Source organism: Sphaeramia orbicularis, chromosome 3 (genome assembly GCF_902148855.1).
Source record: "Sphaeramia orbicularis chromosome 3, fSphaOr1.1, whole genome shotgun sequence".
In the NCBI taxonomy this organism is placed as follows: domain Eukaryota; kingdom Metazoa; phylum Chordata; class Actinopteri; order Kurtiformes; family Apogonidae; genus Sphaeramia; species Sphaeramia orbicularis.
The window spans coordinates 43,358,059-43,502,237 of NC_043959.1; the positions used below are offsets into that span (position 1 = coordinate 43,358,059).

General features: G+C 37.9%; 6 protein-coding genes across 11 annotated transcripts; 3 read left to right on the top strand and 3 right to left on the bottom strand.

Moving 5' to 3' along the window:
* The first annotated feature begins 22,779 nt into the window (after positions 1-22,779).
* LOC115437410 (uncharacterized) lies at positions 22,780-25,689 on the top strand. The gene is made up of 2 exons (XM_030160638.1): positions 22,780-23,194; positions 24,923-25,689. The coding sequence occupies exons 1-2, from the start codon at positions 22,865-22,867 to the stop codon at positions 25,250-25,252; spliced, it is 660 nt and encodes a 219-aa protein (XP_030016498.1). The 5' UTR covers positions 22,780-22,864; the 3' UTR covers positions 25,253-25,689.
* Positions 25,690-27,921: 2,232 nt separating this feature from the next.
* rufy2 (RUN and FYVE domain containing 2) lies at positions 27,922-55,421 on the top strand. Of its 3 annotated transcripts, none has more exons than XM_030161350.1 (20): positions 27,922-28,312; positions 29,943-30,165; positions 36,537-36,710; positions 36,897-37,014; positions 38,336-38,437; positions 38,615-38,738; positions 39,994-40,058; positions 40,136-40,201; positions 40,372-40,441; positions 40,688-40,789; positions 41,445-41,561; positions 41,771-41,863; positions 44,139-44,213; positions 44,314-44,411; positions 50,197-50,316; positions 50,536-50,665; positions 52,052-52,146; positions 52,728-52,776; positions 52,909-52,989; positions 53,446-55,421. In XM_030161350.1, the coding sequence occupies exons 2-20, from the start codon at positions 30,090-30,092 to the stop codon at positions 53,587-53,589; spliced, it is 1,899 nt and encodes a 632-aa protein (XP_030017210.1). In that variant the 5' UTR covers positions 27,922-28,312; positions 29,943-30,089; the 3' UTR covers positions 53,590-55,421. The 3 variants fall into 3 exon arrangements, with proteins under 3 accessions (XP_030017210.1, XP_030017216.1, XP_030017202.1); XM_030161356.1 differs by lacking the exon at positions 27,922-28,312 and adding an exon at positions 28,592-28,703; XM_030161342.1 differs by lacking the exons at positions 27,922-28,312; positions 29,943-30,165 and adding an exon at positions 32,742-33,430.
* A 118-nt stretch (positions 55,422-55,539) lies between these two features.
* Positions 55,540-62,247, bottom strand: hnrnph3 (heterogeneous nuclear ribonucleoprotein H3 (2H9)). Of its 4 annotated transcripts, none has more exons than XM_030161368.1 (11): positions 62,160-62,247; positions 61,268-61,360; positions 60,763-60,918; positions 60,343-60,486; positions 59,059-59,197; positions 58,101-58,300; positions 57,759-57,854; positions 57,347-57,462; positions 56,970-57,105; positions 56,546-56,602; positions 55,540-56,357 (listed from the first exon to the last, which is right to left on the bottom strand). In XM_030161368.1, exons 2-11 carry the CDS (start codon positions 61,353-61,355, stop codon positions 56,284-56,286), a joined length of 1,206 nt encoding a protein of 401 aa, XP_030017228.1. In that variant the 5' UTR covers positions 61,356-61,360; positions 62,160-62,247; the 3' UTR covers positions 55,540-56,283. The 4 variants fall into 4 exon arrangements, with proteins under 4 accessions (XP_030017228.1, XP_030017246.1, XP_030017236.1 ...); XM_030161386.1 differs by having other exon boundaries at positions 55,540-56,366; positions 56,545-56,602; XM_030161376.1 differs by having other exon boundaries at positions 62,040-62,166.
* Positions 62,248-62,570: 323 nt separating this feature from the next.
* Positions 62,571-70,511, top strand: LOC115437979 (phenazine biosynthesis-like domain-containing protein 1). The gene is made up of 10 exons (XM_030161407.1): positions 62,571-62,761; positions 63,124-63,223; positions 64,646-64,744; positions 64,962-65,071; positions 66,787-66,816; positions 66,991-67,079; positions 67,305-67,396; positions 69,367-69,450; positions 70,127-70,189; positions 70,379-70,511. The coding sequence occupies exons 1-10, from the start codon at positions 62,678-62,680 to the stop codon at positions 70,489-70,491; spliced, it is 864 nt and encodes a 287-aa protein (XP_030017267.1). The 5' UTR covers positions 62,571-62,677; the 3' UTR covers positions 70,492-70,511.
* Positions 70,512-70,943: 432 nt separating this feature from the next.
* dna2 (DNA replication helicase/nuclease 2) lies at positions 70,944-85,847 on the bottom strand. The gene is made up of 25 exons (XM_030161333.1): positions 85,502-85,847; positions 84,818-84,874; positions 83,134-84,070; positions 82,873-82,972; positions 81,757-81,906; positions 81,489-81,672; positions 81,237-81,385; positions 80,693-80,815; positions 80,278-80,509; positions 79,338-79,452; positions 79,088-79,244; positions 77,029-77,220; positions 76,631-76,870; positions 76,405-76,518; positions 76,086-76,195; positions 75,757-75,866; positions 75,471-75,599; positions 75,088-75,180; positions 74,695-74,888; positions 74,429-74,518; positions 74,002-74,215; positions 73,240-73,329; positions 72,957-73,142; positions 72,683-72,829; positions 70,944-72,068 (listed from the first exon to the last, which is right to left on the bottom strand). Exons 1-25 carry the CDS (start codon positions 85,529-85,531, stop codon positions 72,015-72,017), a joined length of 4,197 nt encoding a protein of 1,398 aa, XP_030017193.1. The 5' UTR covers positions 85,532-85,847; the 3' UTR covers positions 70,944-72,014.
* A 3,247-nt stretch (positions 85,848-89,094) lies between these two features.
* Positions 89,095-92,103, bottom strand: LOC115414782 (zinc finger protein 32-like). The gene is made up of 2 exons (XM_030128095.1): positions 91,896-92,103; positions 89,095-90,237 (listed from the first exon to the last, which is right to left on the bottom strand). The coding sequence occupies exons 1-2, from the start codon at positions 92,047-92,049 to the stop codon at positions 89,324-89,326; spliced, it is 1,068 nt and encodes a 355-aa protein (XP_029983955.1). The 5' UTR covers positions 92,050-92,103; the 3' UTR covers positions 89,095-89,323.
* Positions 92,104-144,179: the final 52,076 nt, after the last annotated feature.

The window sequence follows — 144,179 nt, forward strand, 5'->3', positions numbered from 1 at the left end:
TTTATGTTTACAGTGTTGTGTATGAATGACATTTAAGTGAAACATTGTTTAATTTTCTGTTTGTATTTAGTTTTCACGGTGTTTCATGGTGTACCACCTGTCTTCTGTGAAGAATAAACTTGCTGTGGACATCAGTACGAAGCGTGGACACATTTAATAACCAGCAGTTATAAACATTCACCATATTAGTGCTGAATAAATATGGTTTATTCTTATCTTTCTTATCACAAGTTTTAACCATATCCATCCATCCATCCATCCATCCATCCATCCATCCATCCATCCATCCATCCAGATATATGTCATAGGAAAGTGTGTATTACACTGTTACAGGGTGGGGAAGCAAAATTTACAATGAACATTTAGTTGTTTTTTCTCAGCAGGCACTACGTCAATTGTTTTGAAACCAAACATATATTAATGTCATAATCATACCTAACACTATTATCCATACTTTTTCATAAACTTTTGCCCATATGAGTAATCAGGAAAGCAAACGTCAGAGAGTGTGTGATTTGCTGAATGCACTCGTCACACCAAAGGAGATTTCAAAAATAGTTGGAGTGTCCATAAAGACTGTTTATAATGTAAAGAAGAGAATGACTATGAGCAAAACTATTACAAGAAAGTCTGGAAGATACTATTAAAGAAGAATGGGAGAAGTTGTCACCCTAATATTTGAGGAACACTTGCGCAAGTTTCAGGAAGCGTGTGAAGGCAGTTATTGAGAAAGAAGGAGGACACATAGAATAAAAACATTTTCTATGATGTCAATTTTCTTGTGGCAAATAAATTCTCATGACTTTCAATAAACTAATTGGTCATACACTGTCTTTCAATCCCTGCCTCAAAATATTGTAAATTTTGCTTCCCCACCCTGTATATAAAAGTGAAAGTCATAAGTGAATAACATCAGGACACAGAGTAGAGCAGCGGTCAGAATCCAGACAACATCTGACAGAATCTGACCAGTGATCAGTAATTACAGCCGTCAATCACATATTTAACCCTCCTATTTGTCTGAAAACACCTGTGATCAGACAAATGTGGGTGCCAGAGTGAATCTTTTCCATCCTGAAAACACAGATAAAGAGTAGATGCAGAAGTCTCATACGCTCTCTCACCACTTGAATTGAACCAATCAGGCACCTAGTTCAGTTCAGCTCAGTTCAGTTCAGTTCACCTAAGCTTCAATTAGTAAAGGGAATTCACGTATCATATTATTGTCATATATTTTACTCTTACCTATTTTGTTAAGTTAAAGAAAGGCAGGGATAGAGTTTTCTGAGCATTAACTTCCTTACTTTAATAACTGTGATCTGCTGTTGGTTTATTTATTTTGTAGAACATTTTCAATAGAAGTGACATGGACCAAACAATTAAGGATGTCCCCACAGAACCAGGCTCCTCTATGATGCTACACCTCTGTATATGTTTGTGAATATCTAATTGGTAGTATGATAATAATGCTAAATGCACAAAAAATGAATTATAACAACATTTGAGGACACACTTTACAGATTTCATGGAAATCCAGTGAACAGTTCAGATCAGTCTGACAAAGCTCTGCAGTAAACTTAACAATAGTACTGGGAGTTGAATGGTCAGCAGAGGCCTGTATTTGACACATTTGCCTGTTTTTTGTAGTAAAAAAGCAACTGAGCAGGATATTATTTGTTTTTTGTCTGTAATTAACCCTTTCATGCATAGTGGTCACTACAGTGGACAGTTATTCTCCAGCTGTTCTGCTGTATATTCAAGGATTTTATTATTTTAGTTGCATATCAGTCAACACAGTGGACGCCTATATATCATCCCCACAGACTGCAATTCATACCATCACTGTAACTTTGCTGTCGTTGATAAACTTGATCTGCACTAACATGTTTGAGTGTAAATTAATTGCTTGTTATTGTTATTAGACAGTAATTAACTGTTTTTCCTAAAAAGTTAGAATTTTTTGCATATTATCTCCATAAAGTGAGCAATAACTAATATTAGAGTATATTAAAATGTGACAAAACATCAGATTAGCAGCATTTTTAAAAATTATTTCAAAGTTTTCACACATGTATCAGTAAATACATGTTTCTTTGCTTCAAAAATTACACGCATGGTGTCCAGCTGAGAGGACATTTTTGCAACTCCATGAAAAATAGGGTCATAAAAAATTTCAGTTGCATTGTTTTTTTGTTTTTTCATGCCTAAAGAGGAATAAAAACACTTAGGAAAAAAATCTTGGTTAAGGTTCTCATAATTCATGCATGAAAGGGTTAATTACTTTTCTCACTTTATGTAAATGCTTTCAGCTTTTTGAGACACAGTCAGGAACTGAATTCATGACGACCAGTTTTGACTCTGACAAAAACATCCAAAATGTCATTGTATAGCCTGCTCTGGTGCAGAACTGCAGCGGTCGGTCAGAGATAAAACGATGTCCTCGCTCTCCAACATCATGTCAACATCAGAGTTTGTTTGGTTTTGTGGTGGGCAGGGTCTTTCTGTCCCCTCCCTCTCTTCCTCGTCCTCTCTTCCAATCAGACCCCTTTTTCCCTTTCTCATCCCACTTTATCTTTTTTCACCTCCATCCATCCCTCCCTCGCTCTTTTGCCTTTTGCCTATCTCTCCCCCCTCCTCTTCCTCCTCCTCCTCTCTGCTCTCTCTGTCTGTCCTTGAATGAATGCTCTCTGACTAGTGGAACATATGCTGCTGGTTGTTCAATACCCTCCCTCTGAGCGGGGGCGCATCCATGCGTGTGTATGTGTATGTGTGTGTGTGAATGAGACAGAGAGTGTTGTGGGTGTGTGTTTGTGTGTCCGTCCTTGTGTGAATACGAGAAAGTGTGTGTGTGTGCGTGTGTGTGTGTGTGTTCATTGAAACATATGCCTCCTGTTGCACATCGGCCATCTGTTCCTTGAATGGACTGATGGAGTGCTGCTGTAACCATGGCGATAGGCCATTCAGTCAAATAGCCGTCAAACAACCCCTGGCTCTGTGTGTGTGTGTGTATGTGTGCGTGTGTGTGTGTGTGTTTATGTTTAGGAATCGACTGGCAGAGTGCAGGAATTCCCACATGTTGACGAAATGAGTATGACCCTACAAGATGACCAGTTTCTTACTCAAATCTACGTTTGTCTCTCAATTCCATTAAATATTTATTCATCCTGTAGCCATGGAGACTCGCAAGTGTAGAACGACCAGTTACAAACCAGGAAGATGTTTATCTGGTTGGAACAAAACTGAAACAAAGGAGAAAAGAAAAAAATCTAAACACTTTTATTGAGCCAGTTGTATTTTTAAAGCCTTATGGTTCATCTGCTCTTATCAGGTCTACTAACACTAAACTACTTTTTTAAAAATGTATTACTGTGATTGGCATAACCAGAGTACTTTAGTTGAATATAGTATAAAATATAGAGGACTTCTTTTAAAACTGAGACTAAAACGTTTATGTGTATTTGAATGTTTCTGGAATTTGCATTTTGCTGCATTTTTTTCTAATTTAACCTATCTGCTGACTATCATAGTACTGACTAAAGTTAACTTACTGACTGACTGACTAACTTTAGCCTGATATTACCTATATCCCCTCATGTCCAGGTGTTGTTTTTGTTGTCTATTGTACAGCACAAAGTTTCTAATAAAACATATTTATCTCTTCACATGAAATGATTGTGACAATGTGATGTATTCCTGGTAGATAAAGTGTAACTGGGATTCCGTTTGTAATAGTTACACCTGGTCAAAGGTGATTACTGATGTATAGAAATAGAATAAAAAGAGGAAGAAAGCAAAATTATTATAATGGGCAACCGTGTATTTTCACATCCTTAAATTAAGACCAATATCCCAAACAACAGTTGCTGATTTATTTATCTTGGATTACAAAGAAGTACTTGACACAATGATAAAATGACTGAAAACTTTCTATCAAGGTTTACTCTGATTATATGTGTGAAAGGATTAACACAAAAAAAATTGGGCATATTTATAACTGCAAACCACTCAGATTGTTTTAATATTGATTGATGCTATTTTAACTTTGTTCCATGCTTTATTTTACCTTCTTCTCTATGCAATGCAACACCTCACATTCCCCTCTGACCCTCTTACTCTGTCTTCCTTTGCCTAATCGCAGAACAACTCTTTCCATTATTAAGATTTTTCATTTTGTCCCCTGAGGGAAGCCCAACCCCCTGTAACATAAGTAATCCCCCCCCCCCCCCCCCCCCCCCCAAACACACACACACACACACACACACACTCCCTAACAGCAGAAAGGCAACAGTGAAAATGAATATTATGTTTCAACTGTCTCTAACCGCTGGTCTATTCATCTCCCCTCCTCACTCAGACCATTCAGCAGCCCCACCCTCACACACTGGCCCCACCTACCCACTACACACACACCCTGCTCCACCCAGTGCAGTGGTCTGCTGGCCATATGTCAGCCCATCTCTTTGGAGACACCTCTCCTGGGACCCTACTCCTTTTGTATATATCAGTGTGTGTTTGTGTGTGTGTGCGTTGTACTGTGTTTACCGTCTCCTCTCGGTGTCTCCCGTCTCTCTCTGCTGTGTTAGTCCAGCTGACCACACAACATCTGCGCAGATTCAATATTTTGTCAAAATCTGGCAAAGACAAGGGCTATTTTCTGCTTTGAGTTCCAGAAGTAAAAACAGTAGATGTGTTTTAATTTGAACCTGCTGAAACCAGCGGCGGGCCTCTGCGGTTTGTTTGCCTGCCGGGAAGCAGTGACATTGATTTCCTCAGACATCACAGTAAACGCAAAATTAAGGTTTCAGCACGTTGTCATAGTGGCGTCAATGTGTGTGATGGTCTATACGTTAACAGAATAAAGCAACAACATGACTGAATAGGAAAGAACTTTGTGTATATTCACACAAGTTGGAAAATTGATCCTAAATAATCATACACGGTACATGATTATCTGAGAATAACATTTTAGATTAATTTTGATCAAATCGGAGTGTTTATTTGAAGTAGGTATTACAGATAGTCAGAAAATGAAGGGGGCTTACTTTATAAATAGAAGTAAACCCTAATGAGGTTTAACTTCTATAGAAGACATGGACAGTCTGGTGAGTGTTTCAGAAATGGTGACATTGTATGAGCATCTTAAAATGAACTCAGCCTTATAACCCCGCCCCCAACGGGGAGGCAAGGGGTATTGTTTTTGGTTCTGTTTGTTTGTTTGTTAACACTCTAGCAGTGAAACTATTGGTTGAATTCATACCTAACTGTGTTTATAGAATTCTCATTCCTTCAAGTGGTTCACAGGAGATTTTATTCGGGCCACTGAAAAAATGTGCAGTTCAAGCATGAGAGAAAAAAGAGACTGAATTGTACTTAAATGCATTCATTTAATTTCATATATTATTAAGCTATTTGAAATGTATATGTTTTCAGTAAAACATATAATGCAGATGTGATTTATTAAATGTACAGTATAAAGCTTCAAAACTGCTTTTTAAGATAATATTAAGAGATTATGGAAAATGGAACATTCCGTTTTGCACAAATATAATCTTCTCCCTTTTGACATATAATGACTATTAAACCTGAGTCACGATGACATGTCATTTTTATAAAGTTTTTGGAAACCGTGTTACAGGAAGTAGCTTAGGCATCATACACAACAGACTCCCTTCAAACATGTCGGCGTCAGGTAATTTCCCATCCTGAGATGTTCATGATCACTGTGTCTGTGGTTAGAAAAACATTGATCACTATCTAATACAACAATCCAGGACCAAATGTGGTGTCCTGTTTGTTTGGCAGGCTGAGACTCATTCCAAGTGGTCTTGTTCTGTGTTGAGGTCTAAATTATGATCTGGGTTTAATGTCAACCACCTACATTCTTTCCTATTTTTCTGCCTCTCACCACTGTCTCCACTATCTCATTTGACAGACATCCCTTAAATATACTATTATATTTCTCTAAAGTGATACTTGTTCTCATTTGTGTTAATGTTGATTGATTGTCACTAAGAAGAACTAGTTGCGTATTTCTGGTGCCACAAGAAAAGAGTTAATTGCTTCCTGGTTTTTGGAGCTTATTTGTTGTAATTTACACTTTTTTGCACCCATCAGCAACAAATCAAAACCAATAGATGTTAAGAATATAGCATGAAATGTGTTTGCATGTGTGTGAGTCTGTTTAGAGTAACTGCTTTATGCTTCTTTCACCACATAAGTGATCATAGTATCATAGCATACTAGTATGATTGTATACATAGCATACTATCATAGTATAGATCAAACAAAGCTGCATTATACACATTTAATGAATACCATTATGTTTTTATGTGCGCATTTTGCAGTTATCACATCCAGAGGAAGACATTTCTGTTTACAAAGTCTGCTAATTTTTCCCAAGTCTTTTTAGACAAAACCACATGTAAAATTGAGGACACTGGAGGAAAAGTCATGAGAAAATGATCAGGATACCAAATATGGGCAACATGATTATCTGCATCTGTACATAATACTGGTCTAGTCTATCCAATACAAGATGAGATACCTCTCTTGAAAGAGGAGACATCTTTAATTTGACCTTTAAAATGACAGAAAAAGGTAGGAAAGTCAGCAAAGACAAAACTTATTAACACTTATTTACTGGACTGGTGAGACTTTCAGGGGATAATTGCACATAGTTTCATATTTGAGACCCATTAAATCCACATGATTCTGTGTTTTCGTTTGTTTTGCACAGGCTCAGCAGGTTCACTTTCATCCCACAGCTTCATTCTGCTTTGAGTGTTTGTAAAGTTATCTTGGTTGACAGATTCAGAGAAACATTATAGCATGACATGATGAACAAAACACACTGTATATCTGTGTAATGCTATGCAACAACAATTGAATCATAGAAAATATTCAGCCAGCGCAGCATTACTGACCGCAGTATTGTCAACTAGTTATGGTTAACCGAGATGTCTATCTGCATTCTGTATGTAAACATGCAAACTATAGCTGTGCACACATCTGCCTGTGTTCGTGAGTGTTTCAGCTGCTGACTCTTGTAGCCCCAGACCACTTTCTGTTGTTTATTTCTTTCTTTGTTTGTCTTTTTTCAGATCTGACAGTGGAGTTCTTCTTTTTGTATTAAGCTGATCTGTGCAGGCGTTTGTTATGTAGATGTACAGTCTTGCTGAATGTGCAGAGGCATTATTCCACGTTGTCTTTATCTTTCTCTCTCACCTACACACGTATATAGTGGTGGACTCATGTCTTTCTCCATTACATCAACATAAGAATGTTTTGTTACATGTAACAGTATTAAGAATTAAATAAAAAAATAAATACTATAGTAAGAATGTAATTAGTTTGAGTTACTAAGGAGAACTGACGCAGGGCTGCTACAAACTGATTGCACTTTATGTAGTTATTATATTTTAATTGTATTTTAATTGTATTTTATTGTGTTTTAATGGTATTTTAATTGTTTTTTATTTTCACTATTTATTTGTACTTTGCACTCTAAAGCACTTTGTGACTGTCTGCGAAAAGTGCTCTATAAATAAAACTTACTTACTAGAATAGGGGTGGTTAAATTAAAGTTAATCATCCAAATATTGGTTATTACAAGGGATTTATTTTCAAATATATTATCTTTAGCCTATTTCTAGGTCTATAATATCACATGTATAGATATTTACAAGGGGTTGGACTTTTCAGATTTGATAATTTGGAAAACAGAGCAAAAGTAGAGAAGTTAAAAGAAGTGGAATATGCTCTTCTAAATGCTTAAAGTTGCTCTTTTGAGCGTATTCAGCTCACTCCTACAGGTGCCTTACAATCATTTGTCTGTCCATCTGATTTTGTACAAAAGAGCCTGGACCTCGTTGAATGTATGACGAATACACTCAAAAGAAATTCAGTGGGACTAGGAGTTGGCAATGAAATGACAAAACCTGATTTGAATACATTTTCTGGAACTTTGAGCTGTGGGGGAAGTGCAGACTACACAGATTAACAGGAAATGTTTTACCCAGGTAAAGAAATTCCTGGTAATAAAAGTTCCTGGGAATGTTGGTGGAAAAGGGGCTTTTGAAAGTCTTTGGGATGAGGTGGAGAAGACGTTACACAGCTGACTCTCCATTTTCAATACAAGATCTTGTTACAAAACTAATATTTCTATGCTACACAATGATTATGCAATTTCACAATAAATGTCACAACATTTATTGTTAGCATGGATAGAGTCCACCGCCTGAAGTGACAACAGTTCACGGATCTCGGCGTCTCCCCATTTCGTCGTCTCTCTGGTCGCATTGATATGTTTGTTTACTGTACACGGCCCACACTTATTTTTAAATCCCCCCAGCGCAGGGGTCACATAAGCAATACATCATCAAAACGTTACACCTTGGTTGCATAACGACAAGTGTTCCTTTTACGTAGTGTTCCGGAATCATGATTCTGCCTTTATCACAGCTCAGTTACTACCTCCAGACACGTTACAGAGCTGTGACAGAGGTGGGACCGAATGATCTAACCATTTTGTTTACACAGACGTTGTTCTGGAATAAAGGCAAAATATTCCTATAACAGAAGTGTTGTGTAAAAGGGGCTTCAGTCTATACTGAGGTCAAAGTGCAATGAATGCTAATCTTATTGTTTTGATTGATGTTGATTTGCAAAAGTTCAGACATGTACCAGGCCTGGATCAGACCTCATGATCCGAGTCACACATGAGTGGAAAGATCAGATTTGGGCCACTTTTGGCTGCAGTGTGAACGCAGCCATAGTGTTCCATGTAGTATTCGTGCAGAGATACATACAGACTCAATGACAAGTACCATCTGCAATTTCTTTGTTTTCATCCTAATGAAAAAAAAACACACATGCATTGTTTTGTGTCTTGCCATGAGATCTTCACACATGTCTGTGGGTTTCTGCTCCCACAGTATAATTCCAGTGTAAAATGTAAGTCCATGATTGTGGCAGAAAATATGTCACGGGCAAAGTAAAAAAATAATTAGGCTGTAAAAAATATTTTTTGTTAAATTGTTTATGTGATGTGTGAAGATGAAAAGAAAAACAAAACAAGGGACCTGTATCTTCCTCCTCCTTTTTCAGTAATGGAATGCGTTGTTTACTTTACTGTCATTTATTTTGTAAAATTGTTCTAGAAATTAAGTTCTATTCACTTAGTTTTTTCCAAAGTGTCATGGGATCAGAGGAACAACACATGGATTTTGTTTTTTTGTGGGTTTGCCCCTTAACTAGATCATTACTTGCGTGCTGGTGCAGTCCCCCCACTGCTTCAGTTTCACTTCTGAATGACATTCCTTCACTAATACATGAATCATGATGCTTCGACTCAGGTCTTGGTCTCTTTCTTTCTTTTCTCCGGCTCTCATTCATGGTCTTCTCCCTCTCTTTCTTTCAGTAACGCTTTAACCTTCCACAGATGAGCTTCTGCTGTGACTTCCTCTGAAGTGCTGGCAGGTCACATGCTTGACAGCCAGGTTAACAAGCAGGCAGGTTCAGGAGGTAGTGATAGGGCGGTCAAGGTCAAAGGTCAGGATAACAGGGAAATCCCAGAGCTCGATGCATGTCCACCGATTCTCCAGTGGGATGATTATTATTTCAGAAAGCTGCTTTGATCATCCACACAGTGCTCCGTGAACAGGTGAAAGAAGACTGTCTCCTGCTTTTCCTGAAGTGATTTTATCTTTTATAATCTCTGCCATGGGATTAACAATAGATTAATTTTCACATGGACATATTTTCAACTATAATTTATATCATGTGCATCTGTACTGTGAATAGGAAATTTAGTATTTATTCTAAATTTATTGTAAAGTAATTATATGCTATTAATAATACAATGCATATGTGGGGATTGTTTTGTGATTCATTATTATCAACCTTTATTTATACTTGGGAATCACTGACGTTTACCCAAATTTGTAATGATACTGATGCATCACACAAACCATAAATAATACAGTAATAGAACAGTGTAAAATGAATAAAAAATTAATTATTGGAGCTATTTGTGTTTTGACTAACAAATAATTTTTCTGTTACACTTAACTTTTCCTAAGTAATTTATCACCATTTATTATATCATCCTCTGCATTTTGCATTTTTCAATGGGAAGCAGGTACGTCTTGTGTTTAATATACTGATCATGTAGATGTTCATAAAAGCTTAGAGTAAATTCAAGGTTTTTAAATCAAGACAGAGAAAACTGAAAAAACAGTGGCTTTTTCAATTAAATATATTATTAACTGAATGTGAAAACAACCATCTACTGCCACTGTCATTTATTAAACTACAAAGGTTTTACTTGTGAATCAATGTTATGGAGAATAATGATGTTTCCATGTTCACTACAGAGTCTGAACTTCCAAATTGGCCAAATCTGAAGCCCCTGAAAAGCTGAGAAACTACATTTTCCTTGAATTATTTAATGTACAGGTAGTATTAGACGATCAGAAGTCAAGTTATTGATCATTTTAGATTAGAGGAGACTTCTGTTCACTGGAAGATGTAATTTCTTCTATGGTGCAGGTAAACTAAAATTAAAAGCAGATTTACAAAGTTTAGACTGAACATAAGCAAGAGCAGTTTGTTTCAGCATGTCTGGTAAAATTCATGTGTATAATGAAGGAGAGACAGAGAGTGAAGCAGTTTTCCAGTGTCTACCTGTCTTGAGGAGGGTCCACCCTGCCTTATTTTATCAAGTGCAATACGCATAATGTGCACCATAAGCATCAACAATGATACATCTCGAAACAAGTATACAGGTTCTAGATGTTTGAGTGTTGTCAGTGATACATGCTTATGAACTGTATCACCATCGTCCAGGAATGACAGGAATGAGAGAATTCATTTATTTGTACAGGGTGGGTGAAAAGTAACTAGACATTAAAAATTGGTAATAAAATCCATATTCCTATTACAAATTTATTGAAACAAATGATACATTTCTTTATTACTTGGGAAAATTAACCCTTTCATGCATGAATTATGAGAACCTTAGTCAATATTTTTTTCTTGAGTGTTTTTATTCCTCTTTAGGCATGAAAAAAAACAATGCGATTAAAAATTTTCTTCTGAAAAATAAATAATAATAATTTAAAAAATAACAATAATAATTTTTAAAAATTAAAAAATACATAAAAAAATAATAATGAAAAAAAAAAATTCTTATGAACCTATTTTTCATGAAGTTGCAATAATGTCCACTCAGCTGGACACCACACGTTTAATTTTTGACGCACAGAAACATGTATTTACTGATAAACTGTGTGAAAACTATGGGGCAGGCTTGTGATTCTGGGGCTTTATGCTCAGGAGAGATCTACATAATGTTACCAATTCATGCCAGAAAAGATATGTAGTGTCTTAAAACTTTAATAAAGATATGTGTAAAAAACAACAACAACAACAACAAAAAGAACAACAAAATCCATGATTATACAAGAGAACAGCTGTAGAATAGCTGTCCACTGTAGTGACCAGTGTGCATGAAAGGGTCAAAGTAAATGTTCCTCAAATGGCCAGGGATGGAATGAACAACCTTCTGAAGGATGTTGTCTGGGATACCATTGAGAACCTCCTGAGTATGTGAAATAAGAAATTAGAAAATAAGAAATCCTCATTGGTGTTGTCTGTTTAAAAAATGTTTTCCTCATGACTTTAGTGATACTAAAAATTCTACAAGCAATTTCTGATGCCTAGTTATTTTTCACCTACCCTATACATATATATATATATATATATGTATGTATGTATGTATGTATGTATGTATGTATATATATATATATATATATATGTGTGTGTATATGTATATATATATGTATATATATGTATGTATATATATATATATGTATATATATATATATGTATGTATATATATATATATATATATATATATATATATATATATATATATATATATATGTATATGTGTGTGTGTGTGTGTGTGTGTGTGTGTGTGGCATTTGGAATGTAATTTTCTCATCAATCTTTTTATATTCTATTCTTTATATTCTATTTATATTCTGCAAATCTGTTGAATCCACAAGAGCAAGAACCATAAAACACAAATTCCACTGAATATCGGTTACTCTCTTGTGTGTGCTTTTATGATGCTAACCTCTGTTTTCAGTGTCAGCCCATTCAGCAGCAGACCCCACAGATGACCTTAAACCGAACGACCCCAGTCAGCGAAGCCAAACAGAAAAACATGACACACATCTCTTCATTAAAAGTCTTCACAGCTGCTCCCAAAATCAGAGCGTTACTTTGAAAATGCTTGGTTTTCAGTGAAAGGGTGGAAAAGCAAAGGTTTAACTGACCTTTTAAAGTCTGTCACACCGTGGTGGCGTCTTCCTCCGTGTAAATCACAGTCATGGCTGTAAATGCCCGACTGGAAACTCTTTGATCACAGTGAAAAAATGAGGGAGAGGATGTCTACATTTCACTGGAGAGGTGAACCCTAGGTGCGGTCACAGAATTCCACGTCACACGGGTATTTAACAGAGATCACGGCCACTTCCAATTTTGGCAGGATTTTTAAAGTACAATATATTATAATGTTCTGACAGCTTTTTCATTTTACTATTTGTTTTCATACACACAAACTCTGTGATGATGCTCTTACTCTATTCAGTGTCTTCCTGCACATTCTTTTTCCAGTCAAGTCTGGAGCGCGTCTTTTTTGTTCAAACTCTCATAAGCTGTATTTACACAAACTCCTCATCCAATCTATAGCCCCTTTTACACAGCACTTCTGTTATGTTTCACCTTTATTCCAGAATGACGTCTGTGTAAACGAAATGGTGGGATCATTTGGTTGTACCTTTATCGCAGCTTTGAAATGCCTCTGGAGGTAGTAACAGAGCCATGATAAAGTCAAAGTCAAAAAGTCAAAGTCATCTTTATTGTCAGTTCTGCCATGTACATTGTATACAGAGAGAGCCGAAATTACTGGACTCTAAGGCCCCACAGTGCAAGTAAACATAGAGTGCAAATAACATGGAAAAGTGCAAAGTGCAAATAAAGGTGGGATTGTGATTCCGGAACGCTATGTAAAAGGAACACCTTTCGTTCCACAACCAAGGTGTAATGTTTTGATGATGTATTGAGTGTGTGACCCCTGCGCTGGGGGGATTTAAAAATGAGCGTGGGCTGTGCACAGTAAACAAACATATCAACGCGACCAGAAAGATGTCGACCTGGGGAGATGCTGAGACCCACGAGCTGTTGTCACTTTGGGTGGAGGACTGTATCCATGCTAACATTTGCGGAACGGTGAAAGACTCTGGAGAGGTTAGTAACACTGCTATGCTTGGGGTATTTCCGATGTGCATGTTATACGTCACATTATACGCTGCATTACATCACTGACCCTTTGATTCCGGAATGCAGGTCCGCTGTGTAAAAGTCCAGCCTGTCTCACCTCCGTTACTCCTTTGGCTTGGCTGTGGAAATTGGTCCTTGGTGGAAAAAAGGTGGAATCACCATCTCACCTTTTTTTCTGGGATCTCTGTGTAAAAGTAATTATACTTCTCTTTTTTCTTTTGTTCAGACAAGGTATAGTTTTTTAGATGTTACCTGCTTGACAGTTTCGACTGTGATTCCAGTCTTCCTCAGAAACGTCATCTGACGTGCTGCTGACGTGCAGGTAACATCTAAAAAACTATACCTAGTCTGAACAAAAGAAAAAAGAGAAGTATAATTACATAAACAGAAGACAAAATGAACATCTTTAGCCTTGTCTGTGTGAAAGTGGTTTATCTGAAAGAGACAACACACGTCAGCCTCTGTCTGTGCTGGTGGGGTAACTGCCCCTTAAAACAGTCGGTTGCTCTTCAGCAGGTACATGTCACCTCATTCTGCTCTTTGTTAAGCACAGACACTTCCCTTTAACATGGAACTGGCAAACACACACCCGCTGTTTCTCTTGTGAAGCTGTGCATATACAAAATGAGCCAGCAGAGTGAAAATTGTAATGTTTGATATTCAGCAAATGTCAAAAATACAACACATGAGGTGGTGCTGTGTTTATTTTGCCACAGGGGCCATAGTTCAGCAGTGGAGGGATGACCTTTCCCCTCCAACTGCTGGTATTTTGTTGATTCACGCCAGAAACAGGTTCTTAAAAATAGTATTTGATAAATACAGTAAATTATGTGAACACAGATAGCAGGAGGTGGGAGAAAAAGTTTGGAACTTACAAAATTATGTCTGTACTTTTTCTTTTTTAATTTTATTGCTATGGTGAGGATTTATCTTGATTCATTTGATGAACAATCTGAGGCTGCCAAAGTTTGTGAAAACTGCCCACTATACAAACACAGAGCAGAAGATGTATGAGATGTTGATGAAGGTACAGCAAGAAAAAAAAAGGAAAAATCTCTTTTAAAAGCTTTAAATAACACAAAATGACTGTTCAGTGAGTCTTTGTTAAAAAGGTCAGGATATGTGTGCCTGTATTTTCTGCTCTGTCAGTTTTCATTGTTTCGTTTTCATCTGACATGCCTCCCTGATTACTCATATGTTTACTATGTTATAACTCTGTAGTACTGTATGTGTTGGTGATTTGTGTCATTTCTGTATTTATGGGTAATGACAGAACACTATCTGTTGTGCAGATGGCAGTATACTGGACAGTAGCCGCATGCTTTAGCAATGAATCTCTAAAAAATGCAACCTGGAGACTTTTTCACCCTCTGAGGCAACTATTAGTTTCACATTTAGTTCAATCTGGAAGGACTGACTCAAAGGCATTTGGGAGTATTTTGTTCTGCTTATCTAAATTATTTATCCTATTCAGTCATTTGTCATGGGTGGTTATGCAAGTCTGTTCTCTTTTTACTTGTATTTAATGGAACGCCAGCATTCAGAACTTGTCAGTGTACCATTAAGTATCCATTTTAATGCCAGAAAAATTCACATTACCCCGGAAAATAACATCAAATCTAATCTGTGTTTTTTTTTTGATTGTCCTCCAGTTTTAATGTGCTGACAACATAGCGTGTACAATGGTTTTTGGCAGTCGTAACACTTAAAAGTTGGGAATTTTTCCATGAATTCGTCAAATAGGAAGAGATTTAACATTTCAATCCCTGTTTAAAGCTGCACTATCATGTTTTAACAATGTAAATAGAAATGTCAAAGAATAGAATAGAATAGAGTAGAGGAGAGTAGAGTAGAGTAGAGTAGAGTAGAGTAGAGTAGAGTAGAGTAGAGTAGAAAGTGGACTAAACATCTATATAGGAGATGTCCAGAAAAGGTTAGTAATCATCTTAAGTAAACCTTATTTGTCTAAAACATGCAGAGTCAGGGTTTGTGTGTGCTCTTGCATGTTTTAGAAGTTAAGTCAGGATCATGGGATCATCTCCCACCATCAATGAGGTGTGAACCCCAGACTTCTCACGTCCACCCCCCCCCCCCCCCCTTTACACCAGCCCAGGTGTCAAAGCCCCCACTGAGGTGACACTTATCACTGGTCTGGGAAAGAGCTCCTCTACAACGCTGACATGCACACACTCAAACACACACACACACACACACACACACACACACACATACAAGAGGACATCTCAAACGTTTCAACTTCTCAACAGATATTAGACTCTACAGCTTATCAATGCATCTCCATGACAACACTGTGGTAACTATGAGGCCTTCGTGGAACCTGATTTTAGTCCTTTTAAAACTCTGTATGTTTATGAAGTTTGGCACTACCAGTAACTGATCCGCTTTATCTGGCTCATAGCTTGCTCAGCATGTTTGACCCACACGCATACACATTCAGACACATTTATCTGCAGCTACCTGACTACTGTCTGTTTTTAGGCCGTGTATCTTACTGCGTTGTCCCTCCTCCTTTCCTCTACAGATAAATATGTCACTCATACTGCAGAGGATGTGTGTGTGTGGCTGAGAGAAAGTGTGTGGAGCCAATTTGGGATGTTGAGTCACTCAGTAAAGAGCAGATAACAAAGCAGACAGGCTAACTTTTCTCTTTTTTTTGTTGACATAAGAACCCAACACTTTAAATTTTATCTGATACTTGGCAGACTTGAGACACACTCGATTGTATAAACTTGTTTTGAGTTGTAGGGGTTATTCAAGATACTTCAGTAGGAGGGAACTTTAACACTAACACTGATGAATATTCTGTTTTTTTTCTGTATTTCATAGAAAAACGCTATGTAAACATGTACGGAGGACAGTGACCAATGACCTCACAGAGACAAGAGAGGGATCAGTGTAATTGCTGGATTGCATCATGATTGCATTCACATATGTTTGATCTGTTGTTTAAAAAACTCATATTTCCTGAAAGGCCAACTCCAAAGCTGTAAGAAAAGTTTTACTTCTTCACATCATTATTTCCACCAAAGCATTTTTCAGACTGGACTGGATATTATTTCTTCTAAACCAGTACTATATTTTCTGTTGCTGTAAGTGGGGCTTGTTTATGATTACCTGACAAACAAATGAAACCATGCAGCTTTCATTTGCTGACCGTGCCAAATGGTTTTTGCTAATGAGATCTCAAGTCACACAAACAGGAAAAGTTGCTGCTGTAGCTTATGCAGCAATAAGAAGGCTCCGCTGCTCTCTTGTGGTTCTCCGCTCGCTCTGCTGACGGAGGCAGTCTGCCACAGTCACTCCAGAAGTGAAATGTTGGTCTGCTGCAAATCTGCATATATTACCCTCGTGGCTTTAGCAACAACCAAAATTTCCAGTCAGAAAGGAAAAATACATTTAGGTTCATTTAAATGTAATTACAGCAGATTTTAGACTGATTGCTATGGACTGGTTACACCAATTAGCTCCTCCCTCCCCATTTTCATATCTGTAAATTTCTTACATGCACTTTAACAGTGGTGCTGTTTCTATTATTGTTGTCTCTTAAAATCCTCGAAGACCAAAAAAGCTGCCGGCAAGCAAAAGCCTAACAAGATCTGAAATGTTTAATGACTTGTGAACCACTAACCCTGTCAATACATGTAAATAATTCAGGTAAAATGCAGTTTGTCGTCTTTTTATCTGCATCAGATATGTCTTCTTGGGACATTCGAAGGCTCTGTACTGAACAAGGAATTGATTCACCAATAAAACCCATGAAGTTTAACGTGACATTGGTTGAAGGTGTTTTTTATTTAATCTCCATTCAATTATTTTGCTGAAAAAAGTCACCTTTTCTTCAGAGCTCTGAGCTTTTATTAACATGATCAGTAAATTAAATGAAGAAAAAGACCTGATTTTCTCAGAAAAATGCTAAATTCAAAGAATAATATCATAGTGAATGTTGACAAAGCAATTTTAGTTAAGATTACATGTAGAAAATTTCATTTGGAAGTCACTACAAAAATAGTTTGTGGCCTTTAAGGGTTAAATGAAGGTGTGTTTTTCATGAAAGACTGAATAAGATCAAAATGTCAGTGTAATAATGCAAATATAAATGATCAGCCGTGCTTCATAATGGACAAGTCAGTCATGATTAACCCTTATGTCTGGATATATTTTGAGACAGTGAGTACAGCTTGTCTTTGGTTGTTTCTCCATGTTTTCAGCCACAGTGAAATAAAACCTTTAACTATTACTTGTGCTGCTTCTATAATCAGCGTTGTCTCTTAAATGGAGGTGTCATCTAACTGGATCCCAGTAATAACTAGTTCCCACCTCATCTAGACCCTATGTTAAGGAGTCTAGTCGGATGTGTCCTTGTAATTTGGGGTACCATCACTTGTGGCATCCATATGATAACAGCTGACGTCCTCATAATGGTTGTTATCCATTGTGCTGTCCCTGTAATCTGTACTGTCCCACATGAGGCGTCCTCCAGGTGACACTTAGAAAACCTCCAGCAGGGACGGTGTTTGATCTGCTCCGTAATCTTCAAATGTAAATGGTTTTCATGTAAATATTTTTCACACCTGCCTGGAGTCACAATGTGGTTACCATTTTAAAACTATTTAAATGAGCTGTCTTGTTAATTCTGGCCTTTGATAATCATCATTTATTGTCTCAAATCAAGAGGGAATCCACTTTCTAAATGACTCGTAAAATATCTGAATACATAAAGTCAGTATCATGTTCAGTTGCATTTTTTGGACTTAAACCCTACAGATCAGTCACACTACAGTTTAATGACTTATTCTTATGTATTTGTGAACAATTGGATTTTTATGCACAATTGTTTACATATAGACAAGATACATTTAAAAAACCAATCGGCCTCCTGACAGCAGTTATGTTAATTATAAGGTTTGTACCATAACCAGCACTTTTGGTGTGTGTTTACCACGACTAACTTTCAATAGCAGAGGAACCAATGTGACGTAAGGAGAGTATAAAAATAGACAAATTTAATGTTAAAATATAACTAACGCATCTGTCTTGGCTAAAGTCGGAGGAGTATCCACTTTTCTTATTTTAGTATTTAATGAGTGTGTCTGTAACACCATTTCAGATCCAGATGATTCAGTTTCATCTAATCTTTCAGCTTCAGCGTCACTGACTGAAAACAAAAAGGAAAGTGCAAATGCGCCATCTGGTGCACACATGCACAAAACACAAATAGTGAGACGCAAACGCTATATTTCAGTATTTTCACACAAATATTGGCTGTGATAACAAACATTTGTATTGAAAATTTCAAACATAATATTATGAGACTCTTTTCTCAATTAAAAAAAAGAGGCCAGTGATCAGTACAGCAATGTAGTGTGGAATCCTTTATTACCATTTACTTTTTTTCTAAGTACACAAGTTTGTACTCATACATAGGTATATTTCAAAATAATGTGCATTACTAGTGTATCACTATTATATGGAAGCTGTTAAATCTGATTTATCTGTTGTATTTAGTGCATCTGATGAGTAGCTTATGAATTTCTCTTTATGGATTAGATAAGGTTTATTTTATTCCTTGTATTTTATTTGTAGACATAATTTATATTACATTATTTATAGCTATTAATGTAATGTACTGTAATGAGGGCGACACGGTGGTGCAGTGGTTAGCACTCATGCCTCACAGCAAGAAGGTCCTGGGTTCAATTCCAACACCAGTTGACGGGGGGTGGGACCTTTCTGTGTGGAGTTTGCATGTTCTCCCCGTGTCTGCGTGGGTTCTCTCTGGGTACTCCGGCTTCCTCCCACCATCCAAAGACATGCACTAATAGGTTAATTAGTTAATCTAAATTGCCCATAGGTGTGAATGTGAGAGTGATTGTTTGTCTCTATATGTCAGCCCTGCGATGAACTGGCGACTTGTCCAGGGTGTACCCTGCCTTCGCCCCTATGTAGCTGGGATAGGCTCCAAGCGACCCCCGTGACCCTAGTGAGGATAAAGCGGGTTCAGAAAATGAATGAATGAATGTAATGTACAGTTTGTAGCTTGAGAACCAAATTAAATAAAAACTACTGTACTTGTGTAAGAGTAGTCTATTTAATATAGTTCAGTTCAAACTGTTCATTGTCACAGATGTTCACAAATGTTCAGCAGTGTTACTGACCGGCATTACCTTAAAGGAGGAAAGTTCACAAAAGGCCTGAAATGAAAAGTGTTTTTTTCTTCTAAATCAATTGCTAGACAGCACTTTGTATCAGTATAAAAAATGTAGTGAAAATAGTGGCGGCTCTTGACACTGCCTGCCCCGACAATAAGATCAAAATTTTATTTATTCATTTTCTTTGTTTTATACCTTAAGAATGAGCCACACTTTTGGGCCCAGTATTTAAGATTTACTAGGATTCAGAGGGATCAGCATAAATGGAATGTACAGTTCATTGTATTATCATTTATACTATCGTGATGTAGGCAATAGTTACATGAAAATGAAATGCTAACCACTTTATCTTCAATACCCAAGAAAGATTTTAACCTTTTAAATATTAGGTTTTTATCATGATGCCACAAGATTATAAAAATCGAAAAAAAAAAAAAAAATTTTTTTACATATACTACATGCAAATAAAATGTATGTTTTGAATTATTATACCCACATACAAACACATATTTCTCAGAGATAAAACTTAACCCTCTATGGTACACATTATGTGCCAGCGAGGGAAAAAATATTTGGAGTGTTTTTATGTCTCAAAATAGATTAATTAAACATAATCTGAAGAATTTTTATTTTTATTTTTGGAAGTTTTTGGTGTTCATTGCCTTAGGACATTTTTTGTTTGTTTTTTCCATTTGAACATTGTTTATTTAATAAACACATGAAAAAAAATATTCAATAATATCCAGAAGTCACAATTCATGGAATTTTAAATTCAAAAGCATTACAAAATGAACTCTTAAAAGGTTTCTTGGCTAAACGTTGCCTGTAGGCAACATTGTACCATTTAGAAAAAACCCATTGAAATAAATGTGTAAAATGCAACTAAGGGTAACTAATTTTAAACTACTTATCTCAACAAAGATCATAACTATTTGAAAAACAAGAAACAAGTGTCAAATGCCAGTGTTTGATCATCACTGCTTCATTTCAGTGCATGGTTTCTGTCAGTCTCTGTGTCTTTCTTGACATGTGTTGCCATCACTTGATGCTACTCAAAGCTTATGGAACTCCATGAAGCAGTTTTTGTCAGGAGTGAAGCACAGGTAGGTGACACATTTTGTGCACTGCACTTTCACTATACCCTTACATCCAGGGTATTTGCATCTGCCCTTTTTCTCCACCCACAAAGGCCAATGGTCAGTGTTGTCGTGACACACAGATGCTGATGGCGTTCTATGGAAGTCTTCACTTTTGTGGCTTTTGGGAGGCTGCCTTTCCATTGTTTAACTGGCAAGATGTTCCTGCAGTTTTTCCACTGCAGATCCTTGGCCTTTTCTATTGCTTCTGAAAGAGAAATTGCAAACAAGCAAACTTTCTGAGCGCTCAATTAAAATATACAGAATAACTCATTGTAATTGTGTTTTACAATAAACTCTGTCTTGTGCTAGAAATACCTATCACTGTACTGTCACTTTGGCTGCCCTCATCCTCATCCATGTCACTTTCATCCTCCTCATCAGTCTCCCTCTCTCCTGGCAAGTATTCTTCAAGCTCTTCCTCATCACTACTTAGTCCTAGATTATCGTGACTATGCTCAGCTGGAAGTTTAATTTCGACCCTCATGGTATTCACTTAAACACACACTACCAAAATCTCATGCTGCTATGGTGATTCTGTAATGGTTCACTGTTGCCTAAAGGCAACATGTGCAATTTTCCATGATGGTATGTTGTTTCCTCAGGGCAAAAGCTGCATTTTAACAAGTTTCCTCTATTTAATTAGCAAATAATTTGCATGAAACTATCAAAACATAAAGTTTACTCACCTATTAGTGTGAAGATATTTTTTCCAGGTGCCAAAGGGCCAGGAAATAATGGTTTGAAAGTCTTTTTTTGCAGCAAGATTGCAGAGATGTATCCTTAGAAAAATTAAAATGGCTTCCTGCAGGTCATGTGACTAATTAAAGCATTTTTATTGGTTCCTTATGGTTTTCCCTCTTTTCTAAAGTACTGCATCATTTAATGCATTGTGGAAATATAACAGGCCAAAAGTGGGTTTGTTGCCTGAGGGCAACATGGTACCAGAGAGGGTTAAGTAGAGGGAGATGAGTGCCATCCAGTGGACAAACCATGTTTTTATTTCTCTATGTGCTCCATGGTCAAAGAAACTCTTATTGGCTGGAGAGTTACAAAAAAAACTATCAGTTCCAAGGCAAAAGCACAGACTCACTCCCAATAATGCATGTGTTATGCTTTAACAGAAGTGATATCATAAATTGCAGTTTGAATGGGTTTCAATGTCACATTTTTTGTGTGTAACACTTGTTTGTACACAGTGTATTTCAGAGTTACTGCAGGAGCTAGTCTGGAAACAAGATAAAATAAGAATACACAATCTTACCAAAGTTCATGCCAAATGCACGAACACAGCAAAAGTAATCAAGAAAATTAAGAATGAAAGTGTGTAAAATGCACACAACGGTTTAAATTCACAGTCATCTTTATCAGGGTGGCAAACATAAGGTCCATGGGCCAAAACTGACCCACCAAAGGGTCACATCTGGCCTGCAGGATGAATTTGTGAAATGACAAAAATTCACAGAAGACATTAACAGTCAATCTCTAAGGGTTAACTAATGTATATAGTGTTGCATAGTTTAGTTTACAATAATGCATTACATTCTATAACATGGATGTCAAACTCATTTTAGTTCAGGGGCCACATGCAGATCAATCTGATCTCCAGTGGGCCTGACCAGTAAAGTAATAGCATAAAAAAAAACTATAAATAATGACAAATCCATTTTTTCTTTGATTTAATGTTGAAAAATTGCAGAAGTAAAATCAAATTATGAAAATATTCACATTTGCAATTTATCCTTTCAGAAAAAATCCAAATAACCTGAAATTTTTGAAGGAAAAAAAAAAGCAATTTTAACAATGTTAAGCCTGTTATTAAATGTTTTGTTTCTTTGTAGATCCACTGTGATCTGAGTTATAATGCACATGTGTAAATGCTAAAATTAGGCATAATGTTGTTCTTAAGAAATTTCAGTGTATTCACTTTTTAAAAATAGTTTGTAATTATAAACATGTTCATAATGTAATTTCACTTTTATGACATCATTCATTATTTGAGTGCTTCTTGTCCTGGTCTGAGATCATGTGGGTCTGTATGTGTCCCCTGAACTACACCTGCTTTCTCTGTGGTAGACCCCTTCTCCATCTGAGGGTCTTTTATTTTGTACTCATGGGGCTGTGCACTTCCTTCTGCCGGCGGACACAGACGAACCTCGTCGGTCGTCGTCTGCGGTCGAACAGACTTCGCGGTGAAGTAAATAAAACAACATGAACTCTTTCGAGAAGAAGCTGGCGGACATGATCCACGACCACCCCAACCTGTACGACCAGAGCCGGCGGGACTACAAGGACAGTCTGAAGGCGCATGTGTCCTGGAGACAGATCGCAGACGCCATGGAAAAGTCTGAAGACGAGGTGAAGCTCAAATGGAAAAACCTACGCGACAAGTTCTGCAAAGCGAAGAAGCGGATGGTGAAGAGGAGCGGGTCCGGGCTGACGGAGGAGACCCCGGCGGAGAAGCCCGTCCCGGTGCTGTTCGAGCAGCTGGCCTGGCTCAACACCTACGTCAGACCCAAAGTGGAGCCCGAAGCCAATCAGGTGTGTTGGTCTGTGCGCGTGCCACAGTCTGTCTGTCTGTCTGTCATTCATCCCGTTTGTAATGTGTGTTTTTACAGCAGCTAACGGCGGCTAACGCACGTGAGGCTGATCCGTCATAACCCGTGGAAAGGCGCGTGGAAACTGTCACTGAACATGTCACCCGCTGTGACCGTGCGCACTGTGGACAACACGTAGATAGATGTGTGCACGCGCCACAACATGTCACATGTGTTGGTCATTTTATCAGAACGTGCAGAAATCCCGCTTCACGTTTTATCTGAATATCCGGGTTGACTTTTTCCAAAATAAAACCAACTTTTGACTCAGTTCATCAACTTTATGAGACCAGGAAGAGTTAAGATCTACAGACACTGGGATTTAATGCCGAAATGATAAGATTATTTTGATTAATGTTTATTTCAGGTTATTTAGAAGTGAAATGAAAGTAGGGTTTTCTCTGTTTCAGAAAGCTTAGCTGCTGTTTGTACTTTCCTTAAAGGAGTGATATTTTCCTTTTTTCTTTTTTCTTTTTTTTTAAAAATGGAATTATACATTTTAAAACATTTCCCTGTGGTCTACATAAACTAAATTCTAGGCTTGGGTCTGAATTATTCATTAACTAGAAAAGCACTAGGAGAGCGCAGACCTCTGCCAAGGCAGATCAGCCCCCCCCCCACCCCCCCATCACCACCAAAATTTAATCATGTAATCATTTGTTCCTTGTGCCAGTATCAAAATTTCCTGAAATTTTCATCCAAATCCGTCCATAACTTTTTAAGTTATCTTGCACACAGACAGACACCAACACCGGCAAAAACATAACCTCCTTGGCGGAGGTAATTCAACTCCACAGGTCCATCTTCAACCCTATTTCTGAGTAATGACACCAGAAAGGTCCTTTTAAGCGCTGGCCCTTTAAATGCACGTGCCCCATCCCCTCCAGGTTGTTGGCTGTGCTGTTCTGTCCTGTTCAACCAACAACTGAACATTTTAGGCAATCGGCTCAAAGTTTGGACTTATTGTCAGTATGGACTACAACTGCTGCTGACAGATAATTATGTCATACTCTGAGAAATGTTCGTCAGAAGTCTTGACCTTTTATGTGTAAATGTTGTGACATAACTAGTTATAGACATAACAAATTACGGAGGAATTAAAATGGATTGTAGAAACCCACTCGATTTTTGCCAAAATGAATATAAAGATAGCTTTGCAGCACCTGGAGGGTTCAAATTAAAACTTTTTGAACTGTTAGGGTCCGAATACACAAATAAATGTACCACAGTGGGTTTAGCAAAATATGACCCCTTTAACTTTGCAATGGGTGTAGGTCACAGGTGTCAAATTCATTTTAGTTCAGGGGCCACATGCAGCCCAACTTGATCTTAAACCAGTGTTTCTCAAACTGTGGGGTGGGTCCCCTAGGGGGGGTGTGAAGGTTTGCCAGGGGGGCCATGGGATCACTCCTGGGTGTTTTTTGTTTTGTTTTTTTTTCAGGTTAGAACATGTAGCAGGTGGAACTAATGTTTTAGTGTTGGAGCACCCTGGACACATTTTAGGGATGTACAACAAACAAATCTTCTGCCATGGGTTAGGGTTAGTACATAACAGTAAAACCATGACGGGTACAGTTTACTGCATAATGAGGACTTTATTAGAACAATTGTGATGTTTTACTGTGAGCAGAAAGCAGCGTTACCAGTGTTATTTTGTCCTCATGTGAAACAGGTCGTTGGAAGTGGGGATGACCTGCTTAAAGAACGAGATAAAGAAGAGAAGGAGCTGCCTGGTTCGCTGCCTGTTGTCAGCACTAGTTTTTCAATCATGGAGTCGTACCCTGTCAACCACCAGGAGCTGGGAGTTTCACTCAAACGGAAGAGGCAAACAACCACAGAGACTGAGATAAGTTCTGCAGACGCCCTCACCAATTTCAGAGATGAAGATGAACTGTTTCTCCTTAGCCTTCTGCCCTCACTGAAGAGACTTAACATCAAAAAAAGGATGGAGGTGCGGATGAAATTCCAGCAAGTGCTTTACGCTGCAGAGTTTGATGAGTAAACAGTCCCAGAACCAATAAGAACAATTTGTTGTATGAGTTGCTATATTTATAAAGTCTATTCAAGCATTGTAAATATATATTTTAACCATAATGTGTTAGAGTATTTTGGGTTCACTAGCCCTGTTAAAAATGTTAAAATCTATAATTGTTTGGTTTTGTCTGAGGTAATGTCCCTTTATTAAGAGCTTTGATGAAACAAGAGAAAAGTGTCTCATCTGAATGTAGGCAGTGAAGCCACCTTTTTTAATCATAAAAAGAAACTGAACGTGGACCTTTCAGTTTATTAGGTACAGGTGTTTGACTGTGTTAAACGCTTTTGGAGGCTATATTGGTATGAGTTTGTGCAACAACTGTATATAAATTATTTTATCTTTTTAAAAGGAGTTATTTTTATTGTATATATATATTTGGAGAATAAATATTTTGATGCTCCTGAGAAAAAAGTTTTGTGTTTCTCTAATATTACTTATGGAGAAGTTTCAGACAATTCTCGCATATAAATGCTGTAACTCCTAAATTTAGCTGATTTTTTTCTGTTTATCAAACATCGGAGTCAGTGATCCAGATGTACAGATGATTAGTTCAGCCCTGAAGTTTCAATTATATTTGGGAAGCTGCATGGCTGTAAATGCAGTCTTTATACAGTAACTCATTCTTACACTATGTATGAATGCAATTATATATAAATTACTGATTGTGCGTTTAAACATAGAGAACTGTGCAAAAATCTTAGGCCGCCGGTTAAGTCGGTGTTATTTTGATTTGGATTCAGTAAATCTTCAGCTCTTGTGTGGACTGTCTGGATGTTTTCTTAAATAATCTGATGTTAAGTTACACACCTTTGAAAATGTCTCGGAGGCTTTCGTGGTCGTCATCCCATATAGTTTCTACAATATTAATATTTTTTCTGAAATGCATTTTCATTTTAATACTGTTAACATACAGCCTGTATATTATTTATTTATTTATTTTATTTAACCTTCATTTAACCAGGAAATGTCCCATTGAGATTAAGAACCTCTTTTACAAGGGTGTCCTGGCCAAGATAGGCAGCAGCAACGCAACACATAGTAACAAGAATACATACAACATACACACACACTCGACAAAAACAGACACAACAATTCTAGTTGTGCATATATTACTACAATGACTGAGAATTGCAATGTGTGTTCTTGCATTTCAGAAAAAATGAATATTGTAGAAGCTGTTTGGGATGGCCTGGACCGAGAAAAGGATAAAAGACCATGAAAGTCTCTGATATTCTGAAATTATGTGATATAAATTCAAGCTTATTTAAGACTTTTGCACAATACTGTATGTTTAACATGCACTCATATTACTAGTAAGGCAAGGCAGATTTATTTGTATAGCACAATTCTTACATGGGGCAATTCACAGTGCTTTACAAAAATGGAAGAGAAAAGTGAAAAACATACAATTATAATTTAAACATAGTCAATAAAATATAAATAAGAATCAATAAAATAGCACAATGAACCTGCCCAAATAAGAACTTCCAATCCAATTTACGGTATCTATCAAGTACATCTAAAAAGAGTTAACCAAAGAGCTATACTAAACCAATTACGGTATATATATATAAATATATATATATATATATATATATACATATAAAAAACATTAAATTGCAATATTAATTCAGTGTTGTCAAACCCATTTTCGTACAGGGTCCACAGTTCAATATGATCTCAAGTGGAACACACCAGTAAAATAATAATGTATAAATAAAAACTCCAAAATTTTCTCCTTTTTTTGTGCAAACAAGTAAAATTCCAATTTTAACAATATTATGCCTCAGCTTCTCATTCACACTTGCATTTACAACTTACGGATCGCAGTCAATCTACTAAGGCACAAAACATTTATGTAACTAGCATAATAGGCAACTTCCACTTATTTTTCTGAAGAAATTTCAGATTATTCATAGTTATTTAGATCATTCACATTTTTTATGAAAAAATAGTTTGTTAAAGTAAACATCATGCAATTTTAGTTTTTTGATACTAAAACAAAAGGAAAAATTTGGAGATGTCATCAATCAGTTGTTAAGTTAGTACACTGTTAGTGTACCGGTCTGATCCACTTGGGCTGTATGTGGCCCCTGAACTAAAATGACACCCTGGATTGTTACTATCTTCAGTGTAATTTTTACATTGCAGTAATTCATCCCGTGGTATGGATTGGACCCTTTGGTGGGCTGGTTTTGGTCTGTGGGCCATATGTTTAGCACTCCTGCATTAAAACAATAGAATGCACAAAATTCATTTAAAATATAAAACACAATGTAAAGAGATAAAATGACAAACTGTAATGATTCCTGCTGTATTAAAGGCCAACTGATCATAAGTGCGGTGTTACCATGTTTGTTTATTAACATAACTAAATTATAACATTTGTCACACATTGCTGGTCAGTCTCAATAATGTCCTCACTTCCTGTCCAGGTCTGGTTGTACTTGAGCCCTTTTTTGTGTCCAGACCTCTATGTTTTCATTCATTTTTTCCCCTGATTTCATTCATACACACAGCACCATACCCCTCCTCCTCCTCTTCTTCCTCTGGCCTCTCTCTCCTCCCAAACCCCTCCCCCTACCACGGTCTTCCTGCTCTCTTGTCATTGGGTGCCGTGTGGGGTGATGGTTGTGGTTTCAGTCGGGGATGTCTCTAGAACGTGTACCGGCACTCTGCTTCCAAACTGAAGGAGCTCATTTAGATTTAACAGCCTCACAGACGTAGATCATTAGATGTTTTTTCTTCCGATATGTTGAGTAGGAATGAGGAGGATATCTAGATCTGTTCATCTTTGCTGTAGGATTTTATGAATTGATTATTATGGGATATCCAGGAGTCATTGATTGCTGCTTGTGGCTGTACTGCTAGACAGGGCTTCTTCTATCAGGAGGTCGATCAAGGGTGTTTCTACCAAGTCATTCCCTTGGACTCTTCATCTAGGAGCAGATCTTAAACCTGTCATCTTTTTTTGGACTAGACGACTTAATCCTGTGAAGCTGCAGAAACAAAGACTGACTCTCTGAGGTGAGACACATTAATGAATTCTATGTAATGATCATGTTTGTCATTTGTTTTGGTTTCTGCTCATCTGTTTAACTGTGATGAATTACTGCATCAGAGTGTGAATTCACCACACTTCAGTCCAGCATTACTGCAGAGAGAGAGGCTGACTACTACAATGAAACAGCATCACCCCTATTGGTGGAAAATATTCCACTGGAGAATAGCCACTGGCTGTTTCAGCTGTCGCTCATGCAGGAGGTCGTGTTCTCTAGTGGTTCTGGTCATATGGTGCAAACATAAGGGCTGTTTAGGAGTGTGTATGTTTAGGTGTGGTTCAGAGATGGAGGAGAAACAAGTGCTGAGGGATAGAGGGTGGAGAAGGACTGAAAGAAGCTGAACTCTGTCTACACCGGTATGATACGTCTTGATCCTAAGTGTGTGATGATGAATGCAGTCTATGTAAATTCAGTGTGTTTTCTCTTGCTTTCAGCTCAAATATATTCAAGCCCGAACAGTTACCAGCCTTTATCATCTGTGGTGTGTTTTTACATGCAGTCGATTTTTAAAGGCGCAGACAGAAAACTGACTGAAATCCCAGAACATGAGCCGAAGAGAACATTCAGTACCTTATCGGAAGGGATGTAACAAGTAAAAGAATGCAACAAAAACAGATGAAAATCTACTTGCATTTCTGCTGAGTGGACTGAGAGTCAAGGAATCAGCCATTCACAAAAATAACACAGGCGGAGAACAAGCAGCTAAGGACTGGACTGATCTGCAGGAAACCAAGTCATATGATCCCAGTCAGGCCTGAGCTATTAGAAAGAAAAGGAGACACAGACAGGGGCGGAACTACAAAAACAATAACAAAAACCAGGAAAAATAAGTGTGTCTGTAATATTTGCTGTTGTTTTTCTTTTACTTTGGCGTCATTTGAGATTTTGGAAGATTAATTGTGTATTGATACTTTTAACATAAGTTGGAGGATCCACTGGATATATCCTCATAGGCTACTACAATCACGGAAAAAATGATTAGACCATCAAAAGTCATCAAAAACAAAGGTTATGCAATCAAGTACTAACTCCTGTATGTACCATGTGACTAAAAGAGACGGAAAAGAAAACATGGAATGCCTAAAAGCACTGTTTTTGGCAGTACAATGCTATAGCTATTGATGTAAGAACTTAAGTGATTTTGGTTATTATCAAGAAAACATGGAAAATGTCTAGATATCAGCTCTGAAATTAAACTCTTATGAGCTATTTTTGTTGTTATCATTATATTTGTCCAAACAAATGTACTGTTGGTGGTACCCGGCATTAAAATGAGCAAGAAATTGAAGAAAACAAGGGTGGTCTAATAATTTTTTCCACGACTGTATGTGGTGATAAGGTAATAGGAAAAAGTAGTATTTTGTGACAATTTTGCAAGTGACTGTAATTTTTTCACCTAAAGGCGATGACTAGTGTAAGGAGTGTAAGATGAGAACCCTACAGTCTAGAGCATCTGAAGGATCAATGGTCTACTTAAAGGCAAAGATTGTATGAATTCAAGAGGAGACACAGGAAGTGAAGCTGGAGATGCTTTTCTATTGTTTGAATTATGTATCTCACTCATAAATGTCCTCTTCTGTTCTTTCATTGCTCAGCTCAAGAATATTCAAGCACATCCAGAGACAGGGACCAAAGCAGAACAAACTCAAACACAAAACAGTGACGAAAACTTGACCGGGTCACAGCAGCTCAGCAGAACTCAAACTGAGCCAACCTGGGACGCTGAGCCGAGGACAGTTACCATGTACTCCCCTCAGAGTCTGCACCGCTGGGGCATCACTCACAGTGAGAGTATGGAGCGGTTAGCATACAGTCAAGGTAGGTGGAGAAGTGACTCAGTCTTTTGTGGTTGCAGCTTGTGGTCACTTTCAGTACAGCATGACCTTTTCCTGTTTGTAAAATGGTGAAAATTATTTTGAAGAGACTTGGCTTCAGGAAAATGTGTGGGATGTTTTGGGGTTTTTTTTGAGAAGTATTCAGAAAAAAACAGTAGTGGTTCATTTGTTAGTTGCAACCACAATTTTCCATTGCTGGCTATTTGAGACCTTTCTGTAGTTTATCAAAGGTCATGGCATTTTCATCTGTGTGGGTTCTCGCTTCCACTACAACACTTGCAAACCCTAATATTTGCATTAAGTCTTCCTTTTCTGGTTCAGTGCCCTGCATTCCAAACAGTTTTAGGTAGAGTTTTAGAAATAGGTGGTGTGTTTTAATTCCCGTAGTTGTCTCTGAACAGCTCTGGAAAAAATATGAGATTGAAAACGTCTGGAATATAATAAAGAGAAAGATAGAGGACACCAACATCAAACAAGGCTGAGCTGAACAACAGCGCCACACTCTGATGACAGGATGTCACAGGATATTTAGAATAAATCATTTAATTTGTAATGCCGTCTTTAGTTATACCCACAGTAATGTACAGTGCTTAACACATTTGTTAGACCACCACCCAGTGTAAGGCTGATGCCACAGCTGCCTTAAACTAACAGCTTTGGTAATTACCAAAATCATTTTTTATATCTCTGTAATGGTTAATACAAGAGTATGTAGAAGCTCGTTATCTGATATATTTTCAATACTAAACTGTAATTATTATTGATATCCATGAATTTTTAAATGTACTATTTTATAAAAAAACAAAACAAAAACAAAAACAAAAAAAAAACAAAACAGAAAAGTAAAGTAGATTGTTATTTCTTGATTAGGATGTAAAATTATAGTTATTTACTTACATTCCTGAACAGAAAAATGAGTCTGAGTGGTTAAATGTTATGTGTGATTAATTTCTGACATCTCAGAGAAGCCAAGTGAGTCAGATCTAATTTGGGAATAAAACAGTGAATTCAGTTTGTCATTTTTGGACATATATAGTATGGCCATAATTATTGCAACATCTGACAGATCAATTGATCAACTGATCGATCGATCGATCAATCAATCAATCAATCAATCAATCAATCAATCAATCAATCAATCACATTTTATTTATATTCTGCCAAATTGTAACAAAAGTTATCTCATGGCTCTTTACATTTAGAGCTGGTCAAGACCAGACTCTTCATAAGCCAGATCTGAAAATATTGACCTTTTTTCTTCTAAAACATGATTTCATTTCATAATGTTCATGAAACAACAAATATGAGATGAAGTGAGTCCCACTGTTTTTATCCACTTTTAACTTTAATAATTACTGAATGAGCAGGATAGGCCTTGTATACTCTAAAGAATCACACAGCTGTGTCCTAAGACTCACCATCAGTTTAACCACAATAACATCTGACAATGCATACACAAGGAATTTGGCGTCTTCTGATTGTGTGACATTGACAGTGAAATAGGCTTAGCTTGTTTTTTTAAAGTAAATGACCTGAATCTCCTTATGATGGCTCTATTCTATGGTTTATAGAGCATAATGAATGAATCAAATCTTTTTTCAAACATGTGAAACAATATAAACAAACAAATACAAAATTTATGTAATTTCCACAATGTGTTTGAAATGGAGTGGGCTGAAGCAAAAGCATATTCATTCCTACCCCAAATTCAACTCATTACCAACACAGACATGATATTAACCCTTAAAGACCCAGTGCTACTTTTGTGGCAGCTACCAAATTAGTTTTTCTCTCTATTTAACTTTTCTTAAGTGATTTATCATTATTCATTATATTATTATCCTGTATTTTTCTGTGAAAATCAAGTAATTTTCTATATTTAATTCACTGATCGTGTAAATATCCATAAAACGTCACTGTAAATTCAAAGGTTATTAGATCAAATCAGGAAAAAAAAAACCTTTTTCAATAAAATCAATGATTAACTGATTCTAAACCAAGTGTGTCCATTTACTGTTATTGATCCAACTCCATGGGTTTTACTGGTGAATCAGTGTTGTAGAAGATGACAGCGTTTCCATGTTCACTACGGAGCCTCTGAACATCCAGTCTGATGACCATGAAAAGATGACAAACTGTATATTACAGCAATTATTTATGTGTGTTTATAGGATTTGTGGATCAACAGGTATTAAATATTTTAGATCAGTAGATGCTTTTAGTTAATGGTTGATATTTGGGTCTTTATGGTGTAATTTAGAGTAATACAACATGCATATGTTTATATCAATAAATATAATAATTATCATATATATAATCCTATGTCTTACGTCCTACATTTGGGCACCAGTATATATTTCTGACACTCTGTAAACTCTTCATGCCACCCTCTTGTCATGACTATTCCTCCTCTCTGTCACCAAAACGTCATCTGTCACCTGTGGGCGGTGGGTTACTGCAGTTATCACTTCGGCCAGCAGGGGGCGCCATCACTGTGACAGTAAAAATCATTACGTAGTGCTGCCTTTTGTGTGTCTTGTGCTTCTCAGCCTTTGGCACCGCCCTCCGGTGGGGTGCAGCGGGACCGTCAGAGGCTAAGTATCGCTTCGGTGTGCTCGCTGTAAACAAATCTGGAACGCCACGATGTACGGAAAAGCCTAATTTCCTGTAGTCCCAGCCTGTCAGTGCTAACCTTCAACATGTAGACCGACGACCAAGGTTTGCAGTCCGGCCGCGTTCAAGTACGGCGGTTATTTTTTTTTTAACACTAGCCGGACCTGTCATTGTTTTGGCCGGGGGTATTTTTTTTGTAATCTACGATAGCCATTATGGTCGCCCGGTGAGTTGTACATCACACGTAGGTCGCTAACGCTAAGCACACTGTATGAATTGTGAGTGTTTTCGTATACACCAGCATTAGCGCCGAGAAATCCTGCGGTACCCGAACATGGCATCGGCCGCAGAGCATGACCTGGCTCTGACTGAAGCGGACAGCAGCAAAGAGAAAGCACAGGTGTTCGGCATTTTGAGGCTGCAGGAGGAGAAATCTGCAGTTGGGGATAAAGCTAACACTGGCAGCGCTATGAGAGGTGGAGGCGGAGGTGGAGGAGGAGGAGGAGACGGGCGATGGCAGGCTCCTATCTTCGCTTTGGCCAGGAAAGCATCAGAGACCATTTCAGGCAGCATTCACGTCCTGCCCAAAGTGTCGGAGCACAGAACATCTCTGCCAGGGGACTGGACTGTGCAAGGTAGAGTATGAACATCAGGAGAGGGGGTTTATCTGTGGTCTGGTGACACCCACTGGATGTCATTTAGTCACATAGTTAATCTAAAAATATAGTTGACAGTTCCTGCTGGTGATCTCCTTCATGTCCAACATTACCTCACCCCTCTGTGTGAGCTCAATTGATTTTCCATGGATCATCTCTGCCTTCATGCTTTATGTATTACACCCAGCAGCTCTGTTCAGCTGACCCTCACACACTTTTCTTTTGTTCCACATCACAACTTTATACCCCAAGGCATCACATGTTGCTGTAATGCAACTACAAAAATGTTGCCTTTTTTTTTTTTTTTTTTTTTTTTTTTTTTTTTTTTTTTTTTACCTCTAGAGGTTTTTACAGTGTGCTGTCTTGCTGTGGTTTAAGTGGGCTGTTCTTTCTTTGGTTTATTTTTAGTCTTTTTGCAGAAATCACTCAACACCATGCAGGAATTAAAGCCACACTGTAGTTCAATATTCCTCAGATTAACCCTTTCATGCATAATGGTCACTACAGTGGACAGCTATTCTCCAGCTGTTCTCTTGAATGGTCACTACAGTGGACAGCTATTCTCCAGCTGTTCTCTTGTATATTCATGGGTTTGGTTATTTTAGTTCCATATCAGCCAACACAGTGGATGCTCATGCATCATCCCGTACACTGTAATTCATACCAGTACTGTAACTTTGCTGTTCTTGATAAACCTGATCTGCAGTAATGTTTCAGTGTAAATCAACTGTTATTTGTTAGGGAAAAAAGAGTAATAATTAGCATTAGAATATGTTAAAATGTGAGATGTCAGATTTTATTTCATTGTTTTAATATCAATTTCTGATATTGGGTTTTAAACACGTTTCTTTACTTCAAAAATTAGATGCATGGACATTTTTGTAACTCCATGAAAAAAAAACAACAACTTGATCACACTTTTTTTTTCATGCCTATGGAGAAATAAAAACACTCAAGAGAAAAATCTTAACTAAGGTTCTTATGGTTAGTGCATGAAAGGGTTAAGGATGTGTTATAATGAACATGTCAGTCACTGGCTGTACGTATAATTTTATATGAAGGTAGTATATAGTTGTTCAGTAAAGAAGTTATGTATGCATGTCATGCTTTATTATGTTTGATTAGCTTCCTCTTAAATCAGAACTTTTATGCAAACAATTGTTTTTCAGGATCACCCTAATCTGTGACATGTTCACTGTCCTCAATGTTTGTTGGTTTTATTTTGATGAAGACTTCCTGTCTGCATCTCTGCAGTGTCAAAGAATGAAAAGCAAACATGACAAAAAAATACGCTGTAATTAATGATGCCCCTATATAAACAAAAGAGCATAATATGCATTTATCTATCATCACATGATATACAGTGTACCATCATATTGCACAGCCCTTACATCCCTGGCATCTTATAAATAATATTTTACACTGTACCCCATGCATATGTATAAAGATGAATATTGATAGCATTTGAACTTCTCAGTATAAAATATCATGATACTACCTCTGTTCTTAAAACATATTTTAGAGCTTCATAATTCATCAAATAGCGGTAATCACAATATCAGTTTGGGTTAAAAAAAAAAAAACTGTACTTTTAGGGTCCATATTTGGGAGGATTTCAAGTGACTGCAGTGGAAGTAAGCACATCTGTTTGACTTTACTTCTCTGAATGAGTAGTCTGTACATTTTCTTCTTCTAACCATGGTAACAAGACTCAAATTGCAATGACAGTATTGCTAACAATAATTTTACATACAAAGATTGACAGCTGTATGTGGTTCTGATTAGTGACTGAACAATATAAACTCAAGACATACATACTGTTTTAAAAAGTGATAGTTTCCCTAAAATTGGATTGAAAAAAAAATCACAACATACCCTTTTGCTTAACTTACCACATTGTATCTAAATATACAGTATTCATTTGTAACCTGTGTTACAATACATATTCTTGTCAGTACACAGCGTTTTATTACAAGTCATAGGATTACTGTTTCTGTCAATGTCCCCAGGTCCCACTGCTGAAGGGCTCCAGACTGTTAGGCAGTTCCCAAGACGTCAAGTGTTGATTTGTCAGCGTCTTTACCTGCAGGCCCAGCAGTCGGGAATTAAGACACTAGGACATTGCTAGGCAACATATCTGCAGACATTTTCCTTTTCTGTTCTGCTGTCTGGCTACACATTAACTTAGCAGTCCAAGTGTAGAGCATTTAAAAGCAAATGGGAGGTTATAGTTTCAGGCTTTGTGGCATTTTTATGTGACTCTTTAGAATGTGAGTAACAAAAGTCAATGTTTGTGAACAAAGGTAAACGACTACTATAGATAAAGCTGTATAGTCCTTGGGGATGAATTTCTCGTTTGCCATGTTGTACTTACAACACACTGCAGTTGTAGAAAATGTGAAAGATGTGACACAACAGAATTAACACCTCACTCACCCCAAATCAATATAGGTTTAAAGAATTATTCTTTTATTCTGGAGAATCCTTGAGAGTGGATTATACCTGTGTATTGTATTTAAGTGTTATGCTCTATCCCATTGATCTGTGTAAAGGTGTATGTGTGTAGAGTGTTTAAAGGAAGGCGTCTTACATTTTTGTCTGATCTGCAGTAGACATATGTAAGTTATTTAACTGGCTCAACTAATATATTGATACTCAGGATTATCTGTTCCTCAGATACAATTACACACTAAACTTAAGTTGTAAGTTTGGTGGTGGCTGCAAGGTTAGTTAGTCATATCATCATCATTTTGGTATTAAACAACGTGATCTCAAAGTGTTTTCATGCAGACCTGTAAATGTCTGTCTTACAGCCAGAGTTCAGTTTACAGTATTAGTACAGTCAAACTGGTTTACTTAAGTGTTTGTAGGTACAGGTTTTATATTTATCTTTACAGAATATCCTGATTTCCTGTTAACACAAATAACAGTTTGCCCTTCTTGTCTTACAGGATAAGTCAGTAAGTTTCTGAGATCCACCCAATGACCCAGTGCTGAACAACCACTTCTATATCCACTCAAATACATACCACTGACCACTGCACTGATGCATATCTTGTGTTTGTTTTTGCCTCTTGCCTTCCAGCCTTGCGAGACCCAATGGCCATGGAGCGAGCCAACCTGCTGAACATGGCCAAGCTGAGTATTAAAGGGTTAATCGAGTCGGCTCTGAGCTTTGGAAGAACACTGGACTCCGACTACCCACCTCTTCAGCAGTTCTTTGTCGTCATGGAGCACTGCCTCAAACATGGCCTCAGAGGTAAAAGGAAAAGACAGTGTGTTAAAAATGTGTAGGATGTGTCTGGTGCCCCCTACTTATTAAAAGAAGATGTCTAGACTCAGCTATCTGTGTGTTTTTTTCCTCTCAGTGAAGATGTTATTCCTAGATTTGAAAACCGCCGTATATGTCTGACAAAGAAGTATCTCTTCCTCATTCTCTTTTCAGTGAAGAAGTCCTTTCTGGGCTTCAACAAGTCTCTGTGGGGTCCACTAGAGCTGGTGGAGAAGCTGTGTCCTGAAGCAGCCGAGATCTCAGCCTCCGTACGAGATCTGCCAGGACTTAAGTAAGGAATACATTAATGTTTATGTGAAGTCACACTCAACGTAACCCAACCCACTGCAGCTGGAAACTTAGCCAAAGCCAAACCACACAAAGTAACATGAGACTGTGACCTGAGCCAAACCAGGGAAGTACCTGGGTGTGATTTACTTTCACTTCAGGGTTCCTCTCCCTGGTGTCTCACTTCTGTCTTTTTCCATTGTTTTCTTTTCTATTATTGATTTACTTTTTCTTGAAAACTGTTAGGGTCAATTAAGACACTTCTTTTAATGATGAGAAATCTAAAGTTTAGGTAATAGAAAACTAAACAACAATATGAAAAATGGTTGTGGATTAATTTAAACTGTATATTATATTAATAGCTGGTTGTGTAATTATTATTTTAACCTGTTTCATTATACAGATTTCAATTTAGAAGTTGGTCCCATGGTGCATTTTTAACAATTACTATATTATATTTAAGGAAATGCTCAAAAAAGACCCTGTGCTTGTAGTAGAATTTGTAACAAGACTTAGAAGTATGTATATCATCATTAATAGTGAACAGAATGGTTCCCTTCTTCAGACAAATGCTTACCGGGTCATTCCTATAGGTCTGTATCTGATCCGGGGCCTAGATGGCTGGAGAGTCAGCTTGTGACTGAAGGGTCGCCGATTTGATTCCCCAGACTGGCGGAGGGTTGTTGGCTGATATGCCCTTGAGCAAGGCACTTAACCCCCCTGTTTGCTCCCCGGGTGCCTTACATGGCGAGACCACTGCTCCTAGCATGCAGTGTGTGTGATGCATGATCTAATGATGGGTTAAAGGCAGAAGACTTTTAGTGAGTGGAAATTTTAGTGTGTGGTTCGTGTTTATGTGTGTGACAAACTACTACTGACAAAGATTCTTCTGCTTCTAGTCACTAAAAAGCCAAAACTTGCTTTCATATAATAATAGTCACTTCCTGACAGGCCTTGCAAAAAGAGGAACAGTTGTGATGTTAAACATGGAGCGTACAGTTTCCACTGACTCAGACCATCACATGTGTTGCTGTGAGGGGTTTTGAAACATGTTTCAGATCAGCACAAACCTAGGCTGTCGCAGAAATTTTGCTGTAGAATGCAAGAAAAGTATGGGTTTAGTCACTGAAATGTAGACTGGAAGAGCCGCACAACTGCAACAAAGAAGTGAATTGTACCTAAAAACAAACACAAATAATAAAGAGCTGTACTTATCTATACTTCGACTAAGCATTACATCAGCAACTGGACCAATCTGTACATCTAACCCTGGACTTTCTGAAGCTCTGAATTCCTAAACCCTTTCACCTATGTGTGTTCTTCAGGACCCCTCTAGGCAGAGCCAGGGCGTGGCTGCGTCTGGCTCTGATGCAGAAACGGCTGGCCGACTATCTGCGACTACTTATCACCAGGAAGGATCTGCTCAGGTACACACACATTAACACAGAACCAGAGTACACAAACACACATCTACTCAAACAGTGAATGCGGCATAAATCTTCCGGTTCAACATCCCAGTTTGGTTGCACAGAGAAACATGATGTCTGGTGATGTTACGATATGATACCTCAGTTTGAGTGTACCTGCTTTATCACCTTCCACAGTGATTTCTATGAGAATTCAGCGCTAATGCTGGAGGAGGAGGGAGCAGTGATTGTGGGCCTGCTGGTGGGCCTGAATGTCATCGATGCCAACCTGTGTGTCAAAGGCGAGGACCTGGACTCACAGGTAACTGAAAATGTGGTCTCACTGTGGATATTTTATCTATTTACAGCTGGTATGCATTATAGTTACATTATCACTATTATTAGCTTTTCTATACTTTTTTTTTTTTTTAATTTGTTTTAGTATAAGGTACAAAACAAACAGAGAAATGGTCACAGGTACATTCACACATTTACATACTGTTTACTGTCCACAGATTGAATGAAAAAGTCCCATTTTTCCCAGTATTTTACACCCTGGTGTTGTTGTAGGTGGAGATTGTAGGTTATCATTTCCATTAGATGGATGGGATTGACAATTTTTATCACTAGGGAGATTGAGGGAGGATCCTTTTTTAGCCAATATTTGGTGATGGCTTTTTTTGCCTGTGCCAAGCAGTATCCCTAAACAGCTATACATTACTTTTACATAACTCCTCTGAAGGAATGCTAAAAAACAAAGTAGCCAATGACATATCAAAATGAACACCAAAAACTGAATATATCAGTTTTATCATATTTCCCCAAAAGCCAACAATACCAGGACAAGACCAGAATATATGTGCTTGATCTACCTAAAGTTATCGGCACTCCCTTTTGCAAGAAAATTGAACACCAAAAAAATGTGGGTTTTGTGCAGGTGTTATAAAGAAGTGGACCGGATTACTATTATTAGCTTTTTATGTGGCTACAGTGTGCAAAGCTAAAAAGTAAATAAGAAGACAATGTCTGCCTTTATCCTATGCCTCACCACTGATAAAACTCTATTGACTTCTGTTGCTCTAGTTTCAATACGCAGAAATGCACATATAATTGTCTGTTTCATTGAATTGTCTTGCTATCTGGCAAATGGAAAGTGGAGTCTGTGGAGTCATGTTTCTATTTCATGGGTGGAGACTTTTTTTTTTAAGTGCAAACATTGTACAGACTACGATCATACCTGACAGTAGCAACACAACAACAGTTAGCTATGGATACTTGTTCAGATCCATTCAGATTCTCAGCACATGCATTCAGGTTAGACAGAGACACAGCTAAAACTTTGCAAATGTTTTGTCTGAATAATTAGTGTAATTAGTGGAGCCTGGTAACTTAAATCATTGTAATTATCCATTTTATTAGAAGATGAGGTGGTGGTTTACAGCTGCATGAAGCCTGGTGACTCAACCAAAACAATGACTGTGTGCAAGTTTTGCATCTCAGCCCACGTCTTCCTTCTGTGAATCATATTAGAGGTTTTGATGTTTGTTTTTTACTATTTATATATATATTTTTTTTAGGTTGGGGTAATTGACTTCTCCATGTACTTGAAGAATGACATTGATGATTACAGGAGTGAAGAGAGGTAAGTTCTTCACAGTCCATAATACACTGTTTAGTGACTGTATGGAGCTCACTGTGATATTGCTTGTTTGACTACAGAAACAGCCAGATAGCATCCATCTTGGACCAGAAGAACTACGTAGAAGAGCTGAACAGACAGCTTAAGTAAGAGTCAGCTTTTTATTGCAGTGTTTTCCTCAGACTCCCTTGTTGACCATACTAATATAACCTGACCTATATCCAGTACTATAAATACTAAGTTGTATTCAAATTAAATTAAGTTTATTCTATTTTTCTCTGTTTTTTTTTTTTTTTTGTTCTTAATACACATCCAGCTCGACAGTACATGGTCTTCAGGGCAGAGTTGACTCTCTGGAGAAGTCCAACTCTAAGCTCATAGAGGAGGTAAAACTCAGTATGTTTGTATATTAGATTAAAGTGAGCATACAGAGGAAGCACAGCTAAAAAGCATCAATGCTCCTGTTCAATGAGTGTGCACAGGATCCCAGTTTAAACCTGTTTCCTCTGAACAAATGTTTGGTGTCTGATACAATATTTGCCTAAATAAATGAAGTGAAATCATGTCACTATATTTGTTGCTGCCAATGTATTGCTGGTGAAAGTGACAAGCTTATTTTTTTTTCTCTGCAGTTAGCCATAGCCAAAAACAACATCATCAAACTGCAAGAAGAAAACCAGCAACTGAGGAGTGAAAACAGTGTAATTCTTCTGAAGACACAACAGCACTTAGAGGTACATACGCCAACCCAAATAAAACACGGCAAAAGCTGCTTTTCCACTGGTTTTGCCAACTGGTTTTGACTTTTTTGGCATTTCTGTGAAAGCAGGGACCAGGTACAACAGTTTTTTTTTTTCTAGTATCACCTTCACTGAGGTTCCAAGTGATCCAAATTGATACCAAATATTAAGTAAAATCATGTAGATCACATTGAACCAGAATCGTAGTTGTCAATGCATGTGTATCATCATGTTGCAGTGTGGGACGACAGACCAAGGTAATGGGAAATATTTGAAAATGTCAGAGCAAATTCCACAAAGTTAAAGTGTATCTTAAAATCATAAGTTTTATCATCCTCCAATGTTGCCTCGTAGCTACAGCTCTGCTGCAAATGACATCACTATAGTTTACACTCAAATAGCAGATAACAAGTCATACCGAGGAAGAAGTATATGTGCACAAATGAAACCTGCCAGTAGCCAAACTGAGTCAAACGGTTTCAAGTTGAGCTGACTGAATGGAAAAGCAGTAAAAGAAACCTGATGCAATATTGGGTAAAACTGAACCCACATCTAAAACTTAAGATTAAAAAAAAATCACACATACACACCACAAACTGACCCCTGATGTGCTCTGTTTCTGTTGTTGTGATTGTTTACTGTTTTACAGGTAACCCAGGGTGATGTGTCTGTGGAGAGAGACACCTACAAACAGTCTCGTCAGGGTTTGGATGAGATGTACAACGAGGCTCGAAGACAACTGAAGGAGGAGTGTCAGCTCCGGCAGGTCAGAAGACTGAAGCTGCAAACAGTAGTGTAACTTGTAAAGCCGTCATGGTTTTATTCAGTGCAAATGAAGGATTGAGGCAATGAGACACATGAAATGTTTGCTTTACAGATTTAATAAGTAAATGTTTATAAATAATGGCATTAAAAACCTCATTCTCTCTGTAACAACCAACATATAACATTCATGTATGTGCTTTTTACTTTAAGGATGTGGAAAATGAGTTGGTCGTCCAGGTGTCAATGAAGCAGGAAATGGAGCTGGCTATGAAACTTCTAGAGAAAGATATTCATGAAAAACAGGTCAGCCCATGTCTCCCTTCACTGTGTTCATGTCTTCCTCTGATCAGTTTCATCATTTCCTTTATTATTATATCATATTATATCTATTACCCCCCCCCCCCCCCCCCCCCGAAGGGGAGGCAAGGGGTATTGTTTTTGGTCTGGTTTATTTGTTTGTTTGTTTGGTTGTTAACACTCTAGCAGAAAAAACTTTTGGTTGAATTCATACCAAATTGGGTTTATAGATTACCAGTGACCCATAATAGACCTTATTACATTTAGGGAACAGTATGTTAAAGTTAAAATTTTTTATGAATTTTCTAAATCTTTTTTTTTCTCCCATTTACCTATAATGGGCAAAATTTCAGATGTCTATAAAAACATCAATTTTGTTTCAATTTACTTCAAACTTGGCACATATATAGAGGCAATTGATATGCTGATATCAGCACATGCATAGACATGATGACGACAGCTGGATCGGTGCCATAATAAGCTACAATACATGCGAAGGGCGGGGTTTGTTGTGCCTGGCACCACTTGTTCTTATTTTTTCCACTTTCAGCTCTTTTTTCTTTTGTAAATATGTGTAATTAACTGCAAAAAACAAGCACTGACCTGTAAAGTCTTAACCACATTCAAGTGCAGTCTTCAGACACATAGTGGAAGATGGTGATAAGCCCTAGGGAGGCGCTGGCTAAAAATATTACAGCTGCTTATTCTCATGCACGTGGAGCAGGAACATGCCAGCTCCTGTGCCCATATATTTGGCCGTTCAGCCACCGTCAGTCCTCTCACCACTGGCCCGTGAACTCTCAGCATAAACACCACCTGATGACATTTGGAACCAAGCTGTGAGATACAGTAGCTGCCATGGCATCATCATCACTGTGACAGCTGTGTAAGGAGGTAGCAGGGATCATTAACAACAGCATCACATGGACCAGCTGTCAGACGGGAGATTCATGTCAGAAATATTGTCACTCGGGGTGAACATGGTGGGTAGGGTGAGGTAGAATTTGTGAAATGTGCTGGCAAATACAGATTGTTCTGTTTATTATTATTATCTGCTTCTAATTGTTTTTTTGTCCAGGGACAGAATTAACAAATTACCAACAGTCTTCTTATTTTTACTGAAGTACTTTGGGATATTTTACTTCACTACAATAAAAAAACGTCTGTGTTAATGCACATCACTGAATGACAGGCAGTCAAGATGAAATGCTATAGACATCAACAGGACCTAAAAAAAACTGAAAATTACTAAAGGAACCACTTCAGGTTCAAGAAAGGTGACAGCTTCAGTATCTGTTTTGTTTGCTCAGAAACGTGGAGCTAGAGTGCAAAAAGTCTACAGTAAAACTTAAAAATGTAATCCCTCAGAATTTATGAAAAAATATAAATAATTAATTTTTCCACATTTTACAATAATTCATTTAAGTCAACCTTACACTAACTGAAGAAAGTATAGACTATACACTGAATTACAAACAGCTTTTGTTTTGACGTGCATCATGTGTCACCTATTACCTACTTTTAAAGGTACCAAACACATTTTTTGACTCCAGTCAGGTATTTTTTTTCTCTTTCTGGCTAAATGTAGTCATTTGGAGTGTAAAAGTTGAAGCCCCCTGGATTAGAACTTTCCTGGATGCTGCTTTTGTACCTAATAATGACAACATCACCTCCTTTAAATCACATTATTATTCCATTATTTTATTATTGTATTACTAGTTGTAAATTGCTCCATCTTTTTTTTGAGTATCTTGTAGCTTGAATGTGAAGAATGGATGTATATTTACAGAAGAAAAGGAACTAAGCAGATCACATGTAATATATTTTGAAACCCATGAAAGAAAAATTTTACTTAAAATAATTGTCTTTGGTGAAAACATTTACATTCATTTACATTTATGCATTTGACAGATGCTTTTTTCCAAAGCGACTTAAAACAACATGCCACAACAGTATTCACATACATTTTTTATTTATTTTGATGGAACATCCTGTCAGTGTGTGTTTTTTTTTTTTTTTTTTTCTTAAATAAATCTGACAGACTCTTGCCCCCTACAGAGGAGAAGACCTTTCCTGTGTCTCAGGAGTATATGTTGTGTTTCTACTGTCTGCAGTGAAATAGCCAAAGTCTCAGTAAATTTTAATATCATTTCTTTCTTTTTACTTTTCCACACTGTGCCAACTGTTTCTTTGCAGGTGTGGTCTTAGAGTCTTGTTTTCCTAGACAGGGCAGCTTTACTGGGTCAGAAATGACATAACTGAAGTATTTTTTATTTAACAGGACACACTGATTGGGCTGAGACAGCAACTGGATGAGGTTAAAGCCATCAATGTAGAGATGTACCAGAAGATGCAGGTACAGACATGTTTCCTGACCTACTATCACCTGGAAGAATAAAGTAAAAAATACAGTAACCATTACCTTTACTATTATTCACTGGTTTTCACTCTTTCAGTCATCTGATGAGGAAATGAAGAAGAAGAATGATGTGATTAGTCGTCTGGAGGAGAAAACCAATCAGATCACTGCCACCATGAAACAGCTAGAGCAAAGGTGAGACACACTGCTCATAGAAACACATGGAAACAGGAAATCACTATCTCCCATGTTTCTGGTAAAACCACTCAACTGCAGTCTTTGTTTTATTTATTTGACCAGACAGTCTTCTTTTATTAAAGGAGATTTGACTTGAACCATAAACCAATATCACAACACACACAGTATAAAAGGAACTCAGCAAGAAATGTTACAATCTGAAGGTTGCAAAAATGGCACATTTTTCTGTTATTTCTACATTTTATAATTATGTTAAAGTGTGAATTGGAGCGACGCATGTCAGAACTAGAGAGAAACATGGGAGAAAGGAAATTATATTATTCATATTCCTCAGCACTAAAGCATTGGGTTTCCCCCAGAAAATTCAGTTCAGAAGCGGTGAAGGTTGTTTGCTGCCTGTGTTTCCTGAAGATACAAAACTTTGCTAAGGGACGTAAAAAAAAAAAAAAAACAGCCTGGGATTGCTATTCAACAAAGCCAGTTCTGTAATGCAATGCCCAAAATGTGTACTGTGTATAATGTGCACTGTATTGTATTGTGTGCTCAGATACAAGTTGATTTAATCGTGTATTCACCAGAAGCAATAATCATGTTAATTTTATATATATATATATATATATATATATATACACGACTAGAACTAACGCTGTACAGGAAAATACAGTTTTCTACATTAGACCACCTAACTCACTGCAGCTTCTGATCCGATTAGTAGAAGTTTAGAAGTACGCTACGAGAGAGCAGCTTGTGTAAGATTGTGGATATTTATCTTTTTTCAAGCAAATTCAATCAATCAAATTCTATTTATATAGCACCGCATCATAACAAAAGTTATCTCATGACACTTAAGTCAGTTCAGACACCGACCGAAACCTCCAGGAGCAAACACTTGGTGGCAGTAGCGAGGAAAACTTGTTCTTAACTTTTCATTTCATATAAAATAACATAGTTTGATAGTAAGATTTTATTTTAGATTGATGACAAGATCGGTCAATATCCTCCTGAGACCCAGCAATGCATTTTTGTCCTCTGTAGGGGACAAGAGTTTCACAGCTTTACTTAGAAAAAAAAAAAATCCTGTCCACTGCAAAGGACATTCTATTAAAAAAAATGTAAATAAAAATTGGATTTGACAAACTGTTGCATCATGCTTTTTCCAATCAAGACAATTATTTATTGTAAAAAATAACCCCTAAACATTTACTTCTACTTTCCTGGGTCTCAGGAGGATATTTCAGTGCCTATCCACTGTTTCTAACGTATTTTCTGGGGGATATCCTGTTCTGTTTAACGTGCCATGTTGATGATAATCCAGTGTAAATATTTAAATGCATGCTTGTTTTTTCTGTGAATATTACATCGTCTCTTCAGCTGTAACACTGCGCAGTGAAAAAGCTCTCCCTCTAGCGTACGCTGATTCATTGATGCCTTGTGATCCCTGCTCACCCCATCGTTTCCCAGTCAACACAGTCCATCCCTCCTTCCCTCTCCCATTGGTTTAAAAGCTTATCCATCCTATTTGTGATTGGTTATGAATGTTTTTGCTTCTCTCAAGGTTTATGTAAGCTGGTAGGACACAGACCCTGGTTACACTTCTGAGTATCATACAACTGTGTAGCTTCCCATGTGAAATAATCCTGTTCAAACGGATGAAACTGAAAAATCAAGGCAGCTAATGAGAGGTTCCAAATGCTGTAGTGTTTAAAATCAAGTTATTTATCCGGTAAAGCAATTAGCATCACCTTTGCCATGTTACTTACACTGCTGATGATTAGTACTTGTTAGTGAGAACATTTCACCTGATGTTGACTTATGCCTCACTGCATCCACACTTTAGCTCAGAATAGCAGTTTTTCCTGTTTATTCATCTATCTGCCCATGTTACCTTTGCCTGCTCTTCCTCTCCTCACCTCTTGTCAGTATTCACACACTCGCTACAAATGGAAATTTATCCAGTCTGTAGAAATCTGATCAGTGTGAATATAGCATCAGGAAATCAAATTTCTGTGTGTTAATGTCTTTCCTCTACATTTACTGCTCTGCCTCTGATGATAAAAGTTACTTTAAGTGTTCAGTGTAACTGGGGCCGATTAGCTTACTGGTGTATTGACATCCTTTCCTTCTTCCTTCCTTTCCTCCTTTCTTCCTCCCTCCCTCCTGTTCGTCCCTTTTGTACCATCCATCCATCCATCCATTCATTCATTCATTTTGGTCCCTTGATGACTTAATTTTTTCCCACTCCCCTTCCCATGATTTTATTCCTGCACCTGTCTGTGTAGTGATAAGGATCTGCTAAGTCAGACCAGAACACTTGCTATGTCATTTGTCAAGTGTGCCAGCACAGACACAGAGCACCAGTACAAACTAGTCAAGGACATCTCCTTCTGAGGACGGACCTGCACATAACTCACACACACAACAGCTTAAGAATAAATGGACTTAATAGAACATTCCTGTTTTTGCACACAATATTCAGATGGTTTAATGACCTCAGAGCTGACACAGAGCCAGGTGAAACGGAAACATCACCCAAAATGAGTTTAGTGCTTTTTCTCCTTTAGTGTCATCAACATCTGGTCCAGAAACAATCTGAATATTTCTGTACATTATACATAGAAACTGAAGAAACTCTTTGAATTTATCAAACACTACTTTATGTATTCTCCCACATGCTCAGGCGTGAACACATCTATTCACACACATACTACACTTTGTCTCCAGTAGTCAGTTTATATGCAGTATCGTTGAGTGACTGGACCAGGCTCTGAGACGTCCACATAGGGTTGTTGTTGTTGTTGTTTAAACTGAGTTAGGAGTACAGTGGGCTTCTCCACTACATGTTAGAGGGCATTTGCGTTTACATCTTTGCAGTTGATATTTGGCCCTTTTCCACCCCATGGAACTACTTCAAATCAGCTCTACTTAAACTTGTCTTTTTTGGTTTTCCTTCAGGCAAAAGTTGAGGATAATGGTACTTTTTTTGATGTCACCCCATTGATGTTCCAGTTGAATTTAAGAAAAAACAGGTTGATGACACAGCATGACAGACTAATGATTAGTCTTAGAAAATCCTCACTGTGTCATTGATGTGTGAGACAGGACTTAACAAATCTGACATTTTTAATATAACCAAGCCATTCTATTGTACTTTATTCAGCTTTTATTATCTTACTTTATAATACTCCACCATTCGTCTCTGTGCTGTGACAAACAGCCACATACAGTGAATCTGTAACATCTTCCCTTCGGTAGTCTCCATTCCTTCTGTGTGTTTCGCATTGAAGATGGTGTTAGGGCAGTTTCCTGCATCGTTGTTATGACAACCAGCATATGGTACTATAGGCTTGTCTCATTTCTGTATTTTGTCCCTCCTCGATGTCTGCTTGTGACCCAGAAATTGATGCCAACATTCTATCTTTAACAATGTCTCAAGTCCTAAATTGCATCACGGTAAGGATTTTTGTATGTATTTGCAGAGGTCTTTTTGACCATTGGATCCATTTTGTTTGGATTACACAAATACCGTACTATGCGTGTGGTAAAAATGAAAGTTTTCCTTATTCATATTTTCTGTTAGTTTTTAATAGGTTTACATGAATCCTAAAATAACACTACGTTCACACTGCAGGTAAAAGTGGCTTTTTGCCCATATGGGACTCATCTGTTTTTTTTAATGACAGCTTGAACAGCACAAATGCGATTTTTTTTCTTTTGTTTTTGCCCCCCCCCCCAAAAAAAAAGTCAGACCCGGGCCACTTTCATGTGTGGTCCTAAATCAGATACTTACTGATGTTTTGCAATGTGACTTCTGTCTGAACTGTCATGTCACATTTTATCTGAATTGTACGTCACTGAAATGCGAGAAACATCACATTTCTGTGCTGGAGGAGGTGTGACCCAGCAAGATCCATGTTTCATTGATTGATTGATTAAGTTCATTTTTGTTGTTTTCTTATATTTAATTACCAATTCTTCTTTGCGACAAAATTAATAAGGGTCTTCCTCGGAGTGTCATCTGACATCACCCGATAAAATGACACGTGTTCACACGTCAGATGATGCTCTGGGGAAGACTGCAGACATAGTCAAAACATGTAATCAAAGTAAAATGCTCACTCTTACTAATTTTGTTGCAAAGAAGAATTGCTCATTTAAGATCCATATTTACTTCCGTAAACACAGTGTGCTGCGTGTGACGTCACATCTTCTTCTGTGCATGCGGGTCACTTCAGGACCATGGACTGTTCATACTTGAGTCTGATGACAGTCACATTTGAATTATAATGTGAACAACCAAGCAAAAAAATCTAATTTCAGCAAATAATCAGAATTGAGCATTAATACCTGCAGTGTGAACGTAGCATATCAGACGGATGATGCAGCTGTTCCACGTTTATTTAATATAATGGCTCGAGAATATCTTATATATGCCTGATGCTTCAATTCTTCTCTCCTCATGTCTCCTCATCTCCTTAGCTCACATCTCAGGTGGGATGGACTAGGACATGAGTAAAGGCAGTAGATGATGAAGTACCTGTGTTTAAAGCAAGTCGAATCTTGTCAGATTGAGCTGTTACCATGTGGTGGAAAAGTGCCAACTGTTTCGAATCTAACAAAGGGCAATAATAAAAACGAAACTACAAAAACTAAAGTAAACAGTCTCTACAGCTTCCTGCATGTGATAGTCAGTCATTCAGTGGGGTTATCTACAGTGCTCAGTCAGATGGGAGTGTGCTTGTGCAGCCTCCTGCTTTTACTTTGCTCTGCATGTGTTGCACTTGCTGATCAGCTTCTGACAGGCTGTGATGTCCTCTGCCCTCTTACCCTTCATCCCTCTGAACACAAACCTAAAATGAGGGAGTTACAAAGTCAAGATGCAAACAGTTCAGTGGGACCAGCAGCTTTAGCTCACTTCGTGTGTTTTGTTTCTGTAAAACAAATAGCTGAGCTCAGTTTAAGGAAGAATTGTAGTTGCACAGCTGTAAACTTCTTTATCGGAGGAAATTGAATGTGTTGGTGTGTCCCGTTTTGGCATATTTATTGACATTGTAATAGATCAGGAAATAATCATTCTATTCTAACTCCATGTTCATAGTACTGTAACTCATCTCAAATCGTAGAAGAATACACACTCAGTAGAGATGTTTAACACTCACAACTACTGTCTTCTACCACCATGTTCAATAAAGTTATTTGTTTTGAAAAAGCTACGTGTGGTTTGACTTTTGAGCCTGAGTGCGATTTTCCAACTATGAAGTGATTTATATAACATGCAGGAAGATTTTATGTGAGATTTTCCTTCAGATTGTCAGGTATCAATGAGAAACTATTCAAATCTACTGAACTTCCTTTAAAAATGGAGTCAGGGGAACGGTATGACACGGCATATTTGAACATATAAGCCTTCAAAACCCTTTATGCTTCCACTCGGTCATTTTGTCTCGTCTTTTCTCATCTTTAACAAGTTGCTTTTCCATCATTATTTCATTTTGCTTGTTTATTTTGATGTCTCGCACCATTGTTGATCTCTTTTCTATCCACATAACTCAAACCTCACACTTTGTTGCAGTTTTTTTTTAACTACACCTTCTGCAAATTACACCGCCATCCTCCACTCCAGCCTCTCGCCATCCCTCCTTTACTTTTCCCCCTTAGAAGCTTCATCTTCAACCTCGCTCCTCTCCCATCAGCGTCTGTTCTTTTTTTTTCTCCCCCCTCCATCCTCCCCTCCCAGTTTTTGCTCTCCATGGTCCTGAGTTTGTCCCTGGTTATAATGGTGCAGATTACAGGATGCAGAGAGGCACCGATCCTTGGCTGAAGAGGGAACCAGACGCTTCAAGTTGGACTTTGCCAACAAGGCCGACAGCCTGCAGCGGCAGATTGAGCACAGAGAAAAGCAACTGTAAGCAAATCAATCAGTTACTTTATTTGTCCCCAAAGGACAATTAGTTGTGAAGCATTGAAACATAAACTAAATACAAGGCACATAAAGACAAAAGAGCTACAGAGCGGTAGATTAACACACATCCGTGAACACTGAAAACATCAAAGTTGGTTTCCACTGCCTTTTTGTTCACTTTATTTTCTATGTATATGTTGGCTTTGTTGTTTTTTTCTGCAGCCAGCAGCTGGAAACAGACCTGAAGATAGAGAGGGAGTGGAGGCAGACATTACAAAATGATCTGGACCGAGAGAGAGAGACGGTGGCTCAGCTCAGTACAGAGGCGCTGCAGATCAACGGACTAAAAAAGGTAAAGCACTTATAGTATAATGTGTTCGAAATGAATGTATGTACAATAATCAGCCACAACATGTTGTCCTTTGACAGAGGATGGGGAAGAATGTGGATTATTTTTTTTTTACAATGGCACCTGTTAGTAGTTTGGATATATTAGGCAGCAAGTGAACCTTTAGGCCTCGATGCTGATGTGTTGGAAGCATGAAAATGTGGAGTGAAAGGAACTGAGCTACTTTGACAAAGACCACAATGTGATGGCCACATGACCGGGTCAGAATATCTACACAGCTGCAGGTACTGGGTGTTCCTGGTCTGTAGTCGTTATGAGCTGCTATTGAAGAAATCTGTCCAAAGCCCAAAACTGTGAGAGGTTCGGATAAGTTTTATTCACAGTGTAATGGAGATGGAGTGTTCTGTCTGTCTATATAACTCAGCAGTGAGTTTATATCAAAGTCCATCAAAGGTGGGTCTGGTTAAGTGTTATCACAAAGAATCAGAATCATGTTTATTGCCATGTAAGTAAACAGGGTTCACATTACTAGGAATTTGAATCAGTGGTTTGGTGCATACATAGAACATGGAGTAAGTAAAAAGCATGCAGTAAAAAATAAAATAAAATAAAATAAACAAGTAAGACAATAAACAAGTAAGCTAAAGTTCAAAATATACAATATGCAATATACAGTGTGGACAAAACCAATGGGTTGAGTGAGACTATAATGGTACCGGTAATGGTTCTGTGCAGACACCAATGTCAACTGTATTCTAAACAATGACGAGTGGCTGAACCCAATGATCAACAACATTCATGAGATCATGCTGTGAAAAGGAAAATGATTAAATCACAACTGAATGGTTCAAGTGTAGGTATTTTGTCTAAGAAAGACAACTTACTGAAAGGAGCTGCAAAACAGAAAGTGAAAGTAAAATAATTTCCTTTTCCACTACCAAAAGCGGCCTAATGAAGAACAACTGGATCACAGTCCAGTCCAGTATCTGCAGTATGTACCTAAAAAGTAGATCCACATGTCACACCTTAACAGGAGTTAAAGGATCTGCTGCTAACATCATGACCCCAGATACCACCGTGTAATTACCAAAGACTACGTGTAGATAGTAACCACTGCTGACTCTGAACACCAAACAGTTCTTGCAAATTTGGACGATAGTCTGACCCAGTCATGTTCTGTGTCAAAGCTGCTCAGATCCTTTAACCACCTATTTTACAGCTTCCAACTCATCAGCTTCAATGCCTAAATGTCCAGCTGCTGCTTTATATATATTCCCAAAGAAGTAATCAACATTATTACCTCTTCACCTGTAGATGGGTGTGTGTGGGTTTGTGTATGTGATGCGGTGTATTTGATCTACTCTGTGTTCACATGACGTGCACATGCAGGAGTTCCATCGTCTCCAGGATGAAAACGTTCAACTGAAAACGATCTGCGAAGATCAAGAGCAAGCACTTGAAGAACTAGGCTCCAAACTCAGCGAGTAAGTTATTGTTACAAATCAAACTGTTTTGTGTAACTTATAAGTTCCTTTTATCATTCCATATAAGTTAATAATTAAAATGAATTTTTAGATTTTCCGTTACTCAGGGTTCCTGCAGGGTCTTAAAAAGTCTTAAATGTCTTGAATTTACAAATCTGCATTTAATACCTTTAAAAAAAATCTTTAAAAAATATTGAATTTAATACAGTAGGTATGAAGTTATGTTGTCATAAACTCGTTCACTGTATTGTGTTTAAATGTGTTTAAATGTCCAAGCTGCAAAGAAAGTAATGCTAGTTGACTCATGTCCATTCGTTCCAACCCAACAATTTATATTGTAATTAGGAACCAATTATCACTAACTTTTTACCCCCCAGTGAGAAATGACGCGGAATGGTGAGAATCAAGGCGCTGGAGAAAATAAACACATTTTTAAATTTTAGGAGTTACAAATTTTCTTCAGTATGGCTGTGAAATGGGCATCAAGTTCTGTTCTAAGTAGCCTTAAAAAGGTCTTAGTCTTAAATTTAACTTGTAGAAACTTTTTGGAACCCTGTTAACTCTAATGCTTTTTGTTTCAGATCCAAACTAAAGATCGAAGACATCAAGGAGGCCAACAAAGCTCTTCAGGTAAAGTCATTCACAAATAACATTCAAATTACAGAATAGTCTTAAATTTAAAGCAGAACTATATCTTCATCATTTGTCCTAAGGTCTTGATGTGATATTTGGATGAGGTCTTTATGTTTATTGGTGTTTCAGGGAGGTCAGGTTTGGCTGAAGGACAAAGAAGCCAGTCACTGCAAACTGTGTGAGAAAGAGTTCTCCATCTCTAGACGAAAGGTAAGTCAAATACAAGAGTTTCTTTTTTTTAACTAGATGTTTAACTGACATCTGCTGGTTTCAAACAGCACTTTCCCTTTTATTGGCAAAGAGAAAAGGCAACACGGTCATAATTTTAAGCAGGAGAAGCTTCTAATAATGACTGACGTTCAAACTGAACATTTTACTGCATTTTCAGAGCTGCTTCAGATGACGTTTTATACAAGATACTATTTCTTGATCATAAGCTGCTCAGTTCATAACACAGTAAATGTAGCTGGAGCCTCAGTAGTGGACATGTATGAACTACAGACACACCACAGTGATAAGTGTGTATAAACACTCATGGAAAATTAAATCTAAAATGGAAGGCCTATGGATTATCTCTCATATGAACCACCAGTGGAATCATGTTTGACAGTTCAGATTAGGGTGTGGTGGAGGTTTATTGTTGCTTCTCCTTCTGTTTCTCTTCAGCACCACTGTAGGAACTGTGGGGAGATTTTCTGTAACAGCTGCTCCGACAATGAGCTTCCTCTTCCGGCCTCGCCCAAACCTGTGCGGGTGTGCGACACCTGCCACGCCCTGCTCCTCCAGAGATGTTCCTCCAACCCAACGTGAAGGAATCCTCTGTAAGATTCATCTTCACACTCAGTTTCAACAGTGTTTGCTGCTAGGAATAATGCACCATGTGCATGAACATGCCACCTCTGTATTATTTATTTTTCTGACCTGGTTTTGTTCACAACACTACTTCTGCTGCGCATGCTTGCTTTTTGTAACTCAAGGCAAACAAGGAGGTAATAGGTCTATTATAGCGTGGGCTGAGATTTCTATATGGTACCAGACAAACTCAGAGTCCAGGACCTATCATAAAACATAAACAATCATCAAATATAATATCAGTACTTCTAATTTATTTGCAGTAAGTTGACATCCTTTTCTATACAAGTGCTGGCTATGCTCAGACATCAGCAGATACTTAATAACAGAATCTGAAAATTAATGCAGTACGAATTACAAAGCTAAAAGTGGGAACAATTAAAGACTTTTCAGACTTTTGTTCACAGCACAGGACACATCTGTGGTTACTGTTATGCAGGATGGTTTCAATAAAACCAACACAACAGGTCTAACTATGTTGTGCAATCCTTTAGTTAAATATGTTACCTAATTTGTGGAATATTTTGGAACCTGTTATCAAACAGGAACAAATACAGGAAAGACCCAGCTCTTAAAGTCTGAATAATACTAATCAAAAATTCAGATTGTTCTGCAAACTAAATGCAGAAACATTCATTTGTACACATTCTGCAGATCTTGAGTACATTATGTCACAATGAACAAAACTCTGGCTTTTTTAAATGAACTTGAACCTTTTTTTTTTTTGTCAGGACCATTTCTGCATGTGTAAATGCCTTACCTACTTGTGCTTCTCATGTTGCCAAAACGAGCTCAGTATTTCATCAGGATTCCAAGAGACGAGATGTCTGCTGGCCCAGAATATTTCAAAGTAGCAACACTAGCAGATACTAGCCAAGCAAGCAGTCTAGAGTAAAGGCACCTTTCACTGTTTGTTTGAGACACTAATGCAGTAAAAGTTGGTTAAAGGACAAAGAAAAGCAACAGATGCTTTCATCTTTGTGGAAGACGTAAACTCCTATGAGTCTGTAACTGTTCAGGAACCACTGATGGCTACCCCACAGAGACCACTTACATGACCACATAGTGTTTATTGAGAAGACACTTGAGTGGTACGCACTGACAAGAAGTGTTCCCAAACACTCACCAGTCCTATAAAAATGGTAATATTTTTATTTGATTTTATTTTAATGCACAATTTTTTGATTTCAGAAATCCAGGGAATTGATCTTTCCCTGTTCACTTGAAGTTAGTTTTACTCTGTGCAGATGGAGAGTTTATAGAACTGCATCTTGCTGCTCCATTCCTGACCGAGGAAGAATCAAACTCTAAAACTCTCCAAGAAAAAGATTTGAGATGTTTTGTAATTCTTTGGGTAGACCTGTGAATGCTGTGACTTTAAAGTGATGGGTTACACAAGCTCCGCTGCACATTCTGGTTTTGTACAATGTTTACATGATTTTTCAGAAACTGGAAGTATTCATTCCCATGCAGAGACGCCACTGGCCTGGGTTTATGTCAAATATTTGAGTTTATAATATCATCATTATATATACATTTATATTAATATAGACAAATATTGTTGAAATGAGCCCAGGCTGGTGTGTTTTTGTAGTGTTGCTCTTAATCTCCCAGCCTTTGATGGGATTTGTACAGTGTTGATACCATGACGTTTGTTGTATATAAATACAGTTGATAATCACTGTGGCCTTTAGTTTACTAAATCCTGCCAGTTTAAAATTAACAATTGCCAACAGTATGATGGCCTAGACTGTGTAGCAGTTTCTGATTAAAGTTAGACTTTTTGTGAATACTGTGTGGATTATTGGGTTTTCGTTTGTAAACCTTCAGTTATAGCTGTTGTTACCTTCATGTGTCTTTCTGAAACATGTCAAACACCTGCTCGAAGATAAAACAGGAACACAGAAGGAGAATTAAATAGAAAATTTATTAGGCAAAATGTACAACAGCCGCATAAGCTATTTTACAGCTCAAATATAGACTTTATTTTACTTCCACTCTTTAAGAGCAGAATGTAATATTCAACTTAACTTTAAATTCTGTAATGAACTGTGAAAACATTCATAAAAAACACACTGGCTCACATTTATTTAACTTTTTAAAGCAGGAAAGCTGATCTGAACTCATGTTCAAATCAGTGCTGTACAACGTCAAACAAAACTGAGTTTAAGCCAGAAAAAAAGAATTCAGGGCCTCATATTTAAACATTCAAACCAAATTATTTAAAATTTTATTTATACTTTTTTTTTTTTTTTTTACAAAAACATTGGACATCCAAACCAAAGCAACTGTGTTCTGATAATACTATTCCAAATAGTTTTTGCTCATTAGTACAACAAATCAAGGGTGTCCTTCAGAAGTAGTTGTAAACTGTTTTAGTATTTACAAGGAGACATTTGTGTGAATCTTGAAAAATTTCTCAATAGTCAAATGTTTTGGTAGATGTATCCACATAATCCAGACCTTCAACAGCACCACTGGTTTAACTTGTGCTGTTCTGCTCTTCACCATCAAGTATCTGAGGTTAAACTCTAAACCCATACTTATCTGCTGTTAAACAAGTGACTTCAGATCAGCTCTCCAGCTATGAGTAAATGTGGTCTAAGGAGAAGTGAGACAAACATCTGGATGGACTGGAAAATGAGGATGATGTCAGTATCCGCCACGCAAACCACTGCTTCGTGATCCTCCACCACCTCCTGAGTTGCTATAGTAACCGCCACGGCCTGCAAGGGTGATAAGATGGACAATTATTTATATAGCCTCACATAAATGAACACGCATAAGAAAAACAGACCTGACCTTTTCCCACATATTTCTCTACAATACAAATGGGCATTCCCAAAATTCGATGGGTTATTTAATACGAGTGATCAGTAGACAATATAAAAGATGGAGGATGATTAAAACTCACTCATTTCAGCTGCTCCACTGGAAGTAGAGTTGAGAAACAGTTCAATATAGCGATGTTCTGTGGAGGGAAAAAAAAAACCCCAAAAATTACATGATCAGTCTTGAGTTAGTGAGTTATCTTGTTCCTGTTTTACAAAGTGTTGGGATTTTGAGAACAGAGCATATTTAAGGGATTTAATTTGTTTCGGAGTGGGAAAAGAAACTTGCTTTCAATAGTCAATCCTGCATTAAGAATGTCCTCAGTGTCTTCAACACAGCCTCTAAAACCCCAAAGTCATACTTGGCTTTGAAGTTGGTTTTCTAATCTATTTTTCTGTAGATTAGAAGCCAGTTCAAGTACTTTGGTGTCATGAAATGTGTGCATTGTAAAAAGTTGTTTTGTGAGAATCAACGTGTGATTTTGTTGAAGAAAAATGTGGACGTACGCATGTGGTTCTTGTCTTTGGACATGGCAGCCACGGCGTCTTCATGGCAGCGGAACTCCACATCTGCTTCTCCTGTTGACTTCCCGTTAGGAGCCACATCGATGTGGACCCTCAGGGGGTTCAAAGGTGAGAAGAACTGTAAAACAAATAACGGTGTTAATTAAAGAAAAAAATATATAAATAAATCTGCAGATCACCACATTTTTTAAACTGTCACATCACATTCAATGCTTACTGTAAAGACAATCCTATATGCACAACAAAAATGAATAAAACAAAACAACAGCATTACCAACATTCAACAGACATCACAGATCTGGGACAAAGTTGAGTTCCTGTCTAAGTCTGAAACCTATAGTTAAGTAGAGTCTTCTTACTTTAGCAATATCTCCCTCTGTGGCACGGAAAGGCAAACCCCTCATGTGAACAAAATGACCACTGTGGAAGCCTGAGCCACTGTCACCTTGACCACCGTAACCATGGCCTCCCATCCCTGCACAGAAACAGAAACAATACACCTTCAGTTGTGGAAATGTCTGTTTCATGCAAAGTTCACGTGTAAAATATGGAAATGATCACAAAGGCCTTCTGGGACATATTGGCTTCATGTTTGGAACTAAAATCTATGTGAAACAAGTGAGGTGTCAGATACTTCTGTCAAAAGTTCATTTAACTGGTTTGAAAGTAGAAAATGTGATCATGCAGTGGTACAATTATTAAACACAGATAAGCATGTCTGAACACCAAATGGTTCAAGGTAAATGAAAGTAAATACATTTTGGACTTTACCTCTTCCTCCCCTCTCTCCTCTCAGTCGTTCATCAAACATGCCGTTGCCAAAACAGTAATTGTTGAATCCATTGTAGTTGTCAAAGCCACCATAACCTAAGGTTACAGGCCAACACAAAGCAACAGAACCAAGTGAGATTTGGAAAACCTAGAAACCAGCTGCTCCACAACTCTCATGGGAAAACTTCAACAGCTGCATGGATAATAAATCTTAAGGAAGTTACAAATATGCAGGTCAAAGAATAGATAAGTCAACCGTTAAAACCACAGTGTCCCAATCCTGTTCAGTCACATGCTGTCCAGCAGTAATAACCCCTGCAAACATCATGCAACCATGCATACCTCCACCATAGCCACCTCCACTCCTCATGGTGTCCATCAGAGCACCGCCACGGCCTGGTCCAGGACCAAAAAAACCTCCCCTGGGTCCCCCCATCATGGGTCTGTCATAGGGTCCTGGTCGCTGGCCTCCCATCCCCCGTCGAGGTACCTCATAGTAGGCTCTGATCTCATTACGACTGCTTTTAAAAATCTCTATATACCTGCAAAATGAGACATCCGTGGGGGTGTGAGGGGGCAGAGGAGAGGGTTAAGGTGCAGAAGTGGTTCAGCTCAGGTTACATACATACACATGTTTTACAGAGAAAGAAGAAAACACACAAAAGACAAGTATTCTACATAACCTCAAAATACCAGACCATCTGTCCCTATTAGTGGTCTATGTGGATTTAACCTGGAGCTGACAAAGCAACCTCAACAAATTCTACATGTTAGCTGGGCTTAGGGCTGTTGTAAAAGAACTTTAATTTGTACCAACCACATTATTTCATTACAGGGCTTTTATATGTTGCATTAATCATATTAATGACTTAACAGAGTAGATCTTCAATCTTCACTGCCCTCTGCTATATGTCTATTCACCTCTTATACAAAATGTATCTACTATTCATAAATATGAAAGGATATAGTCCACTAGCCGATTGATGCTCTAATAAAACTAATAATAGCTCCCAGGACTAAGGTGACCACCAATAAACTGTATATTGAGAGATAAAATAATCACACCACCATTAAATAAAGACTAGACAGCTGAGCTTTGACCCCAATATTCAACATGTCACCATGATTAAAATATATACCCCCATTTTATTTTAATACATACTGCATGACCCACCCAATTTACAGAATAACACATCTCATGTTATCATTGTGTACCATAATTACTCTAATATGACCCCCCCATATGTTGTTTAAGAGAAGCCCATCCCAGTCCAGCCCATCCCTTTCCCGTCTGTCCCACCTGTGCCCTATTCTTTCCTTGTGTTTCCCCAGAGCCTTTTCTGCTATCTCCTTTGAGGCAAACTGCACGAAGGCTTCCCCTGTGCTCCTCCCCTGGTAGTCCACTGGCAGAGTAATCCCATTTGGCACGATTCTCAACCCTTCAACCCAAGCACACATAAATACATTGGTCGGTAGGTAGACTGATGAGATAGAACAACACCCACTGCTTTTTAGGTTTACAGTAATACACAGCGGATAAATAACAGCTGTATTATATCATAAAACTGGATTAAAAGGGAGATCTGAGAGGATTTAATTTGCATTATCATGTGCCCAGCAGGAGAATGAAACAAATACCAACCTGGAGCCAGCAAAGTCAGGGTGGCGAAATAGTGCAAACTTTTCTAATTTATTACTGAATTTAGAAATATCAATGCAAACAAGTAAAAAAATGTACATATTGTTAAGAAAGAAAGAAAGAAAGAAAGAAAGAAATTCTAATTCATGATAATTTCTTTGATCACTTTCAGTTAGCTGCATCATGGTGCTGACTCCAGATCAATAATGTCTCCCCTCAGCCAATCCAGCCCAGCCCATACCATCCTTTAAGAAAGTTTTAGAGAGCACATCTAAGTCATATGTTAACCTGACTATAATATAGTGATAACATTACTAACATTTCATAACAAAGACAAGTTAACACAGTAAGACTAAACTGTAAGAACAAACATACATTAGGCCTTTTGGCCATAAGACACGGACATGTCAAGGCAATGCAGATACATAACCCTGCTGACCAAAAGAACTGGTAAATGACCTACTGAAGGTCAAATTTGTAAAAATGGGAGAAAAGACAATGTCAAGTAATGCACTGGCTGCAAGCAAAGTTCAAAGAGCATTTGGAAGCACTCTGGATGTTTCAGGATGCCAAACATCAAAGTTACATCTTGTGCTGTTCAAAAAAGGGCTTGTAAATGTGAGAAGTTTAATTGTTCTACAAACACTATGTAGCATGAATAACTGCAAAAATCTCTAATTGTTTAATTTCAACACATGTTGTAAATCCATGTTCAAGGTTAGACTTTGGACACTGGAAGGAAACGAGTCAACTGATATTGATGTTATTCACCTGTAAACCTGGACAAATTTTATGACAATCTGGGTTGAAAATATATACATACACAGATCACATTCCAAAGTTTTTACTCCCGATATGTATGCGCTTGCTTTTATTGTTGTAAATGATATACTTTCATGGAATCAACAGTGAGAATGAACAGTGTTAATGTGTGTGTTCATATACCTGAGAAAAACTGAACAATCTCCTCCTTACTGCAGCCAAAGGGAAGGCCTCTAAGTCTCAGCATGCAGCCACTGGAGCTGTCATAATCAGCAGGACCACTACGTTTCAGCACCCAGTCCATCTCACTACGGTTTGACTTGAACACTGTTTCAGACACAGACAAATCAGATAAAACTCAAACACATCGTTCTTACAGAGTTTGATTTACAGCTTACACAAAACAGTTTGTAACAACTACAAGTAAATCAATAAAGGTGAGACACAACCGAGAAATAACTGTTACACTAACTCATATGGTATTTCAGTGGTGAAAACTTTCGGTGTGTGTATCAGGAATGCTGTATTGATACAAACAATAGAATTAAAATACAATGACAAAACGAACACTGAATAGTTCTGTTGTACATTTTCATTACTTACCCTCTATGTATCGGTGTCCCATGTATTTTCTGTCTTTGGAAAGGGCATTCTTAAAATCATCTGCTGTTTTCAGCTCAATAAATGCCTCTCCACTAGGACGGCCTTCTTTAGAGTAAGTAAAACACACTCCATTTATGTTGCCCACGATGTCACAATCTGTAAATAAATCAGATTTAGACTACCTTAAAAGGATGACTACTCTTAAATATTTCTTCATCAAGTACGCTCACGACAGAGAATGTACCAGGCTCCTATAAAATATCACATTTGGGCTTGTTTGTGAGAATACATTTTAAAGATTAAACTGTTGCTTTAGAAAAATATATAAGATACATTAAATTGTGTGCAACTACTGATTCAGTCAGGGAAAAATGTGAGTCACCATTTCCGTCCCAACAAAAATTCTGGGGATATTCATCTAAGTTTCTCAATGAATGCTTAAACTTTCAAATGCTAAAATGGTTTTAACCTTGCCTTTGGATGTAAAGATATACATGTCTCTCACCAGAGAAGAAACTGGCCACCTCCTCCTGTGTGCAGGACCAAGGAAGTCCTCTGATCCTGACCACGTAACCCTCCTCATTCAAAGACATCCTCACTGCCACAAAACAGTAACATTAACAGCATTAATATACCACCATCGGATAATACCTGCACTTTCCAGACAAGACAACTGTATTATTAATACATTTTCTTAAATCTGCTTCTAAAGCCACATATAATAATTCTAAACATCATCAACTATAAAATTAGCAGGCAATTTGCATTTTCTATGATACACTGTATCCAGGATTATTTTTTGACACTCTTTGATTATAATAGTGTAGAAAGAACCCAAGTGACTGTGTCCTGTTTTTATTTTTTCAACTCAAAGGAAAAAAGCCACCAACGAAAACATGGCCGTTACATAGTCCAGAACAACAAAGGGATAGAAGGGGCATCTTAACATTTAGCATAAACGCCATATAAAGGTTAATGCAACATATACTTCGGTAAAACTAGCGTTTGTTACTTCCTCCTCTCAACTCTTACAAAGTGTTTACTCGCTAATGTTACCATAGCTTAACGCTAACCTTGACACATGGCAGACACTACGAAGAGCTTTTCAATTGGTTAGTAAAGTTACTTGTTCGAAGTTCATCAAGGCAGAGTATTTCTCAGCTGTGTTAGCTGCTGTTAACGTCTACAGTCAGACTGACGAGCCTGACATGGTAACATTAGCAGTTAGCATTAGCAGCTAAAGCTAACTGTAGGACACTGACAGCGGTCAAACCTACACGGCAAACTAGCTCAGTTCCCAAAGGCCATACACCGGACCAGCGTAACGAAATATACTCCTGCGAAGAACTGAAGAAGACAACAGTGACAAAAGCATGAAAACGATGAAATTGTCTCACAGTCTGCTCTTGTTCCCGGTCTCCTGTCCTACTCTCAGGTGACAGTGGCAGCAGCAGAGCCGCTCAGGTATAATCTCGCGAGATTTGCGTTCCCAACAGAAAAAGATTACATGTGACAAACAGCTGCTGTTGCATTCATACTTATCTAACATGTCTTTTATATTTCATATATGATACTAATATTAAAACAAATACTAACATATCAAACAATGTGTGATGCAAACTGTAATTGTAAATTACTATTAATCAGTGGTAATCAGTTGCACATTTATTTATAAGTGATTCTATTAATTTAATCAGGCTGATTTGTGCACTTTAAATATAAATACCACAGACTGAATTGGAAATCCCACAGCCAACCATCAGCCTACAGACAGCCTGTGACGTGAACAATACGGGGTTGTGTGAGCCTGACTGTCACTATTAAACCAAACGACACGGGGTTCAAAGTTCATCGACAGCTGTGAGACGACTTGTGCCACAACGCAACTGAAAACTCGGTGTTTAATAGTTTCAGAATGGAGATCCCAGTATTTCTTGTAGACGCCTTCACTAATTTACCATTTAAGGGAAATGTCGCTGCAATTTGTCTCCTGATGCATGTAAGTAAGATTCAGGCTATTATATTAGACTATCACGCGTGTTTTTGCACTGCAGACTACAGCTGGAAAACAAAAAAAACAAAACAAAAAAACAAGATGCGTTAACTTTGTGCTTTTAAATTATGTATTAGTTGTTTGTTTAATAATCACCAGAAATGCTCCTCTAAATATCTGATGATTGGACATTTTCAGGCAGAAAAGTATATATATTTTATGACTAAGCAGCATAGATACCCCTTTATCCATCTCTTTCTTTCATCTTTTTTATTCTGTACATTCATTTTCTACACTGACATAGTATGATTATTGTATGATCATTATATGGTCATTATATTTGATCATACTCTTTGTGTTTCTAACAGGAGCTGAGTGATGAACTGTATCAGAAGATAGCAGCAGAGATGAACCAGACAGAAACAGCTTTCCTCACCAGACTCAATCCCTCTGACAATTTCACTACAGGTGAGATAAAATAAACCACTGTAAAATCCAATACCAATAATAAGGTTAGAAATGTTAACTTTTATGACATTGAATGAGTAACCTAATACATATATGTGTAGAGAGGTTAATTATTAGTAAGGTAATTTTGTTTTGTATATTCGTCAGTAATGTGTGGACTACATGAAAAACACCTGTCCTCAGCACTTTGATAGGTAACAATGTTAAACACACAGTTTCAACAATGCCATGAGCTGTGACAGTTACAAACGCTCTGACACTCATCCTTTCACAACTGCATGGAGAGGAATGTCAGTGTCATTCAGCACACAGCTCAAAGATCTCTTCAATGTATGTAAATAAAACCAAAATCCTTGTACTTCCAATTCTTTTGTGGTTAAAGACTGTATCATATACAGACCCTTATGAAGGCCAGGCTAATGTTCTCGAGTACTATTTAAAATGTATACATTTTTCAAACAAATCTTTTGAATTTAAGTTTTTAAAGTAGAATCACTGTGCATTTTAATAAACTGGATTCATTTTTACATCAGATACTCTGTAATAGCGGTCAACTGATGGTGGATTTGTAAAGGCCAAATATTATACTAATGGTTTGGAGCAGCAAAAGCTGATAATTAATTGTCTACTCAAAAGAAATGTAACATTGCCAGTGGGAAAAAAGTCTTTGACCCTTCATCACCAACATCAAACATTTAATTATTACTTTACATCTAAGTCAAAGCTAGAAATCCATGAATAAATACAAAGCTGCTCATCAAACTAAAATCCATAAACTGTATAAAAAAGACCAAGTGGTACAATTTTTTTTTATTTTTTTTGGGGCTATTATTTTTCCTCAACTCACTATTTCTGGTTGAGAGGGCAAATGTTATCCACTGGCCAGAATGACAGGCAAATTCTACCTGTACTTTGTAAACTATTTACAAAGTTGTTTTGTGTGTGTGTGTGTGTGTGTGTGTGTGTGTGTGTGTGTGTGTGTGTGTGTGTGTGTGTGTGTTTTTGTCAGATCTAATACCTGCACTGCAACTCACAATTTTAACTGTTTTGATTGATTTTAATCAAGACTATTTTTAGCTTTTCTTTTAACTGTCTCTTATTCTTGTTTTAATTTCTTTATTTTTATCCTTTCTGTACTTTCCTTTAGATTAATGTTTTATTTTCTATGATTTTAATGTAATTTTATGTATTTCTATGTCTTTGTAAAGCACTTTGAATTGCCTTGTGTATGAATGGTGCTATACAAATAAATTTGCCTTGCCCATGAGTTACCCAGAGTTTACTGTGCAAAGAGCATATTTGTACCTTTTGACATTTTGGATGTGGCTGTGCCATAATGAACTGTATAATCTGTATTAACACAATACTTTTCAGGCAGATAATGTTTAAATTTCCTGTCTGACGCTGCATTGTGAATAACAGGTTCCAGGTTTCGCCTTCGATGGTTCACACCAATCGTTGAAGTGAATTTGTGTGGACATGCCACTCTGGCCACGGCTGCAGTGTTGTTCCAGCATCAAAGTAAGATGACAGTATCCAGGTGTAGTATGAATGATTCATAACATCCATTTAATGCATCAGACTAGAATTTACAGTAGAATGTAACTGTGGAGTCCTGATATTCAAGTGTAATTTCACGTAGAAATAAATAATTAATGTAAAAAAGGTATTTTTTGCATGTATACAAACCCTCCTAACTTACCTTATACTCACTAACTGTATCTGTTACTTCTCTCAGATAATGTAAACAGTAAATTGGTGTTTGAGAGCAGGAGTGGAGACCTGTGTGTCATTCGGAAGGGAGATGGTTACGTCATGGACTTTCCCCTCAACCCACCCACCGAGCAGGTACAGTGTATGAAAACAAAACTGGACAATGTCCCAGAACCAGGCAATATAATGTGTAAATGTGAAGAAATGACAAATTTGACTTGAGTTGTCTATGAATAAACATTTGGTATGGAAATATACCTGAACTACATAAGAGGTAGAGCAATATAATGATTAATATTCAATCAAATACAGTCAGCTTCATTCTGTCAGATTATTCTTTCTAACATATACTTATATAAATAAGACGGTCATTTTTTCCCCATACCCTCTCACTTTAAGGGGTCATATTTTGCTAAACCCACTTTTATTAGTCTTTGGTACATTTATTTGTGTATTTGGGGACCCTAACCGTTCATAAAGTTTGAATTTGAAACCTCCAGATGCTGCAAAGCTATCTCCATATTCATTTTGGCAAAAATCGAGTGGATTGCTACAACCCGTTTTAATTGCTTCTTAATTTGTTACGTCTACAGGGTGGGGAAGCAAAATTTACAATGAACATTTAGTTGTTTTTTCTCAGCAGGCACTACGTCAATTGTTTTGAAACCAAACATATTTTGATGTCATAATCATACCTAACACTATTACCCATAACTTTTCAGAAACTTTTGCCCATATGAGTAATCAGGAAAGCAAACGTCAAAGAGTGTGTGATTTGTTGAATGCACTCGTCACACCAAAGGAGATTTCAAAAATAGTTGGAGTGTCCATAAAGACTGTTTATAATGGAAAGAAGAGAATGACTATGAGCAAAACTATTACGAGAAAGTCTGGAAGATACTATTAAAGAAGAATGGGAGAAGTTGTCACCCCAATATTTGAGGAACACTTGCGCAAGTTTCAGGAAGCGTGTGAAGGCAGTTATTGAGAAAGAAGGAGGACACATAGAATAAAAACATTTTCTATTATGTCAATTTTCTTGTGGCAAATAAATTCTCATGACTTTCAATAAACTAATCGGTCATACACTGTCTTTCAATCCCTGCCTCAAAATATTGTAAATTTTGCTTCCCCAACCTGTATAACTAGTTACATCACGACATTTGCACATATAAGGTCGAGACTTCTGATGAACATTTCTCAGAGTACGACATAATTGTTTGTCAGCAGCAGCAGTGAAAATATGTCCAAACTTCGAGCAGATTACCTAAAATATTCAGTTGTTGGTTGTATTAACAAACACAAGTGGCTGAACGGGACAGAGCAGCAAAGCCAACAACCTGGAGGGGGTGGGGTGTGAAGTGACTCATTTGCATTTAAAGGGCCAGCGCTCAAAACAACCTTTCTGGTGTCATTACTCAGAAATATGGTTGAAGATGGACATGTGGAGTTGAATTAACGAAGAATTCAGACCCAAGCATAGCATTTGCAGTTTATGTAGACCACAGGGAAATGTTTTAAAATGCAGAATTCCATAAAAAAAAAACAGCAAAATATCTCTCCTTTAAAATAAGTGGGTATGACCAGCACAAGTGGGTGCTTATGATGGTTACTTAAAATGACAAATGTACTAAACTGAAACGTGTCTAAATTTTATCCTGTCAGATTATCATAAAAGCTTAATCATCACAAGGTTAAATATTGTCTATTTCCCTCAGCACTACTGTATAAATCAGTCTCACGATAAACATTAATGTAACACACAGCTGAACATGTCCTAATATATCCAAACAGACTCCATGAATAACATCACCTAATTTCTGTCTTTTTTCTTGTATTTGTTTTGTTAGGATCCAAAAGAGTTCAGCGACACCATCACGGTTTGTACACTACGGGCATGTTGTGTTTATGGAAACCTGTCTGGTTAGGATCCTTCTGCTCACTTCACACCACATGATCATTTCTCTGTGTAGAATTTACAGAAATGTGATTGTTACGTCCTTGTGTTTTGTGTATGCATGCTTATATATATCTTTAATTTACATGTGATGCAGGCTGTTGTAGGAAACCTCCCTGTTCAGGAAGTATACCTGAGTTCAGAAACTAAGAAACTTCTGGTACGACTGGCTGACAGCTGTGACAGGTTACAATTCACATACACACTACAACAGAAATTAATGCTACGCTGGTTTTTGACTGGTTTTACATTGTGGGTTAGAAATAATTAACAGATTTACTTTTCAGTTTTTGAATCACAAATCATTTGCTTGCATCTCTCTGTTAATTTCCCTTGTTTGCTTTTTTCTATTTGTTAATTTCTTAAATCTGATTTTTGTATTTTGCTCTATTTATACGTCTACTTGTCCAGATCAGAATTAAGTAACCTGACGGTCGACCCTGCTGTTCTTAAGAGCTGTGAGAAGACTGGACGAATAAGAGGAGTAATCGTCACCGTGAAAGGTAACCACAGCTAAAAACCACACGTACAGGTGGGATTTTAACCCATAAAGACCCAAACAGCCATTGGTAACAAAAATTATCTATTGATTTAAACTGTTTAATACCTGTTGATCCATTAATCCTATCAATACATGTCAATAATTGGTGTAAAAGGCAGTTTGTCATCTTTTCATGGTCATCAGATATGACCCATTTGGACGTTCAGAGGCTTCGTAGTTACCATAGAAACAGTTACCTTCTACAGCTTTGATTCACCAGTAAAATCCGTGAAGTTTAATCAATGGCAGTGGATGGAGACATTGGGTTTATGTTCAGTTATTGATATATTTGCGGAAAAAGTCACTTTTTCTTCGGTTTTCTGTTTTTTTGGTACAATAATCCTCAAATTTAATCTGAGTTTTTATGAACATCTACATGATCTGTGAATTAAATATAGGAAAACACCAGATTTTCACTGAAAAAACACAAAATACAGAGGATGATATTATAATAAATGATGATAAATCACTTAAGAAAGGTTAAATCTAGAGGAAAACTTCATTTGGGAACTGCCACAAACATAGCGCTGGGTCTTTATGGGTTAATGAATGAAGCCGGAGCCTGATGCTCCATCATCTCCCCTGTGTGAATCTACTCTGACTGATGAAGGAATCTACTAGAGAGATCAAAAGTTTTCCACTGATTATTGAAAACCCAAAGAATATGTACAAACCAAACAAATCAATGACATTACCTTAATAAACAACCAAATAGAGACAGAGAAAGGTAAAAAAAAAAAAAAAAAAAAAAAACCCTGGGTGGCTCCATTCTGATATTTCCAGTTCCATGCCAACCAATTTGCTGACTTATATAGTGTTGAGAAGAAAATGAAGAATATACAATTATCAACACATAACAACTTGTGACTCATTCCCCAATATATACGGTAAATGAAATGAAATTTAATATGCAAATATGAACCTCATCCATAAGTGTCAAAATTTATAACATACCATGCATGAACTGCAAAGAATTCTCCAAATGAACTGATTATCTAAATGAATGTTTTTAGTGGGAAACCATTATTTATTTATGCAATGAAATGTGAAATTTTAATTTGTGGAGCTCATTTAGACTCCAACACTTGATCTGAACGGTCTTAGGACTTGTTTCATTTAACAGCAGGGTTAGACTTGCAGACTACAGACAACACTTGTCATCTTCTGTAAATGTTTATATGTGGGCACAGTCAGGGGACTATGAACATCTTTTAGACAGACTTATTTTGTCATTTGTAGTTGATATATAACTATGTGGGAGTCCTAAAACCAACTTTACTGTTTCTAAATGATGTCTACAAAAAACAGAAGAGACGATTGACTTTCATTGTTTTAAAAGACTATATTTGACGTCCACATTTACATTTTTGTCTCATACTTTACTTGCCCAAGAGTGCACTGGTTTATATCTCAACCTTAATGATTATAGGTTTTAAACATTATTTATACTTATTCACTCTAAGTATGATATTGGGATAATATTAAATCATTTGTGCTTGACAGATAATTTTGATAACCACTTTACCCAACGTAACCAGACTTCCCTTCATATTGATATCCCCCAATCCTAGACCAATTCATTTTTTTCACCAAAATTGCAGGAGTTACAGTCAACAACATACCTGACACTATGGTAATGTTAATTTTGGCAACTTCAAGTGAAAACAGCAACTTTTGAAAATTTGCTAATTTTTTTTATGTAGGTTTTTTTTTTTTTTTTACCTTATGTATACGAGATGTTTTTCCACAAAGATTTCAGTGAAAATGGCTGAAATTGACAAATGTCTTTGCATAGCTTCAAAGTATTAGAAATACCCTTTCCATCCATGTATTATACTTATATTCCAGTTAAATGTAGGCCGACTCATTATTATCTGAACTATTTTTTTTTGCCTTACGTAACCGTTTGACCATGCCTATGTTTGACAACAGGATCTCCAGACTCTCAGCCTGGATACGACTTCTACTCCAGATATTTCGCTCCATGGGCTGGAATTCCTGAGGATCCTGTCACTGGTAACAATAAAATGATAAAATTAATAAATAAATGATGTTGATGATTACTTAATATATATTTTCTTTTTTCCTTAGAGATTTATCTTGTATATATACAGTATGCACAGAGAAAATATTTTTTAAGTTTTATTTTAATTTTAATTCAGGTATGTTTTGATTTTTAGATTTGTCATTAGAAATGTTCTGCTGTTTAATAACCATCCATTGTGTATGTTTTCTTTACAGTTTCCAGAATAGTACAGCAACATATGGGAAATTATCAAATATACTAAATCATGACCACACGTCTTTCTATCTTATGTCTGTCACATCATTTTCCAACTTTGTCTTAAATATTAACAATAAATAATCATCTAGATTCCTCAACTTGCACTCAGGTCCAAAATTCTGCTGTTAAACTGGAGAGATGTTATTATTCAACATTTATTGTGATCATTATTAGTACAAATAGCCCAAGGTTTCCTTGTGATTTTTCTATTCTGAAATAGTACACAGTAAAGGTACTTTCTGGTACAGTCCTAAACATCTTACACAAGCAGCAGCTACTGGTAGAAATACAGCAGCATCTGCAGTTTCTGATGTTTAGCACTCAAGCAGTAAAGTTGTTGAATATACACTGTTTTGTGAATATCTATAAACTCCTGTACCCACCTGGTGTTATGTTTTTTTTTTGTAGGTTCTGCCCACACCGTCTCAGGGAGCTATTGGTCTAAGAAACTTGGAAAAACAAGAATGCTGGGTAATTAGTGCTTTATTTCCATATTTTTAACACCACAAATGTTATTAGTGATCTGTGAAACGAAACCCGCACTTCAAATTAAAATAGTAATAATTGCAGAGGCAAAATCTGAATGGATGTAATTAATTGATGGATCACTACAAGTCAATTTCAATATGGTGACACTTCTATAATCCTGTGACTTTTTAGCGTACCAGTGCTCCTCTCGAGGTGGAGAGATGGAATTGGAAGTGAGAGATGATGGGAGAATCAATATCGCCGGACAGACGGTCACTATGATGCAGGGAACTCTCATCATTTAATGGATAAAGATGAAAAGTTGCTGTGCATCTAAACAGAGGCTACCATCGCTGACTAAACCATGAAAGTGATAAGTCTTACATAAAAAGTAAAATAGAGTTTGTCCAGACTGGTCCCTAAAAATCAAACATCTCTAAGAGCACAAACATATGCAGAACATTCCACATATTGTTAGGATTGTGGCATTTATTCAAACATAAAAACAGAAACAAATCACAACATTTCAAGTAAAAATAGACACAAAATGTGAATAAACTGAGGTTTTGCTGGAAATGAAACGGATCACATTTAGAATCAGTCAGCCGGTGTGTTGACAGTGGTCACAATCAACAATGAATCAGAGAATTAGCAGCACATTCATACAAGTAAAATAATCTGAGTTGAATTTATACTGTTTCATGAAAATAACACATTACTGTTGTTTGCCCGCTGATTATGATAATAAAATACATTAGCCCTCAACTACAGAAGTATTTGCCTTTATTCTCTAATTTTTAGTCCGTTGTCTAATCAGCAGGATGTAAATCAGCGTATATTTATACATATATACATAGAATTCAAGTGTTTATTGTTACTGACATTATGCCATAAACTGAAATAATAGATTTACTCAAATTTGTTGGAGGAAGCAGTTGAATAATTAAATGTTTCTATTAAAACATGACTCAAAAAGATCTACAGCTGATCCAGTGAGTAGGAAGCCACACAATGAAGCTGTTATGTAATACAGAATACATTCACTAAAGGTTTAAGAAAAGTGTCAGTATCTCTTTAAACACTTTCATCCAGAAGATTTTGGATTAAACATGAGCTTATGTAACTGTTAAAGCAGAGAAGATTAAACCATAGAAAACTATGAGTTAGTCTTCATATTCACATTACAGGTAATCATGTTTTAATGTTTGTGAATGTACACAGAAGTGGGGGCACTGATGAACGATAAGATCAAAAGTACTGGAGTTACATCAGATTCACACAGTCTGTACCATAATCTGGAATGTGTCACATCCACATATTCAGTACAGATGTATTGGTTTTGTGCAACTAGTTTAGTATTTCAGGTCCCCAGGTCATTACCATTCAAGTTCTTTGTCGACAGCAAAAATACATACAAGTGATACTGTTAAAACTAGAGTTCTTGAAGTGTACTGCAAATTAAATAAGGTATGTGATTGCACTGGAATGTTTTAGAATTCAGAGTTCAGAACAGTGCTTTGCGAAAAAGATGTACTAATATAAAGAAACCATAATATTCCAGTTATGTTGTAAAAATTAGATCTACTTCTTATAACTACTAGTATAGTAGTTAGGAAGAATATTAATAACTTAAAAGTTGTGAAGTAAATTTATACAGATGCCACTGGGATGATTCGAGAAGATTAAAAAGAGAAAAGAAGAATTATTAGGGTTTAAATTCTGTCATTGTATGGAATTGAGGTACATGCTGCTCCTGTTTTATTCAGTTTCCTGTCAAAGCCTGTAGTTGCCCCATTGAGGAAAATCACAACAGCCCCAGAAGCCTGTTTCACAGGTGCATGCTGGGTAAGGCCTTGTGTGCAGCAGGAGGGAGCTGGATAATGTGAAATCAGAGTTGAGGAAAACAGATGCAGAGTATTTGTAACATACATTTTTTTTTAAAAGTTAAATGGTCAGGAGTTCATGTTGTGGAGAACACATTCTTAAATTAGGTAAGAGACTACTGTTCTCTTACCTGAAGGAGCAACAGAAAGTTTATGCTTAATGCTTTAGTCAGAAGCATTACAATTATTAGCGGCAAAAATAAAGAATCAAAAAGGAAAAAGCCTAATTATTTAAAGTAGCTTGTTGAGAAGTATTATGTTAGTCAATTTAAATCACAGAAATAAAGGAGCATTTTAGTGTAATTTGTTAGTGTGGAGACAACTGTAGATACTTTATACATTACTGGGTACACTTGTAACACTACAGTATATCATATAAACATTCACATTTTTCTTTTTTATGTAAAAAGTTGATAAGTACAAATAACTAGTGGAATAAAAAAATGCTAGTAGTGCCAGAAGTATAAAGTAGGATAAAATATATAGTATGAAAATATAACACTGCAAATTAGACTTATGATTAAATGTATTTAGGTTAAATTCCACCATTGTGTTTTGCAACACATTGAGGAGTTCATTAGGAATATTGCCAGCAGGTCTTTATAAAGGATATCATGTTGTCTTGCTGGAGATGACTGAGTAGTTTCTCAACAGGTGCGTAGCGTCGCAGCGTAGACGTTGAACCCACCATTAGCAGCTTGTGTTTAGCTCTGGTGATGGCGACATTCAGGCGACGCCAGTCCTTCAACAGCTCTCCTAACTGTGAACGAAAAAGCAGGAAAGAGTCAGGTTGGGTTTCCACATGGTTGTTCATCTACACTGAGATTAAATCATGGAGAAGAGAGGAAATACTAGTCAAAAGAGATGGGGAAAAAAAAGACACTTGCATTTCCTTCCTCGGCAGTACTTTTGACAAAAGAGAGAACAATGGCACTCTTGTCCCGTCCTTGGTATCTGTCCACTGTGTTGACCTCCACGCCGGTAAAAGCAGAGGACTGCAGCAGAGCAGAGATGGTCTTTAACTGTTGTCTGTAGGGTGCAATGACCCCTATGTCACTGGGTTTACACCCTGCCTGTAGGAGAAAGATGAACAAACACGATTTAAGTATTGATGGTTTTAAATACCAGGATAAAAACATCTGAATGATACGAGTAGGTTAACTTGTGCACCTTTATCAACAGTGAGAGCAGCACACGTATGAGAGCAGCTTCTGTTTGATTACTCACACCTCCCTGTTCCACCGACTCCAGAGCTGGCACCTAAAGACAGATGTGACAAGAACATGTGATGTAGATGTATAATCCTTAAACATAGACATGTGTCAGCCAACGTCACAGACAGACTGAAAAGGGGAAAAAAGACTTCAGTTCAACTGCTTATCCAACAGATACAGTCACGGAAAAAATTATTAGACCATCAAAAGTCATCAAAAACAATGGTTATGCAATCAAGTACTAACTCCTGTGTGTATCATGTGACTAAAACAAACAGAAAATAAAACATGGAATGCCTAAAAGCACTGTTTTTGTCAGTACAATACCATAGCTATTGATGTAAGAACTGAAGTGATTTTGGTTATTATCAAGAAAGCATGGACAATGGATAGATATCAGCTCTGAAATTAAATTCGTATGAGCTATTTTTGTTGTTATCATTATATTTGTCTAAACAAATGTACTTTTACTTGTACCAGGCCTTAAAATGAACAAGAAATTGAAGAAAACAAGGGTGGTCTAATAATTTTTTCCACGACTGTATATATGGGGACAAAGAAAGTAATGAAGGGTGTAGTGTAACAAAAACACAAAGCAGACAAAAAACTGTGGCTGGTAAAACAATCAGACTAAGTTGTCGACCGATATGAGTGTGTTTTGTTAACCTAGGGAAAAATAAATGAATATTCCCTGAATTTTCCTGCACATTCAACCAACCATTGAACAGTCCAGGAAGCAGACAGGGTTGGTGGGCAACAACGAATCCTGTATCCATGACAGATTGTGTTGGGGATGAGTCTGAGAGTAAGAACTGAGCTCCGACTGGACAGAAAGCAGGAAGGGCAGCGTCAGCAGGGCAGAGGCCGTCCTTTCTGATCCGCACTCCAGCCGGCCGTCGTACATCAGACAGTTACTGAGAGACATGATCTGCCTGTGGACAAACAGCAGGTATTACACACAAGCAATGCAGGAATACTTTGGTTTGTCATGACACTGCTTGGTGGTAGCAGACACAAACAAAACCTCTTTTCTTTAGTATAAAGTTAGTATCAAATAACATCTGTTTGTTTTTGAAACAGAAAAAAAAGGGTCGAAGATGGACAAGAACACAAGAGTTTCCATGCAGTCCTGACGGTCTGTGTACCTGTTCATCCTGTACTGGACATTGAGTTGGACCACAGCTTCACTATGACACTCCAGTCGCTTAAACAGACTTTCATCCATCCCCAGAGACCTGAAGAAAAAGTATTAAATATAATCTTATAATTAATTTCCACTGATAATCCATCTCTACCTGTTGCATCCCACACATGCTTAACATTTGCCTTTTCAGTGTGAGGACTACATTTCATCAAACTAAACACCTACAGTTAGTACATCTGAGACATACTACTATACTACATACTTTACCTCGCTTCCTGGTTTTGTACTATTGGTGGCAGTTGTTGGTGATCTCCAACTAGGACAAATCTTTTAGCATAAAAAAGAGGGCCGAGACAGATAGGCTGACTGATCTGTGATGCTTCGTCTACGATGCAGAAATCGAACCGTCTGCGTGAGAAAATGGGGTGTTTGATGCCCATACAGGTGGTTCCCACGACAAGCTACAAAGATAAGATAAAGTAATGGATGGTAAGAAATAAATTTAAGTGTTTACATTTTCACAAAACATGTTAAACCCCCAGAAGCATGAAAATTCCTATAGATAAGACAGCAAATATTGTTGCAATGCATTAAATATTTACATATATGAATAAAATCTGTAATTGTTGCTGGTATATTTCTACAACTGTGACTCCTCACCTCCTTATTATAAAGATGCTCCAGCTCTGATAAGGTGTGAACTCCCTTCCTCCTTGCACTTTCCTCTGTAAACGGCAGGATGTCTGGATGAACCTGAAAGTGTCACGGAGACCATAAGAAAAGCAAAGCAAGACAGAAAGACAAAAGGCACATCATATGTTTAATTCTATTCTATTACTGTTTTTAATCATTTCTGTCAAAGTGAAATATCCCTCAAAAATTTTTTCGAAATACTTCATTCAATTCTCCAAATGTTAATATTTTTATAATTTGTTTGTTTATGTGAATCGGTGAAAGAATGACACAACATGTATTCTCTCATATAAAAACATTTTAACAAAGATAATAATATTTACTGGTTGGCCAAGGATGGCATACAGTACCTTCTGTCCCTGCCCCAGACGCAGAAATCCAACTCGGAAACGCTTAAGCTTCAACAGGATGTTGTCAACAGCAGAGTGTGTGTAGCTGGTCAGTAAAACGCTGAAGCCACATGCATGTAGGATGCGAACCTGGAAGAAAAAATGGACAAACAGCAAGATGGAAACAGAAAATCGTAGGGGACAACAGGGAAAAGTAAGAGGACATTAGGTGTTAGAGAGCCGATCTTATAGGGAGAGTGGATAAAGTTTGAAGGTTCTGTTATTCATTTTATACATATGTGTTTACCAGAGTGCAGATGGTTGTAGTTTTGCCAGTGCCAGGCATGCCAACAATTAATGTAAAGTCTTTGGACAACAAAACTTTCTTCATTGCCTGCTTCTGGGGTTTATTAAGACCTGCAAACACAGGGAAAATTACTAAATGATTTAACAGGCATTTTCCAAAAAGCCATAGCATGATATAAAGAATGAAATCATGAAAACTACTTGTGATGTCAAATGAAAAATGGTCCATAAAGTTACTTATGTGTAGAATAGAAAGCACCGAAAACAAAACAAAAAAAAAACAGAACAACATTTAGGCACATGCATCAGACAGAGTATGTGTGTTCTTACCTTTGAGGATGTTGGCTACAGTGTCTTTGGCTTCACGTGGTAAAACGGAACTGAGGTTGGAGATAAACTCCGGAGGACGAAAGTCGACAACCAGCTCCCTCAAACGATCACTGCAGACACATTTTAATTAAATGATCAATAGTTATTTATAAAGTAGGCAGAGATGCACGGTGAACTCAGTTGTCACCACTATTATAACAAATTAAAAAAAAAAAAAAAAAACATCAACAAAAAACAACATGCAATCCCAAAATATATCACCCTAGAATCTACTACATGTAATATGACATCAAAACTTTACTTCTGATGCTGAACATACCTGTCAGGACAGTTGTCCATGAGTCTGGAAAGATTAGTGAGGTGAGTACTGAGACCCACCACGCCTTCATCGCTGTCCAAACGAAACAACACGCCACTGAACTTAGACACGTCCCTGTAACAAACAAATAGAAACTAGAAATGAGTCAAAGGAGCAGCAGCTGTGTGTTCAGGTAGAGTTTATCTTTAATATTTTAGGCGGCAGGTGTCTGTCGGTTTGTTCCCACCTGTCCAGAGTGCAGCTGATCGATGTCCTGCTGACTTCCCTCACATATCCTGTTGCTATTCCGACTAGAAGACCTTCTTGATCGCTAAGAACGATTCGATCTCCATTAGTCAAGCCAGTGGACAGACCCTGCTGCATTACCACATTACTCCTCTGGAAGTGATGAAGGAAAACCCCTTCAGACTGCACAGTGACTGGACCTCTGAGCCTCAGATTCCCCACACAGCTCCCTTTCTTCTCACTACAGACAGAGTTCACGGTTAAAGTGTGATAGCCTAAGAGGAGACCACCACCACCCAGTTCACAGTTGTGTGTTTGATGATGGGTGACAACAGGAGCTAAAATAAACAATAAAAGTTAAAGCCTCTAACTTCTACAGTTCCACGTCCAGACTCTTACCTTTCCTCGGGTGTCTGAAGCCACACATTCTTTCTCGTGTTTTTGGATTCCATAGTAGCTGCCTCTAAACAGCAGAGCAGCAGCCAATGGGAAAAATAGTTCAGGTGTTTTGGAGTCAGGTGGCCCGTCTCCTGCTGCAGGAAGTCACACACAACATCCTCATGGATGTCTGCAGAGCTGCCATCCATCACTCTGAGATAAGAACAAATATGAATTTGGGGAGGAGAAAGGAGAAATGACAGGAAATATTAGAAAACTATTATGTCCTTGAGGTGTTTATTTATTATTTCCACGGCTAGGAAATGAAAGCTTCCATCACTGCACCTTAAATGAGATAATTTTGGTTTTACATTTATGTTTAGGTTAGAACACACATTAAAACTGATCTGTCTAAATCTATGATTCCAAACAACTCTGTTCTAAAAGGAAACTACTTCTACTCTCTTAGGGCCTGATTTACTAAGATTGCAAATAATGGGCGCAAATTTGGTTGCTCACACTAAAAAATGTGCGTGCTATTGATTTGCGTGTCATGGGCAATCAGCCAAGATTGCCTGTGCAAATGACAACAGGGGCAAAGTCTTGGATTCTGCATACACTACTGGTTGTCATCATGAAGACAGTACAGTGGAAAAACTGCTCTGGGATACTTCAGCACTAATGGCAACAGTGGGCTTGAATGATCCAGACACAAGGAAATATAACGTTGTGAGGAGTTTTGTCATAGAAAGTATTGCATGACTCCTCCTTGTGACTGGCCCCAAATCATCATAATTCATCTAGAAGTTCTGAAATGGCATTGCTGGGCATCGGCGCCGAATTCATTTTAGAGGTTGGGGGGGGGCATGGGGGTTGTTGAATTGAATGACTGTCAGACGCACACGATTTTGTCACACTGTAGCCTAATGTCATTGCGTATTTTTAAATCACAATCATTAGATCAAGTGGAAAAGTAGCCTAAGTAAAGTGGGGGGCTGTACGTCTCAATAATTTTTTTCTTTCGTCATTCCAAAAATTTTGACACCAGCAGATATGTATTCCCTTTGGTTGTGCCCATGCCGCCTCCTTGCCACAACTGCAGCCAGTTTTGCACGAAGCTGTGTCAGTTAAAACCTGCCTTTCAGATGTGCTAAATACAGAGGCAAAATCAGCCACCACAATCAGTTTCAGGTTTGGTAAAATCACATTATGCGTGCTAAATAAATATTTGCATCTACTCCTCCCAATAATTTTGCACGTTCTGGCAGAAACGCCCATATTGCATATTTATCAAGGCAAACACACTTAATGGGTTGTGCGAGCTATTTTGCCCATTTGAGAGACGCATCCCTCGGTCCATCCTGTTAGCAGATCAGCTTCAGTGTGTTTTTACATGCGCAGTCAAGTTTGCGCACATTTTTACACATGCAAACCTTTAGTAAATCAGGCCCCCATTGTTTGTTTATCATAATCTTTTTCTGCTTTTATTGGGCTGTTGACAACATTCAAAAACATTCTGATCTGGCCTGTTTCACTGTTGAAAACATGATGGCTAAACTCTGCAAGGCTTCAATCACTTGTGTTACTGCGAGTCAGTCCTGTCAGTTCTGATGTCACTGAACATTCTAATGTTTGCTACAGGTCCTCTTGTGGTTCAGGGTGGTTCAGCCCTGATATGAAAGATGAGTGATGTGTTTTATGGGATGGTTATATTACCTTTGTTTTAGATAGCAAAGAAGAAAAGAGGAATAAAAATGCATGTCTGTTTGGTTTACACTTTGGCTGTAGAGCTGACATAAAGAGCCTCAGTCTTGATCATGTTTCACAAATGGATCATTTAGATAATGTTAGATCTTTTCAGGCAGCATCTTCACTTGATAGTCTATGGATAAGATGTTAAACTTCATCATAGAGGTCGTCTCATTGTTATGGAACCAAAAGTTTTCACAAAAATGTTATAAATTCAGCAAACTGAGGGAATTCTCCAATAGGGCTCCATTCAAACAGAACAGACTCAGGTCATGACGTGGTTACACCAAAAGATGACCTTAAATGTAGGTGGAATAAATGGAAAAGGTACCTCTCATATAAAGCACAGTTCCTCCTTTGGGGACAGTACTGGCAGGTTTGTCTGTTTGTCAGGATGTCAGGAAGTCTAGACAGATGGCTCTTCTCCGCCTTTTTCTCCACACAGTTGTGAATGTGATGAATCAAAGTGTTTCTCAGCTTCAGCAGCTCTGACATAAACAGAAATATAAAAAAGGAATGCAGTAAGATGAAGAGTCACAGTAAGTGTTGAACATGTTACACACATATGAGCATGAATGTACCTCTCTGGTCCATGTGACTGGCCACCACAGGGTGCAGGTTTCCTGTCTTTAGGTACAACAGGAGGCCGGCCTCAGGATTATATCGCTCCAGGGTCATTAGAGTGTAAAGGATCACCTAGAAGCAGAGAAACATTTTATTACTGAATACATTCATTCATTTTCTGAACCCACTTTATCCTCACTAGGGTCACTTGGAGCCTATCCCAGCTACTTACGGGCGAAGGTGGGGTACACCCTGGACATTTCGCCAGTTCATCGCAGGGCTGAACATATAGAGACAAACAATCACTCTCACATTCACACCTATGGGCAATTTAGACTAACCAATTAACCTATTAGTGCATGTCTTTGGATGGTGGGAGGAAGCTGGAGTACCCGAGAGAACCCACACAGACACAGGGAGAACATGCAAACTCCACACAGAAAGGTCCCACCCCCGTCGACTGGTGTTGGAATCAAACCCAGGACCTTCTTGCTGTGACGCACGAGTGCTAACCACTGCACCACTGTGTCACCCATTTCACTAATATTCTCTTCACCACAGGCAGTTACAGTTAATGTAACTAACAAGTAAAACACATAAACTAAATAAACACAGGAGTTAAGGTAACAAAACCTAGATTAAATAATTTAGAGACGAAAATGTCAACAGGTTAGAACAGGTCATGTGATACAACTGAGAACTGAAAGGAGTTTGTCTGCTTGTAACTGTCAGTAATTACATTGACTGGATTTTATCTTTATTATGCATTGTTTAAATACAGCACTTTGTAACTTCACTTTAGAAAGGTGGTATAGAAATAAGGTTCTGATTTTTATAATTATTACCAATAATGTTTTATTTTAAGATTCTCTGATGGTTAACTCAGTCTACCCGATCATAGGTGACTAATATCCATAAATGTGCCTTTTCGTAGCTGATCATTTACATCACACCAACCTGACTGCGATGCTCTATTGAGTTTGACTCTTTGCCGGTTTTCAGCTCCAGTGGGACCGTCTTCTCCTCTGAAGTTCTGGGACCAGCGTTTCGTGATCTCTGAATTCGAACTTGTGCCGTTACATCAATTTTTCCTTTCAGGCCAAATCGCGGTGACCACACATTTTCTTCTATGTCGGCCAGCTTGGCTACTGTGACGGCTGCGTCCTGACACCTGTCTCCACTGTTAGGACTGAATTATCACACACAGACATGTTTTAGTCTGATAAAAAAAAAAAAAACTCTGATTAAACTTCATTTTTCAACTTAGACAAAAAGGCAAATACTACATTTAGCTCAATAAAATACCTATCAGATTAAAAAAAAATGCTTCATAGACCTAGAACTATTAGCCCAACTACTGCTGTGTTCATACATTTTTAAGCTGATGGCTTTTGGTGTTTGGGAGCTGAGGTATTCCTTCGCCCAATGTTCAAGAGACGGTAGGTAATTGTGCAGCTCCTGCGTCATTTCTTCCTGACTTACACCCAAACTGTACCTTCAGACACACAAGACAACACAAAAATGAAAAATGCATACATAAACAGTAAGCGGAAACAAATGTAAACAAAATACTATAAATTTCAACGTACAGCAGTAAATATTTTGGCTGTTTCAAACACAGTGAAAAACACTCTGCTTATGATCTATTCATTCATAGAAATTGTGAGTTTTAAGATTTGAGGGAAAAGAATAGTGGAAATAGTGTGGAAACAAATATTCTTCTACACTCAGATAAGAAAAGATAATAGTAGTACGGTGATTTTTACAGAATCTACAATGATCATGTTCTGTTCTTTTCTAAACAGGAAAACCATGATGGATATTTTTAACTAATTACAGCATAATATGGTTTTTCATGACATATGAGGCAAAGCAGATTCACCCCTGACTAGCTGTGACTGTAATGGACCACTTACATGTCTGCCAGGTGCTGAGGACTGTGCAGGGCCAGGTCAGCAAACTTAGACAGAGTCTCCGATGTGAAATCTTTAGCCATGGCAGCCTTCTGGAAGACTTCATGGACCATGGTGCCGTTGAGCATCTGCTTTGACCCGCCATCAAAACTCTGCATTATGGGTAAAAATGCAAAGGAGTGAACAATATTTTCACACATTATCAGACAAACGGTGACTGGAAACTAATTATTTTGTTATAATGAAGTGTTTTACCTTGAACATATCTCCCAGTACTGCTCGTCTCATGCAGCGGATGGAGCTGGAGATGCTCGTCCCTGAGATGAGGCTGTCAGGTTGTAAAACCAGGAACCCCTGCTCCCTGTCCACGAACCACAAACCATTATCACAGCGGCCCTCCAGATGCACCACATCACCACACAACACAGGTGTCATCTCCCTGCAAACAGAGGAATAATCCCATGAATGGAAAGATGTAAAAGATCTGGTCACCAGCATGAGCTACTCATAACCACAGCTTTACCATCCGTCTTTGAGCAGACACGTCTCGGTTGGATGTAGAGATCTGGAGCATGAGATAGTCAGTGTTTTATGACCAGGGCTCTCCTCCACATCCAAAACCCAGTAGCGGTTATTGGAACCTCCAGAAAGGACCACGTGGTCAGGAACTTTACTGTAGAAACAGACAGAATATCATCACATGCTGCTTTTGTGAAACTCATTTGTCTGTATATATCAGACTACAGTAGTGGAAAAATGTTTCCGGACAGCCTTAAAATTTTTAGGAATCTTTTTTGTGTTTCAGAAAGTGCAAACAAATGCAAATTATATTTTTGTTTATTGTTAAGAAAAAATAAAACTTCTCTCTCAACACATCATGCCTTGGATGTGTTTTATTATCTTACAGAAACATGGTGTTTTGACCTCAATGGAACAGAGCATGTGCAGAAGGAAGCATGTGGGATTGAAGAATGGAACAATACTTGGAAGAGTTCAATAACTTTTTCCACCACTGTATGTTTAAAGTCACAGATTCTTCCGTAAATGAGGCAAATGTAATTTCTAGGGTTAGGGCAATGCATTATTATTTCTCACCTGGGATTAAAACATGAAAATTTATTACATTTATATAGTTGGAGACAGGCACTTATTACTGTTGTTTCATGGTAATTGTGTATACTTTATTTTTTAATACATAACATAAAAAGGGGGAAGGCAGGGTTTTTGGGTTGGAAATGGAAATAATCAAAAAGCAGCCACAAGTTTTTTTTTTCTCATTTTTAAAAAAATGTTTCTCACTAATTAGATGAAACAGAATTGGAAATCTATGTATGTTTGTGCTGCATCAATGTAAAAAATCTCCATAACATGGATTCAAATGAGGGAACTTATTAGAGCATCAAGTTGAGAAACATTATGGGAGGCAGTAAAAACAAGTATTTCCTCCTCCATAAAGGTCACCTACTTAATGTTCAATGAGTCAAATGATTGAACACAACCCTCCCATGAGGTATGTCCTTTCTCTTTTCATCATTCATCTGTTGTTGACATTGAAGTAAATTTACTGTCATCTGTAAATCTGACTAGTCTAAACTTGGCAAAAACACACTCAAAGTTAGTGAGATTATATGTTTCTTACCAGGCTTTTTTGGATTTATTCTCACTAGGTTCCGTCTGCTCCGTAAACCACTCCTCATCCAGCATCTCTTCAACAGGACATGAACTTGCTTCTGTTTTCTCTTTTTTTTTTTTTTTTTAGTAAGAGACATTTATTTAAAAAAAAAATTAACAGGTAAATACAGCAAAATACAATGAAATAAAGAGACATATTTGCAACAATTAAACCAAAGTTTTATACTGTACCTACTCTACACACACTACATTAATCACTTTACTCTACCTCCAGCTCGCTCCTGACCCGCTGGCGTCACATTTCCTCCACCTCCTTTTGATGGCGTTCTGGTGGCTGTGTTCTTGGTTAGGTCGACAGCATCCTCTTCTGAATTTGTTTGTAGTTCAGTAGAGATGGTTTGTGTATCTGTCTTGTGCATATGAGTATCAGGAACATGTGTATCATCATTACATGACTGAAAAGTGAGTGTGTGTGGATCATGCTGCTTCTCCTTCTGCTCCATTATCTCTGTATAACTCCACTTCCCTTTTGTGTCCACTTTCTCAATCTGTTTTCTTGACAGGAGGGATGCAGATTTTGATGAAGGCATGGTTTCCCCGTTGCCATTAAAGACAACATGGTGGTCTCTGGGGGAACTCTGGTCCTTTAGTCTGTTGGCGTCTGTATTTGATAAGTTGTAGTTTCTCTGGAGACATGGGTTGTTCACAGGATCAATCACAGATGTAGTTACTTTCTGGCTCATACATCTTTGTGCTGCTGTAACAACACTTTTTGGCTTCTTGGCGTCCTGGGACTCTTCAGGAGGGCTGAAGAGTCTTTTACTGGATCCAGAATGTCCATCTCCTCTCTTATTTTCTCTTTCCTCCATCATCACTCTCTTTAAACTTAACCCTTTAGATCGGGGACTGCGACAGATCGGGGAAAGTTGACCGAGTACCCCCACTGGGTCTCTCCTGGACTTGGGGCTGAAATCTCCAGAGGAAGTGGTGGAGGACTTCCTGATCTGACTGTTTGGGGTCTCGGGCACAGACGGAACAAGATCAGGTGAAGAGGGGAGAAGGTTTTCAAGGTCTCCGAGAACACTCCTCTTAAAGGGGGATTTGGGCAGGGGTTTAAATGTAGAAGCTTCAGCATCTTTGACTGTAGGTTCAGTCTTTGTGACAACAGGATTAGGACCACATAATTTTGTAGAGGATAAAACATCCTAAAATAAAAACAAAAATGTATTTAATAAAATTATAGCCACTACTCATCAAATGTTTTAAACTTTTTTTTTTTTTTTTTTTTATTACAGGAATTACCTATACCTATGCGTTACAATATTCTGGTGACTTTGTTTAGTTCCTCTTTCATCAACAATACATTCCCCATATGCTACAGTGTAATATGTGTGTGTGTAATATGATTCACATAATGCTTCAGAGGGTGTTGTTCTGGATTGTTCTAAGACTGTTTTATAAAGACAAAGGGTTTGTTACTAACCAAGTCAGTTTTGGATCAAATGTAAGCAGTTAACTATCAGAGGAATGTGGTTAGGAAGAACTGAGATACAATATAAAATTTGGAGTGATAGATAATATATTTTAAATGAAACACATTATGGGTTAAATTGATGCTTTTCTGTTACAGTGGTAGTGAATTAAGCCTTGAAGGTTAATTCAAAGAGATTCTGACTTTTCTAATAAATCACCTGCCTACTACAATTTTAGAAGAGGCTGTCGTATAACACCCTCTGAAGTAATATTTGGACCACAGCACTGAAAAAAGCAGCATATTGCTGTAAGAACTGCAGGAAAGAAGGGAATTAATAAAAGAAGTAAATAAAGTAGAAAGACAGGCCAAAATGATATAAGATATTTTATTTCCTTTGGAGGAAATGAAGATGTTGATAAACATTTGGGTTCTGATTAGGAAGTTATATATATAAAAAAAAAAAAAAAAAGTCACCTACCTGCTGATTTTGACAGGAGAAGAAGGATGAAATACTCCTCAGTCCTCCTGGCACAGCCTGACATAAAAAATACATAAACAGAGAAAAAAAAGATTTAATACATTACATCGCATGTGCACTATGTTAAAGTGAAAGGAATTGAAATTAATGTACATGTACACAGTCATTATACATGTAGAATTAAATTGAGAATGTTATCCTTAAGGTGCATGAGGAGAATAGAGCATAAATATAAAAATGTTATCAAACCATCAAATACAAATAAAACCTGAGTAAAAACAGTAATAATAAAGGTCATCGCGCACACACGCACACACACACACATTCTGCAGGTATTGCATGGTCCCGATTGGCATTGCACAATGAGTTGTGCAACGTTGTGCTGTTTCAATAGAGCATTTTGTTTAATTTAAACGGCATATGATGGACCTTAGAAAAAGAAGCCTAATTCAGTCCTCTGAAACAGCAGGTTATTACAGAGCTGAACATCTTAACAGTATTGGTACAACATGTAAACACAGATCATGCCTGCATTCTTATTCAATAAGCCATGTATTCTAACAGTTTTATGAGATGATGAGTCACATTGTACGCATTAAAATATAAAAAGCATGTGTTCTGTAGTGGATGCTGTTCATGTACTGGAAACAGTCATGTCTTTGTGAACCCCTGTGGCCTCCTTACCTTGGTTTTCTTCAGTTTGGTCCTGTTCATGGTGACTGTGGATGAAACGCACGCTGTTGTGTATTTATTTATTATTTTATCTGTGTTTCTGTTTGTTCCCGGTCTCCAGTTTTGTCGTTTAACGCAGTGTTGTCAGGGGACAGCTAGCATCACTGTCACATCTGATGGAAGATTTGGTGAAATTATCTCCGTAAAAACACCCGACGGCTCCTAACTAACATTTTAATTCAAACCGGACACTAGCTACGTTTTTTTTTACAACACTACAACAGCGAAAATATAGGTCGAAACATTTTACTATGTATGTCTCTGTCCGTTTTCTTATTCTGTTTTGCCAGTTGTTTAAATATCCGGGGCGCCAATTTTTCCTTTTTCGCGGAACGGAAATTACGTCAACGGAAGTTCCGGTTGTAACATCAAGCCAATATGGCGCCCACTGCTGTTCAAAAACAGTAAGACATGACCCTGGGAATGTTGTCTTGTTAAAGTGGGAAACTGGTACTGGACATGATAATAACAGTAGGCTAATTGAATATATCCTTATTTGTTGTGCATGTTTCTCATTTGTAGTATACCGTTAGCTTTTGTACATTTCAGTAGTTTTATTAGTATTTTAGTGGCATATGTATATTTAATATTTCATCCTGTAGGTTTTTGTACATGCCCACATTTTTTAGTATTTGTGTGATATTTTTATAGTCTAAGGTCTTTTTTTGCTGCTAAATTGATTTTCATTGTTCCTTTGACTGTGATAATAAAGATCTATTCGACTGAACGTTTTTAAACAATCCTCAGCACTACTTGATGTTACATATTTTATGAGCCTCGATACTGTCTCTGTTCATTCAGATGAGCCTCTGGATGCTCTGATCCCACTCACACATCCACATCTGGCAGTTTCAGCCCTCATCTTGTCATCCTCATCACATATATAATTAGTCTAAACAGCATGAAATCATTACTGACAGGAAGGGAAAAATTCTTTTTTGCCCTTTGAAATGCATATACTAATAAACATGTCTGCACCTTAATTTCTAAATTCACAAATGTTTCCATGCCATAAATCCTGAAAGGTAAAACACTACAAATTGTGTCTGGTCCGTTAATGATTTAATGAGACCTGACAGTCATAGTGAAGGACTCAAACTTAACCACCACCTTTATTACACAAACAGCCAGCTCTTAAGACACAAGAGACAGGAATACTGGTAAATAATAATAATAATGCCACCTAACCACTGTGAAAGCAGTACCTTATAGGGTTATGAGTACGATGAATCCAAAAAGCATGTGTTACACTGTGTAAGTTTAAAATAAAGAAATATCTACTAACCTTTGATCCTCAGGCAACCTCTCGCAAAGTGTAGGTGAACATTTTGATCAACGTAATGCAATAGAAGTTATTGTGCAACTCATATAAAGGTGTGGTCAGATGTGTGGTCATGCTTTTCAGAGAAAAAAAATTAATATTGTAGAAACTATATGGGATCATCTGGACAGAGAAAAGGATAAAAGACAATGAAAGAATTTAAGAAAATATCCACAGTTGACCTCAGAGTTTAAGATTTACTGAATCCAAATAGAAGTCACATGTAAGACTGAATTTACATGCAGAAGCTGTTTAGCTGATTTTGCATGTGTGTGTGTTTGTTTCAATACTGTGTGTAGCGGCTATTTGCCATCAAAATTAAATCAACTTAAAGGTGACTGAACTTAAGACTGTAACATAACTCAAATAACCACTAGATGCATCATGGTGCTGTCTCTCTGTCATTTGTGCTGTCTCTCCTACTCATCCTGTCTGATCGTCTGGTAAAAAACCTTAAGCCCACCCAGGTGCATGCTGGTCTAACTTTGTGCTCCCTATTTATACCCAGGTGCCCATGGTCTAAACCAATAAGAAAACACAAAACAAAAAGGTGCTAAACACTAAAGAATGAAAGCAATAACCATAAAAATTAAAAAAAAAAAAAAATTAAACAAACAAAAAATTAACAAATCAAAATAAACAATTAGCAAAAAATACTAAATTATTAAACAAAAAAGGTAAATTAACCTTAAACAAAAAACTAAACTCCTACAATGTGCATATATTTTCTGCATATTTCTACTTAGAAATAAAGACAATCAAGACACCCGCATTACAACCCTGTAAGAAAAAAAAAGAAAAAATTAAAGTCTGCTGTACTTAAACACATTGGATGTTAATTAAGCTTGTACATAAAAGAATCAGTTAAAAAATATTCTTGTTATGATCAAGAAATAAATGAATAGTAGTTTCTTTAACGATAGATACAGCGATACAATGAATGATGGAGGCATCATTTCAAAAGGACAATGGGACTTTTTTTTTTTACAGCAGGCTAAAATGCAAAGACAAAAAGGTATTAAAAACTTGGCAGATTTGATAGAGTTTAGAGTTGTATAAATAACTAAATTCACACTCATGTGACTCAGGTGAGTGTGAAATCTGATCTTTTCCATTCAGATTTTTTCCACTTCCACATGTGGCACCAAAATCAGATCTGATGTTTTGCAACAGGCTCTTAGTCTAAACAGTTCGATTGACTTCTACAGCCTTTTAGATCCATCACAACCCGGCCCCAGAGTCAACCTTAAACATGCACAGTAGCAAAATGCAACATACACATGCATGTATAAGTAAAATAAATACAAAAACATCATGTGAAACACAGACAGGGATCATTTTATTGAACAGAGACAACTGAACAATACTTACAAGGGTTGGTGTTACTCACTGTGGAGTATTTTCACAGTGCATATTAGGAAGGAAACAATTTGAACATTTCCAACACCACGGCTTCAGAGCATATGCTTCAGTTATTCCAGTCCCATTCACACTGGAGTCTGATAAAGGATACATTAAAATAATAATATTAATGAGAATGAGAAGAGCAAAAAAAAAAATCTGATCTGAGCAATAAATCTGCACTGAATACTGAGATTTACTGTGACAACACAGCCAGTATTTGTCAAGTAATAATCTATAAAATGTAAAAAGCACCAACAGATAAGTGACACTTATAGATAAAATGACTTATAATGAGTTGATGATCCATTGCTGAAGAAACCAAATCTGATGACTTCTGAAGACAATTTACTGCCATTTAAATAAACACAATTTCCAGTTGACGTACAGTACAAAACTAAAGAGCAGGGGGTGTCAAATTTATTTTAGGTCTTGGGCCACATACAGCCCAATAACATCTCAAATGGGTCGGATCAGTAAAATAATAGCATAAAAACCTATAAATAAGGAGAACTCCAAATTTTTCCTCTGTGTTTTAGTGCAAAAATTTAATTAAATAATGAAAATATTTACATTTACAATCTATTCTTTCACAAAAAATGTGAATAACCTGAACAACCTGAAATTTCTTAAAAAATATAAAAGCAGTTTTTGTAATTTTATGCCTCAACTTATCATTTATATATGCGCTTTTCAGATCACAGTGGATCTGCAGAGGCACAAAACATTTAATAAAGGCCAAATATTGTTCAAATTTTGGCCTTTAGAAAGAAAATGAGTTCCACATCTTTGACTGCACTTCACAAATCCATCCTGCCAGACTGGAACCTTTGGCAGACCGGTTTTGGCTCGTATCTTTGACACCCCTGCTACAGAGCCAAGACTTAGATAAAATGGTTTGTAAAGGTTTCATTCATAAAAGTCTTCTGAGATGAGTCCTTATCCACTGTAAAAAAATTAACAAATTATTTTTTGACATTGATCTATGCTGCAAACTCTTGGAAACTGCTCTTGTAAATGATAAAATAAAAGCCAGCAGGAGATGAAATGAGTTAGAGATTATCTCCCATGTTATGAGTCTTTGTATGAATAATTAAATGGGACCGCCGAATAAATCTCTTCCCACAAACAGTGCAACTGTGCGGCCTCTCCCCTGAGTGAGTCTTCATGTGACGTGCTAGATTAGACTGAGCGCTGAATTTCATGCTACATATAGAGCAGCCGTACGGTTTCTCACCAGTGTGAATTATCATGTGCTTGGTAAGATCTGCTTTCTCTCGAAAACTTTTACCACAGTCAGCACAGCTATGAGGTTTCTCTCCCGTATGGATTCTCATGTGAGCGTTCATGTTTCCAACCTGTGTGAATCCTCTACCACAGAGGCGGCATGTGTGCGGTTTCTGTCCGGAGTGAGAGTTCATGTGAGTCTGCAGATAGGAGCGCTGGATGAAGCTTTTGCCACAAACACCACAGCTGTAGGGTTTGTCTCCTGTGTGGGTCTTTATGTGCCTCGTCAAAATGGATTTAATCCTGAAATTCTTGTTGCAGATGTTGCAGGTGTGCGGCCTTTCCGTCGTCTCACCAGTTTGCGGTGTCTTTTTCCTGTTTGCACCGCTGTTGTTTGTCCACTCATCATCACTATCAACATCTTCACTCATCTGGCAGTCACTGGTCGTCTCTGAAGTACCTCCACCTTCTTCATGAAGTTCTGCTTTTAAACATTCAGCTGAGCTGCTGGGCAATAGGTCCCTCTCTGAACTTTGGTTTTCATCACTTCTCTGCACGTAGATTATATTAAACATAGTGTCTTTAGTATCAGCTTCCTCTGCTTTGTCACTGGTCCATACGTCCTCCTGCTCTTCTTTAACATGCAAGTCCAGAGACTCTTTGTCTTCCTGATGCTTCTTTTCATGAAGTTTTGGCTCAGATAAAACATCTTTGTCCTGATCTGAGAACTGCAGGGGGCCTGGGGGAAAAAAAAAAAAAAAAAAAAATCACACATATTTTAATATATTTGTCTGTGCAAGTTCTCAATTTCCTCAGTAGTTTCTCAAAGTTGAACTGGACTAGTTTTGTTCTTGACAACATTTGTCTCTCGTCCAGGAGACTTCATCATTTTAATGTGGTTTTTTTGTTTGTTTGTTTTTTACATTTATAGGAAGCATGAACAACATTTTAATGGACAGTGGAAACTTTGCCACGAATTATAACCTCCCTCTTGAGACAGTGTATGGGACAAGAGTTTCACAGCTTCGTTAGAAAAAAAATCCTGTCTACTTGAAAGGACATACTATAAAAAATAAAAAATGTATCTGAAAAACTGTTGTATTATGCTTTTTCCATTCAAGACAATTATTTAATGTAAAAAAGCCAAACTATTTGCTTTCCTAGGTCTCAGGAGGATATAACCGTCTTGTGCTCACAAATGTAAAAAAAAAAAGAAAAACTTACATAGCACACCAAAATGCATCATATATTTATATTGCATGTTTTATATATTTTATGTTATATAAAATACATAAAGAAGTGTGCATGTGTAGAGCTGAAATAGTCAAGAAATATGTAAGCAGAACCAAAAACAAAACATCAGGAAAGAAATAAAGAAGCTGTATGGGATCATCTGGACAGAAAGAAGTATAAAAGGCATCCCAAGTGTAAAGGAAACTTTGGGTTAGAAATGGGTGTTATCAACAAAAAAAAAAAAAAATACATTGGGGTTTTTTATAATGTTATAAATGCTTAACAGTTTCAATTAAAGATTTTCTGGCATCATGAACTGAGGGCAAAATGTGATACCAAAATACTGTCTCTTTAGTAAAGATATTATATATCATATATGAGTGTAGAAAAACTTTTACAAGTAATATATTACAATAAGCAAACTGATTTTTTTGTGATTATGGCACTTTTCATTATTTTCAAAATGCAAAATCTTGATAAACCAGATTAATTCTATATATTGTGCAGCCCTACTCTGGATCACTGGAAGCTCGATATGATATACCACAAGATTATTTAAGAAAAAACTATAAAACTGACCCAAAGGAGCTCAAGATGTACTGAATCCAAGTGGAGGTTATACTAAACAAAACTGTTACACATACAAGTCATTTAATTGGATATTTTATTTTAGTAAAGTGCACATATTTTTTTCTTTTACATTTTCTTGCTGTGTTTTAAAAATCAAAGCTATACTGTTGAAACTGCACTTATTTTTCTTAAGAAATTTCAAGGTGTTCATATTATTTACATATTTTTAAAGGACATTTTCATTGTGTTTTCTACTTTCTTCACTCGAAAACATAGAGAGAAGTTTGGAGTTCACATTATTTATAGGTTATTATGTTACTATCTCATTAGCCCGGCCTGGTTGAGATCATGTTGGGCTGTATATGGTCCCTAAACACCCCTGATCTACAGTACAGACGTTTAGTCGTTCAGCCATTTTGCGTCCCTCTCTGAGCAGGGGGATGCGAAATGGCGATACCTGGTTTTCCTGAAACAGCGTTCAGGGGGTGGTTCAGCACAACCAGCTGTCTGTTTATATGAACCATGTGTTTAGTTTATGCACCCAGATGAATAATCCGGATGCTGTGGGGGGGGGGGGGGGGGGGTGGATCTCACCTTTCAGCCTCAGCTGTCGCTCCAGCTCCTGCTTTGTGCGTAAAACTTCCTCCTCATAGTCTTGAATACTTTTCTCAAACAGGCGGAATATTTCCTCTGCGGCGGCTCGGAGTCGCTCATTGACCAAAGCTCTCAGTTGCTCTGTTTTCAACATTTCCACGGGTGAACGGAACAGATCCAGTCCGGATCCTAAGACCTGAGTAACGGGGGACGGCGCTGAGCACTGGATGGGGACGGGTTGCCAGATTTGGTGACAGAAATCCGGAATCACATAAAGGATGGACAAAATATTAAATATGTGAAATAAAAACAGCATGTCAGGTTGAAATTATTTATATGTAAGCCATTAACACCATGTATTATGATACTAACTGATGATATGATATAAACAAAACAACAACATGTTATTTAACCCTTTCATGCATGAGTTATGAGAACCTTAATCAAGATTTTTTTTTCCTGAGTGTTTTTATTCCTCTTTAGGCATGAAAAAAACAACAACAACGTGATTGAATTTTTTTTAAATCAACCTGTTTTTCATGGAGTTATAAAAACGTCCACTCAGCTACACCATGAATTTTATTCTCGAAGCAAATAAACATGTATTTAAAACCCAATACCATAAAGTGATATGAAAACAGTGAAATGAAACCATGTTTAATGCAGCTAATCTGATGTGTTCTCACATTTTAACATATTCTAATACTAGTTATTACTCACTTCATGGAGATAATATGCAAAAAATAAATATTAACAATTGATTTCCACTCTAGAACCAACCAAGAACAGCAAAGTTACAATTATTGTATGAATTGCAGTTTATGAGATGATGCATAAGTGTTCACTGTGTTGGTTGATATGGAACTAAAACAACAAAACCCATGAATATACAAGAGTAAAGCTGTAGAGTAACTGTCCACTGTAGTGACCACTATGCATGAAAGGGTTAAAGCTCAGAGGCCAATCCCACTGCGCTCTGATGCTTCATAAGTAATATATTTTCACTTTCTGCTTACACACTTCATGAATTATACATTCATACGATAAGCAGGTGGAGGAATCCCACCAAAAGACATGAAACTGTTCACGTAGAGTCCGTTGAATGTTCTGTCCAGGGGTGAAAACCAGGACATGGCAACGCAGGCTGAGGCTCACAATGGACCTAGACCCCAGCATGAGGATGGAGCTCTGCTGCCCCCTACTGGTCATAAGAGAAGGAACAGGATCACTTGAGACAAGAAGGACCACCTGTAGCACAGGTGTCAAACATGCGGCCCGGGGGCCAAAACCGGCCCGTCAAAGGTTCCAATCTGGCCCACAAGATGAATTTACAAAGTGCAAAATGCAAAAATTACCCTGAAGATATTAACTCCTTAATGCATACTGGTCACTACAGTGGACAGTTATTCTACAGCTGTTCTCTTTTATATTCATAGATTTTGTTGTTTTAGTTCCATATCAGCCAACACAGTGGACACTTACACATTATGTAACTTTGCTATTTTTGATAAACATGATCTGCAGTAACATGTTTGAGTATAAATCAATTGTTATTAGACTGTAATTATCATTTTTTCTCTAACAAAATGTTTTTGTTTTTTTTTTTGTTTTTTTTTTTGTATATTATCTCCATGAAGTGAGTAATAACTAGTATTAGAATATGTTTAAATATGAGAAAACATCAGATTAGCAGCATTAAAAGTGTTTTTATTTCATAGTTTTCACAGTATATCAGTAAATACACGTTTCTTGGCTTCAAAAATTAAACGCATCGTATCCATTTGAGTGGACATTTTTGCAACTCCATGAAAAATAGGTTCATAAAAAGCTGTCAATCACATTGTTTTTTTTTTTTTTTTTTTCATGCCTAAAGAGGAATAAAAACGGGGGGGGATCATGATTAAGGTTCTCATAATTTATGCCTGAAAGGGTTAACAGTCAAGGGCATTAAACTAAAAAATAACAGCATAATAACCCAGAAATAATGACTCCAAATTGTCCTCTTGGTTTAATGTGAAAAAAATAATATAGATAGATAGATAGATAGATAGATAGATAGATAGATAGATAGATAGATAGATAGATAGATAGATAGATAGATAGATAGATAGATAGATAGATAGATAGATAGATAGATAGATAGATAGATAGATAGATACTTTATTGGTCCTTTGCAGGAAATTGCTTCGTTACTACAGCAGCAGTACAAGAAAAACACACTGACCCATTACGTGAACATCCCACAAACAACCAACAATGGAATGAAGAAGTAAACAGAATAAAAGATATATAAATATAAATATGTATAATATATAATATGACATTATGCTTATAAATAATGGCAACACCAATTGTTTTCTCTTTGATTTATTGCAAAGGACATTAAATTCTGATATCCTTTAACAAGAAAATGTCAATAACCTGAACAAATATGAACAACCTTGAATGTCTAAAGAAAAATAAGTGTAATTTTAACAATATTCTGCCTGTTTTGTGTCTTGGTAGATGTGATCTGTAATGCACATGTATAAATCATAAATTGAGGCATAATATTGATAAAATTGTACTTGTTTTTCTTCAGAAATTTCTTTTTTTTTATTGCAGTTATTCACTTTTTTTTTAAAAAATTTTGGATAGAAATAGTTTCATCATCTAATGTTATTTTTTGCACTAAAAAATTTGGACTTGTCATTATTTAGAGGCTATTCTGCTATTATTTTACTGGTCTGGCCCGCTGGAGATCAAATTGGGCTGAATGTGGCCCCTGAAAGAATATGAGTTTGACACCCCTGACCTGTATCATCAGACATCTAATACAGTGGTGTCAAACTCATTTTCTTTCAGGGGCCACATTCAGCCCATAATGATCTCAAGTGGGCCAGATCAGTAAAATAATAGTTAAAAAAAAACAAAAAAAACAAAAAAAAAAACGATAATATGAAAAATAACGTATAAAACAAAGAATAGGCAATATTCAGGAAATGTTTTGTGAAAGAGAGGTAGGTAATGATTTAAGGGGAAAGTTGGATTTAAAGGTTCATAAAGTATGTACTGCATTAAAAAGTTTCTGTATTATCATCTGGGGAGTAAAACTGTGGAACAAATTGTGTGCGGAGATGAAACAAATATCAAATATAATTCAGTATATAAAAAGATGTAAAGAATTGATTCTTGCGAGGTGCAGTATTTAATTATAACTGTGAGGGCTGTTTTTTTTTTAATAATGCTGTAATTGATAAATGTACTGTAACAGTCGAAGAACATTGTTGAACTGTTGATGTCTGTATGAATGTACTGCCATGATCATACTGTTGTGCACAATTCAGATACTGTATTATGTAGTAGTTGTCGGTTGAATGTTAAATTAAGAAAAAACTTATTGCTTGATTTATTAATCAAGTTACGGACAAAGATGTAAGTATTTGATGTAAAAGTATTTGATCAAATAAGTTTATACTTCTTCATACTCCTTTTCGACCATGCAAATTTAGACTTGTTTATACTTGACAGATTTTGTTCATTTAAATGTTATTTTTGTTTTATTTTATTTCCTTGCATGTTCAAAATAAATAAATAAAACAAAATAAATTAAAAATGTTTACATCTACAAAATATGCTTTAAAAACGTGAATAACATGAACAACCACAAATGACCTGAAATTTCTTTAGAAAAATAAATGAAGTTTTAACAATATTATGCTTCGGCTTATCATTTACTGATGTGCATTACAACTTACAGATCACAATAGACCCACAATTGCACAAAACATTTAGTAGCAGGAAGAATATAGTTAAATTTGCACTTACTTCTGTTTAGACATTTCAGATTATTAATATTTGTTCACGTTATTCACATATCTTTGCAAAGGGATAGTCTGGAAATGTAAATATTTTCATGTAATTTTACTTTTTTTACACTAACAGAAAGAAAAGAAATTGGAGTTGTCATTATTTATAGGTTGTTATGATAGTATTTTACTGGTCTGACCCACTTGAGATTGAATCGGGCTGTATGTGTGTAGGTTAATGTCTTTAATTTGCTAATTTTGTCCGTAATGTTTAGTAATATTTATATTTCATAAATTCATCCCATGGGCCTGATTGGACCCGTTGATGAGCTGCTTTTGGTCCACAGGCCATAGGTTTGACACCCCTGATATTTCAACAGATCATTGTTGTTTCTTACTGGTCAGTGCAAATGAAAAGGGAAATTCTGGGTTTTAAGTCTTATCAAAGTGTGCAAATATTAAAGCGTGGTGTCTGTAGCCCATGACCCCCCCCGCCATCTTATCTCTATACGACTCCAGATTTAACAAATATAATGTATTTTTATCGACCTGATGAGGATCTTGTGTCTGTGGTTCCTGTCTGCTTCAAGGTTCTTGTTTTTTGTTTTTATATTCAACTGCATTACATGTTGTATTACAAATGACATGTATAAAATGTTTGGTGTATATTATAACTGAAATAGAACAATAATTTTCAGACAGTAAAATACTGTTGCCATTCAGCTCTTTTGCTCAATATGAGGTACTCATCAGAAGTATTTGGTTTCTCATTTGGAATGGAAATTTTATGCAAATGCCGTTTCATCTGAGTTCTAGCTGATATGTCTTATCTAACATTCTCAAACTGAACACACTGAACACATTTTTATGCATTTTGGCTTCTGTGGAGAGTAATTCATTGGTAAAATTAAATGTTTGGATGGAATACATACTGTAGTTTGGAATTAAAACATCATTTCATTTGAGTTGTATGTAATAAATTTTGTAGTTTAAGTTTTTAGCACAGACAAATGTATTTCACATCTTTACACAAATAAACACACATTTACATACAAGGAAACACAAGTTTTAAAGGTGTGTGTGATGTCACAACATAAGATACTGATGTTAAATATAATACATTTTGGTGTAGCATAAATGATAACTTTTTTTTTTTTTTTTAATTCTTTGAAATGCAAAAACAATGATTCTCACTGGAACTGTGACGATCACAGTTGTAATTACATTCATTTTAAGTGTCAAAATAATTGAAACATGATATTTTTGTATGTCACAGAGTACTGGTGTTCAGTGGAGTATACAGACTAACGGTCTTCTATCATTTCTACCATTATATATTTATATACAGGGTGGGGAAGCAAAATTTATAATGAACATTTAGTTTTTTTTCTCAGCAGGCACTACGTCAATTGTTTTGAAACCAAACATATATTGATGTCATAATCATACCTAACACTATTATCCATACCTTTTCAGAAACTTTTGCCCATATGAGTAATCAGGAAAGCAAACGTCAAAGAGTGTGGGATTTGCTGAATGCACTCGTCACACCAAAGGAGATTTCAAAAATAGTTGGAGTGTCCATAAAGACTGTTTATAAAGGAAAGAAGAGAATGACTATGAGCAAAACTATTACGAGAAAGTCTGGAAGATACTATTAAAGAAGAATGGGAGAAGTTGTCACCCGAATATTTGAAGAACACTTGCACAAGTTTCAGGAAGCGTGTGAAGGCAGTTATTGAGAAAGAAGGAGGACACAGAATAAAAACATTTTCTATTATGTCAATTTTCTTGTGGCAAATTAATTCTCATGACTTTCAATAAACTAACTGGTCATACACTGCCTTTCAATCCCTGCCTCAAAATATTGTAAATTTTGCTTCCCCACCCTGTAGTGTTTTCTTTTTTAAACACATCACATGTTGTAGTTTTCTTTCTTTGCTCCTCTTATCTATTTTTGAACCAACGCAGAATTTACTGTGTGAATCTGTGTATTTGACATGAACTTGTCTGTGAAAATCTTGATCTGGTTCCATTTGGAATGAATAGAAGTGAATACTTTATGGAAAAGTTTGACATCTCCTGCTCAAAAATTAAGTGAGACACAGGTGCTGAAGCAAAGGGTGTTACAACCATGACAGAATAAACTTTTTTCCCTTTTTTTTTCAGTTTGTGCTTGCTGCTGCAGACCAGGAGGTGACAGTAGATAACCAGTCTAAAGCTGAAGAATGGGTAACTCTATATATCTACAGTTTTAAGGGCACTTGAGCTTTTCTAAACTGGCTGATGCGATTAAATGTGATTCTTTATAATCCCAGTGCCTTTTCCTTAGCAAAATGTGGACAGCTGTGGACATTTGGAAAGTAGGAGACACTTTTTGTCACAATAGATGATGTAATACAAGGTGTGGCATGTTTCTTGAAATGCTACTTCACCTTTTTGTTACTGAGCTAAAATTTCCTTATTAAAAATGATGGACACTTATCATTCAACACTGGCAAAGAAAACCTTCTCATCTTTAATCCTAATCTAAATCAGAGAACCTATGCTGGATCATTTACCTTAATGCATTTGCATATCTGAACAGATTATGAGGACTTCTATTATATTAAACATAAATACAATACTCTTTATGTGTATTTTTCTATTTGCTTGTTCCTTTGTGTCACAGCTTTCTAGAAGTACCATTCATGGTATTGTTTGTTCAGAAGTGAGGATTAAGCTCCACTGTATGAGCAGACAAAACAGACAATAACATACCAGTGGGGGCCACACACAGCAGGACAGAGCTCAGGTCAGGCATCATGTAAAGTTTACATGCCAACATGACAGATTCATCTGCACAGACCCCACACCTCCCACCCACTCCACTGACGCTCCACTGTTTCTGACTCTGAAATATTAAACTCTAGCATCTGGTCTGTGTCCTTTATTGTAGGACAAATTATAAAATGAAATATGTTAAAATTAAGTATCACCGTTCTTAAGCTTTTACTGTGGATTCCTGTATGTTACAGATTAAATTTGAAGTTCAGGTCTATAAACCAGTGAACAGTTTAGGCACACAGTACTGATATGTTTACAGACTAAACCCAGTAGTCTTACACCTCTTGACTGTAAGTAGAGCCCAGAATCTAAACTAAACATGGTGCAGCGGTATGTCGCTGTTTAACCATCCGGAAACATCCTGAACCAAAACTATCAGTAGAGCAGAAATGTAGACCTTTTTTTTTAAGTCCAGGTGAAAACCATTTCTTGTTTCATGAGCCTGTGACTAACATTTTTACCTCTGTCAAGGAAGTTATGTTTTTGCTGGCGTTGGTTTGTTTGTCTGTCTGTCTGTCTGTCCGTGTGCAAAATAACTCAAAAAGTTATGGATGGATTTGGATGAAAATTTCAGGAAATGTTGATACTGGCACAAGGAACAAATGATTAAATTTTGGTGATGATCGGGGGTGGGGGGGTAGGCACTGGTTTTCTCCAAGTGCTTTTCTAGTTCTTATTGCACTGTAATGTGGAATTCTTTCTATTAAAAATTCCTCTGTTACATTACTTCTATTGTTACTGCTCTATGATCGAGATGTAGATGAACTTTAATAACCCCTGAGGGACATTCACAATATGTATTTGCCAATTCTTTTAAATGACATTTAATATGTCTATCTTTTATTTCTTTTCTCTGTTTTAAAGGAATGATATTATGCTTTTTTTTTAAAAATGGAATTATGCATTTTAAACATTTCTCTTAAACTGTATATGCTATAATTGGGCCTGAGTTCTTCATTAATTCAACTCCACAGGTCCATTTTAAACCCTATTTCTGAGTAATGACACCAGAAAGGTCATTTTGAGCTCTGGCCCTTTAAATGCAAATGAGCCACCTCACACCCCCACCTCCTCCAGGTTGTTGGCTGTGCTGTTCTGTCCTGTTCAGCCACTTGTGTTCGTTAATACAAACAACAACTGAACATTTGAGGTAATTGGCTTGAAGTTTGGAAATATTTTCAATATGGACTACAACCGCTGCTGCTGACAAACAGTTATGGCGAACAAAATAAATATAGAGATAGCTTTGCAGCACCTGGAGGGTTCAAATTCAAACTTTTTGAACTGTTAGGGTCCCCAAATACACAAATAAATGAACCAAAGACTAATAAAAGTGGGTTTAGCAAAATATGACCCCTTTAATGTTTCCTGGATGTTCATTATGTTTATGCAAAACACAAAATTACCTTAAGGTGTTTTCTTTGTCTGGTGCAACCCATTAAATTGACCCTTCTGCAACACTTTTCCACAACAACAGGATAAGTCTCTAGACATGGTTGTTTAAGAAGGTTAGGGGTTAGTGGAAACATATTAATCACTGTAGTAATTATCCATTATCTTGTCTATTGGCTTAGATAAATCCAGACTGTGACTTCTTTTGGTAGTGAAATACTCATTTGCAAAAACTGAAGAGTGATCTGATTAGATGAGCCAGTAAAAGTGACACTGATAAAACAATAAATCAAGATAACACTAATGTGGTCATCATAGAAACTAATGGTCTGTTTTTTGTGTCTTGGCCCAAATTACACCAATTATAGTCCAACTGGTAAATATAAATTGGAATTAAATCCTCATTGCCCCTTTTCATTTTATGCTCCATTCACACAAAACACACCAGACGATAGTTTAAAGTCATTTAACATCAGGAAACTGTGATTCTGACGCCAACTAACAAAATTGTGGTTTTCTGTGATGTTTGCTGTTTATAACCTGCTGCACATGGCAAACTCTAAGGTCAGTTTATCCCCAAAAGGATTGTTTCTTCTTTGATTACTTGTGGTTTGCAGTAAGCCCATTACAGTCTACTCGATATAGGTGACACCAGATTTAAACTCTATTATGACTTTGCCTACAGCCTGCAGGGCTGTGAGGTCACTGATTGCAAAAGTCTGTAATCTTGTCAAATGGTGGAAGCAGAGGAATTAAAGGTTGAGTTTCCCACGCAGCGTCTGAGCTCCTCTGTGATGCTTTTATCGGGGAGCTTCAGCCCTGCGGAGGTCGAGGATCACAGCTAAACTGGAGGTCGCCGCATATTAACACAATCTAACTCAATCCACTGATTGTTTAATTCATTCATCAGTCGGTTCTTTTTTTGTGTTGTGCTTCATTTTAGCTTCATTTTACTGCTGCAGCTTCTCTACCAGCTTTTAGAAAGGTCACCACCAAAGTCAGAGAAAGAAAAAAAAGGAAAAGAAAGATGGAGACACACACACAGAGGCAGATAACAGACAAAGACCAAGAGGTTTTTATCTGTGCAGGCTCATTAACAGTGCACATTCAACAAATCACCAGAGTACCTGGCCAAACTGACCTTTTGATCTGGGTGAGCATATTAATGATCAGACTTTTTAATATGCACAGTCATACAACACTCATTTATGAATCACTGGAATTTTACAGCTATATTTGTTATCTTTACTGGACAAAATAGAACTCTCAAGTGTAACTCCCAAGAACTTGAAAAGACCAGGAATAATTAAAAGTTTCTAAAATGATTAAAATCATGAATGGAGGTTTTAAACAAGTCAAGGTTATGTGTAAAGTAGAAAATATACGAATTCTGCTCATATCAACACTGCATTCTGAATGCAGATCTTAGCATAACAGTCTTTTTAGCAGAAGTATAAGCTGATAGTATTACCCATTTATCCTGACGTGAAATGAAGTCTGAAATTTGACGATTAAGCTAAAAAAACAGGACAGCATAGAAAAAATAGTTTAAAAGTATTAAAATGCATTTTTTCAGCGATAAAAGACATATTCAAAGGATTGAAAGAAAAGTACACCGCATGTGTTTACTGTTTGAAATCCACCACCATTTCTTTGGCGTTGAAGGTGTTCAGTAGGAAGAAAAGCAGATAGTACAAAGGAACATTTTTGAACTCATCAGGTTCATTGGCAACAGTTCAGTAACATCTAAAGCCCCTTTTACACAGCACTTCTGTTACAGGAATATTTCACCTTTATTCCAGAATGACATCTGTGTAAATGAAATGGTGGGATCATTTGGTTCCACCTTTATCGTGGCTCTGTAACGCCTCTGGAGGTCGCAACAGAGCCGTGTTAAAGGTGGAATCATGATTCTGGAATGCTATGTAAAAGGAACACCTCTCGTTCCACAACTAAGATGTCGTTTTGATGATGTCTGACCCCTGCGCTGGAGGGATTTAAAAATGAGTGTGGGCTGTGTAGAGTAAACAAACATATCAACATGACCAGAAAGATGTTGAACTGGGGAGACACCGAGATCCATGAGCTGTTTTCACTTTGGGCGGAGGACTCTATCCATGCTAACATTTGTGGAATGGTGGAAAACGGGCCGAATCTGGATAGGTTAGCAACACCAATATGCTCTTGGTATTTCCGACACACAAGTTTTACGTCACACTATACACTGCGCTGCATCACCACCCCTTTAACTCTGGAATGCAGGTCCTCTGTGTAAAAATCCAGCCTGTCTCATCTCTGTAACTCCTTTGGCTTGGCTGTGGAAATCAGTCACCGGTGGGAAAAAGGTGGGATCACCATCTCCCCTTTTTTCCAGGATCTCTGTGTAAAAGTGGTTTAAGAGAGGCAGAGTGTCAAAGAAGTGGCAATCTGTGAAAAACTGTCTACAAGTAGTGGAACTGTTTTAGGATAGTATTCATAATGTAAGCACAACATTGTGAAGACATAGGATATCTATGTGGAGACCATGGACACTGATTCCTTTGGTGAGGGACCATCCGGCTTGTTATCAGGTCTCAGATCAGTTGCTTGGATTTCTGATGGTATGGGGCTGCATTAACACCTGTGAAATGGGAGGCTTAGAACATACAGGCTTCAGAATATATGCTCCCATCCAAGTGATGTCTTCTTCAGGGAAGGTCTTGTACATTCAGCAGTACAATGAAAAACTGCATACTGCTTCTTTTACAACATGACACGGTGGTGTAGTGGATTGTTTGCATGTTCTCCCCATGTCTGCGTGGGTTCTCTCCGGCTTCCTCCCTCCATCCAAAAACATGCACTAATAGGTTAATTGGTTAATCTAAATTGCCCATAGGTGTGTATACGAGAGTGATTGTTTGTCTCCATACGTCAGCCCTGCGATGAACTGGTGAAATGTCCAGGGTGTACCCCGCCTTCGCCTGTAAGTAGCTGGGATAGGCTCCAAGCGACCCCCTGACCCTAGTGAGGATAAAGTGAGTTCAGATAATGAATGAATGAATGAATGAATGCACCTATTACACCAGCATGGTTTCATACTGCGGTCAAGCTTTTACCAACAGAAAACATTCGATTCTTCGTGTTGACCTGCTAGAATCATGTATCAGACAAGAATGGGAAAACATCACACTCTGAAAAAAACTCCAGCAAATGTTCTCCTCAGTTCCCATGTTTATATATACAGGGTGTCCCATAAGTCTCCATACATAGGAAGAATAAACGTTTCTTGACATAAACCATTTTTATTTATATAATATGCTCCATATGACTACCATTTTGTCAGGAACACATTTCAATGCGTGTCCTCCACTGCTGAAGAACTATAAAGAAGAAATATAAAGAAATACATGTTAGAACCATATGTATTATGTCCCCTATGTATGGAGACTTATGGGACACCCTGTATATATAGAGAAGAGGATACAGATACAGATGAAGTTCATTGTTCCCCAAGAGAAAATGTACTTTTTTCATCAGCTCAATAGAAAGAAAGAATGAAAACTACACAAGAACGAGCAATCATGAGTCCATGAACAATCAGACTAAGGTGTTGCAGACTATAATGGTAGTGGGTATAAAGGACCTTCTATATCCCCGTCTATATTTATATCTCCTGCATCTTAATGAGGTTAGCTGCTGCAGCTGCTCTTCTGGTTAGTCAGAATGGGATGAAGAGGATCATCTGGATTTTCCATCATGTCCTCCACTCTTTACTTAGTGTACATCTGTCCACCACAGCTCCCAGTGTGTCCAGCTTCTCTCCAAAATAAGAACCAGCTTTTTTCACCAGTTTGTCCAGCTATTTTATGTCATTTTGCTAGCATAGAAGAATGCACTGACTACAACTGACTGGAAAACGTGCAACATCTTACAGCAGACGTCTAAGGAACTAAGCCTTTTCAGGAAAAACAGCCAACTCTTTCTTTTTCATCTGAAACCAGTCCATCTTGTTCTCTAGATGCACACCAAGTGCTCTCTGTGATTCTGTTTTTTGGTCAATTAAGAAACAAAACCCAGTCATATTATGACAGCTCAAAGCTTGTCTTTTAATCAGGAAAGGACCTGCATGTGTTTGTAGTTTAATTCAAGACACTGTGAGAGAGCTAGAGATTAAAAGACGAGAAAATTCTTTGTAGTTGATTACGTCCTTGTTATTTAACCGTGATATGAATATATTATTTCTCTCTGTATTATTTCTGTGTGTCGTACTGAATCACTGGGTGTAAATTGTACAATTTTCCTCAAAGCCACATTTCTAACACTGCCTTTGGTAATGAAATGGAGATCTATACAACTGGAATCTGATCACTTTACTTGCATTTTAACCTCTAAATGTCAACCAGGAAATTATGGAAATGCGTTGAAAATGACTCAGAAAATGTCAGTGTAATTTCTTTTTTGGTTATTAGATATTGGGTAATACTAATTTTCTCTGCCTGATGAGAAACTTATTCACTCTAAGCCAAATGTTCATTCCTGAACTATTTAGATCCTTTATGTAAATCATGATGAGTGAGAGACACAGCTGTGTTTCATGTTGAAGATAAAAGAATGTGACAGATGCATCTGCGGCCACATAACTTTAACATGGTAACAACCCTCACGCACTAATGCTATTTTATTTCCTGTATTTTTATATTACAATTTGACTGTTTATATTCATATTACACATGCATAAAACAAATGAATGATAACATGAGCCACTTCATTTTTTGTCTTTATTCTTCAACCATTATGAGGTGAGAGCAAAGATGGGCCCAAGGGTGACATCTGTTGAAATGAAGGTTGTATCAAAACACCGCCATGACAGGGTTCATGTAGTTTAGATTTACTTTGATTGTCTTTTTTTTTTTTTTTTTTAGAATTTAAGTTTATTTGGATGTTCCCTTTGGCTGAGTTAATGCTTTGCCATTCGTTTGGTTGTTATTCAGTGTTTCAATTACCCCCTTTTGGTCTTTTTCAATAAGTTAGTGGAATTCTGTCATGTCTCCCTGTTTTAAGTCAGTTGGTTTCTTAACTTAAACTGTATTAGCCTGGATTCAGTTCTGTTTATTTGACCTCTTTTATAGGCCCAGACCTTTATTTTGACTTTTGCAACAACAACAAAAAAAATAATCAGATTTTTTGGGGTTAAATAGAACCCTTATTCGTAAAATACCTTTTTGTCCTCGAGCTTTCCAGTTCGGTCCCACACAGAGTGGTTGAAAGACTGAATGTAGTTAGCCTGGCTCAACCCAGCCCTGTACTGCAATGACCATAGTCAAATTACTGAAGATTCAAGATAGGATAATAATAATAATAATAATAATAATAATAATAATAATAATATGGAAAAATAATATAATAATTATGTGACTGCAAAAATTTAACTGAAATAGGTATATAGGTGGCGATGCAATCAAAAATGTACAAATTTCATGAGTGATAGGTCTCCTTTGCATTTCACATGGCTCTGGGTAACATTTTTAAACTCCTCCAGAGAACATTTATCTACTGTTTTCATTAGGAAAATGATTTCACACACCATATAATTGCTGTATATTTTCTTCTGTCAGTTGGTGATACAATAAAAAAAAGTTCCATGACCTTTGGGTCTTGATCCTAAATATCAGAAAAACAGATTTATTTCATACTGTTGAATTTTTATTCCTCAATTTGTACATTTTATTCAAAGTGGAAATACTTTATTTCATGTAAAGCAGGGATTAAAAAACTTTAGCAGCTGAAGACTCAAAAGATAAAAAAACAAACAAACAAACAAAAAAAAAAACAGCAAAGCATAAATGTCAAATGTATATGAAATGGTATTCATTATAAAGGTACATCAAAGCAGCACTTTGTTTGCTCACCAACTTATAATGAACTTGCACAGAAAAATGTAGGGATGATGTAAACATGGGTTGATGAATAATCCACCCATTTGAGCATGTTTTTTCCAGCCGAAAAGTATGAACATGTGCTGTGACTTCAGTAACTACAGTCCTTGTTTTCTTCAATTTCTTGTTCATTTTAATGCCTGGTACAACTAAAGGTACATTTGTTTAGACCAGTATAATGATAACAACAAAAATAGCTCATAAGAGTTTAATTTAAGAGCTGATATGTAGCCAATTTCTATGTTTTCTTGATAATAACTGAAATCACTTAAGTTCTTACATCAGTAGCTATGGCATTGTTTCAGGCATTTCATGTCTGTTTTTGTCACATGATACACACAGGAGTTAGTACTTGATTGTATAACCATTGTTTTTGATTAACTTTGATGGTCTAATATTTTTTTCTGTGACTGTATTTCAATATTAAATCTGCTTTATCAAAATAGAAATACTCTGCTTCTGTCAGGTTTGTATTGAGAGGACAAATTCCACATGTTGTAAATGCTGAAGGTAAACAAAACCTTGTTATCATTCTTTAGGCACCAAAGGAGCTAAAGGTGATAAATTGTTGCGTTACATAATAGTCATGGAAGCACTTATGGTCACAGGAAAACTGAAGAATGTCAGATCCATTTTCTGTGCATTGGAACCATTAAAGACTCTTTTCATGTCTTCTTCTCTTTCCACCTTTACCTACTTAATGACCTCTACATTCTGTGCAATGTTCTCACCTCTCAGTCCGCATCACTGTATTTCCTGTTTCTTTTCATCTTCTTCTCTTGCCTACTAAAAAAACATTTTGTTCTTTTACTTATGTGAATTGCATACTACGGGAGTATAAAATTTATATTTAAGTTTTCATTAGTGTGCAGTCATACAAAAATAAGACTTGTGTTTTTGCTCCACCACACTGTGCTGCCATGTTTCAGAAGCTGGAACGTCTTCTTTCATAGCAGGTGGAACTCAGTGTTAAGGTGCATCACTATCACTTTCTGTTTTACAGTTACTTGAATGTAAACTAGAACTAATATCCCCACAACTTCACTTCAGAACAGACAAAACAAACACTTTCTCTGACAAAGAACTTTGTGTTGTTTATCTGTAGATTTGTGGATATATTTGCTGTTTGTCCAAAAACTAAATGAGTGACACTGACAGTCAATCCTTAGGTGACATTGAGCCACTTGAGGCTTGAATTGTATACAGGGAAAAAAGCAAACTTTTCCAAGCAAACATGCACAGTATGGTGAGGTTTATTTGACCAGACAGACAAAGAATAATTGGCATCGTCTGCCTTTCTTAAAACACAGTGCCTACTGGTTTTGCATATGGAAATTCACCTCTGTGCCGAGTACCTTCAAAACAAAAGCATTAACCATTGCTCAAATGACTGTATCAAACAGTGGCGATTTCTCACAGACTGCAAGGGAGGCCCGGCTTCCCCTAAAATTACGAAAATTAAATCGTTAAATATGTACGGTTGTGTTGACATTTTATTGACAATAAACGCGTTAGAACACGTTCATCTCACAGATGAGTTCGTTCAGAATCAGCTTTATCACAAATCAACGGACGCGATGTTGTTCACTTCTCCTCCATTCCCGTGTCTCTGTTTTCTCATTCCATCTCTGCTCAGTGCATTTGTCCGTAGACTGCGGGCGTCTCTGGGCTTCAATGGGACTGAGTGGAACAGTTGTTTTCATTGCCTCAAAACTGGACGGTAATTGGATAAATGCCACGATGTTGTCCCGCCCCCGGACGCCGGGCGTCTCTGGGGGTGAATGGAGCTGTGGGCGGAGCTCGGCTGGGCTGGACGCCAGAATCCCACGTGCTGATTGGAGGATCAGTCGAAAGGCTGAATCCCGTTTGATTGACAGCTGTTTTCAGATCTGCTCCTTCACTGACACAGTTCAGTATAATATTGTCACACATTCTGCTGTGAAAGAGAGAGAGAAACCACTATGAAATTACTCGTTCATTTCTTGCACTGTAAATAAAACACACTCATTGTACTTCCTTGTTTCAATTTAACATAATTTTACTGTTTTCTTGTTTCAGTTACATAATTTAATCATTTCTTGTTCGAGTTTAATATCGTTTTGTAGATAGTTAAATCAATCATACTGTCGGCTAGGTCGGAGTGAAAGGAGCATCTGTAGTTTAAAAAGGCTGAAGTCTAACACCCACAACACACTGGGCCAAGGCAGTCTAAACAGAGAGGACACTGGTCCAGTCCCTGGAAAAGATGCCTACTATGTACGATAAGGTCACTGAGCATTTTCTTAAAAAGGAACGGAGGGCCGAATCTATGTTTAAATAACTTGACTTTTTTTGTTTGTTTGTTTGTTTTTGTTTTGATGTAAGCCGACAATGAGCTTCCCCTGTCTGAAAGACGAGCAGCCGCCACTGGATAGCACATATTCTTCATTTACTGCTTCTAACATCTTATTTTGAAAACCGGAAGTCGGACTGCCTGTTCGCCGGTTCGGGACCGTTTGAATGCATTTACTGGAATGTTTAGGATGCGTGGGTGTGCTAACGTTAGTGTCCGCTGTTTTGACCACGGAAAAACGAACGTCCGCTGGCTTGACCGCAGTCGGATGGGAGCATACGCACAATTCTTACAGGGTAAAAAAAAATTATGTCACACCGGACTACACCCTCCGCTGGCTGGGATAACACCACCGGTAGCCGAGCTACAACCACAGCTAGCCGTGACAGCACCGCACCTAGCCGGGCGATAATCACAGCTAGCCGGGATAACACCACCGCCAACCGGGTTATAAACACCGCAAACCGGGAATACATCGCCGTTAGCCGGGATTGAACCATTGCTAGCCGGGACAACATCACCGCCGTTAGCCGGGATTGAACCATTGCTAGCCGGGACAACATCACCGCCAGCCGGGCTACAACCACAGCTAGTCTGAGCTAAAATACCCCCGAAGAATAGAGCAGAAGCTACTGAAGGATGAGTCTGTATCACTGCACAGGTAAGTGGACTGCTTCAAAAGTAAAAGGAAATGTTTGATCAACTGCTAACACAAAAGAAAGACATTTTTCAGGGATTTATCATTACAGTTATGGGTAAAGCAAACACTACAACAGATTACTTACAAGGGAGCTGCAAAAGTTAAAAATAGGACCAATGGCCCTGTAGCTTATCGGCCAAATTAAAAACTTTGGGAAATGTATCCAGATGCCATTTATTATCACCCAGTTCTGTGTATTTATTATATTACAGAAATAGCCCATGTTTTGCTCATATTCCAATCAGATCTGTAAAAAATTCAAATTCCAATTTGATATCATTGAAACTTACTGATTTATTGTATTAATCCTCTTCCTATCTGTTATAATGGGAAAATTTTTCAAAGTCACACCAAATTCAGAATCAGATCTGGATCAAAATAATTGCAATACCTTGTGCTGACATCATCATACAGAAGCTGTATACCAAGTTTGAAGTCAATCAGAACTGGAGTTTGGGAGAAAAAGACAATTGAAATGTTTTCCCCTTGAGAGCCCATGTTAAATTTTCCGTAAGTTCCCTGATCCAGAAGAAGATCATGATCAGCATGTGGCCATTATGTTTTGGTCATCTCCCCATCACGGCTGGACTGTAGAAATTTACACTGGATATCATTTATATTTACTGAGTTATTGCATCCATCCACTTCGTATTGCTTATAATAGGGAAATTTTTCAAAGTGGCACCAAATCCAGAATCAGATCCGGATCCAAATAATTTCACTAACTTTTGTTGACATTATCATAAAGAAGCTGTATGCCAAGTTTGAAGTCAATCGGAATTGTAGTTTTGGAGAAGAAGATGATTGAAATTTTTTTAACTGACGACAGACGACGACAGACACCCCATGACAACAATAGTTTACGGCCTGTCGGCCGGTAAGCTAAGAATTGGTCTGCAGTTTACACAGAAGGATGTGGATGATACAAAGACGCAGTTGGGCAATCCAAAACAACAGAATAACACCACCCAGACAGATTTGTTCAAGGTATGTGACAGTATGCTGGTCGTGTCTGATAAAATAGAGTATCTGGAGTCTCAGTCCAGGAGAAACAACCTGATGATAGATGGCGTTACAGAGTCACCTGGAGAAAGCTGGACGGACACAGAACTAAAAGTGAAAAAGCTTTGAAGTGAGAAGTTCCAGTTCCAGAAGGATGTTGAGATGGAGAGGGCTCACCGTGCTGGAAAACCTAAAGGAGACAGACCAAGGCCCCTTGTAGTCTGACTTCAGAAATTCAAGGATAAATCCGAGATACTACAGAGAGCCAAATGCCTCTGAGGTACGAAAATCTATATTAACGAGGACCACGCAGATGCTGTTTAGGTAAAAAGAAGAGAACTAATGCCAAAGCCAAAAAAACACTGGCCTACATTGAAACTACAATGGATCCACATCCAGAAATGGATCCTGATAATAACTTTCTTTCTACCATAGCAACGGATTGCAATTATTTCACCCAAGAGCAGTATGAAAATGATATCAAATCAGTAGATAAGTATTCAATAATATATTTTAACAGCAGAAGTATGTATAAAAATTTTAATTCCATCAAAGAATATTTACAACAACACTCATCCATTCAGTTTCATTGTCATTTCAGAAACCTGGTTTAACATTGATAAAGGTATTGACTTTTGTCTAGATGATTATGAATTAAGATATATGAACAGAAAAAAGAAAATGGGGGATGGGGCCACGCTATACATTCATAAATCAGTAAAATGTATGGTCTTAACAGAGATGACATTAGAAATAGATGAAACGATGGAATGTGTCACTGTAGAGATCCACAATGAAAAGAAGAAAAATGTAATTTTAAGCTGTGTATATCGATCACCTGGTTCAAGTATTGAACTTTTCAGTGAATGGATGGAGAAACAATTTTCTCCTGTAAAAGAAACTAAACTAAAAACTATAGATGACTTCTTGGACATAATGTACAGTATGTCCCTTTATCCATCAATAACTAAACCAAACAGAATAACATCACACAGTGCCACAATTCTAGACAATATCTACACTCAGTATCACTCTGTTTGACTGTGACATAAAGAAAAGTAAAGAAGACATGAAAATTATCTGTAAACCAATAAGAACTGAAGAAACGATCAATGCCTTTAACAACAGGCTAATGCTCCGGGATTGGAGTACAGTCTACAGGGAATCAGATGTGGAGAGTGCATATGGTAATTTCTTAGATGTATTTATTTCTCTGTATAACGCACACTGCCCTGCCAAAGAACTCTGCATAAAGAAAAAGAAAATAAAAACACTCATGGCTTATTAAAGAAATAATAAATGCTTGTAAAAAGAAAAATAATCTCAATAAATCGTTCATTAAGTTAAAAACTAAAGAAGCAGAACAAAGATATAAGACTTACTGAAATAAATTAACAAACATAATCAGAACTACCAAAAAGCAATATTATAATAAATTATTATATGAAAGTAAGAATAATATAAAAGGAACTTGGGATATATTGAGCAACTTAATTAAACAAGGACCTACTAAAGCAACATATTCTGACTACTTTATTGATTAAAAAAAGTGTAAATCACAGCATGAATAACATAGTCAACCATTTTAATAGTTTTTTTGTAAATGTGTGCCTGGAGTTGGCTGCAGATATTCCCAACCAAGGTGATGACCAATGTAATGAAACCATTAAAAGGAATCCATATTCAATTTTTCTGTGTGCAACAAATGAGCAGGAGGTGATAAACGCTGTTCTAAAGTGCAAAAGTAAGGTATCCACTGACTGTCATGATATTGACATGATTGTTAAAAGAGTCATAAATAACATTGCAAAACCTCTAACCCATATCTGTAACTTATCATTCCATTCAGGCCATTTCCCAAATAAAATGAAAATAGCAAAAGTCATTCCACTGTACAAAAATGAGAGTAAACACAGCTACACAGTGTACAAATTTTCCAGGTCATATGAAATTTGGAGTTTGTAGACATTCGTGGAGGGGGCATGTCTATGATGTCCAGATTTTGTACAAACCCATCGTTTTTTAGAATCTTTGTGACCTAGGTATTAGCGCTCTTTCCTTGAAAATGACAACATCCGGTCTCAGAAAATGAAAAACACAGGCATTTTTGGTCCATTTTTCCATTTCTGTCAGGTAAGAACTTTCTTTTTTGTTACTAGAAAGAGAAAACAAACATCAAAGAAGTAACAATAAATGAACAGCATTATGGTTCTTTGTAGCACCGACACCAGCGCCACCACCTGGAGCTCCTACAGTATAGAGGGTCTGCACATACATTGCTTCTCCCCCGGGCCACGCCCCTCTCAGTCAGACTGAGTGTTTTAAACCAACCTGCTCAGCATGACGGAGTATAGCAGTAAACACAGCCAGAGAAAATGGAAAATGTGAAATCTGAAATTAAATGAAGGACAATTGGACTGGACATGGATCTGTATGAGCGACCAAAGAACAAGTGGTCCATGAACACTGACGTGGACAGAAATGGAGTATCTGGACATACAGGGTGGAGGGGATCAGCGCTATTTTTACATGAAGCAAATATACATGGTTTCATCATTACTGACAACCAGGCTCCAAAACTAGGGCCCAGAACCAGCTGATCCAAAGTGCATTTCCACTAGACCGTGGAATGATCCCAGTGAATATACAGTTGAGGACAAAATTATTAGCCCCCCTACAAAAATGTCATTGTTTTAAAGGTATTTCCCGAGTGCTTTTACACAGAGCAACACATTTTTAACACAAATTTTTTAGATATCCTAGTTTTATTTTGGATGCTTACATGATTTTAGTTTGCACACAGAAATGAAAATATTCCACAAAAAACAAAAAGTACCAAGGTCAAAATTATTAGCCCCCCTGATCCTAATAGTCAATTGTGTATCCTTTTTGCTGGATAACAGCCTGCAGTCATAGTATTTTTTTATTACAAGTCTCTGACACTTTTTTTTGAGGAATCCCAGCCCATTCTTCTTTGGCAAATCTTTCCAGCTCCTCCAGATTTGGTGGCCTTCTGGCATGGATGTTCTTTTTTAGGTCACCCCGAATATTTTCAATGGGATTTAAGTCAGGGCTCTGTGCAGGCCACTCAGTTACATTCACTTTGGTCTTCTGAAGATAGCTCTTCACCAAGAGAGATGTATGTTTTGGATTGTTGTCATATTGGAAGATGAAGCAATGACCCAGACCCAGTGTTACTGCTGACTGCTTAAGGTTTTCTTTCAAAATCTCCACATCTTTCTTTGTTCATGATTCCTTCCACCTTGACCAGATTTCTAGTTCCAGATGCACTATAGCATCCCCACAACACAATACTCCCACCACCATGTTTCACTGTAGGGACGGTGTTCTTTGGGTTCTATGCCTCTCCCTTTTTTCTCCAAACATAAACGCTGCCTCTATGGCCAAAGAGCTCTAGTTTTGTCTCATCAGACCATAGGACACACTTCCAGTATGCATAATGTTTCTCCAGGTTGTCCTGAGCATATTTAAGTCTGGCTTAAAGGTGTCTCTTCTTCAAAAGTGGAGTTTTTCTTGGTCTGCATCCTCTCAGTCCATTCCAGTTCAGAGCTATAGTCACTGTCTTCTTAGAGACTATGATTCCTAATGTGGCCAAGTCATTCACCAGTGTCTTGGCAGTTGTTCTGGGGTCTTTAGACCCATCTCTCACTAGTTTTCTTTCCAGGGTCTTTGAAATCTTTCACTTCCTATCTCTGCAAGGCTTGTTCTGTACTGTGTGGCTGTTTTTGAATTTCTGGATTATACTTCTCACTCCAGTTCTTGACACTTGGAAATGCTTGGATTGGTTGTTGCATCCCTCTCCTGCTTTGTCTACATCAATAATCATTTTTCTCGGGTCCAAACGGATTTCTCTAGTTTTGGGCATGGTGCTTTCTCAACTGACAGCTCAATGAGCCATACTGAGGCTTTTATACCATGTTTTAACTTAAATGTTAAGTGAAATCACTTGATTCACCTGATCACGTTTAAACACATCACCTGTGAAGTTACAGCACATCATTGCACAAAAGTGGTTTGTGCCATGACTTAATAAATGGTCATTTCTTAAAGGGGGCTAATAATAATGTCCCTGGTTATTTTAGTTTTTTTTCTAAATAATGCTGTTTTGGTGTGCAAATATTTGTTTGTGTTAAAATTTGTGCCTTCTAAAGAAAAGTAGTATGTTCAGAAATGCTATGTTGAAAATTCCTTGCTCTGTTAAAAAAGTACTTAGGAAAATCTTGAAGAAACTTAAAATTTCATAGGAGTGCTAATAATTTTGTCCTCAACTGTATGCATGATCTACTGGGACTGAGGAGATTTACTGAGTCTAGTTCAGATCCAGTCCTTTATCCAACACAGATACTACTGTGGACCAGCAGGGCACCACTGGATTCTGGGAAATTAGCAGATTTAAACCACCTGTTTTTAAATTGCGACATTATTCTTGTAATATAGTTTTATTGTTGGAATATGACGACTTTAATCTCATAAACGAATGACATTTTTATGAGTTCTTTTTGTAACTACAACTTTATTGTCATAACATTGTGATTTTTTTTTTTGTATTGACTTTATTCTCATAAAATTACGGGTTTTATATCGATGTTTTACGACTTTATACTCGTAGTCACAAGTGTTTTTATTTTCTTATGTGGTCCTAATACTCCGTCATAGCTTTATGCTCCACTACCCCTGTATTTGAAAAACTAGGTTAGCCTCAGTTTAAGTTAGTTTACTAATCATGTAGGAGCACAAGGTTCAGAATCACAAAATGAAGACAAAAACCATGAAAGATCTGATCATGAAACCAAGAGCTTTACTAAGAAGGAACGTTAGCTAAAACAATACTTCATTTAAGGTATAATTTTACCCAAAAATACAGCATAAATTAATGTTAGCTGACACCAAACAGGATCCACAGATCTAGGTTTGGTTTCCTGGATTTGTGGATCCATCTACTTCTCTTTTCTTTGTCTTTCGGTGTCTGTAAAACAATAGCTCCGACTGCTTTTCAAACCTGTTCATACAATCAATCTCACAACAGCTCTTTCCCCCTTTTTTATTAAATATTGTTCTTCAGTTTAGACAGTATTGAAGCCAACGCTGTCACTCATCTCCCTCTTTCTGCCACTCAGTGGGCGGAACTGTGGTGACTTCCGCTAGCGGTGACGTCACGTGCAGACCCTCTATTGTTTGCCACAGAAGTTCAAGCCTTCAGGTAGTGAGTACCCCACTTTACATTTCAGTCAGGAGCTTTGATGTTACTTTTTTCTAACTTCAATCAAGTCACAATCCACCAAATCATCTCATAATGAAGTCCAGTTAAAAGATTGTTGTGTCTGGTGCAGCATTAACCAACAGTATGTGAACCAAGGGAAGCTGGGAGCAGCCGGATGGGGAAGCCACACAACAAAAGAGGTGAGGTGGGAGCTTTGCCACACCGTCACTTGTTTGACATTAACTTTTGATTTATATGAATAATGCATCTCTTCTTTTCTTCAGTACAAACTGCTTCTGTATCTGAGCCATCAGAAACAAGTGACCACTGCCAAGATCCATCCAGGCTTTATGTTAACGGTGAGCACAAACCCAAAAATGTTTTTTTTTGTTTTGTTTTTTGACACTTTATTTATAAACATTTTAGTTTTACAAAACAAGAACATGAAATTGAGGTCTAGGTATGGCGATTATAACATCAAACATGCATACAACATCAAATGCTTTTTATTAACTAGTACTGTCACTGTTTGTAAAGTCTGTCCATTTTCTCCAGCGCCTTTTTCAGGGCTCCTTCTGGAGCCGCAGGGTAAAAGTCAGGTGTTCCATCAGTCAAATGTTTTCTGCGATAGAAATAAAAAAGCCTGTTGCGGGTGGCTCTTTCTGTAGCCAACATTTTGTTGTGACTCTTTTAGCTGATGTCAACAGAATCTTTAGGAGATAAACATTGTCTGAATCCAGTTTGTCTGGGAAGCAACCAAGATACAGTACAGTAAAGGAAATGAAATGTACAGACAGATTAGAAACAGCCAGATGAATAGAATAGAATAGAATAGAATAGCCTTTATTGTCATTGTGTGTACAATGAAATTAGGAAAATTAATATCGTTAGACACTGATGGACTTTCTTGTTACAAGAAAGAAAATGAAAATCAATCCGTTTTTTAAAAATTTGGTTTATCTGTTTTGACACTGAAAAAGAAAAACACCTTTAAATTCAATTTTAATTTGTCTATTTTAAAATGAAAATCAATTACCCACTAGTTTTCCTTTTGTTTCTGAAAAGAAAATCAAATTACCAAAAGATACACTGACTAGTTTTTTACAAGCACATCAGAATTTCATTGTGTATGCTCTGTGTATACAGTGACAATAAAAGGAATGTTGAATCTTCTCCCTCCGCTCTGTTCTCTGCGTGTGTAACGAACTGCCTGTCTAACCCCCCTCCTTCGCTTCATGTCTCTGTCTCTGCCGTCCCTTCTTCTTTTACTATTCTCTCAGTCTGACTGGGAGAATGGGTGAGGAAAATGGAGAGGGGCCATTTTTCCAGACCACAACTCTTGCCAAACCCCCTGCGCCGGCCAGCGAGTAGGAAGAGAAGGAGGAATTGGTCAGAAACCGTCTGTAGAGTCCAGACTGAGCTCTCAGATTTGGTGGGAAACATCGCTTCAAACCTCGACCCCTGCCTTGTGTTCCGTCTTATGTGTTCAGTCAGACAGCGTTGTACCAAATCTTTCCTCATACATCACTCATATTTGATACACCAATATTTAATACACCAATACACAGACACAATATAGATGTAAACAAACCTTCATACACAAATATATGCACACGCACACACACTACACTGTCCTGATTTAATGAAATGCTTGTTTATAAAAGTGAGTTTTTAAGAGTCCCTCGAAGGTGAATAAAGAGGAATGTGGTGCTTTCCCATCTGTCTGCGAGGAGAAGCTCATGCTGATGAACTGAAGGAAAAGTCAAACAGATGAACAACTTCTCTGCGGTTTCACATTGACTGAGCTGCTGCCACAGCTTCACGGAGGACAAAACTACAATCCCTGGCTTTTATTCTGGTTAAACTAACAAGCCTGTAATTCACAGAAACTGCTTTTCTTTCATTGTGTCATATCTTTTAGTGATACAATTTAATATCCAACTTTTTACACAGCACTGTAGCAGATTATTTAGTTGGATCAGCAGTTACCCTGTTGACGTCTGGGGTTTCAGACTGTATCATGAAATGGCTTTTAATTATTAGCTCGCTGCTTTAAGAACAACTTTTACACAGTTTTGCTAAAATGTCATTCATTCCTGAATATAAATGAGATGAAATTGTGGCCTTCATTGCCCATCATAATGTTTTCATTCATTCATTTTCTGAACCTGCTTTATCCTCACTAGGGTCACTGGAGTCTATCCCAGCTACATAGGGGCGAAGGTGGGGTACACCCTGGACAAGTCTCCAGTTCATCGCAGGGCTGAACATATAGAGACAAACAATCACTCTCACATTCACACCTATGGGCAATTTAGATGAACCAGTTAACCTGTCGGTGCATGTCTTCGGATGGTGGGAGGAAGCCGCAGTACCCGGAGAGAACCCACGCAGACACGGGGAGAACAGGTAAACTCCACACAGAAAGGTCCCACCCCCCATCGACGGTGTTGGAATGGAACCCAGGACCTTCTGTCTGTGAGGCACCAGTGCTAACCACTGCACCACCGTGTCGCCCATCATAATGTTTTGTTCATGTTAAATCTGTTTTTGTCTGCCATATTTTTGTGAAGTCCTCTGAAGATGTTATTTTCTCTCCTCCATTTGCTTGTTAATTTATTTCTCTGAATATCCACTGCACATATATTCATGAAACCTGGATGAAGCGTAGAGCGTCGGCCATGGATGAACCCAGTAGTTTATGGAGCAGACATGCACAAATTGGATACTACATTTTTTTTTCTTATTGCAAGATTTTGATTGAATTAAATGACTTTCTGCAGAGGTATGCCCTACTTTTTTGGTTTTTCACATTGTTTACATCTATTCTATATTTATTGTATAGTTAATTACTTTGGAATCAATGAGCCTGGTGCTTGTGGATCAAATATTTGCCACCAGATACCACTGATTTAATTATTGCTTAAGCCTTGGGAAGTTTTTGTTGAAATAGTAAACTAATTATGTTGGAGTTCAGTCTCATGTTAAACTTCAAAATATGGAAATGAACAATCATACCATTAGATTTAAGTGTCAAAACATGAATTCAAATCCAATCAGATGTTTGTTTTTTAAAAAAGATGCAATAATATTTCTAATTTGGACTCAAATCTAATGCTGTTTATTGTAATGTACATAAAAGCCTGAATTATTTAGTTCAAGGCTGCTGTAAATTTGTTTTTCCATTATTATTTTTTTATACTGAAAATGTTGAGTTGATGTTGTGACTCCTTTGAGCCAGCAGGGAGAGCTTAAGGCCCTCGTAAACACTTATTGTAGCCAAACAGAAGCACCGCACGGGTCATGAACTTGGATCAAAGCCCAAACTAATATGAAATATTCTGTTACAGTCATGTAAAAGGTAGGTTTATTCCAGTGGCATTAGGTTTGGTGTAGGTTTATTAGTTAATTGTTGACCTCAAAATGAAAGACACTTTTGTATGATTTTTTTTTTTTTTTTTTTTTTTTTTTTAATTTTTCCTCTTTTTTTTTTTTTTCATACTTTACTTACAAAATACTGTATACACATAGACCAGAACATGGCATGGAGAAAAAAAAAAACAATGCTCAAGGTGAGGCAGGAAGAAATTAAATACAATTATATAAATAGGTAAGTAAATTAAATAAAATAAAAGTAAAGGAATCAACAAGAAGAGAAAAAAATAATAAAATGAAAAATAAATTGCAACTTAAATTCTTCACATCAGGCTTGAGTCTTCACAGCTTTAGGGTTAGTGCAAAAGTTTAGTGTGTCTAGATAGGATTTCAAATAAGATTTAAAGACCACAAAGCTGGGTTTCTGATTGGCAAATTTACTTGTATGTATATGAAATTTAGCTAATAAGGAAATGACTTTCCTTGTTAAACAACTGACAGACAAGCAGTGTTCCATAATCAACCCAATTCTTTAAAAACAATGACTTACGTTTGAAACATATATTCCAGTAACTCCATAGATAACATTTGTGAGGGGAAAAGTTCTGCTTATATACCAAGGACCAACATAAAAGTAAGTGTTGATGAAAATGAGAAAGTTTCTTTTGTCTAAATCTGGTATTTCCTCCCGTTCTGCAAAGACATGAATTTGCACGTACTGCTTTTCTTGCCTCTGATTGGCTCTTCCGCGATTGGCTTCTTCAGTCATTATTTATTTTATTTATTTTTTAAAATTGTATTTATTTTTATTTATTATTATCTTTATTTGACTTGATCTGGGGCGTTTACTCATTTCCAAGGCAGGCTGTCAATAGTTTTTTTTTTGTTTTTTTTTTTTTAGAATGTTCAGTTAGAACTTTGGGGGTGGGAGGGGTGGGGGACGTAATTTGACGTAATGACGTAATTTGTATAAGGGTTAAATACAGTACCGCGCTGACTATGGGTGGGGCAGCACGTTGGTAAAGTGGTCTAAGCTCATGGCTCACTGAGTGAATGTCGCGGGTTCGCGCCCGGGGTGAGGAGGTGTGTGAATGTGAATGGGAACCCCTATGGTTAGACGTACTGGTTGCGTAGTGGTGGGAAAGCCCACTGCGTCACCTGGTCGGCATGGTGCCCAGGGTGCGTAATGGAAGTGCATGGGGTCAACGGCTCTGTCGAGGTGGTTGGTAGGGTGATAGAGTTGCCCATGTGCGGAAGTACGTATCCATCCCTGGATCCAGTGCTGTGCAGGCCGGGCCGGCGTAGCGTGGCCGGTATGTGGGATGCGTGCCAGTACGTCGGCGCCAGGGGCATACGTCGAAGGGGGTGGGGCCAATGGGCCCATGTTGAGGTTGGTTGGTAGGGTGACAGGGGTTCACCCGCCTCTGGAGGCGTGTCGCTCCAAGTAGGGGTTAGTGCGTGCGTGTGTGGGTGGGTGAGCATGGGTGAGGGTCACTGCGCTGGCGTGCTGTCCTTTTGGGTGTGGATCCTCTTTTTGTTTTCTTCGGGCCCTGCTTATGGAACCGTTGGCAGTGTGCCCAAGGCCACGGACATGGTAGGTGTCCGCACAGCTGTTAGCCCCTGGTCCGCTGTTAGCCGTTGGTCCGCTGTTAGCCCCTGGTTCGCTGTTAGCCGTTGGTCCGCTGTTAGCCTTGGCTGACGGGGTGAGAGGGGGTGAGAATGCTTTTTTTTTTATGCTGTCCTTAATAGACGCCTTAATATGCATGTCCATGAATGCATGGACATGTATGACACCCCTTTTTTGTATGTTTAAACCAAATAAATTATACTATATTAAATTTATAATTATATTATATTTATAATTATATTATGTTAAATTTATAATTATATTAAATAATTCTTTTCTATCTTTTTCCTTTTTTAAATAGACATAACAATATCATGACATATCTACAGCTTGTAGAACTTGACATTTCATGTTATTTGACATATTGTGACTGACATAAATGCCAAGTTGTCAATAATTTTTAGGGTAAATATCAAAGCAATATTTCTTGTAAGTTTAAGTTTGATTAATTGTGCAGCTCTAGTTTTAGCTCAATCCAAAGCACTCTATTAAACTGGGAAACATTTGCAAAACGGAGGGATACCTTTATTTCATGGACGCACCAGGGATTCACATATTCAGTCATTTTACACTGTTTTGTCTCTGTTTGTTTTCTTCATGGAGTGGGCCCTGCAGGTGCCAGCTTATGGAACCGTTGGCAGTGTGCCCAAGGCCACGGACAGTCTGCCCGGCAGGTGTCCGCACAGCTGTTAGCCGTTGGTCCGCTGTTAGCCCCTGGTTCGCTGTTAGCCGCTGGTCCGCTGTTAGCCGCTGGTCCGCTGTTAGCCCCTGGTTCGCTGTTAGCCGCTGGTCCGCTGTTAGCCCTCGGTTCGCTGTTAGCCGCTGGTCCGCTGTTAGCCCCTGGTTCGCTGTTAGCCGCTGGTTCGTTGTTAGCTGCACTACCTAATTGAGAAGAAGCAAAATAAGTGATAAGAAGACCGAAAATGACCTAGTGTGTGTGTGTGTGTGTGTGTGTGTGTGTGTGTGTGTGTGTGTAGCAAGTAGGGTAAACGACACAGATGTGCCTGACCAAAGATAATTTGAATAAAAAAAACAAGAGCTTCTGAAGGTGATAGAAATCATAAGATAATTTCTGCCAGTGGAAAAACAGCCCGAACCTTCTAGAAGGATGGGAAAAGGGTAGAAAAGCTTGTCGGCTCTTCTCCGGAGAACCGACCCGTGTGTTTACTTCATGAAGAAACCCATGGAAAAGGCTGCTGAAGACGGGCTGACTCAACTCTTCTTTTTGACTCCAAGTGTGAGTTTTTTAACTTCTATTAGGAACAGGACTTAGTAGTAAGTTACAGTGAATTACTATTAGAATAGAGTGATTTGGTCTGATCTGACGGACGGGTTTTCCACGTCAGTTGAACCTCCGGAAGGAAACAGAAACAAATGGAAACACACTGAAAAAAGGGGAAAGGGAGGGTTGTTCACTTTTCGAATATGTACTTGGCATATACAGCACAACTGAATTCATAACATATAGAACACAATTTAATTGTATTCTTCCTCCTAACATATGTCAGTCATGTTGACTTCTTAGAAACATTCCTGGACTCCTGCTTTAGGAGGAAAACCTCATCTGCAGTCGGACATTTTTTCGCTGAGACTCTTAGAATAATGCTGCTTTGGACCACTCTTTACAAGGTAAGGATGAATTCAATCTTATGCAACGTTATTCAGAATTACTTTATGCACTGTTTTCACAGAGCCAAGCTGTTATATGCTATTAGCACCGAGCAACATGAATATGTCTGTCAATGCTAAGGTTAGCTTAAGTTACCACTTACGTTAGCTACACGACTGTTGGCGAGTATTATTTTATATGCGGTCATATTTATTGAAATGTACACACAGCGTATGTTTTGTGTCGACTTCAGTCTAAAGTGTGTGCTTTCAAGAGGGCTGTTGACAACTGAGCTTAGTTTAGTGGGGCAGAGGCAGTTGTAAGCGGTGCAGTGGCTTGGCCTGGCAGAGGAGAGGAGAGCTAACATGATGGTTCTCGGTAAACATCATTCTTTACATTTACATTACGGCTGAAATGTCCTTAGGGGGTCAAATGAGTGGCCATTTTTGTCAAAAGAAAGTTGTAAGAAATGCATAGAACTGTGTTGAAATAATGCTAATCCATTTATGCACAGACTACTGATATTATTTGACAGTGGAAGAACCTATATTTTCATAAATATTGGATTGTAATAGCAGGTGTATGTGAAAACTTTTGCTGGTGGACGGACATGACATTACCCATGATGATCTGGTCAGTACCAGTACTTCATTAGTAATAAACTTACGGACTTACTATTGCTAATTCTCCTCTTATTCATACATGTTAGTATTGTGGATCTAAAACAATAACAAATGACACAAACACACTAAATGTGTCTAAAAGAATAGAATATTTGTTTTTCAGGTAAATTCAGTTAAAATATAACTTGGCCATTTGTGACCTGAAAATATAACATTAATTGTGATGAAACTGGACATTTTTGAGCTGAAAACATAGTTCATATGACCATCAACATGTTGAACAGAACTGAAATCCTGTACATTTGCAGAACTTGCATTTACCAACGCAAAGTTCCTTTGGGGATTCACTTATATTGATTTCTTATGCACAAAGACAGAAATAAGACCTCCAAGCAAATTTTAGCCGTTTACTGTTAAGCTGGCGGGTCAGTTCTCCGTTTTTTCGAAGGTTAGGTCGCTGTGCCATGACATAGACCAGGGGTCAGCAACCCTGGTCCTAAAGAGCCACTATCCTGCATGTTTTAGATGTGTCCCTCTTCCAACACAGCTGATTCAAATGATAAGCCTATCATCAAGCTCTGCAGAAGCCTGATAATGACCGTCAGGTGTGCTGGAAGAGGGAACCATCTAAAACATGCAGGATAGTGGCTCTGTAGGACCAGGGTTGCTAACCCATGACATAGACCGTTTACTGACAGTGAGAGGACGGACCAGCTGACTGTTAACATGGAGGAGGAACACTGGGCCCTCTGGATTTTTAACCCTTTCATGCATGAATTAGGAGAATTTTAATCAAGATTTTTTTTTCCAGAGTGTTTTTATTCTTCTTTAGGCATGAATAAAAAAAAACAATGTGATTGAATTTTTTTTTAATGAACCTACTTTTCATGGAGTTACAAAAATGTCCACTCAGCTGGACACCATGCATTTTATTTTTTGCCTTGTGTTCTGCCCCTGCCTTGGCCCTCCGTGATCCAACCAAACCTTTCACTCAGACTGTGGATGAAAAGCGAGGTTTCATGTCTTCTGTTCTGTTGCAGGCTCATGGTGACCGGTTGCATCCGGTGGCGTATTTCTCCACTAAACTTGACTCCGTGGCTGCTGGTCTTCCTTCTTGTCTCCATGCCGTCGCTGCATGTGAAAAGGCTGTGGCTGCGTCACGTGACATTGTTGGGTATTACCCTTTGACTGTGTTGGTTCCACATTCTGTCTCATTCTTTTACAGCAAAAGACCTCGCACCTGTCCGCGGCCCGGTGGCGTAGGTACACCACCGTTCTTCTAGACATGCCAAACGTCACTGTGAAGCGCTGTACCACGCTCAGCCCCGCCACACTTCTTCCCACTGCTGAGGATGGACACCCTCATTGTTGTGAGACCGCTTTGGAACAGATATGTTCCCCCCGCCCTGATATCACTGATGTGCCTTTTTCAAACCCTGACTTTGTTTTCTTTACAGATGGTTCCTCTTTTAAGGACACTTCGGGAACAAATAGGGTTGGTTTTGTGGTGTGCACGTCCGTTGACATGGTCTCCTCAGGCCCCCTGCCCTCACATTATTCAGCACAGGCGGCTGAGCTCGTCGCTTTGACTGAGGCCTGTAAGATGGCTGAGGGCTGTTCTGTCACTATCTATACTGATTCCAGGTATGCCTTTGGCGTGGTTCATGACTTTTGGGGCCCTGTGGAAACACCACAAATTCTTGAAGTGAGACGGTAAGCCGATCCTTAATGCATCTCTTTTGGCAAATTTGTTGGATGCTGTTCTTCTTCCCTCTGCTATTGCAGTTGTGAAATGTCAGGCACATCAGAAAGATGACTCTGAGGTCACACAGGGGAACTCCCGAGCGGACGCAGCTGCCAGGGCTGCTGCTTCTATGGAGCCTGCCTCCTCCTTTTTGTCTCAGCTTTTGTCTGGGGCTCCTCCCGCCTCCCTTCCCGACACGCAGTCATTTGCCACTCCTGACGAAAGGCGCGTCTGGGCTTCTTGTGGCTGTGCAGTGGATTCTTCTTCTGTGTGGCGGGCAGCTGATGGACGACCTTGTCTGCCCAAACATTTCTCCCCCTGGTTTGCTAAGCTGACACATGGCGTAGATCATGTGTCTAAGGGAGGAAGGTTAGAAGCTATTGCACAACACTGGTTTACAAAGGGGTTTACAGTGATTGCAGAGAAATTTTGCAAGAAATGTCTTATCTGTGCCGCTCATAACACGGCAAAGTCTTTCCCTTGTCACTCAGCAGGTCATGACCAACCACACCTCCCGTTTGACCATCTAATGATGGACTTCATGGAACTGTCTCCAGCCGAGGGTAAAAAGTATTGTCTGGTGATGGTAGATATGTGGTCAAAATGGGTTGAATGTTTTCCAGCTAAACATGCAGACAGCTCCACAGTGGCTAAGGCTTGGGTCCCACTTTGTGAACGCAGCACTAACTGAGTTAGGCAATATGCTAGGTTTTGACCTCAAAACACACTGTGCATACCATCCACAATCAGGGGGGGCTGTTGAAAGAGAAAATAGCACCCTAAAATCAAAACTGGCTAAGTGCTGCGAGGAAACAGGGCTTAACTGGGTCAAGGCCCTACCTCTGGTTCTCATGCAAATGAGAATGAGACGTAGGAGTCGAAGTGGGCTGAGTCCATTTGAGATTATGTTTGGGAGACCCCATATACAGGTCTCCAGGCCCCTCAACCGAGCACCAACTTCACATCGTTGTTGGAGCATGACATGTTGTCTTATTGCAAAAAACTCTCCTCTGAACTATCTCAAGTGCAGGTATTGGTGAGATCAGCGTTACCGGTTCCTGCAGAGGGGCCGCTTCACCCATTACAGCCGGGGGGATTGGATCTTGGTCCGGGACTTCAGACGGAAGCACTGGAAGCAGCGCAGGCGGCGAGGCCCCTTCCAGGTGCTCCTGACGACGCACACAGTGGCCAAGGTTGCCGAACGTGCCACGTGGCTCCACGCGACCCACTGTACGCGGTTTCTGGGAGAACCGCCGACTGCTGTAGCCGAGGACGGGCCGGACCATCGATCGACAGCGTAGACCCCGGAGCTGGAGACCCTGCATCACGCACCCACACTCACAAGACTCACTGGTTGAAACCTAGCGGTGATAACGACCCCAGTGACGTCTCATACACACTATCCTTTGCCTGGTCACTGGCGAGTGACTGAAGACCCCTGCCCCACACATACACTGATTCGACGATGATGGAGGTGATCAAAGGGTCAGCGGTCATCTTCATGTGTCTGTACATATGGTACCATGGCACATTTTGTCAGGTATCTGATCCTTCTTCAACGCATCACACTCCAGTTGCGCCCTGGTCTGTCGGAAGACAGCAAGGGACAGAAGAACCTTGGAGACGTCACAGACGTGACCTCCACATCACTGATCACCACGAATATAATGATAATACGTGGTGGCGGGTGACACGTGATCTGACACGGCGTGTCACTAACCAGTCATGCTATGTGTGCAGTTTGATGCCACACAGCTCACACGAAGGTACTCTGTTCCTTATCCGCTCCCGATCAATCACACTTTATTGACACGGATAAAGTGGACAGTGGGAGATTGGCCGAACATCACATCAATATACCCCTGGCTGGGGTGGAAACCCAACATGATCTTCAGAGACCCAAGAAATTTTTCCAGAGATACTAATACTTCTATGGTACAGAAAAATGTTGTTTTTAGGCTCAGAAATCTCTCTAATCCTTTTTTCATTCCACAGCTGTGCTTCCATTCCCCAGTCACAGAACACACACGGTATCATCTGGGACACACATCAGGGTGTAACATTACTCTTAAGGTAGCCTGTGGGTTAGCAAATTGCGAAAATAGGACTGATAAATTTACCTTTCCTACAACAGGGACATTCTCCCCTTCTCCATTTTTGGTCCTCTATAACATCACTGCATTGCTAGGTACACCATCCCCATTGACACACTTGGATGCTAAAACTAATGTTACTACCACATATAATGCCACCATAGCTCTCACCCCTTCTGATTATGGGTGTGGAAGTCCCACAGATATGGTGTGGACGTGTGGTCAACACTCATATCTGTACCTCCCAGCACGGTGGGCAGGTACGTGTCATCTCTCTTATCTGATTCCTGCTGTTTCCAAATTGACCATTAGTCCATTAATGTCACCACCTCCCACCCGTGTTAAACGGGACTGGATTTCAGGAGACCATAAGTTTGCGATCAGTATCATTCCCCTGTACGGCCCTGCCCGTTTAGCTTGGTATATAGAAGAACTTTCTGTTGAGTTGGAAAATCTCACTGCTTCAGTTGAACAAGGGTTTGATACTCTTGCGAGTGAGATGAAGGCCTTCCGCACAATCTCTTTACAGAATAGGGCAGCCTTAAACCTCCTGTTGGCCGAAAAGGGAGGTGTCTGTCACCTAATTGGAGACCAGTACTGTACTTATGTACCTGACATTACTGCCAACATGTCGGATGTCCACAACCAACTAGATCATCTTAGATGAGTCCTACATGAGGAAAACACTGCATATAGTACAACAGGCTGGGATTTTTGGGGTTGGTTGCTGTCTGGGGGATGGAGGGCTCTGTTGATGAAAACTCAAACATCCACATTTTGGACCAGTGGCGATTTCTCATAGACTGCAAGGGAGGCCCGGCTTCCCCTAAAATTATGAAAATTAAATGGTTAAATATGTACGGTTGGGTTGACATTTTATTGACTATAAATGTGTTAGAACACGTTCATCGTAAAGATGAGTTCGTTCAAATCCGCTTTATCACAAAACGGACACGATGTTGTTCACTTCTCCTCCATTCCTGTGTCTCTGTTTTCTCATTCCATCTCTGCTCAGTGCATTTGTCCTAGACTGCGGGCGTCTCTGGGCTTCAATGGGACTGAGTGGAACAGTTTTTTTCATTGCCTCTAAACTGGACAGTAATTGGATAAATACCACGATGTTGTCCCGCCCCCGGACGCCGGGCGTCTCTGGGGGTGAATGGAGCTGTGGGCGGAGCTCGGCCGGGCTGGACGCCAGAATCCCACGTGCTGATTGGAGGATCAGTCGAAAGGCTGAATCCCGTTTGATTGACAGCTGTTTTCAGATCTGCTCTTTCACTGATACAGTTCAGTTTAATACCGTTGCACATTCTGCTGTGAAATCAGAGAAACCACTACGAAATTACTCGTTCATTTCTTGCACTGTAAATAAAACACACTCATTGTACTTCCTTGTTTCAATTTAACATAATTTCACTGTTTTCTTGTTTCCGTTACATAATTTAATCATTTCTTGTTCGAGTTTAATATCGTTTTGTAGATAGTTAAATCAATCATACTGTTGGCTAGGTCAGAGTGAAAGGAGCATCTGTAGTTTAAAAAGGCTGAAGTCTAACACCCACAACACACTGGGCCAAGGCAATCTAAGCAGAGAGGACACTGGTCCAGTCCCTGGAAAAGACGCCTACTGTGTACGATAAGGTCACTGAGCATTTTCTTAAAAAGGAACGGAGGGCTGAATGTATGTTTAAATAACTTGACTTTTTTTTTTTTTTTTGTGATGTAAGCCGACAATGAGCTTCCCCTGTCTGAAAGACGAGCAGCTGCCACTGGTATCAAACTAGTCATACTAGTATGCTAATCTGTGAAATTCATACTAAATCAAAAATACCTATTATACTAAACAAAACATCAGCAACAAGATAATTAATGTTTATTTATGATATATTACAAAAACAGCAAACAGCTCCCATAATATGTAACAGCACATTGTGTGTGTGTATATCTGTACAGACCGATGTACCCCCAGACTTTCACACACACGCACGCACGCACGCACACACACACACACATTCCACCTCCAACTGTGCAGACATCTCAGTGACACATTTATACACCATGAACTTAACCCATAAAGACCCAGTGCTACTTTTGTGGTACATCCCAATAAATTTCTCTCTAGATTTCACCCTTTTAAAGTGGTTTATCACCATTTATTATAATATTATCCTCTGTATTTTGCGTTTTTTTTCTAGTGAAAACCAGATATTTTCCTGTAGTTAATTCACTTATCATGTAGATGTTCACTAAAGCTCTGATTGAAGTTGAAGGTTATTATATTAGAAACAGAGAAAATTGATGAAAAAGTGATTTTCTCAGCAAATCTATCATTAACTGAACATAAACCATGTGTTTCCATCCACTGTCATTGATCCAACTCCATGGGTTTTACTGGTGAATCAATGTTGTAGAAGATGACAGTGTTTCCACGTTCACAACAGAGCCTCTGAACGTCCAAATGGGTCATATCTGATGACCATGAAAAGATGTAAAACTGCATTTTACACTAATTATTTACATGGATTGACAGGATTAGTGGATCAACAGGTATTAAACATTTTAGATCAGTAGATCATTTTGGTCACCGGTGGATATTTAGGTCTTTATGCGTTAAAGGTGAGGGAGACTTTCGTTTACCAGTTTTTCATCATATCTGTAAAACCTCAGTCATATCCTCAGTATCATGAATCTGTAAGTCTTTCTGTGATTATTCACCTGAACCTCTTGCATTACGTGAACAATTTCGAAGTGCTATCCACCATAAACAAACCATGTGTTTACAAACAGAGTCAGGAGGTAACTCAGGCATCTTCGGAATTTTGTTGCAACATGCATTGTGCGAAATGCCGGTTCGCACCGCTGTCTGGCAGCGACTGCTGCTAAAGACATGACGCAGAAACGGCAGGAATTCCCTTCCCTCTATGCATATTCCTCCAGCCGTTTCCGTGTTTCAGCCTTTTCCGCATCATGTTTGTTTCATCCAGAAAATACCATATGCTCACGCTGCCGCCGCCGCTGTCAGGCGGTGGCACAAGCCTTTGCTTCCCACAGTGCACGTCGCGACAAAATTCCGAAGATGCCCGAGTTACCTCCCAACTCTGTTTGTAAACACATGGTTTGTTTATGGTGGATGGCACTTCGAAATTGTTCACCGTAATGCAAGAGATTCAGGTGAGTAATCACAGAAAGACTTACAGATTTGTGATACTTAGGCTGTGACTGAGGTTTTACAGATTTGATGAAAAATTGGTCACAAAAGTCTCCTGCACCTTTAAATAACAATACTGAACAATATTAAATCACAAATTTCATGCTTTCATTTTGTGATATAATCCTATGAAAGGACTAAGTCAAAGCATGTAGAACCCCCTGTGTGATGGCTTAAGCAGCCATTGTATTCCTCATGTTCACACAGTAATAGTGTTTCTCACGTGCTGCTGCATCTCAAGTATTTGTCGTAATTATACACATATATTTTCTTCTTCTTTACTTTCACTCCGCACCTTTACAACTATTGACTATCACAACAGTAAGTGAAGGGTGAAATAATTTTTCAAGGACATCTTAACAGGAGTTAATGACAGACTACAGGCTGTTATTGTGTTCACTCAATAAATATGTCCTGGCTTTGAACCTTTACTGGCCACTTTTGTTTTCACAACCATTACTTTCTCCACTGTTTTGTTCAGCATTTATGAATCTTTTGTTTTTCCCCCTGAGCTTCATGATGTCCACTCCACTTGGTAATAACAGCACCAAATACTAGAAGCACTCGGAGAGCGCAGACCTCCGCCAAGGCCGATCAGTAGCCCCCCCCCCCCCCCCCGATCACCACCAAAATTTAATCATTTGTTCCTTGTGCCAGTATCAACATTTCCTGAAATTTTCATCTAAATCCATCCATAACTTTTTGAGTTATCTTGCACACAAACAGACGAGCAAACCAACGCTGACAAAAACAATAATTCTTTGGCAGAAGTAAAAATGAAACATGATCCAATTTATGGAACTGCTGTATCATAATAACCAGGTGATACAATTTTAATGAAATGACACCACAGTGCGTACAAATACACATAACCTGGACCTCCATACCCCCTTCTCCTAGGAAAGATCTCACAGTCTCCAAAAGTAGAAAATCATCTGAAAGAGTAATAGCTCCTATCTGGTGTGGTCACACAGACATCAGTTTTTATACAACAGTCACAGCAGTGTTTCTTCTTAAAGTGCAATCCTTTCACTTTATGTTGTGAAGCTTAAATTACAGGCAAATCTGTACCAGGAGACACAGAATAAACTCCTCTAAAAGCATGTAGAGCAGCTGCCCTTTGATTTTTAATCACATCGGCTCATGTCTTTCACTGACTAAATGCAGTTTGTCACCTGGGGCTCAGCTTTATTCTGACAAACTCAGGCCCAGTTCCAACATCCGCCCTCACACACTCACACAGTTTGACGTGTGGTCCTGGTAAGTCTGTGGCTCAGGGCTATTTGGATGGGAAATCAAGTGTTTGTAGGCTCGGCCACTGACTTTTTAAGCTGTTTTTGTACATTTCACTTGTAAGGTCTCAGAGAAAATACCAGAGCTATTTGTCTACCTTTGGCTACTCAAGAAAACTGTCATAAAAGATCTTCAAACAAGTATCTAACTTATGTTTGTAGTTTCAACAGTAATGTCAAAGTTTGAACTGTAATCAGCCTGTCTAAAAAAAGTCTGACACACACCTGTAAGGTTTGGTTATGACACACATACACTGTGGCATCATTTCAGTAAGCTTCTACAAAGTCACAATATTTACTTCCCTTCTTTTCCCAGATCTGACCAACTGAATCAACCCCAATCAACCCCTCATAACACTGTACAGCAGTGGTTCCCAACCTTTTTCGGCTCATGACCCCATTTTAACATCACAAATTTCTGGCGACCCCAGACATTCAAAACAGAGACTTTTTTTTTTTTGCTAAAATTAATTTATTATTATGGACAGAAGTAGAAAAGACAGGTGTAGATTTCTGCATAAAAGGAGAGTTTTATTTTCCTTGGTCAGGATATGTACAGTCAGTCCAGCTTGTATTTACAAGGCTGACAATTAATACTGAAAAAACAATAACTCAAATTATGAATTACGAAAGAGCTGCAGCATCTTAAACTGACCACAATGAACATTTGAAAGATAAACAGTACCACAGTGCTTCAGTTTCAGAGTTTGTCATGTCTTTTATGTATTGGGATTGTGTCTCTCAACTCACCATACATTTTTTATTAGTATATTTTTTTGTTTTATTTTTATCAGTTACTAGAAATTTCCGGCAACCCCATTTGAATTCCAGGTGACCCCATGTTGGGTCCCAACCCCAATCTTGAAAAACACTGCTTTACAGGCTTGTACTGCAGGCACTAGGCATGATGGGTAATCACTTCATCATCCTCTCTTCTCACCCTGATGCGCCCATCACTCTGGAACAGGGTCAGTCTGGACTCATCAGACCACATCACAGAAATGAGAAGCTACTCACTGCATTAGCCATCCATCCATCCATTCATTATCCACCGCTTATCCGGGGCTGGGTCGTGGGGGCAACAGTCTAAGTAGGGATCCCCAGACTTCCCTCACTGCATTAGTTAGGATTAAATATCAAAAAAGTGTTGATGCTGAAAGATATTCATCACTGAAGTAAAGATCAACGGAACCTTAGAGATGTGCTTGGTTAATTGTAATATAACTTTAATATACCTACTAACTTTACTCAGAAATCGGAGTGTCAGTTGCAGAAGGTTGCACAGTAAAATTGACATTGACAAAAACAGTAATACAGAGGGGGTGGGGGGTGAACTTTAGAAACCAAACCCCTTTTTTGTTTTGTACCAAGCATCAACTGTTGGCTGTTTTAAGATGGGGGTCTTTAGAGATTGACCCCCTACTCAAGATTCAAATTACTGCAGTTTTTGCTACTTCCATACGAACTTTATTGTTCAGCTAAGGAGGCTGCCCCTTGTCTCTAAGTTTTATGCAAAATTAAACTTCTTGGAGCTAAAATACTTGGCTATACATCAAATCTGACAAAACTGAGTTTTCAGATGCCAGTCACCCTGATGGAGATACCAGACCATGTCCATATGTTCTAAAGCTCCTACTATTTGAAAGGGAAAAAAGTGAAAAGTAAATGCTAGGAGAGACAAATGATGTTAAAAATATTTTAAACTTTCCACTTTTAGACTATTTACTTTAATGCATATTTATTATCTATTAAAATACAAACATTAACCCACAAAGACAAAAAAACAGCCACCAGCGACCAAAAGCATCGACTCATCTCTGATGTTTAATACCTGCTGATCCAATAATCTTATCAATACATGTAAATAATTGGTGTAAAATACAGTTTGTCATCTTTCATGGTCATTAGATATAACCCATTTGGACGTTCAGAGGCTCCGTGGTGACCATGGAAACACCACCATCTTCTACTACATCTTAATCATCTTTGCTGAAAAAGTGACTTTTTCCCTGTAGTAAAATAATAACTTTTGCACTTATTCTGAGTTTTCATGAACATCTATATGATTAGTGAATTAAATTTGAGGAAAAATACACAATTTACACTGAACAATGCACAATACAGAGGATAATATTACAATAAATGGTGATAAATCACTTAAGAAACGTTAAATGAAGAGAAAAAATCATTTGGGAACTGACACATAAGTAGCACTGGATCTTTATTGGTTAAAACTGATAAAAATCAGAGTTCAACATACAAATATATTGAAGTTATCTGTGATTCCACCTTTGATTTATGCCTCTGTTTTCTGTTTGCTTGGTTTGCTCATGGTAGCCTGTTTGTGTTCAGACTGGCCTATTCTTGCTGTGATATTATTGAGTGTTTCATTAGTGTTAAATGCCACCCTCAGTTGAAACTGGCTGCCAGACTAATAAATGTGTCCCACATCACAATACTTTTGATGCGGTCCTTGGTTGATACGTTTACAATAAACCATAAATCTTGGTGTGCTAAACTACAACGTCTTATACTGAGTGTGTTTAGTTCTCCTGTCACTGTAAACATATACATTAATAAGGCAGACATGTCTCAGTCCACTAAGTGAACTAAAAGGCCTCAAGTAGTATTTAGAACTATTTATTTCACCTAGTGAGAGTGTGGAAAGGCCACATGGCTTTTAAAATACACCTCTCCATCAGCGTTCCTGTTGTCGTCTACACCAGTTAATGAGATTAATTTGTTACGTTGTCCCATGTTAAATGTCAGGCACCAGACTAATAAATGATCTCACCTTCCCACACATTATCGGACACAGTGTCAGTGTGTGCGTGGGTCAGCGTATTGAGGAACACAATGGAACAAGGTATATATTACTATGCTAATAACACATCTAATTTTGGACATTTTGTGATTGGTTTGAGATGATGTTTGAGACTATGGGCACAAAACTCCACAGTAAACCAGCAAAACATCTGACGCCTCCTGCAAAAGCAAATCATCATTGAAAAATTCTTCAAATGCCTTGAAAAACGAATGTTTTTGCGTCTGAACATTACATATAAACCATCTTTTGCTAAAGCACACCAAGCAATTATGACATCCTGGAAATGAAAAAGCATTTCCTTTAACAACAAAGCACAGTAGGCAGACGGCCATCCTCCCAGACTCAGAGTCTACTCGAGGTTTCTGTCTTTTACAAGGAAGTTTTTCCTCATCACTGTCACCAGTCAGAAGTGTGTTTTTCTCCTGGATGATTCTGTTTGGTTTCTGTAAATTGGCTTAAGAGTCTGGTTTCGACTGGCTCTATGAGTAAAGTGTCATGAGATAAATTTTGTTATGAGTTGGCATTATATAAATAAAACTGGATTTGATTTGACAGTATCTCAACAAAGAACAGAAATAATTAGACTGTCTCCTTTGTGACCATGAGGCTCAATCCATATCATATGTAGTTGATTTTAAAAGTGTTTTAGAACCACATGAGTTAATGGATTCAGAGACAGAGCTTTAAGAATCACTGTTAGTGTTAAAGTATTTAAGAAAAAAAAAAACTGTAATCTTACCCCTTAAAAAGTAGCTTGTTCCGCAAATGCTTGATTTGGCTTAAAGGGGTCATATTTTGCTAAACCCACTTTTATTAGTCTTTGGTACATTTATTTGTGTATTTGGACCCTAATAGTTTAAAAAGTTTGAATTTGAACCCTCCAGGTGCTGCAAAGCTATCTTTATATTCATTTAGGCAAAAATTGAGTGGATCTCTAGAACCTGTTTCAGTTCCTGCTTAATTTGTTACATTTACAACTAGTTACGTCACAACATTTGCACATTAATAAGGTCAAGACTTCCGACGAACATTTCTCTGAGTACGACATAATTGTTTATCAGCAGCAGCGGTTGTAGTCCATATTGAAAATATGTCCAGACTTCGAGCCAATTCCCTAAAATGTTCAGTTGTTGGTTGAACGGGACAGAGCAGCACAGTCAACAACCTGGAGGGGGTGGGATGTGAAGTGGCTCATGTGCATTTAAAGGGCCAGCGCTCAAAACGACCTTTCTGGTGTCATTGCTCAGAAATGGGGTTGAAGATGGACCTGTGGAGTTGAATTAATGAAGAATTCAGACCCAAGCATAGCATTTACAGTTTATGTAGAACACAGGGAAATGTTTTAAAATGCATAATTCCATTTTTAAAAAAAAGCAAAATATCACTTCTTTAATATGGCACAAAGAGCATCACTCTCAGCTCATATAAAATGTTTTTCAACATTTTCATGATTGTAAAAGGACTACATCTTGCAGCAAGACATTGTGGCTGATTGCAGGAGGTGTGTGTGTGTTTGTAAATTTCCTAAGTAAAACTGAAGGCCTTATGTTGCTTTACACTTGTGCTTTCTGCCTGGAGGGTTAAAGGTTGACTGTCATGATGAATAGCACTGCAGACACTGCATCAGAGGTAACTGTACCTATTTCCTCTGATCACTGCAGAAAGCAGAGGTTCACCATGATATGATTTATTACCAAAGAGCTTCAGTTTCAGAGCCCTCCCAATACCTCTGACGATTCTTTCTCTTTATAAAACCTGTTTCATGTACAAAATACACATCAAAACAAGTCATTTTTAAGAAATATCTACAAACATCTAACACATGAATATGATTTCTAATGATATGATCAGAATCTAAGAAATAAAGCATCTTCAATAAGGTAAATATTATATAAGACACACATATTCACCATTAATTAGCTGCTTACTAACTTGTATATTTGTAGCTATTTGTCAGTCATTATAAAGTGTGACCCATTTGATTTGAGCCATGTTTTAGAATACTTGGCTCAAATATTTTGTCACTGATATCACTCATTTAAAGCTTTCTGCATATTAACATGATGACTTTTAAATGGGTTATCTAATTTGAGTAAATTCTCCAGGTTGGGATGTCCAGTCAGATTCCAAGCACCAGCTCCAAACTGATCAAAACACCTTTTTATGATCAGTTATATTATTGATAATAACCATATCAATCAAAACTCAATATCTATAATATAATTAGAATTCTGGGGTCCAGTCCTGTTCTCCTCACCTCTAACTCTTCAGATATTGGCCAGGTGATTATTTAATTAACTCCTGGCTCCAGATAATATTTTACATTGTAGACAATCTTTAATCTGGCCCTGACAACTAAAACAAGGTGATTTTATGCATCTGTTCTGTCTCACTTATTTGTTGTAGCGCTGTAATGGAAAATTTTGAACCCATAATTATTTTTAGCTCACAGGCTGATAGGACATGAGCTATTGTGAAGATACTGTGTCCAGCGTCGTCTTCATTGTTGTTGTTGTTGCAGTCGTGGTTGCCATTGTCTTCATCAACTTCATTGTGTTCATCATCCTTATTGTTTTCATTAGCAATTTCTTCAAACATCTTCTCTGACAAAACTACAGGTTGGATTCATTCCAAATTTTATATGTAGCTTTCTTGAGACCATTTTTACAAGGTCTGTTCACAGTTTTGAGACATTTTTATTTTTGAAATTATTATTATGTAAAAATTTTAAATAAAAAAAAAAAATGAAATATTAAAAATTTCTACATGTAATGGGCCATGCTTTGATGGCTTTTAGCTTGGAAATACTCAAAGATATTAATATATTTACTATTGAGCACTGATAGAAAGTCATATATGGACTGTCATTTGGGTTCTTGAATGGTCAAACTCAAGGTCAGCAATGTCTATATTTCAAAAATCTCCTCTGAAACTACTGATTCATTTCAGTCTATTGTTGGATTCATATCTATAAAGCGTGGTCATAGTTTTCAGAAATTTAGATTCTTTAATATTTGAAATATCAAAAATTTGCCTTTATTTATAATGGGTCACTATTTGATGACTTATAAAATGGAAATGATTAGAGATATCAATATAGTTACTATTGAGGACTGATAGGAAGTCATATATGGACTGTCATTTAATTTGGTGAGTTATTCTCCAGTGAAAGTACCACCCACTTCTATTGGGAAATTGATCTCCTGCATCCAGACGACAAGACTCTAACATAGACGCAGAACCTTGAACCTCGCAAATTCAAATTATTGATTCTCGATGGAACATGCCAGTGAGCTACAGAGTCACCGGTCCTATTTTTTTGAAGTGGTTTGCAGCAAAAAAAATTTCTTCAGTCTTTCAGTTTCACATGTCCAAAGAGACATTTGTGGAATAAGTGAAAATGTCCATTATGACAAAAGAACCTTTTCACTCTTTTTCTGACATCTTTAGAAAAACAGCTGCTGAGAACCACCACCACCACCTAATGTTTCCTAAGTCAAAGTATCGTTTAGACAGAAGCACTTTTCACTCTGGTCCAAATGGCTCCTAGATTACCTCCTCTTAGAATAGAACCATTTATCTGACAGAATGAAAGGTTTCTCTTTTGCACAGTGACAGGTTTCGCCAACAGCAGCTTTGGTCTCCACGGTAACAACTGTCAACAGTATGAACATACATTTTTGCAACTCAGCCTTGATCTTTTGAGAAATGGGAGGTTTCCAGAGGGTGTAAGTGGTCTTATTTACATCAATGTAAAAGTCCTGGTTTTCTAGCTTTGATTTCCTTATTGTGGAAATACATACTGGTAATTTTGAAGGCCCCAGTTGACAAAAATACCTTCTAACAAAATAAGTCTATCAATATTGTTTGGAAGTTTCCCTTTAATCCTTTCATGCGCGAACTATGCGAACCTTTGTCAAGATTTTTTTCTTGAGTGTTTTTATTCCTCCTTAGGCATGAAAAAAAAAATTGCCCTTGAGTTTTTTTGTTTTTTTTTCATGTAGTTACAAAAATGTCCATGCATTTAATTTCTGAAGTAAAGAAACGTGTTTAAAACCCAATATCAGAAAGTGAGACAAAAACAATGAAATAAAAACATTTTAATCCTGCTAATCTGATGTTTTCTCACATTTTAACATAATCTAATGCTAGTTATTACTCACTTCATGTAGACAATATGCAAAAAAAAAAAAAAAAAACTTTTTGTCTTACAAATAACAATTGATTTACACTCAAACATGTTAGTGCAGATCAGGTTTATCTAGAACACCAAAGTAACAGTAATGGTATGAATGTCAGTGTATGGGATGATGCATAGGTGTCCACTGTGTTGGCTGATATGGAACTAAAACAACAAAAACCCATGAATATACAAGAGAACAGCTGTAGAATAATTGTCCAGTGTAGTGACCACTATGCATGAAAGGGTTAAAATCTTCAAATCATTCTCTGTATCATTCTCATATTTCAGTAAAAATAAATCAATAATGGGTTCTAGAAGTGATTATAGTTGAGTTAAATATTTACGAGTGTAACTGCTGAGGAAAAGGAACATGAAGTTACACCATTAATAATACATTTATTTATAAGAACTTTCCAAAGTGCTGTTCAACAAATAGAACATAAGGTTGAAGACAATAAAATAAACACAGTTCAATAAAATTGAAGAGTAAATCATTTAAATAGTTAAGAGCACGTGATGGTTGCAAAAATTATAAAACAAACAAAACTCAGCAACACAAATCAGGGCTCATATGTAGCAGCAGTAGCTTTGCTTTAAATATATCAACAGAACATGTAGACAGTTGCACAGAGTTGGTGCACAAAAGAAATAAGCCAGCTCAGACTGACAAAAGCCAGTCTATTTCTGACAGCGAGCACCACCAGTGTGCTTTTTTTGAGGGGCAAAATGTTCCTAATAAAAGCACTGCATAAAGTGAAGAGTGATCTGTAAAACTGGCATCACTCTATGTGTAACAGACAAGCCAAGCCAAAACAGTCTTATTCTATAATACAGGACTACATAGAGGCATGTTCCTTCCTTCTCCACACATCCACCAGTCCACGAACATTACCTGGCTGCTTCAGACTGGATAAGACTCTGCATGATTATAAACTAAAAGATCATCCTCAGCCAAATTACAAACCCATCTAAAATACATTTTATCATTGATTTTTTTTCTTAACCCTTTATTGGGCAAGTGACTATTTTTGGTAATTTCCAGTCACATGACATGACAGTGACAGCAACAGTTCCAGTGAGGACAGTGAGTCAACAATCTCAGGTCAAATATGGTCTAAAGCAATGATGTTCTAATGTTCTAAAATATATGTTCCTTTCACATTACGTGTGTTTTTTTCCTCTTATTTTTCATATTTACTTCTTGGATTCTTTTTTTTTTTTTTTGCCACTTATAGAGAAGGAACCAAATATGGTAATTTCATCAGCCTTGATTTTCAATATAACAATAAATGTTTTGGTTTTTTTTTAACTATTTTGCACAAGTAATAAAGTCTTGTTATGTCCTCCAATAACACAGTAAGGTTGAAATGTTGAATTTCAGAGAAATTGTTCTATAAAGGGTTAAAATAACTCTATTTCTGCACTATTTGGAACATGTGATCTGTGAACATAATATTAAAAATATTGAAATGAGCTGCAACATGTTCAACAGGAATCAGGACAAACAACTATCCACCCCCTCACTGGGTGTGGTATCGTGGTATCGCTTCTGCCTCCCACTCCGAGGCCCAGCTCGGTCATTTTCATTAACACTAGTCGCTTTTCCATTGGACATACGCGCAAAACTTTACTAATATTTACTAAATGTAAAAAAAACAGAAGTGCGTAATGTTGGTTTTTCCATTAAATCAAAAATGCGATAAACATGGCGACGAACGTAAATATTGTGTTGATTTACAGATATATTCATTATTATTATATACTCCCTGGTGTGTCCACACATACCACGCCATGTTTCTTTTAAAACTCTTCTTCTTCACTTGTTGTAACATCTGTCAACATCCCTTTTTTTTTTTTTAAATCGCATGATTCTATCCATCCATCCATCCATTTTCTGCCGCTTATTCGGGGCCGGGTCACGGAGGCAACAGTCTAAGCAGGGATGCCCAGACTTCGCTCTCCCCAGACACCTCCACCAGCTCTTCTGGGGGGACCCCAAGGCGTTCCCAGGCCAGCTGAGAGACATAGTCTCTCCAGCATGTCCTAGGTCTTCCCCGAGGTCTCCTCCCAGCAGGACATGCCACCCTACGGAGGAAACTCATTTCGACCACTTATATCCAGGATCTTGTCCTTTCTGTCATGACCCAAAGCTCATGACTACAGGTAAAAGTAGGAACGTAGATTGATCGGTAAATTGAGAGCTTTGCTTTTCGGCTCAGCTCCTTCTTCACCACAACCGACCGATACAGCGACCGCATCACTGCAGACGCTGCACCGATCCGTCTGTCAATCTCATGCTCCATCCTTCCCTCACTCGTGAACAAGACCCCAAGATACTTTAACTCCTCCACTTGGGGCAAAGACTCCCCACCGACCCTTGTTGCCTTGTTCTAACACTCCAGAGGCTGTTCACCTTGGAGACTTGCTGCAGCTTTGGGATTCTGGTTGCGGAAAAAGGTCTTCCATTGAAGTTTTGCGTGATATACCAATTGCGCTACAACCTCTTGCCAGCACAAAAACTTTTAATTGAAAAATGAGTTTTGGCGAAATTGTCGTTTTTCCATTAGATACATTTTTATGCACAAATCATAGCTTATTCGTGCAATTTGAGGGTTAATGGAAAAGGGACTACTGTCAGAGTATTCATAGTGACTGAAATATTAGAGATAATGCTAAAAACAACCAATGAACTAAATAAAGTGCAATTAACAGCTTTCCCCATCTCTGTTACTAGTTTGTTTTTGACTCACTTTCAGGTCTACTCGTATGTATACGTAGGATGAGATGTATGAGAAGATGAGAATGTACACACCTTGAACTGTGGAGACAGATGGTTTGAAAAAGGTGTGAAAGAAGCCATTTACATCAAATTGGAACAACCGTCCCTTAGCAGGGGTGGGGGTCTACGTCACCTGTCCCCTATGTCCAGTGACGTGCAGTGGGGTTCATGGCTGGGGAGGCACTGACTCTTTCAGAGCCAGATCTACAAATATATGGTGGCCTGAGAAACTGGAATAGAGAGAGTGAGCAAAAGGAATGGCCTGGGTATATGGGCTCTGCATCAAGTCAGCATAGGTAGACTGGCAGGAACTCAACAGGAAACCTTCAAGAAGAGCCATTTCAAACTAAAAATAAAAAAAAGTTTATGGTATTACCTTTATTTGTACATGAAATCCATCCATTCTTAGCTCAGAAATGTAATCCTCCATTTTTGATGAGGTGACTTAAAGTGTATAAAAAAGAACGAAGACGATTATAAGCGCATGAATCTGTGGACTCACTGGCGCCATCTATCATGAGGCAGGGGTACTGTTTGCCTCCCCTAGTGACTTTTTCACTGTGGTTTTATGATTAATCTGCGAGCCTAAACACATTACAGAAATACATTCCATATGTTATTCAGATTATGGAAGGATAGAGCATATAATCAGAGTGTTTGAAAGCATTTTAACTTATGTATGTATTCGTGGATGTATGTATGTGGGACTGTCTGTCTGTCTGTCTGTCTTTATGTATATATGTATGTATGTATGTGTGTGTATGTATGTATATATGTATGAATGTATGTATGTATGTGTGAATGCATGTATGTATATATGTATTTATGAATGTCTGTCATTCTGTATGTATGTATTTATGTATGTACAGTACAGGCCAAAAGTTTGGACACACCTTCTCATTCTTCGCATTTTCTTTATTTTCATGACTATTTACATTGTAGATTCTCACTGAAGGCATCAAAACTATGAATGAACACATGTGGAATTATGTACTTAACAAAAAAGTGTGAAATAACTGAAAACATCTCTTATATTCTAGTTTCTTCAAAGTAGCCACCCTTAGCTCTGATGACTGCCTTGCACACTCTTGGCATTCTCTTGATGAGCATCAAGAGGTAGTCACCTGAAATGGTTTTCACTTCATAGCTGTGCCTTGTCAGGGTTACTTAGTGGAATTTCTTGCCTTATTGATGGGGTTGGGACCATCAGTTGTGTTGTGCAGAAGTCAGGTTGATGCACAGCTGACAGCCCTACTGGACAACTGTTAGAATGCATATTATGGCGAGAACCAATCAGCTAAGTAAAGACAAACGAGTGGCCATCATTACTTTAAGAAATGAAGGTCAGTCAGTCTAGAAAATTTCAAAAACTTTGAATGTGTCCCCAAGTGCAGTCGCAAAAACCATCAGCGCTCCAACGAAACTGGCTCACATGAGGACCGCCCCAGGAAAGGAAGACCAAGAGTCACCTCTGATGCTGAAGATAAGTTCATCTGAGTCACCAGCCTCAGAAATCGCAAATTAACAGCAGCTCAGATTAGAGACCAGATGAATACCACACAGAGCTCTAGCAGCAGACACATCTCTACAACAACTGTTAAGAGGAGACTGCGTGAATCAGGCCTTCATGGTCAAATAGCTGCTAGGAAACCACTGCTCAGGAGAGGCAACAAACACAAGAGATTTATTTGGGCCAAGAAACCCAAGGAATGGACATTAGACCAGTGGAAATCTGTGCTTTGGTCTGATGAGTCCACATTTGAGATCTTTGGATCCAACCGCCGTGTCTTTGTGCGACGCAGAAAAGGTGAACGGATGGATGCTACATGCCTGGTTCCCACCGTGAAGCATGGAGGAGGAGGTGTGATGGTGTGGGGGTGCTTTGCTGGTGACGCTGTTGGGGATTTATTCAAGATTGAAGGCAACCAGAATCAGCATGGCCACCACAGCATCCTGAAGTGACATGCCATTCCATCCGGTCTGCGTTTAGTTGGACCATCATTTATGTTTCAACAGGACAATGACCCCAAACACACCTCCAGGCTGTGTGAGGGATATTTGACCAAGAAGGAGAGTGATGGAGTGCTGCGCCAGATGACCTGGCCTCCACAGTTACCGGACCTGAACCCAATCGAGATGGTTTGGGGTGAGCTGGACCGCAGAGTGAAGGCAAAAGGACCAACAAGCGCTAAGCATCTCTGGGAACTTCTTCAAGACTGTTAGGAAACCATTTCAGGTGACTACCTCTTGATGCTCATCAAGAGAATGCCAAGAGTGTGCAAAACAGTCATCAGAGCTAAGGGTGGCTACTTTGAAGAAACTAGAATATAAGATATGTTTTCAGTTATTTCACACTTTTTTGTTAAGTACATAATTCCACATGTGTTCATTCATAGTTTTGATGCCTTCAGTGAGAATCTACAATGTAAATAGTCATGAAAATAAAGAAAATGCAAAGAATGAGAAGGTGTGTCCAAACTTTTGGCCTGTACTGTATGTATGTATGTATGTATGGTTTAATGTGTGTATGTATGTTTGTATGTATGTATGTATGTATTTGTTTATGTATGTATGTATGTATGCATGTATGTATGTATGTTTTTATGTATTTATGTATGTATGTATGTTTGTATGTATGTATGTATGTTTATATGTGTGTATGAATGTATGTATGTATGTATGCGTGTATGTATGTATGTATATATGTATTTGCGTATGTATGTATGTATGTATGTTTGTGTATATATACATGAACATCTTTGTGTATGTACGTATGTGTGTGTATGCATGTATATATGTATGTGTATGTGTGAATGAATGTATGTATGTATGTATGTATGTACGTATTTGTGTATGTATGTATGTATGTATGTATGTATGTATGTATGCATGTATGTATGTATTTATGTGTATGTGTGTATTTGTGTATGTATGTATGTTTGTATCTATGTATGTGTAAGTATGTATGTTACATGTTTATGACATGTTTATAACGCGTCACGCGACGACATGTTTATGACATTTTTATAACGCGTCACGCCACGACACATTTATGACATGTTCATAACGCGTCACGCAACGACACATTTATGACATGTTCATAATGCGTCACGCGACGACGCATGTATGACACGTTTACGACGCGTCACGCGACGACGCATTTATGACGCATTTATGACACGTTTATGACGCGTCACGCGATGACACGTGTATGACACGTTTATAACACGCCACGACACGTTTAAGACATTTTTAAAACGCATCACGCCACGACACGTTTATGACATGCTCATAACGCGTCACGTGATGGCACGTGTATGACACATGTATGACACGTTTATAACGCGTCACGCGACGACACATTTACTATGCGTTTAAAATGCGGCACGCGACGACGCGTTTATTACACGTTTGTAACCTGTCACGCGACGACGCGTTTATTACACGTTTGTAACGCGTCACGCGACGACGCGTTTATTACATGTTTGTAACACGTCACGCGACGACGCGTTTATGAAACGTTTATAACGCGTCACGCGACGACGCGTTTATGATAAGTTTATAATGCGTCACGCGACGACACATTTATTACATGTTTATAACGCGTCACGCGAAGACACGTTTATTACGCGTTTACAACGCGTCACGCAACGACACATTTACCACGCGTTTATTACGCGTCACGCGACGACACGTTTATTACACGTTTATAACGCGTCACGCGACGACACATTTATTACACGGTTAT

Excerpts from the sequence above, each read along its gene's own strand:
- LOC115437410 (XM_030160638.1), top strand. The coding sequence starts at position 22,865 with ATGAACTCTTTCGAGAAGAAGCTGGCGGACATGATCCACGACCACCCC. Across the intron at positions 23,195-24,922 it reads TGGAGCCCGAAGCCAATCAG|GTCGTTGGAAGTGGGGATGA; the intron begins GTGTGTTGGTCT and ends CATGTGAAACAG.
- rufy2 (XM_030161342.1), top strand. The coding sequence starts at position 33,130 with ATGGCATCGGCCGCAGAGCATGACCTGGCTCTGACTGAAGCGGACAGC. Across the intron at positions 41,562-41,770 it reads AGGAGTGTCAGCTCCGGCAG|GATGTGGAAAATGAGTTGGT; the intron begins GTCAGAAGACTG and ends TTTTACTTTAAG. Across the intron at positions 52,777-52,908 it reads AGGCCAACAAAGCTCTTCAG|GGAGGTCAGGTTTGGCTGAA; the intron begins GTAAAGTCATTC and ends TTGGTGTTTCAG.
- hnrnph3 (XM_030161368.1), bottom strand. The coding sequence starts at position 61,355 with ATGTCTTTGAATGAGGAGGGTTACGTGGTCAGGATCAGAGGACTTCCT. Across the intron at positions 60,487-60,762 it reads GGGACACCGATACATAGAGG|TGTTCAAGTCAAACCGTAGT; the intron begins GTAAGTAATGAA and ends TGTCTGAAACAG. Across the intron at positions 57,855-58,100 it reads TGGAGGTGGCTATGGTGGAG|GTTATGGTGGCTTTGACAAC; the intron begins GTATGCATGGTT and ends CTGTAACCTTAG.
- LOC115437979 (XM_030161407.1), top strand. The coding sequence starts at position 62,678 with ATGGAGATCCCAGTATTTCTTGTAGACGCCTTCACTAATTTACCATTT. Across the intron at positions 62,762-63,123 it reads CAATTTGTCTCCTGATGCAT|GAGCTGAGTGATGAACTGTA; the intron begins GTAAGTAAGATT and ends TGTTTCTAACAG. Across the intron at positions 66,817-66,990 it reads AGTTCAGCGACACCATCACG|GCTGTTGTAGGAAACCTCCC; the intron begins GTTTGTACACTA and ends CATGTGATGCAG.
- dna2 (XM_030161333.1), bottom strand. The coding sequence starts at position 85,531 with ATGAACAGGACCAAACTGAAGAAAACCAAG. Across the intron at positions 81,907-82,872 it reads AATAAATCCAAAAAAGCCTG|TAAAGTTCCTGACCACGTGG; the intron begins GTAAGAAACATA and ends CTGTTTCTACAG. Across the intron at positions 79,453-80,277 it reads CAATAGAGCATCGCAGTCAG|GTGATCCTTTACACTCTAAT; the intron begins GTTGGTGTGATG and ends CTCTGCTTCTAG.
- LOC115414782 (XM_030128095.1), bottom strand. The coding sequence starts at position 92,049 with ATGTTGAAAACAGAGCAACTGAGAGCTTTGGTCAATGAGCGACTCCGA. Across the intron at positions 90,238-91,895 it reads GCGACAGCTGAGGCTGAAAG|GCCCCCTGCAGTTCTCAGAT; the intron begins GTGAGATCCACC and ends TTTTTCCCCCAG.